We start from the raw sequence: 114,968 nt of genomic DNA, 5'->3' as shown, positions 1-114,968 counted from the left end.
GAGGACAAGAAGAAAAAACCCACGGCAGCCCAGCAAAACACCCGCAGCCTCCACACCGCTCCCTCCCCACCCTGGCAAGGGGGATTCGGGGCTGCTCGCCCCCTCCCTGGCCAAGCCCCTGGGCACGTGGTGGCTCTGGGGGTGCCCATCAAGGGATCCCCGCAGCCCCTCCGTGCCCCCCCCGAGCCACGCCATGCTCAGCACCTCGCTGGCGATCACAGCTCCATCCCCAGAGGAGCGCAATCCACCGTGGGAGCAGATCACGCCCCGCCGCGTCGGGACAAGGCGCTTTCCGAAGGACCGCTCCCGTCTCCCACCCTCTGCCCGGCAGATGAGGTGCGGGAGGGGGGCAGACCTGCAGAGACCCTCAAAGAGCTTCAGCCAAGCACAAAAACCCCCACAGAGGGGCTGGGGGCCAAACGGGCAGCCCGATGTACCCAGCCCTCGAAAACCCACCTCCTTCCCTTGCGAAAACGCGAGGTGGCAATCCCCGGGTGGGAATCGGCCTGCAGCTCGCACCGCTTCGAGCAGCAAAGCTGTACGGGGTGGGGGGTCTGCAGCCCCCCGCCTCGGTGAAGCACCCGCCGCCAGACCCCGCTTCAAACCCTCAGCCTGATCCTGCACCAGCCTTTGGGCTGTTTAATCCTCCCATGTCGGCTCTGCGCCAAGAGGGTCCCGTGGGGAGACCCCCGGCAGGACCCCCCCAGCGGGACGGGAAGCTCGGCCGGGGCGTGCGAATGCTCGGCCCCGGTTCCGGCGCCTGCCGGCAGCCCCTGCCAAAGCGGCTGAGCTGCTGCCAGATTTCGGTTGCGACGGGCCGAGGGGAGGCTGCGAGAACCTTTCTGCTCGACCGGTTTCGTGAACATCGGCGGGTGGGTGAAGGGAAGAGCCCCAGATCGCTGCGCGGAGGCTGCGGGTGAGGTCAGCTCCAGCATCGCCCCGCGGAGCACCCGTGGGTGCCTCCAGTGCCGAAGAGCAGCAGCAGAAGGTGCATCGCCCCGGAGAGAGGGACACCCAGCCCCGGGGACGCTGCCCAGGCCAGCGCACGTCCCCAGTCCCCGGAGCCGAGCTGGCGATGCAGGAGGCAGAGGATGCTCATGGCCAGTCCCAGGGGTGCTGGAAGGATGCTCGCAGCCCGCCCGGCTGCCCCGTCCTCACCATCCAGCTCTCCGCGGCTCCGGCGCCGGCATGCCCAGGCACGAGCTGCAGGCAGCAGCTCCCCTCCGCCGCAGAGCAGCAGCCAGACGCTGGCATACAGTAAATAGGAGAAACTTTTATTTTGTTACAAAAGTAAAAGGCATAAATAGAGGGTGAATCCTACCGGGCTGGGGACAGGCCTGGCTGCACAGCTCCCAGCCCGGCCGCCGGCGGGGGAGGACCCGGTGCTGGGTGCCGGAGCACCCAACCTGCACCGCAGCCTCCAGCAACGCCGGCTGCAGCCGCAGCCGGTCAAGATGCTGCGGGGCTTGAACCCCTTCCCCTATAAGTAGAGCCACGCTAAGGTGAAACAGGGGAGGGGGAGCTGGCTGGGGGGGTTTCCAAGGGTAAACTCTGACCACGCACTAACTCCTGTCCGCAGAGGAGTCCTCCGGCACACGGCTCGGAGAGGGGCTGGTGGGGCCGTCGTGTGATGCCACCGGCGCGGCTGCGAACGCGCTGGCGCGAAGCCTGCTCGCTTGGAAACCCCGCTGGAACGCGAACCGCTCCCTGCCAGCACCGGCGGCAGCGGAGCCATCCGGGCTGGGGGTAAGGCTGGTGGGGACGGGGAGCCCGGGCTCGGCGGCAGGAGTCCATCCAGCGGCGGGAGGCAGCAGGGACTCCAGTTATTGCACTCGGCTGGGACGGCTGTATGGCTTGGAGATCGAACCCGCGGGCCGGCCGGCCTGGCTCCCGCGGGGGGATTGGAAAAGCTTTTCCCGGTCGCTTTCCCCCCTCTCTCTCGGGGCGGGAGGGAGGAAGGCGCAGGCGCCGTAGCCCTGGCGAGCGGAGGCACTCGTGGTGGTCATGGCTGTCGGCCCGGGCGCTGCCCGCGGGGTCTCGCCTCCCCGCAGGGCGATCGACGAGGGGCAGGGGGCTGCGGGCCACCAGGACTCTTCGTACCAGATCGACCCGGTGCGAGGGAGAGGAGAGGGGAGGAAGAGAAAGAGAGGGTTAGTGCCAGAAATAGGTGAGCGAGGAGCAGCGGGGAGCAGAGCGGAGAACCCAGACTGGGTGGCAGAAAGGGGGGGACCATTGGGGATGGAGGAGAGTGCTGGCAGCCTTCCTCCACGGCCGAGGCTCGAGCAGGCAGGAGCCTGTGGGGGCTGCAGGCAGGGAGAGGGCAGGGACGCACAGGAGGGAGAGGGGCCGCTCCGCAGCCCACAGCTGAAGCCGGGCTTCGTCGCAACACGCTTTGGAAGGAACTTACCGTGGTCACGGGCACGTCAGAGGAGGAACCTGGTGTTAGAGAGAGAAAAACAGGCAGAGCAGGAGGGAGGGGAGGGATTGCCCGAAATACAGAGCGGCTCAGAGCTGGGATTAGAAATCTGTTCCAGGCTCCCACTCCTCTGGGCCACAGCTCCCTCCAAACGCTAAATCCCTGCAGCAGCTGCAGGCTTCCTCCAAGCCCATCCCAGCAGCTCCGCCGAGCACGACTCACCACGGCGAGCCCTCCAGCAAGCCCCAGGCTCCACGCACCCTCAGCCACCCCGATGTCCAAGCACAACCACGCAAATCGGCCGGCTCCATCTCCCACCAAGCCCCAGCACCAAGCTGGGGGGAACCGTCCCTCTCTTCTCGCCAAGGCTGCGGGCAGCCCCTCTGCCACACAGCCCCGGGCTCGCCGCCCCTCGCGTCGCTGGGATGCTGGTGGGATGGACAGGGCACACGGATGCCTACACAAGACGAGGGCGATGGGCTCCATGGACAGAGCTGGTCATGCGGTGGAGATGAGATGGGTCGCTCGAGTGGGTGATGGGGAGAAGAAAGCGCTTTCTTACCAGCTAACCCTCAGAAAGCAGGGCTAATGTCCACAGAGGGGCAAATCCCGTCAGGCTGTGCAGGAAATGGCAAAGTCCTGGCAGGCATCCTCCTGGGGAAGACACCAGAGATTACGCGCTCAGCGTCTGCCGGTACGGCCGGAAGGAACTGGGATAGACTGGGGGACCACAGACCCTGGCACAGCCCCGGATCCAGCAAGGTGGGTGGGGAAAGGATGGCCAGGGGACTGGTGAGCGGCTGGGACCCTGCCCAGCCTGGAGACATGGGACAGAAAAAGCCCTTCGCTCCGGCACGGGTCAGGGCAGCAGCAGCTGGCGCTGAGCATCCCTCGTCGCCCAGTCCTGCAGGAGGCTGCGAGAGCTCCCAGGCGAGGCCTGGGCGCCATGAGGAGTCCAGCAGATGCTAAACACTGCGACACCTGCCCTCTTCTGGCTTAAAGGAACAAAGTAATCATCAAGCAATTAACTCTTTAAAAATATAATTTTATTATGTTGAGTAACAAAGGAAACCGGTTTCAACAAACCCAGGAAGGAGTCTGGCTCCTGGTGACACCCCCCGCTGCTCCTCGCTCCCCGGCACCAGACCCTCTCGGCACAGCTCGGCTCGCCCAGCCCCACGCCTGCCCCTGGACGGTCGCGACGCCTCGCTGGGGACATCGAGGGAAGGGCAGGGGGGACCTCTCGGACGCAGCACGGGGCCGAAGCGCCTGGCCGGTGAGCAGGCACGAAGCCGTGGCGACTGGCAGAGCTGCACCGGGCACCGAGGGCCATCTGCCAGGATCCGGTAGGAATTCAGCAGCCTCCGCTGCCGTGCTCCCACCTCGGCTCTTCGCGGAGGGGAGGGTACAGACGGTTGGCAGAGGGGAAGGCAGAGATGGGGGCCACAGCAAACAAGCACCGAGGTCTCCATGCAGCCGGCCAGAAACGCCAGGCCAGGGGAACCCGGTGCCTCTCGGCAGCTGCGTCGCTCGCAGCGTGCAAGGCACGACGCTGGTGAATTCGGTGGGGACAGGGCTGTCCGCCGTAACTGTGCTGCCTCTGCCCGAGGTTGAAATACGTGCGTCTGACCCACGGAAGCCTAACCGGGCAGCTTGACCCAGAACACTGCAAGGCTCTGCCCTGGTGCTAACACGCGCAACGCTACCTGCACCAACTATAAAACGTTCTACATTAAAAAAAAAAATAATCTACAAATTGTGCAAAAATATCCAGCAGCTTTTAGTAACACGATTCAAGTATTGCTAACAAGGTCTGTGACTCTCTGCGCGCACTCCAGTGTCGGCGACGCGGAGCTGGCTGCCCAGCCCGGCTCTCCCATGGCTCTGCAGGCACGGAGCGATGCTCGTGGATGCGCCCGGGCATCGCTCCCGCGGCGCTGGGGACAGCCCCGCTCTCGTCTGCTGGCCAGAAACCCCAACCACGAGCACAACGGGAGGTTAGCAGAGACCAGCACCCCCTCACTGCCTCCTCTGCGAAACTCCACCCGGGAAGGGTGCGGCCCTCCGGAATTCACGCACTTCTCTGCTGCCTTTTGGTCGCCTACAGACAGGACACAACCAGGCTTTCCTGCCAAGCTCGGGGTCCTGAATCTTCCAGCTGCAGCCTTGCCGACCAGCATCTCCCAACGAGAGCTGCAGAACGCTGCGTGATTTTCTCCCCTGGTAAAAGGAGGCTCATCCTAACCCGTGTCCTTGCTGCAAAACGTTGTCTTACCGACTGGCAGGGCCAAAACACAGAGTTCTTCAGCACCCCCTCGGTGCCCAGCCAGAAAATAGGACCAACAGCAGCTGGGACATCTAGCTAGCTTCCACGTCTGCTGGGAGCTGGAGTCCTCCCAGCTGCACAGCCCCAACTTACCAAGGGACAGCAGCTTCTGCAAAAGAAAAGCTGCTCCGGCAGCGGCTGAGGCAAGAACCCGGCCATTACGAGACAGAACGGCCCCTCCACGTCGGCACGGGGGAGCAGGAGGTGTTTGTGGAGGTAACAGGGATGCCAGGGACCGCACGCCTCCGCCAGCCCGGACGACGAGGCGCGACAGCCCGGCTGAGTGGGAACCGTTCGCCCGTCACCCCGGGCAGGGAACACGGCGATGCCCTGGCGCAGACGCCCCGAGCTCAGGGGTCTGGTGCCTTCCCAGACCTATTTGCTTCCCAGGTGCCGCAGGAGCTCCCTGCTTTCTGCAACGCGTCCGAGCTGAGGGTGTTGCATGCTTTTGGGCTCTGTCAGTCAAAAGTCCAGACAGGCCACATCACAGTGAAACAAACAAAAAATAATAAATAAATTTAAGAAAATAAAAAAAAAAGGCAACGTATGGCTCGACTGAGTCTCTGGCAGCTCTGCATCACAGGGCTGTCCCGCCTGAGGCCAGGGAGGTGGCAAGAGGGGACGGTACGGGCTGGAGCGAGGTGCAGGCGCTGGGCTACGTCACAGCTCTGCTAGGGAATGCCTCCTACCATGCTGGTGTCAGTTTTGGCTCCAAAGGAAGGGATTTCGCTCTTCGGACTGGATGGCGTCCCGACATCTGGCTGGATAAACCCTCTTCTGTCTATCAAACTGGAAAACAGAATGGGGAAGGGTGCGAGGGGAGAGGAGTTACGGAAACAAAGACTCCATGAAGACGGGAGCCGGTGAGCCGCAGCGAGGGCTGTCCCCGCGGGAGCCGCGAACCGAAGCACCGGCAGCAGCGCGCCGGAGAACGCGGCTTCCTGCCCATTAGACAGACCACAGAGTTATCACACAAGCCACCGCACAGCCCGTAGGCAGTTACAGCTTTGGGTCACCACAAACCCAAACGGGAACTGGCAAAAGGTCTTTACAACAGGAAAACAGCACGAATGAGGAGAGAACTGGAGTAAACCACTGTTCTCCCCACGAGCTCCCGGCAAACAGCTCGGCTCCCTGAATCTGCAGATTCACCATCGCCGAGTGGCAGCACCGGCATTTCGGCACCTCCGAACCCAACACAAAGCTTGGGGGTACCTCAGGGAGCAGGGCCAGACGTCAGCGCGAAACACGCCGACTCCGGCTGCGCAGCCTCAGACACCTTCCCCTGCCGCTGTGCTGCCCTGAGTCACCCCCTCCGAGATGCTCCAGACCAACCCACACCGCATCCAGACAGTAAACTGGTCTCCAGGATGCCCACGCGCCCTAGGACAGGCTGAGAGCTCCGAGCCGGCGTGCAGACCCTCAACGCCCGCAGCACCGCGCAAGGGGATGCCGGCCCGGCTCTGCCCACCCGCATCCTCCTGGGACGAAGCGGCGATGACCCTGCGCTGCGGGCACCCGCGCTCCAGGCCAGGGCTTCCTCGCGTCGGCTCTGGTCAACGCGCGGGCGAGGGCGGTCAGGATTTCAGGTCATCTACGTGTTGGTAAACCCCAGGGGCTCCGCACGGCCAGCGGATCCCGGCTGGCTGCTTGCCACGACGCTCGATCCTCAGAGCACAGGAGGAAAAACACGTGCCAAGAGGTACCGCCACTGCCGCTATTCCCCGTCTGCCGCCGAGGCCTTTGGCGTCGTTACTCTCCCCTTACCGAACCGCAGGACGCGTCGGATCTGCCAGCCCCACGAAACAGCTATGAGCGACCTGAACCCACCAAGCTCAAAGACAGGAGAAGCGACGGTCACGTCTCTTACACATCACTCCAGCTGCTCTCCGTGGAGACGGGGAAACCGCTTCCCTCTCATCGTGGGAGCAGACGTGTTTGTGCCGATGGCCCCACCCGAATCGCGACAAATCCGTCCTTTCCGAGGCCCCCCTCGCCAAGCGGGACGCGATTCCCAGCACCACGGAGGCGGAGGGCTCCTACCTGGGGTAGAAGGGCCCGCACAGCACCGCGCAGCAGTTGGTGAGGATGCTTTTATGGCTGTAGGGATTGGCAAACTCCGAGCCCCTCTTGCTTGACCAGGAGCCTTTGATCTGAAAGGGAAGGGACACACGCAGATGACGACAGGAAAGATGTGACAACAGCTCGTTACGGGATGACGGACTCGGCTCAAACCCTCGGTCAAGGCCCGTCTTAGGGCAAACGCCCTCCCTCTCTCCGCCTTGCAAGCGGGACAGCCGCAGGAGGGCAGCCGGAGGAGACAGCAAGACGCTGCTCTGCCTCGGCCGCGGTTCAGCCTTGCAGCCAGCAAGCTCCGAAGCCGTGCCCTCCCGTCACCGTCCTCAACGCCAGCCTCCTCCTCCTCCTCCCCTCGTTCTCTACCAGGCGGGAAGGTCCCGAGGGCAGGGCTCTGGCTCGTCCCTCCTGGGCTCCTCAGGCTGAACAAACAGCCAGGGGATTCCCAGGCCGTGCCGCAACAGGAGGCAACAACCTCATCTGTCCCCACCCTGAGCAGCTGCCCCTGGGACTCTGATTTCGAAACCCCGGTCACGCCAAGCGTAGGCACACGCGTGCTATACCTGGCCTCAGGCCCCTGGCTGCAGCGAACCATTTACCGTCACGTTTCCTCCCTTTTTGTTTTTAGTTCCTCTCCCTTTTTGTTTTTAGTTCCTCTCCCCAGTCGCAGCAGAAGGGCTGGTGGCAACGCGGGCGACGCAGCCAGCGAGGCAACGGGCCGCGCGCTTCGGACCCGGCGCTCGCCGGCAGCTTCACGCCCTTCTGCCAGCACCTCTGCCCATAACAGAAAAGCGGAGAGGGAAGGGGAAAAAGCAAAAAGAACAAAAGGGATGCAAACATGCCTCCTGCAGCGCTGGAAGCTTCCAGCAAGGATAACGGGTGCTGCTGGCCAGAAGGGTGAATTTGGATCCTTCCGAGGATCCGACGGATCCTGCTTTTCCGTACAATCTGCCCCGCTCCGGGGACTCATCTGGTGCCTGGAGTCTGCACGCACCCCCGAGGCAAACCTCACCAGGAGGTGTCTGCACCTCCTCGGCTCCTCAGACAGGAGGAACCGATAGAGACGCAGGGACTTGCCCAGGCTCTCGGAGGAAACCTGCGGTTACGCGGGATGCTGAATTAAGATCACCCGCGTCCCAGGGTAACAGCCGCATCAGTCTCTGGGGCCAGCCTTCCTTTTTCAATCTCAGAACTCCTAATTTTAAGCCCGGTCACGTACAGACTGGAACACACGCGCACACACGTGACCGTTCTGACGTCTCATCGCGCCAGCCCCGCAGCCTGATGGGGCCAAGCGACACGTGCTGCGCCGCTGCGTGCTGCTTTCCCCGCGCGCCGCTACCCCAAACCACGGCCTCCATGCCCCGGGCCGTTTGCTTTGCAGCGGATTGGCACCGAGGCAGGCGGCCAAGGCTCCCCTGGAAACCTCACCTCTGCTCCGGCCCTGCCGAAGGACAAGCGGCCGGGTACTTACGTCTTCGTTCGTTGTCAGGTTGGAGGCGACCAAGTAAGTGTGAAAACCTGAGAGGCCCAAAATGGACCAGACCGAGAAAAAACAAATCACCAGCTCCAGCACAGTGAAAAACAGAAGTCAAGGAAGTCTCAGGGAACAAAAACATCCTGCAAGGAGAGGCAGAGGGCTGTTTTGGGAGGTATCCACTGCGACGGCGCACACCGGGTCACGAAAACACCCCACCAGGCTTCCCGCTCCCCGCGCCATTCTGCAGCCATCCCCCAAGGCACTGCCTGTCCCAGCCGCTCCCCCTTCCACATAAACTTGCAGACTGGGACACCAGTTTGTCACCCACTCTCAGACCCTGCTAGCGAACTAAATCAGAAACTAAAGGTCTTCCCAATTTGGGGATACTATCAGTCTGCAGATGGAGCAGATGGAGCATCTCTGCTGCGAGGAGAGGCTGAGGGAGCTGGGCTTGTTCAGCCTGGAGAAGAGAAGGCTGAGAGGGGACCTTAGAAATGCCTCTGAATATCTGCAGGGTGGGGGTCAGGAGGATGGGGCCAGACTCTTTCCAGTGGTGCCCAGCGACAGTACAAGGGGCAATGGGCACAAACTGAAGCAGAGGAAGCTCCAGCTGAACCCAAGGAAGAACTTCTTCCCTCTGAGGGTGACGGAGCCCTGGCCCAGGCTGCCCAGGGAGGCTGTGGAGTCTCCTTCTCTGGAGATATTCCAGCCCCGCCTGGACACGGTGCTGTGCAGCCTGCTCTGGGTGACCCTGCTTGGGCAGGGGTTGGGCTGGGTGACCCACAGAGGGCCCTGCCAACCCCTGCCAGGCTGGGATTCTGTGATAAGGAGATGCCTGTCTGCCCCGACCAGGTAGCTAGGGGACTAAACTAAATTGTGGGAAGTACACGTGGGTGACCCTACAAAGAGCTCGTTGCACTTCTGTTACACGATGAGCATTGCTGCAGCAGCGCTCGACCATCTGAGCAGCCGATGGCACCAGAAGGATATCTCGCAGGCGTCGTTTTCAGAGTGGCGAGGAATCCGTCTCTCTGAGAGCCTGCAAAGCAAAAGGGGACAAGGATCGACGTCCACATCAGGCAGCCTCGCAGCCCCTGCCAACGCTTCGCTCCCGAGCACGCAGCCACCGCCCCGGGGCCCGTAGGGATCTGCCCTGCTGCCTGAGAAACACCTCCAGCCTGTAACTTTGCAGAAGCGTCAGCGCGCAGACGCGGCTCCAGGAGGTTCGGGGCTGACGGACAAGTCACCTTCGCCACCAGAGCAGACGCACCCCCCACCCGTTTGCTCTGGAGGGGATAACCCAGCCACCAGCTCTCAAGGTCTCTCTGCAGCGAGGCGCAGGGCGGATCTGTGGTGCCCTGCAGTCCGAGGGCCCGTTTATCCAGGCCAGCAGCGCTGAAAAGCCTGGTGTAAACCACCCAGCCCCTTCCCGCGCCCTGTCCAACAGGAGCAGCGACCCGGTGCTGCCCCAGGTCGCTTGCGGCCAGGAGCACGGCACACGTCGCCGCTCGTACGCGCGGTACTTACGCAGAGTGAGGTGGGTGACGACGCAAGCGAAGATGAAGGCTGTCAGGAAGGAGAGGGACAGGATGAAGGCATAGAAGTAGCGATAGTTGCGCTTCCCCACGCAGTTGCCCACCCAGGGGCAGTGGTGATCAAACCTCTCTGAAACAAAGGGACACAGTGAGGACTCCTGCCACCTCGCACCCCGGGACGGAGCGAACTGTGGGCTACAAATCGAGCTTCCACCCACCACCCCGAGACCGGAACCCCGCTGCAGCAGTCCGTTAGCAACAGGTTTCAACAGAGCGCTGCCGCCTGCTCACGTGCCCTTTTAATCATCAAAGGCCAAACCTTTCCTCTCGCCAAACCCTGCATGAACGCCAGCCCTGTGACCGGTAACGTCTACCATCACTAAAACTGAAAGAGAACAGGCAAAGAGCAGCAGTTTTTCCAGTACCCAGCAGCGCTGGCTGCTCCCTTTCTGCCTGTCAGCTCCCCCCGCCTTCTTCAGGGCAGCAAATAATTTCCAAAGTTATAAGGGTACGGCTCTGAAGCCACAGGGACTCCCTGGGAACCCAGGGCAGGCGCAGCCTATCTGGAAACACTCCCGACTGCCTTCTAATGAAAGGGCTGCGTTTCAGACTAACAGGACCATGGTAACTATCTCACAGGGGACACCAGCGCAGACAAAACCCACTGCACACAAAGCAGGCGCTTGCCCACTGCCCGGGACAGCTCCTCTCCAGACGCTGCCCCAGCCACGGCTGCTTTCCAACGAGCCACTCCAGCGTAGGGAGGAGCCATGGCCATCCCTGAACACAAAACTCCCAAACCTCTTCACCAGAGCCTCGGGGTCCTGTGACTGCTCCCGGCTTGGCCGCTCCTCGGGAAGACAGCGTAAGCGCAGCCTCCACATCCACACGCTGCATGACCAGGAGTGGCTGCGTGACGAGGAGACTCTCCGGGCACGTCCCTAAATCCCATGCCACCCTGCTGCCAGTTCAAGCTGCTCCAGTGCAGCCAGGCTGCGCTGGGAACCTCCCTGCCCACCCCCTGCAGCTGCCCCACACCTGCGTGGAGCCATCAGAGGCTTTTCTTCAGGTCTTTGTTCATTCCCTCCTGCCCCACCACGCTCTGAGGACAGGGGAGAGGACACACAAGAGCTCAGCCAGTATCTACGGTGCTGTCTCCACCAGCCCGGCGACAGCAAGGCCACAGACAAGGAGCCTGCAGCACACCCCGTGTTTGGTGGGGGCCTGAACCGCGTTTCATGGTACCGTCCTCCCAAAATCAGGAGAAGCAGCGACACGGAGCCCTGGACCTGCTGCCCCCTCACCCCGAGCCACTGCACTGGTGTTGCTTCCATTTTAAACGGGAAGAAGACGGACCAGGCAGTGTCTCGCTTTATAATCCTTCACAAGAAGCAAAAGCAATCTGTCCAGGACCAGAAAACACGCCCAACATGCAGACACAAAACAGACAGCAGCACCCTTCCACCTCCCGGGCTTACCGACACAGTTGTCGCAGACGCTGCAGTGCGAGGTGCGCGGAGGGCGGAACATCTTGCAGGTGTAGCAGTACTTGAGCTTCACCACGTACTTGTTTATGACCACTTCCATCGTACGGGCCGGCGGGCGGTAGGTGGAGGTACCCATGCTGTCTGCAAGGAGAAGGGGGGACAGTCAGGCTGGTGCAGGTGAAACCCAAGCCCCCACAGAATCACAGAATGTTTGGGGTCGGAAGGGCCCTCTGTGGGTCACCCAGCCCAACCCCCTGCCCAAGCAGGGTCACCCAGAGCAGGCTGCACAGCACCGCGGCCAGCCGGGGCTTGAATATCTCCAGAGAAGGAGACTCCACAGCCCCTCTGGGCAGCCTGGGCCAGGGCTCCGTCACCCTCAGAGGGAAGAAGTTCTTCCTTGGGTTCAGCTGGAGCTTCCTCTGCTTCACTTTGTGCCCGTTGCCCCTTGTCCTGTGGCTGGGCACTACTGGAAAGAGTCTGGCCCCGTCCTCCTGACCCCCACCCTGCAGATATTTGGAGGCATTTATTAGATCCCCTCGCAACTTTCTTGGCAAGGGACTGGCGCATGCTCTCCTGATTTTAAGCAAAAGCGAAGAGGCAGCTCAGCTGACAGGACTTGCTGCAGGGTGGGCAGCCAGGAACCCCAGTCAGCTCCTCGCGGCGTTATTTATGTCCTTTCCTCGTCTGCTCAATGGCAGTGCTGCTGGGATGCCAAGAGGAACTCATATCTGCCCAACAGTTTGAGAACATAAAGCCGTTTATAAATAGTGAGCATAAAAGCAGCGGCGTTAACGTGCCCAGTAACACCAACTCCTCCCTGCGTGTCCGACGGATGGCAACACGAGGAGGCAACGTAGTGTGTTAACGCCCGTGTGGTCCCTCCTCTGCTGTAAGCACCCAAGCTACAGAAACCAGGGCAGCCTCGGCAGAAGCATCTCCTGCCACCGCGGCACGCAGCGTGCCAACCCGCAGCCGGAGCCAGCGGCACCGCCGGGCTCGAGGGACTCGTTTCCATTGCAGCGGGGGAGGACAGCGAGCAGGTCTCAAGTGCCCCAGGCAGATTTCGTTGAAGTTTCATGTTTGTATTAGTAGCACGAGAGGATTCCTCCTCCTCAAGGTTGAAAATGAGGATTTTTCGGGACACCGCAAGTCACATCTGCGTGCGCTGGCACTTGGTTATTCACTGGGGACTGGCAGCTGGAGACCTTCTCTGCTCAGCAAAAGCGTGAGCTGGAAAACGACTGCAAGTTCGGGGGTTATTCCTGTAAGTCACTCTTGAAAGAGCACCTTTCCAGCTCCGAGGAAGACTCAGCAAATAGAGATGCAAGAGCCAGCACGTTAAGAGGATCAGAAGCGGATTAGGCTAACAGCAACAGCTGGCACATCAGGCGGCATCTGCAGCCGGGTTACTGCTTTGGGCGCTTATAAATAGAAACACGGATAACCACTCAGAGACGATTTCAAAACCATTTTTTTCCATCAGGTGTAGAATTGTTGCCTTGCAACTGTCTTTGGCGGGGCAGGTTTGAGTTGCCTTACACTAGCTTTGTTACAGCACTTGTTACTATGGGTCACACCAACAAGGCCCACAGATCCCGGACGCAGGCACCTTCTCAGGTAACACCAAACCAGCGTGACACAGCAGGTTTAGATGGGGACAAATATTAGCACACTGTTAGAAACCATTACAATAAAGAAAACCTTGCAGCACAGCAGGGTCAACGGCAAATCATGATCTAAGAAAGCACTCGTGGCCAAATTAATTATCCGACGTCCTCACCACCCGTATCTTGCAGCAGAACGTACGGGGTCAGGCTCCTCCGAGTCTGGACAACACGGATAGCGACTGACGCAGCGGCACGGAGCAGCACGGGCGCTCTGGCTCGCTCTTCCCTAACGGTATTCCTGTTCAGGCCACCAACGCCGTGAGCTCTGCAGGGCTGCTGCCCATGCAGGCGTCGGCCCGCGGGCAGGAGCAGGCACAGCCCAAACCCGGCTTTGCCTGGGAACGCGACGGGACTAAACAGCAAGGCAAACCACCTCTGCTTCTCCGCAGAGCCTCTCTCCGCAGCGCTGCCGTGCTCTAGAGGAGCTCGTTGTACCCCCCTTACCGGGACTCGTCAGACATCATCAAGCCTCACCATCAGCCTCCTCTCCGCCCTGGACTACCGGTAAGGAGTCGAGACCCAAGAAAGGGGACACAGAGATCAAACACAGCAGAGGGAACAGAAGTCTCACCGATGCGCTTCTCCAGGTCTGCGGCCTCACTCGGGGTGGCTCTGGGCAGGATACCGGGGTCTCTGAAGCTTGTCTGGAGCAGGCAGCTGATGACGAAGAAGAAGAGGATGGCCGCAATGACGGGGATGGCCAGGGTCAAGTGACGGGCAAGGAAGGGGCAGCTGTTAAAAGAAAAAATAAATTGCCTTGTTACCAACCATCACTAGGGAAGCGGCTCTCAGCTGCCACACGACACACGATGAATTATCGCGGTGCAGTGGGCTGAAGCGCTGCTGCTTTGTGGAGACCTCTGGAATGGCAAGAGCCAGCCCAGAAAACACCTCTTCACCCTTCTGACGTCCCAGAACTGCCTTTCAGAAACCAGTCAGCCGCCCCAAAACCTGGCCAGCTTCTACAACGGCAGCCTGGAGAACACGCGGAGAAACACCCCGAGCTGGGCAGGGATCAACCCCAGGGTGAACGCGATCCCGCTGGGCCCAACGGGTGAAGCCGAGAGGGAACTCGGCTCCGATTCAGCGCCGCTCTGCTGTCTCTGGATGACTCCTGTGCCCTTCGCGGCGTGCCAGACGCTTGGACGAGGACACCTTCCCGCGCTGACACCGCTGTGACGAGCCACCGGGCATCTCTGCGACGGCGCCCGCTCCTGCGCTTGCTGTGTCGCGGCCTGGGGCTGATTTATCACGGATGGGGACCAGTGTGATCGCGCTGCGCGTCAGGGCAGCTCCGTTACTCGCAGCAGGATGGGTGCAGATGGCCGAGGAACGCGGCTCTTGGCACGGCGCGGTGCCCGAGACCCCCCCTTGTCCCTCGCTGTGCAGAGGGATTTGCTATTCTGAGCACCGGTGAGCACCCGGCGCTGAGCCAGCCGCTCGAGCCCCGCCGCCTGCGGCAGCGCTCAGAGTCCCTAACGCTGCGAGGCGGTTTGAGAGGATTAAGCAACTTTTTGTTTCAACTCCCAAGCTCAGCTTTCCAGAACAAAGCAGCCACCAAGCGACAAAACCCCTTCAACCCAAGGCCAACGCTGCTGCCGAGCCCCTCGGCTGTCTCCCTGACGGAGGGGGTCTCCGAAACGAGCTTGCTACCAGCCCTTTCCAGGGGGAATCTCTGGAGCCCGCTTTCCTCCATCAGGCAACAAGAAATCAGATAAAAAACCATGAGCTGTAGACAGGAGCAAGACGTATTTGCTACGCATCTAGGAAACGGTCACCCACGCGACAAACGCTCACTGCTAAAATATCGACTGGGAAAGCCCCAGGGCACCTTCCCCAAGCAGGAGTGATGGGGCAGTGGGGAGGGGAGAGCAGATGTCCTCTGCTCGGCCCGGCACAAAGCGGGTAGCTACCGTGCCGGTGCTGCCCAGCGGCTTCAGACACAGCAGAGAAAGCTGTCGGAGAGGCGCAGACGACACCGAGAGATGAGTTTTCGCCTCGGGACGCTGCCGTCGCTGCCTCCCGCAGCCGCCTGCCCTGTTCAGCTCTGCTCCGAACCTCTAATCCCATCCAACACCTTCGTCTCCCCGCCTGCGGGCTTGGGCAGCTTTGCTCCGAGACTGGCAGCGATAACGCCGTCACCCGAAGGCAGGCGTGACCCCCCCCATCCCAGCTTCCAACAGCCACAGGAAAACCAAGCTGCAGTCCCTCCCGGGGCAGAAGTGCGGTGGCAGGACAGCAGAAGCCCTCGGAGGTGTCAACACCCGGCCGTGCTCCTGCCCCGGCTCCTCGGGGCGTATCGGGGGGCTCTCCCCTCCCTCGGGGTGCAGAAGCTTTCCCAAAGCCAAGGTGGACGGGGACAGACACGGGTCCCGCTTCCCCGGCCACGGCTGCACAATGGGGGGGACAGAGCTCCGGTGCAGACCCTCGAGGCGGGGGCCCGAAGGGTTTCACCGCTCCCCAAGTGCCTTTAACAGCATCGCTGCTCCGCGGCCTCGACGGACCCAGCCCACCGGGCTCGGGGGCTCCTGGGCGCAACCCCGGGCCAGTTCCCTCCTTGGCAGCGGGAGGGGAGGCTGCAGGGGGGTATTTAGAGACGGGGGGGGGGGTTCCTGGGAATGTGTTCAGCCCCCTCCCAGGGCCAGACTGGGCAAACAAGGTCCAGGGCTGCTCCCCCAGCCCCCCCCCATAAAGGGGAAGCCTGCAAAGCGGGGCTGGGGGCTGTGCAGCGGTGGGGGGGGGGGGGGGCAACGGGGAGAAGGACGGGATGTCGGGGCTCCCACGGGAGGGGAGAGATGCCCCCCAGCCCGCCTCCTCCCCCCCCCCCCCCCGAAGGGCACAAGCGAGATGCCAGCTCACCCACTGCCCCCCCCCCCCCCCCGAAAAGAGGAGGCTTAAAGGAGGGGGCCGAGAGCTGCTCGGAGACCGCGGGGGGGGGGGGGGGAGCGACGCGAGGGCCGGACCCACCCGGCTTCATCCCAGCAGGGGAGGGGGGGCCAGATCCTGGGGGGGGTTCCCCGGTCCCCAGGCCAGGGGGGCAGCAGGAAGGAGGGGGTGGGGTGTCGGGGCCCCCGGACTCACTCGAAGGCGAAGAACAGGCCGCTGGTGGCCAGGATGAGGCCGAGGGTGAGGGCGAAGACGCCGCCGTGCCGCGCCAGCATCAGCCGCCCGCCGCAGTAGAAGCGGTTGCGGCCGGGGAACACCTCCCACTTCCGCCGGGGCCTCCGGGCCGCACCGGAACGCTCGGGGCCGGGGGGGTGCGGAGGGGACGAGACGGCGGCCCCGGGTCCCGGCCCCGCTGCCCCGGGCGGGATCTGCCGGTACTCGCAGTCCTTCATGGCGCCGCAGCGCGCGCCCTGGCCCCGCCCCTCGCCCGCCAGCCGCCGAGGCCCCGCCCCCTGGGCGCCCTGTACCGCCCCCTCCCGGCCGCGCCGGGTCCCGCACCGCCTCGGCGTCGCGCCCTCTACCGGCCGCCGCCCCGCGGACCGGGAGACCGGGAGCCCCCCCCCCCATCCCCGGTGAAGCGGCCGCGTCCCGGGGCTGAACCACCCCCCCACACACACCCCCCAGCCCCCTCCGTGCCCCCCGCCCGCGCTGGAACCGGAGAGGATTCCCGCTGCGCCCAGGGCAGCTCCCGGAGGGCTCCCGAGGGATGAGATCCCGGCAGCCACGCAGCGCATCCCCGCCGCAAACGGGACCCGGGACGCGCTCCCCGAAACGGGCAGCCTGCGGGGACTCCGGCCGTCGGCGACAACGGCGGTCACGGGCACGCCGCCGCAGCATCACGGCGCGGAGAACCTGCCGGTCTCCGACAGGGCCGTGCGCGATGTCTCCGTACCTACGTAGTAACCGAGGAGTAACGCCTTTGTAAGGGGGGCAACCGCGGCATTACTGCGACATCAGGCTTCTTAGAAAAGGTCAATTCCAATTATTTAGAAGAAAATCGGTTCCAATCCCGACCAGTGCTCCCGCCCCGTGTCCCGGCCGTACCAGTCTGTGCCCTGGCCGTACCAGTCCGCGCCCGGGCTACGTCCACGGCAAGAAGTTGCAGTGCAGGACCAGCCCCAGGAGCCAGTAGGAGAGGAAGAACCCGAGGACGCAGCGGCTGAGCGGGGCCATCGCTCGGCGGCTCAGCAGCAGCCTCACGACGGGGTTTCCAGGAGTCCCCTTCCCATGGGAAGCGGGGGGTTTACAGAGAGGAGAATCCCCGGAGCGGGTCTGATCGTCGGTCCCTTCGCTCCGGAGCAGGGGTTCGTGTTCCTGAAGGAGGTGAGCGGAGAACCAGTACGGGACGGGAGAGGAGCAGCCAAGGAACCGGGTCAGCACCTGCGGGCGACAGGCAGAGCAAAAAACTCACGCAGTCGGCAGGGCTCCGGCAGCGAGCGGCGCGGCTCCCGAGGCACCATGGTGGCCACCGACCCGCCCCAGGACAGACCGCTGGCGACGGGGACCGAAACGCGGCCCCGACTCACGGCGCTCGGGTTTGTCACATCGAAATGAAACACGGCTCAGCTCACCCTGCTTTGTTTATCAAGGCATTCGTGTCGGCAGCCAAGCGGTCCCCAGGCTGGGGCAAGCACGGCACCTAACTGTCACCTCACTGTCACCTCACTGTCACCATCTCGCCGAGATCCTTGTCACCGTCCAGCTCGGGAGCCGGGCACGGGCAGCAGCTTCGGCAGAGATCGGAATCTCCCTCTTTAATTATTGCTTCACGGGAACCCCCAACCTTTTGGGACACGGCTAAAAGATCTCCACGCACTTTCTAGAGACTGGGGACACGCTCCGGACCCTTTCGCTGCCGTCTGTCGAGCTCAGCCCAACGTGAATCACAGAATCACAGGATGTCAGAAGCTGGCAGGGCCCTCTGTGGGTCACCCAGCCCAACCCCCTGCCCAAGCAGGGTCACCCAGAGCAGGCTGCACAGCACCGCGGCCAGGCGGGGCTGGAATATCTCCAGAGAAGGAGACTCCACAGCCCCTCTGGGCAGCCTGGGCCAGGGCTCCGTCACCCTCAGAGGGAAGAAGTTCTTCCTCGGGTTCAGCTGGAGCTTCCTCTGCTTCAGTTTGTGCCCGTTGCCCCTTGTCCTGTCGCTGGGCACCACTGGAAAGAGTCTGGCCCCGTCCTCCTGACACCCACCCTGCAGATATTTAGAGGCATTTCTAAGGTCCCCTCTCAGCCTTCTCTTCTCCAGGCTGAACAAGCCCAGCTCCCTCAGCCTCTCCTGGTAGGAGAGATGCTCCAGTCCCCTCCTCATCCTCGTAGGCCTCCGCTGGGCTCTCTCCAGTGAAAATGACCCCGGAGCTGGCAGCCGCCGAGCGGGGCTGGGCAAGCCCGGCCTTAGGCACAGGTAACGCCCCACCCGACACCAGCCGGGCCCCTCATCCCCTGTCCCGGTGCCCTCATCGCCCCACACACACGCGGCAAAGCTCTCTTCAGGAGCCCCCCCGCAGAGGAGAGGACCTGGCTTCGGAAACGCTCTGCGGGAGCGGCTCCAGCAGAGGAAAGGCAAAGCTTTTGGTCTGCATCACGCCGCGGCCGCGACGCCAGCCCGCATCCCCCTGCGGAACAGCTCCAGCGCGACGCCACGAGCGTCCTACCTGCACGTGCATGCAGCAGAATCCGAACACCAGCAGGGCCGTGGCGTGGACCACGTACACGAAGACAGCTGGGGAGCAAAATCCCGCTCTCGGTTTACCCTCCTCTTCGCTCCTTCTTCTCTCTAGACCCAGAGTCAGGCAGTGCCGGAGGTTTGCAGAGACATAGGTCCAGGCAGCCCACGAGCCCAGCAGCGTGATGGGCAAAGCAAGCAAGAAATTTGGTATCTGCCTGAGCTCAAAATACCTCAGAAAGCCCACATTCCAGTAAGCGTCCTGAATGTAGGAATAGACCACAGGGAAGCGCTGGGAGCACCACGGGGGTTTCACCCCGTCCGTGGCCGCCAGCCGATAGCCCTTGTCCAGAGCCAGCTGCCGCAGCGGTGCGGGAACAGCCGGCTCCCGGCCGGCGCCGGGACCGCAGAACCTCACGTAGGCGTAATACTGAAACAAAGCAAAAGGCAGAAAAATCCCGGCGCACATCAGAACGGCTGCAGATGCCAGGCTAAGGAGCTGCTTCCATAGCGGAGGGAGCTTCCTCACCGATCCCGGACCCACCTGGAGCCGGAGGGCAAAGCGTTTAGCGCCGGAGTAGAGACAGAAGCCAGCGTTAATAAGCCCGTTGGCACGCACCCCCGAAGCGAGGGAGAAGAGCAGCCCGCTGAGCCAGCTCTGCCCCTTCTCCAGGTGCCACATGGCACTGAAGGCCAGGCAGGCGAACATGCTCTCCGAGTAAGCGGCCACCATAAAGACGTTGGCAGGGCTGACCGCGAAGAGAAGGGCGGCCAGGAAAGCCCCCCTGCGACACCGCAGCACGACGCAGCCCAGCTCGTAGAGGGCAGCGGCTGCCAGGACGGAGAAGAGAGAATTCAGGAGCACGGCGGAGAGCAGGAGGCGGCTCCGCAAGAGCAGCAGGGGCTGCAAGGGCCGCAGGGCCCCCTCGGCCACGGCCCGCACGCTCAGGGGGTACAGCGGGAGGAAGGCGCAGTTGTGCTCGTAGAGGTAACCGCGCTCGGCGATGAAGAGGAAGTGCTCTGCGTCCCAGCGCGAGAGCCCTCCCAGCAGCCGCTCCAGCAGCTGGTCCCACGGGCCGGGCTCGGACAGGTGAGGGGGGGAGAAGGCGTCCGCGGCGTGATCCGGGATCAGGAGGTTGAACAGGGCCTGGAAAAAGAAGAGAGCGTTGAAGTCCAGCAGACGTCGTCTTGCGCGCTGCCGCAAGCGCCGAGCAGGACTCGGGGTTTCAAAGGGGACGAGAGGAGCGCAGCAGCCAGGCTGAGGGGCTTTGCAGCAAGGTCACCTCTGAGGCTGTGACAAGGGGCAAACACAAGCTTTTTCAACCGAACGAAGCACTGGAACGTTTCCAGCACGAATCCCCACGGGACTGGACGGGGAAAGCCGCTCAGCCCCATGCTCCGGCACATCTAACCGCACACGCCCGCTGCGGGGACCTCCGCAGCGCTGGGGAGCCTCCTGTCCTACTGAAATGGGCGTTACGGGCCCAGACGACGTGCAAAGGAGAGGAGACGGAACCAGAGAAAACAGATATTCCCCAGAGCAAAGTGACGCGGGAGCGAGCAGCCGATGGCCAGGCCCCCTCTCCAGCCTCCGGACCACCCCACCGCCTCCGCGGCGCAGCGTGCACGAAGGGGTTTGCTTCCCAGAGACCAGCAAGTGGAACGCACACGCCTCTGCCTCCAGGACCTTGCGGTGCTGACCACATTTTAAAAGGTGAGAGGAAAACCCAGAGAGAGCTCTTGAGAGAGGAAATACACAACTTCATGCATTGTAATGTAATTACGAATGAAAATATGTTTAAAAAAAAACACCAAACCCCAAAAACCTCTGGTGGTAAGTTGTGTGGCTTCACTACGCGTAGATTGGGATGAGTCCCTGCGACCAGCTCAGCGCTGGCAGAGGAAAGACAAGGCCACGCCGAACAAATTGGCACTAACCGACCTACAAAGCCGCCGTTTTACCACCAAGCCCACATCTGGTCTAACCAGGCCGCTGGCATTTGCACCACGGAGCTCTTCATCGCAGCTGACGGTTCCGCTCAGCCCTCCCCGGCGGTGACGGGGGCTGCCGCAATCTGCCAGCTGGCTGGCGGCCCGCTGCTGAAAAGCTGATTTTTTTTCCAGCTGATTTTGTTGCATGAAGCCCACGGCCACAGGCGGACTCCTCGCTGGCTGCCTCGGTGCGTACGGGTAGGGCGGAGCGAGCAACCCAGCTCAGAGCCGGCTGCTCTGGAAACGAAACCCGGGAGGAAGGCGCAGGAGGTTATTGCTCCTCTTCCACGGATAAACGGAGAGTTCAGCCTCTGCACCACCAAACAAGTGGCACAGAAAACACGGCAAGTTACAAGGAAATATATGTAATTCTACTTAACAGCAGCCCGCCTCCCTGGAGGCAGCTGGGCTGTTGGTTTGAGGCCCCATCTGCAGTACTGGGTCCAGTTCTGGGCTCCCCAGTTCAAGAAAGATGAGGAGCTACTGGAGAGAGTCCAGCGGAGGGCTACGAGGATAAGGAGGGGACGGGAGCATCTCTCCTACGAGGAGAGGCTGAGGGAGCTGGGCTTGTTCAGCCTGGAGAAGAGAAGGCTGCGAGGGGACCTTAGAAATGCCTCCAAATATCTGCAGGGTGGGGGTCAGGAGGACGGGGCCAGACTCTTTCCAGTGGTGCCCAGCGACAGGACAAGGGGCAACGGGCACAAACTGAAGCAGAGGAAGCTCCAGCTGAACCCGAGGAAGAACTTCTTCCCTCTGAGGGTGACGGAGCCCTGGCCCAGGCTGCCCAGAGGGGCTGTGGAGTCTCCTTCTCTGGAGATATTCCAGCCTCGCCTGGCCGCAGTGCTGTGCAGCCTGCTCTGGGTGACCCTGCTTGGGCAGGGGGCTGGGCTGGGTGACCCACAGAGGGCCCTGCCAACCCCGAACATTCTGTGATTCTGTTCTCCAAAGAGCAGATGATTTTCCAGCCAAGAGAACCAGCCAGCTCACGGTGCACACAGCAGCACCAAGGAGGGAAGCCCCGGAGCAGCAACCAGCGGCTGCCGCAGCGCCTCTGGCTCGGGACCGGGAGACTTGCCTGCAGCAGAAGCGTCAGGGCTCTGCAGCGCACTGCAAACCACACGACCTCTCGGAGGTGGGGGTCTGGCCTGCCCCACGGCTCCATTCTGAGCTCCAGAGTTGCCTCAGCAGGTCACTGGTGCCAGGGGAAGTCTCCGTCCGGTTTTGGAAACCTGAATTGATAAACAGAGAGGACAGACACAGAAAGGTATTGCTGGCTTCAGCCACGTTTGTAAACGATGCACCTTCATTCACTGTCAGGGACTTCAGAGGGCTGCAAATTTCTACGAGCAAGAAAGTCACTTTAGAAAGAGATCGTGGATCTGGGAGATGACGCAGAAAGCCTCTTTGATATTGTTCCTATTAAAAAAAATTTCCCCAAGTTCATAACCTTGGCCAGGATGCAGAGGAAGAGAGGTTACAACACGCACTCGCAGCCCGTTTCTGCCGGGCTGGTGTAAGCTCCCGCAGCAGACCGGCGCGTCGGCCTCCTCGGCAGAAACCCAGCGGCTCAGGCCAGGACTCCGCCAAGCACCTCCACACGCACTCAAGTTCCAATGTGCTGAATAGGATTTAAACCTTTTTTTTTTAATAGAGGCAGAATTAAAATGTGGGCTCTGAGTGTAGCACCGGTGTCAGCAGTTTGCTGACCTGGCTCGCAGTCGGCCGGGCCCGCTCTCTCCCGCGCTGCCTTGACCCCTGGGAAGCCGAGAACGGCTTTATTCAAGGCGGTCTCCACGGCAGTGACCCCCCGAGCTCCATGAGCAAGGCCCGGATGCCCCTTGGACACGCAGGCTTCCCCGCAGCCCTTCTGTCAGTCAGAGGTGAGACCCTCGCCCTGCTGCCCCCTCACCACCTGCAATTTCCTGGCGTTTTGGCGGGGGTCCTGGTCTCCGGAGGGAGGGAATCTCCTGCCGAGCAAACCACGGGTGCCGAGGCGGCTCTTGCCCACCTCTTCTCTGCAAACCTCACCTGCAAGACTTAAATCGCTCCGTGGAGTCCCACTGCCTTCTTTCCACAGGATCCCAGCATGGCCAGGGTTGGAAGGGACCTTTGTGGGTCACCCAGCCCAACCCCCTGCCCAAGCAGGGTCACCCACAGCAGGCCGCACAGCACCGCGTCCAGGCAGGGCTGGAATATCTCCAGAGAAGGAGACTCCACAGCCCCTCTGGGCAGCCTGGGCCAGGGCTCCGTCACCCTCAGAGGGAAGAAGTTCTTCCTCGGGTTCAGCTGGAGCTTCCTCTGCTTCAGTTTGTGCCCATTGCCCCTTGTCCTGTTGCTGGGCACCACTGGAAAGAGTCTGGCCCCGTCCTCCTGACCCCCACCCTGCAGATATTTAGAGGCATTTCTAAGGTCCCCTCTCAGCCTCCTCTTCTCCAGGCTGAACAAGCCCAGCTCCCTCAGCCTCTCCTCGAAGGAGAGATGCTCCAGTCCCCTCGTCATTGTGGGACCAGCTATGAAAACTGCTGGCCCAGTGCCACGGAAGGCCGGCAGTATCTGTTCTGCAGCTTTTTAAGATAAAGCCTTTCTTCCGTCGGTTCCCCAGCCACCAACTGCTCTTCAGCCGGAGCAGCAGAAGAGCTGCAGCTCTCGCCAGCTTCCCGTGACACCACATCCTGCGCTGGTCCCCACCTGCCATCCTCCTCACCCAGCGCTCCACAACACCCAAAGATCCCCAAAGCGACCTGAAAACACGCTGAGGTTTTCCAATTAAATCCTATCAAAGCACAGTGGCACAAACCATCTCGGCGCTTTAAATATTATTTTAAAAAACAGAGAAAAAGCCTCGCGTGACCGTGCCAAGCAGGCTCCAAGCAAACGGCTCGAGAAAGCCGCTCGCGAAGCAGCTCGCCCCGTAACGGAAAGCTGCAGCCCGCGGCCGCCGCTCCGGCAGCGAACGTGGCGATCCCGGGACGCGCTGTGCGGAGGAGCACCCGCGCGGGCGGGGAGAGGGCGGGCAAAGCGGGTTCAAAATATTTCAGTAGAAGAAGATGTAAAATTGTCATTAAAGATGGCTTTCTCCGTATCTTTAACCCAACCAAAAGCGGGTTAAAAATGTTTCAGTAGGAAAAGATGGAAAATCGCCATTAAAGATGTCCTTCTCAGCGTTTCTTACCCACCCAAAAGCAGGTTCAAGATATTTCAGTAGAAGAAGATGTAAAATTGTAATTAAAAATGGCTTTCTCGATGTTTTTAACCCAACCAAAAGCAGATTAAAAATATTGCTGTAGGAAAAAATGAAAAATCACCATTAAAGATGAATTTCTCGATATTTTTAACCCACCCAAAGGCAGGCTGGAAACGTTTCGGTGAAGGACATAAAGCCGTAGCCACAGGCCTCGCTCTCCCCGCGCTCCAGCCTCCCTTCGCTCTCAGGCGCCAGCCCCGCGCCGCCGGAAATCGCCCTGGAACGGGACGCGAAGGCGAATTCAGCGGGCGCCGGGCAGGTGGAAGCGGGAAGGGGCGAGGCCTGCGAGACGCAGCGGGGACCCGCCGCCAGGCCCCGGGCTCCCACCGGGACCCCCCTCCGCCCCCCGCAGGGCCAAGCCCCGGGCCGGGCCCCGCACTCGAGAGCCGGGAGGACCAGGCCAAAGCCCGAGCCGGCCCCGCGATCGCGGCGCGGTGGGACCCCCGGCCCCCGGTCCCTTCGGGGCTGCGCGGGAGGGGGCTGGGGGAGGGGTCTCAGAGGGGGCGGGGCCTGCGCGGAGGGGGAGCCCCGCCCCTTCCCCACCTGAGCGCGCAGCGCGCTGCTCCCGCGCCGGCTCCATCCCGCCGTCACCGCCCCCCCTCCCCGCCTCCGCTTCCGGCCGCGCCTCTTCCGGGGCTGCGCGCGCCGCGTCACGTGGCGGCCGGGCGGAGGGAGGGGAAGGGGGAGCGGCGCCATCATTGTTGAGGGCGGGCGGAGCGCACGGCCTCGGCCCCGGGCCCTGTCCCCAGGCCCTGTCCCCGGGCCCCTGCCCCGAGGAGCGGAACGGGCGGCCGTGCGTGGGGCAGCTCGCTCCGGAGAGGCCGCAGGGCAGCCCCCGGGCCTGTCGTGTGGGCAGGGAGCAGCGCCCGGTGCCCCGTCTCCCGCCGCCATTGCCCCGCGTCCACTGCAGCCACGGCCCCCGGTGAGGCACCGGGCGGGTCCGGCCGCAGCAGGGCCCGGCCCTGGAGGGGGCATTGCCAGTGACCCGGAACCGACCTCAGACGAGGCAGCCAGGGCCCGGCTTGGGTCTCTTGCCAAAGCCCATTAAGCCCCATGATGTAACAGCCTGGCAATAAGTGCGTGTTATTATATTAATTACTTACTATTATGAGAGGCTGGGCAGGTTTCCCTCGCTCTCGTCCATGTCACGACGGCAGCACCAGGCTTTGCTTTCACCCCAACCAGGCTCGTGGCGAGTTTCGCCACGTGGCAAAGGCCGCGGGGCCCGGCCTGGCCCAGAGCAGCCAGTCCTTGGGCTGGAAAGCGACAGGGCAGGGTCAGCGGCCCGACCGTGCCGACTGCGGGACCAGGGGAGAAATCATCGATGCCAGTGGAGTCTTTGAGGAGACTCCCAAGGGCTGCAATCAGGGCTCTGGCTTGGGAAGGCTTCACATTTCTCCCTCGCTGGTAAAAACGGGAAATGGCGGAGCAGCCGGGGGCAGAGAGAGGCGTTGGGAGGAAAACGCCTGTGGAAATGGAAAGCTCTGGGTACAAACCAGGTCGGAGCACCAAGGGTTTGCATTCCGGGCAGCCAAGTCGGGTTTGAGATCCGTGTGGCTCTCTGACCAGTCCCTCACTACAAACTGCCAGCGCTGCTTGTTCTCATTTTACTAACTTCTCATCTATGCCATTATAACCGTTTTAGAGGTGCAAGAGGTACACGCGTCTGCGTGCACGCAGGCGCTGGGGAGCAGAATTACTCCCCTCGGATCACGTGGCTGTACAAACACTGGTAAAATGGGTAGCTGCTACCACTTGTGACAATTCTCTCCCTCCCAAATGTAGCATTCACTTATGATTAAATTCGCGATAACATGAATCCAGAAGCTGTACTAAACCTGCTTGCATTACCTTCTTCAACCTTGCTGCCGAGGTCCTTTCTGTTAAAAAAAGTAAGTTTTTTACATTCATTTAATCAGCCTAAACAAAGCTCCTGGAACACAGATCTAAATTCTCAGAGAAGTCGGTTTTAAATCAACACCACTGTCACAGAATGGCAGAGTCCAGCAGAGTTCTTATCTCACCACTTGGTTTCCACTCAGTATTTTCAAAAGCCGAGGGAGCCCAGCACCAGTCCTGCCTCCCGAGAACTCCCTTGGAAGGACTCTCCCTTTGCCAAGCCAAGAGCTCCCGCAATTCCTGCTGATCCACCGACTTTTCAGAAGAGAGTCGGTTTGGTTCTGGCACAATTACTCCCAGCACTCTGAAGTTTAGGGAAGACAGCCAAGGGAGGGCTCTGGGAACCGAGAGCTTCCTACGAGAGGACCAGGGGGCTAAAACAAGGTGATTTCTTCAACAAAAATTACGCTGGCCTCTCAAAAAGCTTCTCCTTTAACTAGCTCTTTTGCTTAAATGAGCTCAGTGCAGTTCCAGCTAGCTGGCTTCTACTCTCCTTTGAGGATAAAGCTTCAGGCTACATTAAATGGCCGTTTAACTAACCTGTGAAAATGCGCAATTTTCATACGAAGAGCCTGAACTCTGGCCGCTTGCTGAAGGGCAGCAGAGCTCTGTCCGCTGGAAAGCCCCGTCCTCCGAAGGAAGTCAGACTCCGCACTACAGTTCCAAGAAAATGTGAAAAATGTGAGGGGAATGAAAATTTTCCATTTTACAGAGCTGACAAGGAACTGCCTCCCTGCCGAGCCTTTTTCACTCTCTGAACTATGCGTCTCTGCCATAGCTTCACCTCACGCTGCAAACCCACTCCTACCCGCGCCTAAGCAGCACCAAGCCCAAACTCCATCGCTGGAACAAGCCTGATAGAGAACGCAAAGCCACAGCAGACGGCACCGGGGTCTCCGGAGCACGACGGGACTCTGCCAAGCCCTGCGGTAACGCATGGGGCCTCCGAGGTCTCTGCGCCACATGGGCAGGAGCAGCCACCTACAGCATCACTTCGACAGGACCTGACAGCACCAAAGTCACCTCCCTATTCTGCTAACAAAAAAAACCCTTACAAACATCTTACCAAGATTTAATGTACATTTATTCTTAACACGTGGAACATATAGTATAAAGATTTCATACTGAATAAATGATATTCATTAAGCCAAAAAAGGAAAAAAGGGAGGAATTTACATCAAGTTTTTAGCTACATCGTCTGAAATACAAATATGCAGAATTCATCACTGAAAAATCTCAATTGTGTTTCTTCATCAGGAACTTCAACTGAACCTAGAACTTTTTCACACCTCGATTAGAAAGAAAACAAAAACAGGAAAAATAAACTATAAGTTGATTGGCTGCTGAGACAGCAATGACTTTATACACAGAGACCTGTACAGCATCCTCCAGGGAGGGATGTCTGGCAAGAGATTAAATAATTGTGTCTCGCTTTTGCAGGTCATCAACTCGTTAACTCGTCATACTATAAAGGGGCAGGGAGAGGGGGACAAAACTGCAAGGAATCTTAGGGTATGTGCAATGTACAACGTCATATATATATACACACGTGGCAGCGTTCAGGCTGCAGCTAAAGGTTAAAACCAGTTCTAAGAGGTGATCTCAGGGTTATTCATACAATCAAGGAGGAAGAGAGAAAGAGGTCAGGGTGTTGTAGGTTCACACATGATACTTTGGGGGAAAAGCCTTTTTTTTTTTTCTCCTCAACATTAACTAAAAACATTTTTAAAAACTACAGCTTGCTGCTGATCCAGCGCCTTTTTTTCTTTTTCCTTTTCCATGTGAGACATTATTACAGTATGTTTACAGTTTCAGGTGTACAGTACATGAAGTCCTACACGCTACTGCACAGGCCTCCCTTGGACAAGGTCTGTTCACAACTGGTAACTTCTTGGTTCCTGCAAGATTGTGAATGTACAACGATAAACCACACAGAGTTCAGCAGTCACTTTTGTCCTTCAGAGTTTACCATTAAAAACAGTTATGAAAGTGGTGCCTGTCAATGTGATAACACGGCAAGTCGTTTCCCCAAACTCACTGTAAACGACAGTAACTTTGGTTAAAATAAAAAAAAAAGTCTTCTACGTAGACAGAACTTTGTCTCCTTTAATAAGGGATTCAGGACAAATCGGAAGGGGCAGGGGAGGGGGAGAGGGAACGGGGGTATCTTTCCCCGAGGGAGAAGCAGGACAGCGCAGGGCAGACAGTGGATTCTGAGGTGGTTTTGCATAAATAAAGGGCAACAGTCAGTTTCTAAGTTCTCCACTCACGCACACGCACACAGGGTCTCGGATCCCACAGCTGTCATGACTGGCCAATTAAAAACAGTACATCACAAATAACTTGTGAAACCAAAGAGTTCATCAAAGGCGACACGGAGATGTCCAACAGCCGCGACTCGTATAACGTGAACTCCGAGTGGTTCTCGTCCACCTTGGCCAGGGCGAGCAGCGCCCGAGCAGCTCGGCGCATCATGTCCACGCTCGTCGACTCAAAGGGCGGGTTCTGCATGTGCATCAAGCCGGCCTGGCTCTGCTGGAACTGCGTGGCGGCCAGGCTGTCCTCCAAGAAGCCCAGCAAGTTGCCAATGCTGCCCTTCTGCACAGCAATCGCTCTTGCTGCCAGGCTGTCGCCCTGTGCCAAGTTGGCCAGTAGTACCACGGCCATCTCTCGACACACCGGGTTCTTTCTGTCACTGAGGAACCGCACCATGGTGCTGTACAGCTTCTCCAAGCGACTGAAGGGGGGAGTTGCGAGGATCAAATCCACGTTGTTGTCCTGGATGCTGAGTTTGCTAAGTGTTTCCAAAACCAGTCTCTGAGGGGAGAGGACCGCGTTGGGTCCCAGTGTTGGAAAGGGATCCTGGGCCTCTGCTGACGGACATACCGCCCAGTGGAGGAGTCCATCCAGGATAGGCAAACAGATGCTTTCCGGGTAAGGGGAGAGGTCAAGCTGTCCAGAAATGTTGGCCAACGTGACCAGTGTATTTTCACGCAGCATCTCCAAGCAGTCCCACCACCACTCCACCTTGTTGCAGCTCACCCCTTGGTCCTGCTCCTCCTCCTTCTCGTAGGTCAGGGGTGCCTGTTTGCGCTCTGGATGCTTGTGGTGTAAGAGAATCAGTTTCCCTAGAATCAGCAGCAGCCCGGGATGTTTCGACATTTCAAAGTCATTGCCCGGCACAAACGATAAACTCCTGATGATGTTCGAGACGCAGATGCAGCGCTTGGCCAGAGAGTCCTGCCAGTCTAGGAGGGTGCAGAGGGGCGTCTCGTCTTTACTGTGGGGTTCGTCCTCCAGAATTTTTATATTTCTGTGGCTCTGAGCTGGGCTGATGCCAAAGGGAAACTTGCTGCTTTCCTTCGCTGTTTCCAAAGCTTTGACCTCTTCCTCCTCCCCTGCCAAGGAGCCCGGACGTGCCGAAAGCATGTCGTCCATGGTGGCAGTTATCCTCTTCTCCGAGGAGCTGTCGGATGGAGGAGTCTCTCCTTCCCTCGTGCTCAGATTGCTCTCAGCTGCTGAACGTTTCCTCGAGACAGAGTTGCAGGAAGCTCGTTTATGAGTCAAGGGTAGCTCCGTCTTGCTCTCAAAGTGGGTCTGGATGTGCTCGGTGGTATCACCGCCGCCAATCCGCCAGTGCAGCAGCCCGCTTTCGAACTCCTGCACTCGCCCCAACTTGTCTGAATAATCTACCACAAACGGGTCATTTTTCTGCACGATCTTGACGGGAAGCTTGTCGAATTTACTAACCAGTTTTTCCTCGCTGCTCTCCAGAGGTGCTTTGTCCTTGCTCGAAAACGCAGCCTCCTCCTCTTCCTCATCCTCTTCTTCCTCCTCACAGTTCAGGCTCCGTGGTTCATCCTCCTCCTCCCCTTCTTCATGAGAGGAAGCTGACGATTTGCAGAACCTTTCGGGGTCTAATAGTGTTCTTTGCCCTGGGTCTCCCACCTCGTATTCCTTCAGGATTCCAAAGATCTCGATCAGGCAGCGCCGGAAATACTCTACCAAGAGTTCCAGCAAGCCTGGCAGCTACAAGGGTGGAGAAAAACAGGAGGGGAAGGAAGGAAGGGAACAGAGATCAGAAAACAACTTCGGCTAACACGAGCAACTGGGAAAGCAGGGCATAAAGGGCTCAGAATTTAAGCAGTGCTGTTAATTAATGGGTTCTCTTCACACTGGCAATGAACTGTTTGCTAAAGAGAGCTTTTCATCCTCTGAGAAAAGGAACAAAGGCCAAACCAGATACTGAGTGTCAGTAGGCAGGCCGTGCCCCCTCCACACACACATCCCCGTGCAAACACACCCCTGCTCTTGGCTGCATCTGGTGAATACACAGGGAGGCGAAGGGCAGTGCTAAGCACAACAGCCTTTACAGCGCTGCCCGGCAGTTGGCACAACAGCCACAGAGGCACGTGGCAACCACTCGAGACAGGCTGGCCCTTGGACTGGCATCGCAGCCTCGCTGCGCGTTGTCCCAGGGCAAAGACAGAGCCAGAGATGAACAAACGCCATCAACACCCGAAAACACAAGCAGCCTCCAGCCTTTTACAGCACTCACTGTGAAGACCATTATGGCCTCCCCACCGTTACTCACTTCTGCTACAGAAGCAACACATCTCACCAGAGAGGAGAAAACGCACACCTGCACACCAACAAGCACAAATCCCACAGGCCAGTGAGTAACCAGCGCACAGCTACCCAGACCCTGTGCTCTCTTCAGACCTGGCGTGCTCCGCCGGCACACAGACGGCTGGGAGTCCAGCCCTACAAGGGCAAGGGCTGCTTGTTGCTACCTCGCTGACAGAAAACCCTGCAAAATTAGCACTTCAAAGACCTGCATCAGAGAGCACCTGCACCCACCTGGCTGAGGTTGAAGGTCATTATGCTGTTGTCATCATAGAGCAGGATGTTTATGGTATCTAAGGCCCACGTACTTTCAGCTAGCAGCCCAGACTTCAGAGACATCATCACTCTCCAGGCTTCAGGAGTTCCTGTAACATAAACACATGATACTTCCAGCTCCCGGAGTTTAAGAACAAAAAAAAGATGACACTTGATACTGCTTTTTGGACCCATGAAGAGCAGAGCCTGTTTAAGATGATGCACAGACCATGTGTACCAGCAATCTCTCTACAGTCCAAATGATGCCTGAAAACACAACTAACCTGCAAAAAATACCATTCTTTCAAAGCCAACAGAGCCCTTCCACTCGGCAGTACTGTACCAAAGGGTAACAGCAGGACCCATCCCCTCAACAGGCACAAGGAGAAAAGCAGGAGTTTCCTCTTACCAATATCTTTTGCTGTCAGCCGTCTCCTCTGCTTCAACACAGGTTGCGTAGCTTCTACTGATCCCGGAGGGAAGGTGATGTCTCGTCGGATCATGGGAGGCTGTACAGCTGCTGGTGTTATATGCGAGGCAGGGACTGGCGGTCCTGCCTTCTGCATTTTCATCCCCGAGTGCAGGAATGGAGATTTACTAGGAGAAGTGCGATTCTCCAGAGGTCTGGGCAGAGGTGCTGGGTTGGATACCTGAGGAATGTGATTCTGCATGCTAGGGGGGGTCTGGTAGTTAGACTGGGGGGGCCTAGTCATTGGGGGCACGGGGGCAGAGGGACCATAAGGAGGCTGCCGGTTCCCGTGGGAAGGCCATGGTCCCTCATGGTTGACCCTCTGGTCTGAATGCAGAATTTCATCTGTTCGAGTCACTCCGTGATAAGCAGGCCCTTGGGGCGCAGAGCCAGTGCTCTGCCGATTCGGATAGCTGTACCCTATTTCGTTGCGCCCTTGCCACATGGCGCCTTGCTGCGGGCCCTCTGGAGCGGACTGGATGGGACCACCCATCATCTGAGGAGGCATGTTCTGCTGAGCATTGGAGCCTGGGGGAGCCGAGACCCTGTCTCTGCCAAATTGGAATGGGAACTGGTTCTGTGGCCCTCCGGCAGATCGGCGGTCAGCAGCAGGGTATGTACTCCCATACTGGTTATACAGGTCCTGCTGTGGAGACGGCTGCGCAGTTTGCTGCTGGCTCGGTTGCTGGGTCTGTGCTGGAGGCAGCTGCTGCTGCGTCTGCCCCTGCCCGGCGCTGTACGGAACGCTGTACATCTCCCCTTCGTGTCGCTTAGCAGGCGGGCCGTAGCTGCCGTCCATCGGCCGCTTGTAATTCTACAGGGAAAATAAAGACATCGACAACATGAGATTATCTACTTGGAAACCAGCAACCAAAACCTCAGGGGGCAGAGCGACTCAGAGCCAGAGGATATGCCCCACAGCGTGGCCTGTAAGAGGGCAAGACTTGTCTCGTTGTTAGCCATCTCCAGCATGAAGCTGGATCGGTCTTTCAGTTCCACAAGCCAAGACCAATTCCTTGCGGCTGGCTGGGCAGTTTCCTTGTGGATTCTACAGGGATGCCTTGGGGGCAGAAGTCTGCCCACAGAAAGGAGTTTCCTGTAGAAAAGGCTCAGCTCTACTACACATTCACCACAAACCAAACTGTGCACCGGTACTTGTTTCCTTTCACATCCAGGTATTCTATCAGACCTTATTTCTCTTGTATTTCCAAGAAAACAGAGGTTTCTGCTGAAGCATTAAACAAGATGCATTAAGAACTGTCGTACTTCCTGTGTCTTCCTTTCCTGTAGATTTCGAAACACGTCACTGAAAGGAGCAAGAACTATTCTTCCTCCTACTTCTTTTAAGTGCAAATGGAGAAAACAGTCAACTGCCAAGACAAAATTAAAATCCAAAATCTCTCTTGCCTCCAAGGGTCTACGCTCTAGCTGCTGTACAGTCTACTCAGGAAGCTCCACGGTCACGACTGGCTTCAGATGGAGCTCTAGGGCTTCAAAGATGACAAGGACCAGAGTAACTCAAACTCTTGGCTCAGAGCCCCATGGCTCTGGTTGCAGAGCCAAACTGCAGAGCAGTTGGAATTATTCTTAGCACAGCTCAGCGAGTGCCCCCTCTATATTCTCCTAAACCAGAGGACTCAAAACGATCAGGAAAACATCACGGGTCTTGGCACTGATACACAGAGCAAGTCGTATATAAGGATTATGGAAAGAGACGTATGTTCATTCAAACTCTGTCCTGAAACAAACCTGATGTTATTGAGAACAACGAGTAGGAGACGGTGGGGCAGTGGAGGAGCAGAGGCAGCGGTGAAGCCTTTGTCTTCAGGCTCAGTAAGGCAAAGCTAAAAAAAAGCCCTGGGTGTGCAGCATGGTCCCTCTGAAACAGCTCCCCACAACAGTCAAGGGCTTACTCCAGACAAACTCACCTGATCACTTGGACCAAACAGAAACATGATGGCATTCAGAGAGGGGCAGAGAAGCCCAATAAAGCTTCCTGATCTCCTGCTGCCTGGCCAGAGCACACACTTCTGCAAACTACACAACCTCCATTCTCAGAACATTGTTTTGCTAACACAACACTGGAAACGCTAATGGAAACTTCTTTAAACTATTTGGAAACTAGAGAAAACAAAGCCTCCTGTATAAGGTACTTAATGCTACACATTCATACAGCAAACTCACAGTCCAAAGAGTTTTTATCCTCCCCTTTTAACAATTTTCACAGATAAAGCTCTTCCGTTTCTCAGTCAAACAAATCAGAAACTTTCCGATAGTTTACCTGCTGTTGCTGCTGATACATGGTAGTTTGCTGGCTAGGGAAGGGGCTGCCCGAGGATGTGCCTTGAGTGGAGAACTGATTGCCATAGGAATCATGTCTGGAGAAGAAACAGATGCATTACTTGTCTGATCAGACGCACGCTTCGCTTTCACAGTCTCAGAGCGCTCTAACTGGGAAGAGCTGTTTGTGGCAACACCGTGCACAGACCTTTGCTGCGGCTGCTGCTGCTGCGGGTAGCGGCTGGGAGAGTACATCCCCGAGTCCGGGGTGGAAGGCATGATGTTTGGCTGCGGAGTTCCGGTTGCTAAGTTGCCCTCGGGTCCCATGCCGGGCTCCGTCCTGCATGCAAGAAACACAAAACCCCCACACATGCACTTAAATTCACACTTGCTCCTTAAATGCAAAAGGATGATCGGAAAAGTCACAACAGCGAAGAGAAAGTAATCATTTCACATGAGTCAAGGGAATCAGGATCTCGCCAGGCTCAAGCACCCACCTCACTCTGTCGTAAGGACCTCCGTAGGGATAGTGTTGCCGCTGTCCCATGGCCATGTTACCCATCCCTGGACCCGCAGCACGATTGTAAGGGTCACCCATACCACTGTTGGGGCCCTGCCCTGAGGACATGAAGGGATCGCTTCCTGGAGCTGAAATATCAAAAGACGCACCAATAAACACGTCTACCTCTGCATTAGAAAGATACATCCCATCTTCTGGGGAAGACAGGCAAGCAGAAGGTCTCCTACTGCACATTCTGGCGTACAGCCAGATACAGGGACTAGCATTCAAGGAGAAAAGGGAAAGGAGCACACAAGGACTTCCTCACCTTTCCTCATACTGCTGTAAGGATCTTTATTTGGCTCATAAGACATGCGACCCATCATGTCAGAGGTATTCATGCTGGGCTGGTACCCTGGATTTGGAGTCATGGAGTTCCGCTTCTGGAACGTAGGATCACTACCATCTGCAAAGGCATCCTGAAGGCCCACCGAGTTACTCCTGATTAAAAAAAACACCAAACCGCAAACATGGGATTACAGAGGTCCACGATGCTCCTCAGGATATTTTTCCCCGTATTTTCCCTCTCAGGTGTTGCTATCCCCTAGAAGGACCACAGCCAAACTCCTCCAACTGAGGCATCAAGAACTGCCCTTCTACAATACTGTCCTCAACCTCAATCCCAAATGCAATGATTATTCACACACAGAGGCAGAGACGACAATGTTGCTGTGAGCCATTACCACAGGAGCAGAGCCATGGAGCCCCATCAAAACAGGTACTCGAGTCTCGAGCCACCCACAGTAACAACCCAGAAGGGATCTCGCACTCATAGCTTGCGCCCAGCATAGTGGAAGAAGGTGCAATGGTTTCGTACCTGATGCCTGGCAAAGGGGGCATCTGACTGTGTGGCGTAGACGCTGGAGTTGGTGGCTTCAGGTCTCCTCCTTCTGCCATGGAGCTGCTGGTGGACTGAGGCGTCTGAGGACCCTGCATTGAGCCTGAACCCGCTGCAAGAACAGAAATGTGGCGTGAGCAGCTTCGCATCCTACACATGCAACCCAGAACCTCCCAGAACATCAGCCTTAAGAACAGAGAGCAAATCGTCCTTCAAAAGGGAGACAGATGAAACATGTCCACAAAAGTACAAAGAGCTCAACAGTGCAAGGACATCCCGGGCCAGCCTTCCCAGAAGAACCACATACAGTAATGTAAAGCTGAGAGGACACGTTCGTTTTCTTCATGCCTTCTTTCTTCACCACATTCCCTTTCACACACCGCGCCACCACTGTGGCACTGTGTCGTGCTGCCCAGGCTATGTAGCTTCAGAGGCTGCTGCTCTACAGTGCACCATGCAGCACGGAATACGGTGCTTCTTGCCAAGTGACAGTCACCAACCCATCACCTTCACATCTTCTTTCTACCCAGAAAGAAGGTGGGTTTGAGCGCTCTCCTGGAAGTCTCACAATCTTTCTAGTGATGGAAACTCCAAGACGCCAGCTGAAGTCATCAAGTAACTCTGAACAAGGCTCCTCTGTCTGCTCTGCCCTTCGAGAGGGGTTAATTCATTCATGCAGGCTAATTCAAGCACCACTCCCAAGGATTCCTGGAACAGGGAATGCTGGAGATGCAGGATCTTCCACTGAAGAACAAAACCTGTCCAGCAAGTTCCCTGGCTCTGTACAGGTTGCTTTATGCTACAGTAAGCTTTCACCAAAATCCCAGGCCATCGTGTGTAATCCAGCTGTGCCACAAGCTCTCCTCTGCCCCTGCATCGCTGTGACAGTGTCAGCTCTCAGGTTCATATGTTCCTCGCAGCTGGCAAGAGCTGAACTCTTAATTAATGTTTCCATTAGTTACCATCCCCAGCACCCGATATCCCTCAGCTTCAGCCCTGCTGGTTGATGAGTCATTTCAGCTATTCATTAAAATCCTCTGAGGTCATGTCCAGGGCATGTTTGTTTACACCCCACCTTCCTGGCACCCTGTCCTCTTCTCCGCGACTCCCTCCCAGCCCAGGGAGGTCTCGGGAGGAGGAAGGGCAGAGGCAAGCTCAGCGGGGAGTTTCATTCATGGGCCCTCCCCGCCATTCTCCTTCCCTCGTCAGCAGCGTTCAGCTCCACTCACTTCCCCCAGGAATTCGCCGCTTGTCTGGGTTTGTAATGCTGGCATCGGCAGGAAGAGGCCTCGAGACATTCCCCGCGTCGCTGCCATTTGGTGTTTGTCCCCACCCCCCGCCGTCCCTCCCACTCACAAATTTACACACAGTTGGAGCGGGGCCAGTTCCATGCTCTGGGAATTAAAACCCAACGGCAGAGTGACTATGCCTCCCCAGGGACACGCGGCACTTTGCGAGCAGGAACCCAAGACGGTTTGCAGGAAACCTGCGCTGAGTGCCCGCGAGGCAGCACCCGGCCCACTCCGGCCACAGCCTTTCTGTAAACACTTTTGGTTTTTGAGGGTTATGAATGCACACTGCAAGGAAAACAGCTCCGGCACCAAGAGCTCTACCTTGATGACTGTCCTGCAAGGCCTTTAGATGCTCTGCAGCCCCAAAGAGTGGTTAATGGAGAACTGCGCAGTGCGATCCTCACCATTCACAGTTACGCAGAAATTCGTTTGACAGAACAGGCTGAAATGAAGTGTAAGCCAAGGCCGAGAGGTTACGCAGTCTGCAAGGAGAGCAAAGCACGTGTGTCTGTGTGGGATGACAGAGCCCTTCGTCCAAACAACGGCACTTCAAAATGCCCCACTGTTGTGGCTTTCAAAGGGGGAAGTTATTCCCCAGTAAGGGTGACTGGTTGGAGACAGGCCTCTGTGTGTGTGCGAGTCTGGAGGACGCTGCTTCAGCGGGGCCTCACCAAGCCCCTGAACAGTAGTGGGGACTCTGCTCCTCCGAAGGCTCCTAAGTCTGGAGCTGGGGTTGAGAGAGCAATTTGTGGTGTGTCCTACACCCTCAGTGCCTGCCGATCCAGGGGAGCCGGTGAGAGGAAGAAAAGGAAAGTGAAAGAGGAGCACAAACATTGCGTGATACGGCTTAAAGGATCAGAGCAACCAACCATGTTGCAGTGCTGCCTCGGCATATTCCTAGTTGCAGGAGTCTGGAGTAAGACAAGCGGAGAGAACAGTTTAAATGGGAAATACAGCACAGTCCTCTCGGAGCACGAATCAAACCTGTGGACGAAGTCAACAGAGCTGCACAAATGGGCAGCGTTTGGGACAGCAGCCCTGCAAACTCCTGCTGCTGATGTGCCAAAGGACAAGATCCTCGTACCACAGCCCAGAAGGCAGACTCACGACCTTCACGTACCACCAGATTCGCTAAAACAAAATAAAAATGGAGGCACCATCTAGTCCATCTGACAGGCACCTCGTGTTACAAGAAGTTTTAAGTGGCTTCCCAAAAGGCTCAGCCCTCTCCAAATAAACTCCAAACGCTCTTAACACCGTTGTTCCACTGCCTAGTACCTCAGCGGGGCAAGAAAGAGGTTTTGGAAAGAAAGCGGGGATGGATTTGTGGTCTAGTTTAAGCAGAATTCAGACACCACTTTAGATGCAAGTTTAGTCTACTGACTCAAAAGTTACTTTATCTTGCAGAATACACCAAGGCTGAAGCTATGCTGGGACAGGTTTCCTGACGAGTGAAAAGACATGATTTAGTTCTTTAAAAAATAACACTCTGTAACTGAGAGGACAGATAAAGGCAGCTGCCAACAGAATATTCGGACAAGCACACTGTCGATCAAGGGCTTAGCAGGGCTGAAACACAACTGCAGCACAATCAAAAAAGGGTTCATTCATTATTCCAATCCTCAGGAGCTAGACAAAGATGATGCCAGGTTTCAGAACCAACAAGGCATTTTTTGCAAAATTACAGGAAGTTCAAAGCAGACAAAATTTTTATTTCACCTACGTGAACAGGCTCCTGACCAGAAAAAGCATCTGAAGGTTTTACTTCTAAGACAAACTGGAAAACTGAAGCTTAAAGGGTTGGCAACTTCAGCAGCAACTCAAGCAATGCAAATGAGACAGAAACGATCAGACTTCCCGAAGACTAAAGAGTACAGCATGCACTGCTAGCCTGGATGTTTCCCCCCCCCAAACTGGACACTTGCTCAAAATATTCTGAAACTGGTGCATCCCATCAAATTTGAAACAACAGTGCAAGTTCATTTTAAAGGGCTTGAATGCCAGAGCATCCACTCTGTAATAGGCTTATGAAGCTCTCTGGGCACGAAGCCTCAAAGTCCTCACTGTCTTCAGCAGAAAGAATTCACGAGGAAGACGAGTGCACACACACGTCAAGCATTTACTCCCAGAAGGTAGCACTTGCATAGGCAAAACAAGCACAACTTTTCCAGCAAGTTCCCAAAGCTAAGCAGTAACACCAAGGGCTGCTGTTCGAATACGCAGAGATCACCTTGTCGGGATAACTCCACACTTCTCTCTCCACCCGATTCTCACAAGACAGTGACGTGCTGATAAGCACAGAGGTGCGTGCATATAGGTATGTATATATTTTTATGTTTTCATTTTTCTTAAACGTAGTACAGAGGTGGGACACAGAAAAACTGAACTGTCCCAAAAGGCCTGACGACTTCTCAGTATCACTCACTCCCACGTTACAACAGTACTTAATCTACACAACCAGAGAACATCTAATTAGAAACAGACATGAGGGCATCGTGAAGTTTGGAATCGGTCTGGCCCACAGCACGTGGAGTCAGGTGTACAGTGCCAGAGATCCTCTGGTTCAAACGTTCATTGCACGCCTTAAACTCACCCGGAGATGGAGGCTGTATCTTCGTCTGAGACTTCTTTGAGTCGGCAGCTGCAAAGATATCTGGAGGGGGGTCTTCACCTCGCTCAATCTTGCACTCGAAGGCGTAGAGACACTGGATGTACTGCTTCTTCAAAGAACTAGCTGCGCTGCTGGACGTGCCCACATTGAGATTCGTCGCTAATTCGCGCCACTTCTTGTTTTTGTTGACCTGCACAACAGACAAGAGGCTCTAAACTCAAAATCCCAGCTACTTGTCCTCCAGCAAATTTTCTGGGGAGCAATCAACATCTCCCAGTTAAAATAAGGCTGCAATAAGGGCTCGGCACAACAGATACAGTTGTGTTCAAAAGCCAAAACTAGTATACTCTCTTCCTCATCTACAGAAAACTTCTCCAACAGGGACAGACTGCAAATCAAATTAGCCATGATGTCAGTTGACAGCCAGATGCTAACACAGTGTCATCCACCTTTGCAGTGGACAAAGCAGGGAAGAAAAGCACTTGAACTGAATCTCACCACAGACTGTTCTCAACCAGGCAACTGCAGAGCAGACATTTGGCTCGTTTAAAGGATGCTGGGTTTTATACGTGTTATTACAGAAAATAGAAAGGAAAGAAACACAGCTGAATGGGAAGTCATGGCTTACATCTAGCTACAAGTCTAACTCTGAAATGTGTTGCCTATTGGCATGTGACTGCCAGACAGTGGGCAGCCCTGAGTACAAACACCCAGTCGCCACGCTGGCTGCTGGACACTCACCTGAGTCAATCCTCCAATCTCCTTCACTGAGATGTAGAGCCGGTAAAGGTCCAAGGGTTTCCTGCCTACTGCTGGGAGGTTTGTCATGCCCATGGCCTTCTCTTCAGTGAAGGCCAGGTAACGATCTACCCAGATCTTCCTCTCAGGCTCACCACCCAGCTCATAAAGTTTGGTGATCTTCTCATTGGTTGTAGTAGAGGAACTGGACTTCTAGGAGAAGGAAACAGATATCAGGACTGAGCAGTGCAAAATCAGCTAGCTCACATCCGAGATGCTTGCAAAAAAGCAGTCAGGTAAGAGTTCAAAGTTCTGCTGTGATACTGAAAACAGCTTTATATTAGACCTACACTTGTCTCAGATCAACATCAGGCAAGCATTATTCGACAAAGATATCAAAAAACCAACCACTACTCAGGGAATTCACAGAATGTATATTTTTAAAAAGTGAAAGGTTTCATGAACGCTACAGAAACCAAACAAACCTCAACAAGACCTTGCAGAGAACCATCTCTTTGAGACATCCTTTGTGGGCTCCTTTGCTAAACACACAAGAAAACATCTAATTCAACTGCAAATGAGACTCCCCATGGCTACTGCACTCTGCCAGGGTGAATACTGCCTTCTGGTTAGTCTGTTCTTTTACTCAAGTGGTAGATGCCAGGTTAAACTGACACTAAACACTGCAAAGGAATTAAAATAAACACGCCTCAAAGAAAAATAAAGATTAGAGGCACCTGTTTGACGAATGTGTGCGAGAGATCCCCCCAAAGACTATCTCCCCTTGCCTATTTGCTGACAGAAGTGCAGAAATCTTCTGCTACCCAGATACGACGTAAGCACCCACACTGGTTTGCTGTCGCTGGCGTATCAGGATCCAGGAAGACTGATACGGTAAGGTATCACAGGAATTCTGAATACAAGTTTACAGTTATGGAGTATCACACACTAGTTCCTACGCATCTGATTCTCTGAACTGCCTGAGTGTCTATTTAGAGGCAAAACCTGTGGTCCTGCATCCTGCTTTGCTTCCCTCAAGTCTTCCAATGTAGTGCATGAGCATGTTACTTGGTCTTCCACCACCTGGACCACTTACACTCAGAGAAAAGGCAGAAACGGTTCGGGCACACCAAATGCTTACTTAGAAATGAACTTCCAAAGTGGAAGTGAACTTCAAATCTGATGTTGTTCGAGATGAACCCCTACACCCAAGACGGAGTGAACTCACTAGCACGAGATAATCCTTGAACAACGCAGACCAGGAGGACACAACAGCCCTTATTTGTAGCTTCTGGCAGCTCCGAGCCTACGAGCATTCAAGTTCTTGTTTGTCGTAAAGGCAAATACCAGCACACATGAGCAGAAGTGATAGATCTTCTGAATCTTGCAGACTGCTAGTGGTACAGGTATCAAACTTGCAGAGCATTTATTTTCCCCTCAAGTATCACAAGAGGAGACTACGGGCTCAGAAACTGCTTTTTTGGTGGTTCTTTTGAAACGGGTAGCAGTAATGCAAAGAAAAACATTCCCTGAAGAACTTGTTTGCCTCCCTCTTCTGGCTTTAATACAGGATTAGTAAGAGGTTTGTTTGTGAAACAACCGTAACACTTTAGTGTACCACCTCCCAGCTGAGAGGTGATAACTGACTAGCTCCAAGCCTACACCAGAAACAAACTCAGGTTTGTTACACTTTTGGCAGTTTCAATGTGGCAGCTGATAACTCCTAATACTAAATTGTTTTGCAAGTGAAACTGAACACTCCCAGAGGACTGGGAAATGCTCCCCTTCATTTCAGAACAGTCTATGAATCCCAGAAGTAGAACCCTCAATTTTTGGGATTTTCCTGATGAATCCTGAAGAACCTCTTGGAACCACTGGCACAGTTGAAGCACAGCCAGGGCTGGACCCATCAAGTGTAACTCACGTCGAATCTACTTACACTGAGCACTGCAACTACAGGGTCTCTACCTTTACACTCTGACTCAAGCAACAGTCTAATTAGCTATTCATAGGATGTGGGGACTCCGATAAAGCTGACCCAAAAGGTGCATCTGTTCAAGTACCTTCTCCTCAGTTAATAAAGGCAAGACCAGGCCACAGCTGAAAAGGGAACACCTAAATAAGGTGTGCCAGGCATCTGTTAGAAATTCTAGACAGAGGCTTGAACTCGTGAGTCATAAACAGGGGAGAACACGTGAATTCTGACAGAAAAGTCCCTTTGCTGGCCTTAGTGAGGGCTAGCGGGGCTCTGTAGGGGATGGCAGAGCTCAGGCTTCTCAAGAATACTGTTATTAACATGTGTGGGTATTTAGTGGTTTATTGCAAATATAGCCAGAACCTACTCTAACACACACACACGTTTCAAGACACTTCTTTCTTTAATTACGCCCCAAAACATAACACCTCCCAAAAGAGGATATCCCACTCACTCGCCACGCTCGAGTTCGAACCACGGTCGCAAGCAGCAGTCAGATCATATACTGTAAGGGCAACCACGCTAATGAGAAGTCTGTCCAGAGCAAGAAGGACAAATCAAATTAGGTTCCTCTCAGGAACCGCACCCACTACTAGACATACGCACGGTTCAATCCAAGTTAACATGCAATGGTTTTATTTCCCTAGACACCGCAGAGGATGGGAGTCATTACGAACAAAAACCAAAACATTTTACCTTTGACTTGGATTCTGCTTTTGGCGTCCCATCTGCCTTATTGTTCATTTTAGTTGCAGGTGTTAATTTGACATCCCCAAGACCCATCATTTCGGGGCTTGCGGCCATCCCTAGGAAGTTAAAAGAATCTTTAACACCGATTTTCAACCCAATACGATGGAATCAATGAAACACCCAACAGTCAGCACTGGCTTACCTGCAGAGTTGTTAGCCATATTCCCACCCATCGGATAGGGCGGGCCCTGGGGGTTTATCATGCCAGCCATACTGTTAATTCCCTGTCCGTAAGGAGGTGCAGTGCCCATCATTCCCCCTTGATTCATGTTGGGATAACCAGGAGGCCTAGAGGAGGCAAGGAAGAAACAGGTGCTTACTCCAAACACTAAGCACTGAGATCTTGTCTTTGAAGGAAGCAGGTTCGCTAAAAGAAGCCTTCTACAAAGGAAAGGGAGAAGCGACTTTCTCCAGCTCACTTTTCCAGCAAAAGACCAAACATCAGGTCCTCTTTTAAAGCTTAGCTGCCCTAGAGTTTAAGTCTCATTCTCAAAAGCAAAGGGGATGCAAACCATTTTGAAAGAGGGACTTCAGTTCTGAACCTTTTCACCCTTAATCTTGTTCTCCTACATCCCCCAACTGAACTGCCTTTCAGTTGGTCAGCTGCCTCTATGCAGAAGAGCAGATCCGCACATACCGCAGCCCTGGGCATTTAAGTGAGAATATATTATTTGTATAGATGAACAGTGTAGTCCTCCAGCCACATCTAATGATTTATATTTCTTTCCTTCTTGTTACCCATACAAGCTGCGTTATTTTACATGTATCTGAAAACCCCAGACACAACTGTCGCTCAAACTGGTTACTCAAAGGGACAGACTTTGATGCCTTTATTGGCGTTTGGGAGCTTGACCTTGGCCGTCACAGGTAACATCAGACAGCAGATTGCAGAAGCAGCCCTTAAGTCAGGATAAAGAGCACAATGCCCAGTCAGACAACAAATGTATCTAACAGCTTTACTGGGGGAACCCAGTTTATAAGCAACTTCACGGCTCTCACGGTATTCTGACAGGCCACATACACCTCCTCTAAAATGTGCAGTAAAAAAATAAAAACACCACCCAAAAAACCCAACAAAAGCCACAGAAAATAGCTGCAAAGTTCAGTGTCGAATTCCAGCTCCCTTTCCCACAGCTACTCATCAGGGCCCTAAAAGGAAGAAGTTCATTACACTGGACAAGTAATGCCTCGGTTCAGACAAATGCAGCTGGATGGCTGTCTGCTAGATTTATGGGCTTTACCACACACGCAGCGTCTTTTAAGTCACTCACGTAACAAAGACAACCAGAAAGTGGGAACAACCAAAGGGATCTCAGAATTAAATAGATTTCAACCTATGAATATTAAAAATTCCCTAAGTATATCTTTAATAATGTATTCCAACACAGCGCTTGCCCAAGTTTTATGCTCTTCCTTTTTTAACACTTACAATTGATAAAAAGGTCTCCAAGAAGGGCAAACCTTCAAGGAAACATATGTCCAGTATTACGCCAAATTTGGACGATTCCATCCACAGCTTTGAAACCTAGATCCCACACAGGGACTTTCAGAGAGACCAGGGAAACCCCATTCCTCACCTGGTCTGGATGGAGTTGGCAGCAGCGTGCATGGCGGCGGCAGCCACCTCTTGTGCTTTGCGGTTCATGCCGCCTGGGGGGGGGCACATCCCCGTCCCCACCTGAGGTGGCATATTGGCCATGTTGGGTCCATACGGTCTGTTCCCCATGGCTGCATGGCTCATCCTCCCCGGAGGAAGGCCGCTGTACGGTGGCACACCGGTCTGCCCGTGCATCTGGCTCCCTGCTCCCATGGGGTTCATGGTTCCTCCCATGCCTGGACTGGGGTAGTTGGCATTGGACATCGCATTGTAGTTTGGCTGCCTGGGATAACCTCCTAAGGAGATAAAAAGAGGGGAAGACAACCTCATTCAACCAGTTAGTTTATGAATCACCATAAAAATCTTCTATCAGCAAATATTTAAAGATCACTAACAGAGATGAGGGGGAGTGTTAACACCTCAACAAAAAGTCAAAGTACTTGGATATAAGCCACATAAAATGTGTTTTGACATAGCCAAGTAACAACATCGATTCAAAAGCTGCCTGAAACTCTCCCAAACCTCAGCTGAGCAGAGTGAGCTAAATGGTCTGGGACAGGACGTAAAAAGTTCAACTTAACCCTTTCCAAAACATACAACACTCAACGGTCTTCCTGTGCACAGACAGCTAGCCCTTCCCCTCTGTTACACTGGATACATGACCTACATCTTTTCACAAAGGAGGAAGGACCCTGCATTTAGAAGTGCAATTGGCCCTGAAAGCAACGTATTTCATCGATCGCAACACAAACAAAGTACAGTTCCTTCCAGCTCATCCGGAGCATACTGTTTTGTATTGCCCACACATTAAGAGGGGACAAATAAAAACAGTTTATGAAAGATGTTACAACAGAGAGAGGTCTTTTGTATTTGCAGAGCTCAGGTCCCACCTCGAGGCGCTGACTGTGCCTTACCTTGAGGTCCATACTGCCCGCCCTGGGGTCCGTAGCTTCCCATGGAGTTCTGCTGGTATGGCCCCATTCCAGCGTGCATCTGTCCTCCAGAGGACTGACGGGGAGATAAGGCTGAGCCAGGCTGGGGTGAGCTGTACTGGGGCATCTGAGGATTCCTCTGCATGTAACCTGGTCACCCGGTGAGTGGAGCAGACAATTATTAGCGCTGAGTATCCAGAGGTGCCACTGGACACACATGTGCAACCCCCGGGGCCCACTAACAAAATCATTTCAGCAACAGCCTAGACAGGTTTTACAGTGGTTGCCATTAAGGAGCCAGTGTTATCTGCCAAGGTAACAGATCCAATTTGCTGTTTTAACCAGAAAAAAAACCCCTTGGTGTCACAGGGGCAGACAGCACAACTCTGCAAATCCCAGGAGCTGCTTTTTGTTGTTGTTGGTTTTTGTTTTCTCAGGGTGACAACTATATACCTTCAGCCATGAGAGACGAATTTTACATGCATTTTCCCCCACACTAACCTTACTCTCTTAGGGGAGAAAAGGCACACAATATTGTTGCGAGCACCCCTCCTTTTGGAAGCTTAAGGTCATGGACCTTGGACAAACAACATTCACAGAAAAGTGAGTCAACACCTTACACGCCAAACTGCTAGCTTGGCTGGAACACTAAGAGGCCAAACAACCACCAACAGTTCAATTTACTGCAAGGTGCCTAAACACTTGCAGCTTATAAATCTAGGGTAGCTCTTAAATGTTATCTCACCATAGAATCCGTGTCATCAGGCCAGGTAATTTTTAGTTACAGATCTAAATTTACAATTAAATCTTTTATCTCGCGTCACACACCTCGATCTTGCGCTATGCTTGACTGGTTCATGGAAGGATGCATGATACTGTCCGACTGGCCACTGGGCGGTCGGGGTGGCATCTGATTGCCTACACCGCAAAGAGGAGAGTGGTTAATCACAAAAATTGCACGCCACAAAGCCCAGGATGAAAAACCATTAAATACCAGAACTACAAACAAACTCAGAGGAAGGGTATGCTCGCCACAGTGAAGGAAAACAACAGCAAGATCAGTCACATTAACCCAGCAAAATGACACTGCTGGTTTACCAGCCATCCCACCCATCTCACTGCATCCTTTAAAAGTTAGGCATTTTAAAGCAAACGAATGAGACCACAGGACCTCAGTAACCACACAGTACTGACACTGGCCAACTCCTTCCCAGTGGCCATTTCAATACACTCTCCAGCTGCATGAGGCAGCCTCACCAAATGACCAATACGTGCCGAGTAGCGTTACCTGGTACTGCAGCAGGTGAAAGCGGACCAGAGCGGGACTGAGCAACACTAGCTGGAGATCCAACTGGGGATGGGGAGGGTCCTCTGATGCCTGGCAGGTGAGGAGAGGTATGTGGAGAGAAAGGAGACTGAGCTGGGTTACTCTGCTCTCCTTGACTGCTGGAAATCCCTGATGTGCTTACTCCAGGACTCAGGGCTCCTTCTGTACCCATGGGCAGATCATCTATTGAACCAGACAGGTCCTGCAATACACAGAGAAACAGATCAGGCAAAAAATAAGATGACACAGGACTGTTCTCCCACATACCACTAAGAAAGAGTGCCTTTACTCCCTCAGGCATACTACAAATAGGTATCAATGAACTCAGTTCATGTTATTGTCAGTAACAAAGGCTGCTGCAGACTGAGGTAACTGCCAAACGTGTCTTATCCTGCTGCCTGTCTCTGAACCCAAGAGTTTCCTAGCTGGTTTGCTGAGTGCCTGCTGATGGTCCAAACAACTCGCCAATTCTCCTACTTGCTTCTAATAATTCAGTTTAGAGGTGAGAAATTAAAGAATGTATCAACAATACATGTAAAACTCCAAACAGAGGAGACAGTCCATGTGATCATGGCTTGCAAGAGAAACGTGGCTCAGCTTCTGAAAGACAGAAAACTCCTGCCTCACCATAATTAATTCATAAACCTCATATGAGCTGGGAAACTACTCACTTGAGATGGATAAAAACAAACCAAACAGAGATTTAAAAGAAAACCATAAAATACTCTTCAGGGTTTCCACTTCCTTTTCTTCAAAGATAGCAAAAATTAGCAGTTACAGTATCAACCTGTAAAGTTCAGCTTCTCTTGAAGGCAAGGCTAGAAAATACCCTTCCTACTGCACCTATCCACCCTGAAGAAGTAAAGCACGAAAAGTCTAAGAAAGTTGAAACCTCCAATTGCCACAGTAGCAACTGCAAAGCGACAGCACCAAAAATCAGCTGGCAAGTCCAAAAAATAGGGATTCTTCCAAGCAGATGATGCACAGATCCAACACGCACAATTGTACTAGCTGTTCGATCATGAGGTGCGTCAGCTTTCAGGCTTGGCCTGGAGTAAATGAGTAAGTAACCGTCCAAGACAGAGTAAGTGGCAGTGCATTTGAACAGCAAGCTGGGAAGTTATAACTATTCCAGTGACTAGACGGGATCTCTGCCAGAGATTCGAAGAATCCCAGCAGGTGAAGAAGTGGCAGATCAAAGCTTACCAGGACCTCCCCTGGCCTTCCTAAGTCTTTTGGAGCAATCAACCCTGGATCAGAAGTGTTCCGGACTGAGCCCCGAAGGCATTTCAGACCGACTCTCTGCACAGAATTCAGCTGACCAGCATGAACAGAGCCAACCTCATTTAAAACACCATGCAGAAAGGCCGAGCCAATCAATAAAGAACTCAGACACCCTGCTCTCATTTACACTGACTGGATGATGCCCTGTTTAGCAGCAGTTCGGATAAGATTTTCCCTCCACACTGCACAGAGCTGGGACCTCAGACGCAGATACTGCAAACTTAACAGCCTTCAGAAGCAAGCAAGAGCCCTATCACTCAGTAGCACCTGTCTGCCAGGTGATGTGTGAAACGGCTCTGACAGCACGTCCCCATCATCTAAGCTGGAGAACAGTGCATCACCACATCCTAGGAAGTGGAAAACGGGAGTCACAAAGAATGAAAAACGACCCAGGCGATATCCAACCACCTCATCACACTTGTCGGATAGACAGTGACATTCAGAAGGACAAAGGGGAGAGCTGGGCATCAGCTGCACCACACTCCGTTGTCTGCTGCAGCAGGCCAATCTTGACTATTTGAACAGTGGAACTGGATCAAAATGCTTCTAACAAATGCTGGCTAATACTACACTTGAGCTGAAAACGCCAGTCACTTGGTGGGATGACTTAGTGCATAGCATGTCCTTCCCCCCCTTCCATTACTGCTTCTGTTTCAGAGATCACTTCCTGCACAACAGTCTCAGAGGCACATTTGCTTACTGCTGCAGTATTATCTTCCTGAGAAATAATAAAAAAGCTTTGTTTTGCTTCAATGAAAGCTAAAAAACTGCAGAAAAAAGCCTAAAAACAGTGTCTTCAGAGCTCTTGCAATTTTCACTACCTTCCCACTGTAACATCAAAAGCACTGCTCCTTTCTGCAGCTACTTGGTTTTTTCCCCTGGACAACTCTGACAAACCCCACATTCCTACTGTGGAAACCATCCGAAGTGGAAGTAAAGAGACATTATTTCCAACATTTTGCATTAAATAGCATCAACCAACACAAACAATCAACAGCAAAACACTCCTCTCCCTGAGACTCACTGCATCTAACTTCAGCTACCAGTATAGGATACATGTCTAGATTCCTAAGTCAATGAAGGGATCGGAATGCAAGAAGCCAATTCAGTCCAACCTAAAATTGGATGCAAATATTGGTATTTCCCTTAAATACATTAAGGTACTTTTAGTCTGAATCACCAGATGCTTCCAAACATTGTTTTCATCATCACTGAAATGAAGTTGGAGGCACAAACCCTTTGCAGCTTTGAAATCCCCACCCCCATGAGCTTATGTGGGTACGGCATTTCAGAGCAGTTGAGCCTTCAGACCAGAGGGGCAGAGCCTATAGCTACTTAAATTAAAGGGTTTGGGGCTCAAAGTAAAAAACATATTATAAATGTACACCGGAGACAAAACACTGGCATGAAAGGACAGGTACAGAGCAAGTGTGCAAGGTGAAATGCGAAAGTCTCCTTCTGGTATCGGGAGTACAAGTGACACGCTTCTCCAGGAGGCAAGAGAGAAGCTTTGCCTCCAGGATCTGAGGAGGTCACTGTCTGCTACACGGTGCGAGCAACACTCGTACGTGAACTGGGCAGACTAAGAGGATATGACTTGGTAATGCCAGGCACGAAAATATCTGCAAGACATAAAACGAAGCAATGTTAAAAACTGTTTGAAAATTAACTCCCAAGCAACTAGATAACAATCTCTAAAGCTGATGTCTTTGACCTTGCCTATGCATCAAAGCTTAACCTAAGTACTGCAAGTCATTTAAAAACATTCAGTTTTAATTAAGCAGGTTAATGCAGGGTTGCTTTAGACATGCGAGCGAGGGCCCCTCTGCATTGCTAGCATACCATCACGGACCTCACATCTAGGAAAAGCAGGCCTTCTAGCTATAAGGCTGTGGATCAGACTCCCAGATCATCAGTTTAAAGAAGTTAAAAGTGAATTACATGTCGACCTTTCTTGGATGTCAGAACACAAATTGAAATAGAACCGTAAAAATCAAGTAACTCAAAGTGACTTTCACCTCTAAAGATCTGTAAGTTTTATGAATTTCAACAATAAAGTAATCTCCCAGCAAAGAAATGCTCTGCCAGCACAGCAGCATCTTCTGAGTGTGTTATTCAGCAGGACGAAGTTTCTCTGAAGTGCAGCTCCTTGCAAGGGGAAGGAGAGAAACAGGGACTGGAACGCCCAGGTGCAAGCAGCTAATCAGTAAGGAGCTTTTTCCACCTATCAAGTTATTTTCTCAGGATGCCAACCATCAAGGCAGAGAGTGTTGGTTTGGGTTTTTTTTTTTAACTAACCCTACAGGACACTCTCCAGCTCTGATACCACATTTACTCAAGTGCACCACAAACTAGGGGAAAAGGAAATTTCTCCATCTCTCTACAGATCATTTTAAGGACAGCCATAGCAGAGAAGCCTTTAAAAAAAGAAAAACTCATTGAAATAAAGGAGACCTGCTGCCGTCAGCGGGTTCTGGATCAAGCCCAAGAGGAGAGGGCCAGGAAGGTTTTCTTTGCCTCCCGCCGAGCATCAGGAGGAGCCCTGGAAAGCCACAGCAGCACCAGGAGAAGGGCTCTCCCCTGCCCTCCTCCCGCGAGCGCAGCCAATCGAGCCGAGACAGGAGGTGAGGCTCGACAGCAGTAACTCTGCCAACTTGAAGGATACGTCAGGGTCTGGAGAATTTCCTCACGTGTTTCCAATGTGGTTTTTATGCATTTTATTGCTCATCTGCCATGCAGATCAAAAACGCTGGAGGGATTCCAACTATTTCACACAGAATCTCACACTCCAGGCTGGCTGCAGCCCCAAAGCCTGAGCTTCTTCACTTGAAATACTGCCCAGTGTTATTTTGGGATGTGACCTGATAGCGGAAGCCCACAGGGACCCTGAAACGATAACTGTTCCAGCTGCGATTGGTTGCCCAGCCCTCGCCGATGCCAGCATGGGTTTGTCAGTGCTGCTGACAAACAAGGACTCAGCAGCTAACACCTTCTTTTCACACCACAACAAAACCATGCCTGAAATCTCACAATCTGGTACCCAAAGGAGGGGGCAGGGGAGTTCATCTATCTCAGGGAAAGGGTTGCAAGTCCTGGCATGATCAACACAAGGGAGCCGGTTAGTTTATGCTGGAAACAGCAAGGCTTCTTTTATGTGAAAAGAAGAACCACCATTTCGCTATCTGATACAAGCTCATTTGTTAAACAAACACAAAGATGAAACAACAAGAAATACTGAACATCAAGGTAACAAAACCCCGGAGGGGAAGAGATTCAAGGCTCCGCTCCGGCCCACCCCACTGATCTGGAAGAGCAGGAAGGCTGACCAGCAAGCAAATTGATCTTCTCGCTGGGGACTGCAGCCTTCCTCTGCTGCTCCCCTGCCCATCCCCAACCTAAGTGCACATGAAAAGTGTGGGGGAAGAGGGAAGGAGCGCAGTCAGACTGTAATGATTGTAGGCACTATCAGATCACTAGCTAGCACTCAAGGAAATTATGATCTGGAGATGAGCATGTGGTGGAGCTTATAAATTCTGTAAGGCCAGTTGTTTCCATAAAGATGCTCGCAAGCAAGACCAGAGAACAATGGCTAAATTTATTCCCCTTTCTGCAAGGGAAAAAGCCTCTTCACTGCTTCTGACTAATTGAAATACCTACTTTCTACTACAATTCCATTTTCTCTGCAGTTTCTTTTCCACTCATTCAAGAACTATCGACACTTAAAAGTCACAAGCTTGTCCTTTCCTTCCCCTTTATTTCCACACCCAAAATACCTCAGTCCTCTCTATCACAAAAATTACACAGCTGACTGGCAAGCTGGGATCTCCCCGCTATTTCAGGGAAACGGATAGGGTCGTTCCTCCTTCTACGGTACAGACAACTGTACCTTGCATCTTCTCCTTCGCAAAGCATTCCATCTCGTAACTCAGAGCGGCCTGGAGACCTCACCGTGCTCCATTTACACCAGACGTACAGATGTACACCACATCCAGGAAAACACCTTGCAAAGCTGACGTGAGGTTCCCACAGATATGTCAGAAGGGTCTGGAGAGGGCTCTGCAGCCTGCCACCGCCTTCCTACTTACTGCACGCCTCTTCCAGATTGCTTCCCCAGCAGAAACCAGAAGCTGGAGCTGGGGAACACAAGTTAAGCTACAGTAGAAATCCAGTTGATGTTTTTCATCTAGGGGAGTTATAATGTACTGTTCTTTCTTGCTGGTAAATCAAAGAGTCAGAATCGAGTTTTTCAGTCTCTGAGCTGGTCCAGCCTACTGGAGGCACACTGGAAATGGTCCATGCTCCTGCAAGGCTTGCACCAGCTCAGTTTCCCCTGCCATGCTTTAATATCCTGACAAAACCATCAGCACATACCACCACAAACACAAACCCCACCAAGCACTGGCTCTTGGCATTTGTTCGGCAGCTGCAGGCTCGCTGAACACCCTGGGCAGGAAGGTAAAGTCCTGCCATTACCATGAGAAGAGGGTGAATTGTTCCAAAGCAGATTTCCAAGTTCTGTCCTATGCCAAAAACACACAAATTCCCCCAGGGAAGACCAGTGTTCACCTCACTCTACCCTTCTACCATCGGTTACTGAGCAGAAGGTAACGAGTCCCATCTTTACAGCACCAAAAGCACCTTCTAGATGATCAGCATTCTTGGTGCGTGTGCGGGCCGGGCAAGAGACAAAGGGGAGGAGGAGGAAGGATGTGTGCAGGATGTTTCTCCAATAAAACCTCTCACCACATCTACAGCATTTCTGGAACTTAAAGTGAAGTGAAAAATCCTGTTAACACTCTGTTCTCATGTGCTTTGTACCCTGTCATACTTTGGGAGGAGTGCGACAGAAAACAAAAATACGTATTTTTAAGCTGCCAGCTTACCTGTTATTGATTTTGTATTCATACATGTGTGGGAAGCATGTTCATCCACATTCCCAAGCTACTCAAGATGACTAAAGACTAACCAAACATAACCAAAGCCCAGCAACACAAGCTGGTGTCCCCTTCACATACAGCTTTCCTCCACCGCCACATAGCTCTTACCTCTTACTCTCCGAGGCACTGAGAAGTTTTCTTTCAGTTTAACAGCAAAAGATGACTTTCTACTGGCATAAGAAACAGGGAATGCCCAAGATGAAGAGCACTGTCACACTAGCACGAGCTGCACAGTATAATTCTGTGCTTTATGACAATTTCTTAAATTCATGGCCTTGCTTCTTACACTCCCCTTCAAAATGGGACAAGATCGGCAATCAGAAGGAATTAAGCGGTTTAATTCTGCAGTGAAATCACTGGGTTTGGCCCCTCAGATATGCCCCTGGAAGCTCAACCTCTGATCTGAGCAAGGACCACATGTGAGCAACTACAAACTAGACAGTTCTCAGGTCCTGCAGCAAGCTTTTTGGAGAAAAACCCAAGATCCTGCTTACAAAACTAAGCATGCATAAAAACATTCAGGTCCTATCATGTGCCACTTACTCATCCAAGCAGTCCTTAGGTAAAGAAAGTGAGTGCTAAGACATTTACTACTTCAAGGGAAAAAACACCTGCCCACTAAAACAAATATCAGGATGGTAAGACTACCAAGGCTTCAGGCTCTGCTAGATGGAGTCCATATTCCCTTCCCTTACCAGGAGTTTAAGCTCTTCTCAGGCATCAGCACTGACAATTACAAACCTAAGATGGGGACTAGAACATGCAAGAGAGATTTGTGCAGTTTCCTTGCTCAAAAAAGAAGCTGCAAAGCTCCTTCTTCCAGGCTGGCTTTAGATGAACTGGCAGAAGCTGCCGGCTCTAGCTGCACTGCAGGAAAAAGAGCATTTGCAAAGGAGGCTGTCAGGAGGAGGGGCTCAGTGTCACACCAGAAATTTTACTCCGATTGCAAAAATAAGCTGCTGTAAATCCACCTCAGTAAATCTAGGTGAGTCTGGTTGTTTGGCAGAAAGCAGGTACAAAATAAAAAGGGAGGACGATAGAAGGAAGTGCTGCTGGCTTTACTACATTCCTGCAACGGGAGACCTTGCAAAACAGCCAGTGCTGCTACCGCAGCAGCCATTGATTTTTCAGAGGTCGATACTCCACTCCCACAGACCTACTCGGCAGGAGCTTTAATCACATCTACTGCTCCTACCCTGTGCCACCCCTCCTTCTCTCCCCCCTCCAAATAAAATTAAAAAAAAAAAAGGGGGGGAGGCGGGGAGGGGAACCTTTCCTCCCCTTCCGCACACTGAGCAGACAAATTTCACATTCTCGGTCTTTGGAGAGGAGAGATTCAGAAGCTGTAGCTGCAGCACAAAGTACGAAGGAGTAACATGATTCATCCACAGAACAAGATGTCGCTGAAGGGAAAACCCACCGCGCGGAAGGCCAGCATCCCCACTCCGGGAGCGCTGGGTGCGGAGCTCTTCCGCAGGACCCCGGGAAATAGAGCAGCAGAACTCCCCCAAAGAGTTCCCACTTAACCCTCTGAAAGCTGCCCAGCTTCTATAAAGTACTCCCAGGTTTGTCTAAACATCGATACCACATGAAGTATGCAAAGCAGCAGCGGCAAATGAAGTTTTGCTTGACAGGGGAGTGTCACTGTAGCTAGCAGAAGCCGGCCCGGCCATCCAGCAGCAGCGATGCCACACGAAAGGGCGAAACCTCCTGCTTCAACACCAACACCAACCCTAGGGCAAGTCGCAGGAAAGCAGCATGGACGACCCCAGGCACAATGAGCAGCAGCATCTGAGGATGCTCTCAGCAACACTGATTTTTTTTGGGGTGTTGGGGATGCCGGGGAGCAGACCTACAAGTTGATCCCTCCCACTCGGAAAGGCCGGGCTGACACCAGGCCTTGGGCAGGGAAGTGCAAGCGAGAAACCAGTCCGAGTCTCAGCTGACAGACCACAACCCATTCATTTAAAGAGCTTTTGTTTCTCTTCCAGGGGTTTTTCAGTATTCTGCTTCAGTCTGAAGACAAACCCCAGATCACACAAAACGCTCAATCACGTAAAAGGCAGGAAGCGACCCCTCTTCTTGCCAGCCGTAAGGATATTCCAATTCCCCACCAGTGCATCTTCTGGAAGGCGCTTTCCAGTCTCCGATGCGTTCAATTTAGACATTAGCATTTAGTCATCTCAGCATGTGATCATGCCACCATGCCAACCACACGAGTTAGGGTGGGCAAAGAAACGCAGCAAAGGCAGGAGTCCGAGATAATTTAAAAATTCAAAGGCCCCTGTTCAGGCCAATACTTTGGATTTCAAGACAACTCAGCTTTGGTACTGTTAACAGCCTCTTTGAGACAATTAAGAGTGACAGAATCAATTTTGAAAAAGCAGGAAGGAAGGAAGATTTTAGGAGAGAACGAGATTTCTAAGGGAGCAGGTATTTGCAAGCCGGATGAATCTGGCAGTCCTCTTGCTGGAAAAAGCTGCTGAAGAGACAGCCGGAAGCTGGCAGCTCCGTCCTGAAGTCCATCGTACCTGTGGGGAGGCAGCGACGGAGCGACACGAGGGGCTACGGCTGAGCCCCCGACACTGCCAGCTGGGGCGTCGCTGGAGAAACCACTTCCAGCCAAGAACCTGCCTGCAATACCGCACCCAGGTACCGCTGATCTCAGCGGGACAGAGAAACTGAAGACACATTTGGAAAGAATCGAGGAAATTCTCCTCTCGCCCTGGCTCAGAGCTGCGAGCGTGCACGGGAAGAGGTAACATAACCATGGAAACCTGGCCCAGGCCAGACGCTGACGTACGCCCGGTGCTACCCTCGGGGTCAGGGTGCCAGAACAGTCAATTCCTAGAGATGTCGCTTCTTGTCATTTCAGGAAATTCAGCTTTTTATTTTTTTTTTTTTTAATAAAGATTTCTATTTTCCTGGGTAAGACCCGATTCAAAATTATAATAAAAACCAATTACACAACTCCTCCTCCAATTACCAGGGCTTGTTTGAAATCGCAGCACGAACCTTGTACCCACCAAGCTGCAGGCACGAGCCCATCCGAGCAGCGCGGCCGCTGCAGGGAGGGAGCGGAGCAGACCGAGCCTTGGGCCCCCGCCATGCCCCACACTTGAGCGCCATGTGGAAACAGTTTCCTCCACGGCCTTTATGATCGTGCACAGCTCCGAGACAAGTCAATCCAACATGTCAAAAAGCCACTAACAGGAAAATGACTCCTGTAAACCGAAAGCTCAGGTGTGGCAGCATTTGAGACGCATGCAGTGCTGTCAGCTGAAGTTAAACACTTTCAATTACCCCAGCAGTTGCCCCACACAGCAGACGAAGGTCACCCCAACGTGGCCTCCCCCCTCCTTGCGCGGTGTGGGACCTCCAGCAGGGTTAAGTTTTGATGGAAAGAGAAGAGGATGAGGCTGGTATGTGCGACATCAGCCTGACAAGAGGCTTCCGCGCATTTTAAAGGGTCTCCAATGACACCAAGTCAGCAGCAAAAGGGAAGTGAAAAGCCGATTTCCCTGCCCTACAACAACGAGCTTCTCGAAAGCGCTTTTAAAAGCGAAGGGTCACCTCGCGAGGCGTGCGCTTCAGCAGCTACGGCGCAAGGAGCAGCTCTGTGTTTTCAAGCTGCGGCAGCACAGGGGATGCGTGAGAGAGAGCACAGACTATTGTTCGGGATCCAAGACCAGAACTGGTCATCCTACAGCAATTTCCTGATTAAACACTGACCCGCCTAGTCACTGCGGCCGGGCCCCAAAGAGCAAGAGCCCGTGGTTCTCCCCAGCGAGCTGCCAGCCGTCCCTGCTGCCCACCTCCACGGGGAGATCGCCGTCTCCTCTTTCAGTCGGGTCCGTAATCGAAATCGCTCCTAAGAAGGCGAAAGGCTGGGGGTTAGGGGAATCTGTGCGAGGCGTGCAGGCAGGAAGCAGAGCCGAGCCGCTCGCGACCAGAATAGAAACAGGAAACGAGCCCGGCATCGAGCATAGCGCAGTCCGCTGCCAGCGCAGGCTCCGGCGAAGCGGCATCACCGGCTCCGCACGGCATCGTCGCCAAAGGGATGCTCATTGGCGGTGAAGGCGGAGAGCTCCACGCAGCCCGGAGTGGGCCCGGGCGATGCAGCGCCGGGCAGCGGGTTTCCTCCCAAGCACCAGGTCGCATGAGCTCAGCTCTAACGTGGAGGAAGGGGTGGGAGGAGAGCAAATTGCCACATGGACAAACAGCTGAGCAACCCTGAGAGGCAGGCCACAAGCATGAAACACGCCACTGGAGCAGCTGGCAGATTAGGGTAGCTTTGTGAGTGGCACTCCACGCTCTCTGCTATTAGCAAAATTTAAAAAAAAATAAAAAAAAAATAAATAAAAAAAAACCGCACAGCCTTCTCAAGAAGCCACACAGAAATGACAGCCACAATCACACACCGAGAAAAGGTCAGGGAGAGGAGCCTTGGTCAGGAAAAAAAAACATTTTCAACTCCTTGTATGGCCGTAACTTGGGATAGAAACCTTCGTATCAGCATAAACTGGAATGCACCAATCTCTCCGATACCAGCGTTTCAGGCATTGCGCTGCTCGGGGCAAGCCTCCGGGTGCTGGCGTGTTTATCTGCATATCCGCTGCGATGCCCGGGCACCACAGCATGCAACCAGCCTGCTTTGAAATGCACACATCACTAATCCCTCTCTTAAGGCAAGCAATAAGACAAGCTCAAAAGGCCAAATACAAACCAAACAGAAGCAGGAAGTCCCATATGGAAAAAGAAAAAAAAAGAGAAAAAAAAAAAAAAGAGCTTGACAAGACCAGTAGATTCAACTATAAAAGGTTCTTTGACCCTCCCCCCCAAGAAAATCGTCAAAATGATTAATTTTAATCTCAAAGAATTTTGAAGAAAACGTTCATTTCCTGGGCTGCACCGCCCTCCCCATCCACGGCAGCTCCGAGACAGTTTTTGCTGCATCTCAGCCTGTTGCAGTGATTATTTCCAGGTCAGGGGACGCAGCTGACAGAGCTCAACTTTATTCCACTTGAAGCACCTACAGTGTACAAGCTGAAACGACCGCTTCGTAAGAATGGAAAATCCACACGGTGCTTCTGTGACAACCTCCATTGTCCAAATTCAGAAACTATTTGACTTAAGAAAGGAAGAGGTAACCAAACAAAAAGATACCCCCAATTGCTGGCGATATTCACAGATGGGTTCCTTCTGCACAAGCCACAACTCTGCAGCCTCATTCCTCTCCCCTGCCTACAAAACCTAACTTTGCAAAATCCATAACTGCAAAGACCCAAGACCAGAATGCACGTTCAAAAGTTAAATGTGGATCAGGAATTTGGTTTCAGCTGGTAACATTCCATTCTGCCAGTTCTGCCATTGACAAGACCCTTTCCAGACCTGAAGTCAGAGACGAACCGAAGTGAAACACAGCTAAACAAGCGAAACAGTTTTCCAATAGCGCAAAATACTGGGATTAAAGCAATTCCCACTCCACATCCAGATGAAAATAAGTTGCCCGAAACAGGGATGGGGTTTCTCCCTCAGGCTACACAGTACACTGACCAAAACAAACTAAGGACATTCTGGGGTGGGAATTCTGAAACTTCAGTACAAGCTGCCCCAGTTTGCTTCATTACGTATTCACTGCAACAAAAACTCAAACGCAACCTTACTATTTCAGGACCTCCAAAATCTTGCCAGAATCCGTTCTCCTGGTTCGGCCAGAAGTCCCACCCCACTCAGGACCTTTCCAATCAAAGCACTGCTGAAAACAACACCTCGCACAAAAGTTCCGGTTTCCACAGGTAGGAAAGCTCCACTGAAGAAATCCAAGAAGGCCCAGTGAAAACTAAATAAAAGCCAGTATATACTGGTTTCAAATCAGTTTTGCTTTATAAAAGGATTCTGGGGTCAGTCTGGAAGTCCTACCACCACCGATACCAACTTCTGTGGTTGGGAAGGTGTAAACAGCTTGCTGTGGCAACCACTGTCTCAATGCTCTGCTTCTCATCCATCTCAAAGACATCAGGATCTTGCACTCGATTCCTTCAAGGCAGCCCACAAGACAGAGACCAGGGCAAGGTATCGATCTGTTGCGCGTCCCATAATGAGATACAAAATTCCTCCCAACAAACGTGAAACTCCAGAGAAGTCTGCAGCAGAACTGATCTGCAATCCAAACCCAAATGGATGTTCTAGCACCCTATTTGCTTCCCCTACACTTGCTACCAGCACCTTCCACATCTAAGCAGAGGGTAATTAATAGCTGGCAATATTTGACTCCTAGAGACTCAGAATCCAAGACTCAAAAGATAAAGACACCAAATAAACTGGATACAACTTGCCAGGAAGAATTCTTTGCTAAGGAGAAGAGACTAGGGGATCTCCTGGGAGAAACAGATTCATACTCAGGATTGCTCTTTGTCTATCACACCCAGACACAGAAGACTTCACTGTACTTCTCCCGTACACAACAGCAATCTAAGTTTAGTTTAGCTGCAATCCTGACAGAGCCTCCCTAGGGAAGCAGCAAATTCTTCAGAGAAATTCTTCACCTAGCCTGCTACAGGAACAGACTACCAGCCAGGACACTCGCATGGATGCATCACTCTAAAAGGCATCAGTGAGTTCAAATTAGCATCAGGATTCTCCCCGAAAATACACCAAGTATAATCTTCAGAAAGGGAACAACAAACCAGGAAATGCGCAAGCTAGAACAGCCCATAACACAAGCAGAAATGGAAGACCAGACATTTTGCTACTTACAGACGAGCAGACAAAGCATTAGAGAAATCACTAATTTGACTCTTCTGCTGTTAACAGTCTGAATACGGGAACATCGTCAGGAAAAAGTTTAGTTAGTGACACAAAAATCAGTATCAGGAAGGCATCCCGAAGACTCCCACCCAGCACGACCAACGCGACACTTCTCAGGCAGATCCTAACAAAGCCAGCAAGAGCTCAGAGGGGCTGACCAACTTGACAGTGCCACCGTCTAGCAGATCACCACTCCCCGGATCAGCCGAAGAAGTATTCCCCCCTTTATTGTTTAGAACTCCAACAGTAACGCTGATGTACAATATTACTGTGTAAAGGCCAAAGACTTGTAGAGGCACTGGGTGCGTAAATGTAACATTTCGTAAGAACCTAAAAAGCAGCAACCTCGTTCTCCTGCCGGAGTTGATCCATGTTTAACTGAAGATGATGCATGGCACGATGTGCCCCCACGCCAGGGCACCCAGTGAGCTATTCCGCAGCACCCACTGAGGCTTGGAAAAGGGCTCAGAACTCCACAAAAAATTAGCAGCCCACAAACTAACCATGCTTCTGTAAGTCATATATAATGGCAAAACAGGGATCCAGGAATCCTCCAGAGCAGGATAAAACCTTCTAAAACAGACAGACTGAGCAATATGAGGGAGATAAAAAAGAAATGGATAGCACCCTTCCACGTAGCTCTCTTGTTTCTAAGGTTCCCCGGCCAAACTCTGTGCAAGAGATTGACCACTGAAACGAAGAGTTGCCTTCCACATACCTCAGAGATCCTCCCTTTAAACCATTCCACAGCATCCCTGTCTGATGCGTTTCTCAATTTACAGACAAGGCTGCTGGTCTTGTCCTACAAGATCCTAACATGAAGACAAGGAATTATGAAACATGCAGAAGAATAAGGGTGAGTTTCTGCAGGGGCTCTCCTCTTCTTAATTTTTGCCTACCAAGGACGAGAAGGTCAAAAAATACACTGGGGTTGGGTAGGCTGAAGACTGCTTGATTTTTTAAATGAAAATTATTTGGTGATAAAGTCAGCAAAGTAAGGTGACTATAAAGTCCGTTTGAAACAGAAGCGAGCTTTACAGCTAGCCAATTCTAAAAGCTGGGCCCATTTTCTGCACCTTGGATTTCTCTTCAGCGAACTTCTGAAGTACCTGATCAGAAACTGGCAGATGTTTAAAACTTTTAAACTGGATCAAATTCCCTCGTTTCTAGGTGCCTTCACTCTTCCAGCAGAGATGGATATCTTTTCTTAAACTGCTTGAGAAAAGGGAAAACTTGAAAGGGGCCAAATACATTTAACCACAAGGTAGAAAACAAACACCCACTTGGTGCCGAGCAGGAGCCACTTTGGCTAAGCAGAGCGGCTAATTCCTATAATCTGAGTCAGAGGGCGCTGATTGGTAGGATTCATGAAGGCTCTATCAACAATGCTACTAAACAGGACTTCCCACCGTTCGGAGCTAGGGCAATTTCTTCAATTACTTCAGTGGCTTCACTTTTCCTACATTCTCCGCCAGAAGATGGGTCACATGGAAGGACTTGTGGAGAGGCAGAGTGGAAAGAAACATGCTATTTAAAAGGATTTTTCCCCAGGCCTCAGAACAAATTAAATCTTTGTAATCAGGGTCCAAAAGGAGGGGAGGAAAAAAAAGGGAAAAGAAAGAAAAAAGAAACAACCCACAACTACTCTCATTAGGTGGTCAGAACTAGAATCACTTTGTATTTTGGGTGACAATTTGTACCCACAATCCAAAGGAATTATTTCAAGGGGCTCACAACAAAGCCGTTCTCATTGCTGAGAGCAAAAATAACTTTGCTATATACACAGCTCACTCTCCTCTGACCAATCCAACTGCAGCTTAGAAAACGGACTTAGCCAGTGGCTAAATTAAAAAATAAAAGCTCACTCACTTCCTACTGGTTACAATGGAAGTAACCAGCACCATCAGAACTCAGCAGCTCAAAACTTTTCCTCCAGGTCAGAGGCACAGACCAACTTGTGCAAACCAATCTAAACTTTTAACCCTTCTCCATTTTCTGGATGAAGTTTTAACCCAGAGTTAAACTATTCTGGCCCAAAAACTGCTGGAATTCTAGGCATTAATCTCATACCCAACTGTTCACTGTACATACAGCAAGCAGATTTAGAATGCAAAAGAAAACATAATTCTCCATCTGTCAAGGAAGGAGGTATCTGTGACTTATCTTCCTCACTCCAGGTACTAATAAACTTGTCTTTTTCACCAACTGTTCAGTCAGATTGGACCAAAGAAGCTTAAATCAGCAATATAAGGATCCAATGACACAGAAAGGGAACTGCGCTGCCTGTCTGCTAACCACCAGTGCACCAGTGGGCTGAAGGAACCAGAAAATACAATAAAAATGAGGCACCTTCCCCTGAAGGTCAGGGTCTACTCTAACAGCAGTCAGGTTACTTCAGACACTGCAAACAGAAAGCTCAGAAAAGAGTCTTTTAGCTAGAACTCGCAGACCAGAGTATTTAGGGTTAAACTTTACTCTCAAATCCATTACTTTTGTAAATTACATTTAATCTCCAGTGGGAAGCCAGAAGCTAATGACTTAGTAAAAAGCACAGGCAGCCTCCATCATTCCCATTTCCATGTGGAATACTACCAGTGCTAATTTATCCTGCTGTGCTTCTGATTGCTCTCGCCCCATTCACTTCTAGATCAGCTCACCACTCACCGGCAGGCTAGAAGGTCTGGACTGAAGATTCAAGTTCATATCTTCTTGCCCTTTACTGGAAGCCATTGAGGGAGCAGATGATGCCTGGGACCCAAATGAGTCTTGAGATAACTCCTGAAACATCAAGAAACACCAAAAAAACCACAAATGGGAATAAAATAAAGGCTCTGCTGGAATCACTCTGGTATATTCTCACATTGTGGAAGAATTATGTACCCTCGGTGGCATTTGCCCAAAACAGGACGTAAGACAGCTAAGAGCTCAAGCCAGCACGCCTACAGCTCCGCAGCAGGACGCACACTGCCGGACTGCTACAGAGAGTGTTGCGAGTAGAAGTCTAAAACATGACAAAACAGTAATTCTCCAGCTTTCCCTTATTACAGACCCTGAAGAGCAGAGACTGTCCTGGGAGACTGCCCACTTAGCTTCTTGATCTTCTAACACATTACAATAGCACTAAGTACTTCATCACACAAACATCGCATGTCAATTTAAATCTTCAGCTTTTCAGAAGCTACCTTTGATGCACTGCAATGTTTGCTGAAAGGTCCCAGCTAGCTTTTCACACAACTATTACAATATTATTAAGCCTTGCTGAAAATAAATACAATTTATTACCAAAAACCAATTGCTCTATGATTTTATCTTCAATTCCATGCACTTGCCGCTTTATTTCTCCCCCCTAAAGGCAAGTTGTACATTTAAGAGCAAACTCTTCCATCATCACCTATGTGTCACACTGCAAACTGTGTTCTGCTATTGTGCTAAACCAAGTAGCTCTAGAGACCACCTGGCAAACTTCCGCAGACCACAGCGTGAAAACCATTCCCTTACAAAACCCTTTAGACTGCTACTGCCAATCAGCAGCATTTACTCGACACTAGTCTTCAAAACTGCAGTATCAGCGCAGCTTAGGCTGTTACCATCATAACACCTCGGCCAGACATACAGATCTAGACACAACGGAGAAGGCAGCACATCTAGTACCGTGATCATTCCGGTCAGCTCGCTGACGCGTACTTCAACCGACTTTAATGCACAAAGAAAAGGATTTGCACAAGTTTCTTTAAAAAAATAAACTTACTGAAGGAAACAACGCAGGAGACAGCCTACCTGAGGAGGGGGGAAGCGTTGCTGGGAGTAGGCAGACTGCTGCTGCTGTGGCTGTGACTGAGGGTATGAAGATGACTGCTGAGAAAGAGCCGAGGAAGCTGTCTGCTGAGTTTGTTGCTGCTGCTGGTAGGGCGACTGTGACTGCTGCTGTGAGTAGGGAGGCTGACTCTGTTGATGTTGCTGGGCTGTGGATTGCTGTTGAGGATATGGAGTTGGGGACTGCTGATGTGGCGGCTGGGACTGCTGCTGAGAATACGCAGGCTGCGATGTCTGAAGTTGTGGAGGTTGAGACTGAGGCTGCTGCTGCTGCTGATAAGAAGGCTGAGAGTGAGGGGTCTGGGATGGAGGCTGCTGAGAATACGGAGGCTGCTGCTGCTGGGGATGAGGGCTTTGCTGGTTGTAATACGGAGTCTGGCTTTGCTGCCCATATGCACTGGGGCCCTGCTGTCCATAAGGAGGAATCTACAGAAGAAGAGGGTACAGTTACACCAGTTACGAGGGTATTTTACATACACACACACACAAAGTAATGTTACGCTCAGGAAGAAAAAAAATTCAAATCTGAGCAGAGCAGTTAACTGGGCAGGTACCGGAAACACCAATACCTATATAAGCAAACCTCCCAGAAAACACCAAAAGTCACTTGTATATGTCGTCTGTCTTGGCAGTAACAAAATTTTAATAGGCATCATAAAAAAGATTTTAGGGATCCCTATCCTAACCACCCTTCAATGACAGTAAGAGCAAAAGGAAAGACTGCTTGCTTAAAAAAAAAAAAAGGCAGCCTTCTGAATCCTGCAAACAGTCCAGCAGGAGCCACTCGGATCACGTAGCAAGCCAAAACTGACCTGAAGTCATTTCTTCTGTAAAGAACAGCTGTGTCTTTAACAGAATACAGTGGAAAGACTATCTTAGACCCCCTCACCACTTTTTTTCCCTTGCTAGATTCACTGCTCAGCCACTGCTTCTCTTGGAAGCAACAATTCTGTAAGTCCTCGTACATCAGTCACACCTGGATCCAAGTGTGGTGCAACACGAAGCCGAAAGAAATGCCATTTCACCCAAGCAACTGACTCCAACCCATTCTGAGGTGGTCCCTTCAGAAGACACAGTACTTTGTTGCTCTTCTGCCTGTCCCTGCTACAAACAGAGGCTACAGAAGCTTGGGTGCTCTACCTGCTGTGCATATGAGATGCTGCCCATTGTACTTTGCGTCCTGCTTTGCATTCCCATGGGATATCTCTGAGGAGTTTGTGGCCCATACGGCTGTCCTGGATAGCCATGTCCTTGCTGTGGCCCCGCTTGAGGTCCCTGTTGTTGTGTGTATGGGTTGTTTCCTCCATACGGCTGAGGCCTCATCTTCCCCATCTGATCCATTGGGCTTGCAGGCTGCAAAGCAAGTTGTGGCACATGATGTACAACCAGCTACATACAGGAATCATTCACAGCTTCCCAAAAAACCCAGAAGAAAACTTCAACAGGTTGGCGCAGAGAAGCAGAAGCTCGTCTGTCTCTTCTCAGGTGCTAAACCCCACAGTTACACTCTGAATTACAGCAGGATTCCTGCTGCCCTTTCAAACCTAGAGACGGTTCACAAAGAACAAACCCAATGAGAAGAAGTCATTTTATGCTGACATATCTCCCGTGGCCGGAAGACAGGAAAGAAAGGGGAAAGATCATTAAGAAAGATGAATTATTACTGTTAAGTGGCTTTTCCCCATAGTAGGCAGTAGTTTAATATCTGGATATTCCACAACAAGGTAAATTCACGCCTAAAATTTAAATATTCACAAGAAACACTGCTTCTTTCACACATAACAAGGTCTCCCAAAACACTACACGCTGTTCATTTACACTTACGCATCTCATTTAATCCATATTGATGTAGTAATACTGGGCAGTGCTACTGACATTCACAGCGTTCAAGACTGCAGCTCCATTTTTGCCTTTTTTTTTTTTTTTAACATGTGCTTTGTGTCTGCTGCCTTTTATAGAATAAAGGTTTCTAGATCGAGTTTCTTTGGATGCGTGAAAAAAAGTCATCCTTGAAAGTCCAGTCCCCGAGTTTTAGAGCAGACATGATGAGTGAATAAATGCAACTTGCCTAGGACTTCCTGATCTGTACTATCCCCGCCTGGAGCCAAGACATAAGAACAGTCAATCAAATTTCCTGAAAATGCTATAAACCTCAAAACACAGTCTTTCTACGCAGGCACTACTATTCCCACACTAAAGGAAGCGTTGCCATCAGTCTGTTTTGGCGTAGTGACCTCTAAATGAATCCCAGGCGCAGTCTTTAACCTCCATCCCCAGGACTGAATAAGAACTGTTCACTGATCTCCTGATGACCTAACTAATACCAATTAGATGTTTTCCACCAGATCACCATGACAATGGGCTCTCTATTACACCATTCCTTCCTGCAACTAGCCCTAGGGTGGTATTTGTACAGATCCACCCTCTCTTGCTGAGATCAGGTGCTTGAGGAGTGGCACTACAGGTCTGCACAAGCAAATCTCGCGCAAAGCCAGCTCCTGCTGGAAACCCGAAAGAATCCCAGAGACCAGAACAGTATTTCAGTTATGTTTGCAGAATCCACCTTCCTAGGGGGGAAAAAAAAAAGTTCGTGCAGTATGCTACACTTCAGAAAATCCTACCCCAGCAGCCAGCACAGCTTGAAGTCCCAACACACAGACCCTGAAAACATTTGTTTGACCAGCTGTCTGCTACGGCTCGCCTGCCAGGCAAGGCACACAGCACCGAGCCCACGCCAAACCCAGGGAAGCAGGGGCACGACGGGGAGTTAATGGTTCTCTTGTGGGGCAACAGGAGCTGGGCCACGGAGGGAATTTAACGGAGGTGGCACGAAAAGCACCCCGTTTTTGGTAAGGGGGGGTACCCACTCAGCTGCAGTCAGGCTCACTTAGACTAATTTGCACCAACATGGCACAAATCAACTAAAAACCAGGCCCAAGTCCCTTCCTCCACTCCAGTTCAGGCCCTGACACCCCTGCAAATAGAGCGGTCGCCATCCTACAGAAGCCGTTCACAAACGACCACGCTCATGGCACCAATGTGACTATCTGTCGAGGCCGACTTTAGATGCCCTGCCACGCTCCGTTGTGCTGGATGCTTCCATTTCCCTCCACACCGATACTAGAACAGTTCTGAAAAAGTTACATGTTTTACGTTCAAGTTATCACAGATGCTACCGCTGAGGAGTAACACGGGCAGAGGCTGCAGGACCTCAAGGGAGGAAGCCTGGAGAAGCCCGAGATCCCCCCCGGTCCCGAATGGCCATACCCCACACACCACGCCATGAACCCACACGGGGTTTTGTACCATGCTCTGAAGAGGAGTTTCCACTTAGGGAATCAGGGAAAAAAAATGATGTCTCTGATGGCTGTAGCCTGAATCCTCAGAGCTTGGTAACGTTTTATGGGCACAAACTGAAGCAGAGGAAGCTCCAGCTGAACCCGAGGAAGAACTTCTTCCCTCTGAGGGTGACAGAGCCCTGGCCCAGGCTGCCCAGAGGAGCTGTGGAGTCTCCTTCTCTGGAGATATTCAAGCCCTGCCTGGACGCGGTGCTGTGCAGCCTGCTCTGGGTGACCCTGCTTGGGCAGGGGGTTGGGCTGGGTGACGCACAGAGGGCCCTGCCAACCCCTGCCATGCTGTGATTCTGTGACTTAGTGGTGTCCCTGCTCGCTGCAGGGGGGTTGGACTAGATGACCTCTAGAGGCCCCTTCCGACCCAAAACTTTCTATGACTCTATGACTTGCCTGCCGAATGGCAGTGCCCATGCAGAGCTGTCATACACCCTAACGATGTAAATTGTGTTTACATCTTTCAAGCAATTGTCCCTAACGCTTCCCTGAGTCTTCCCTTCTGGGTATCACCTTAAATTACTGACATCCTCTCCCTCCCCACATTATCTTCTTTGGTATGTAAAAACGGTGCCACCAGCAGCGCTTCCCAGCCCCTGGCTTCACCAAGCCAAACCGCTCACCACCCCCCAACACACGCTTCCTTTCTTCTACCTGACCAAGTGCAACTTTGAGGTTACTGACTAAACGTTTCAGCATCTTTTCCGTTTGTTACTTGTTTCCTCCCAACTGTTACCTCACCTTTGCAGCCCGCTAGCCAGGGCACCTTCTCAAAAATACACCCATGCTCGGGGACTTCTTAATTTGATTAAAAAAAAAATAAAAATGCACACACCACATGCTGCCTCCTCTGCACAGATTTTCTTGTCTGTGGTCACCCACAAAGCTAATCATATCTCAGGAAGGATAGAAACAAGGTGAAGATCCACTTTTCCATGACTCTACAGGAAGCATGACGACTGTTCAAAAACTTCAAGAAACATTTGGAACTGTCTGTGCAGTCACAAAAAAAAAAGAGAGACAGAGAGAAGAAAAAACCCAAAACACAAAACCCAAACATATTTCCAGGATGTGACCAAGTCGTCACCTTTATTGCTCAGCGTAGGAGTACACGACGCGCTTCCAAACTGCGCTGCTTTGAACTGCCACTCTTCCACAAGGCCCTAGCGCACAGAGGGTGCTAAAAACAAACATGAAGAGCATCGCTCCAAATTACAGCCTTATAGATAAAATTCTATAAACAGAAGAAATGTAAATGCCAATTAATCTCTAATGAAGGAACTATTTCACACACATGCTCCTGACTCGTTGCAAGCCACCAGGCTAATTCGTGCTCCCTGGGGCTGCCGTGTGCATCTCAAACGCCGCAACGCGTTTCTTCCTTCAAAATCTCCCACGAAAGACACACATCTCTCTCGCTGACAGGGCTTTAACTGCTCTCGTCTTCGCAGCGTTGCTCTGGCTTAAAGAGCCTACCACCACGAAGCCTACTTGAATCTGCTCTCTCAGTCCTTTTAGGTAATTTAACTACACTTGCCTCAAGAAAAGAACAGTCAAAGTCGAAACGCAGGGAAGTGTGGATCGATCCTAGAGCTCACGCGAAGACTTTGGGGGGAGCGGAGGTGCCGCACAGCTCCTTCGTACACCCATGTTACACGAGATGGGGAAGCCAAGAGGAAGCGACGCCTGTTCGCTCGCAAGAACGCTGCAGGATAAATAAGGAAATACCAAACCCCGACTGCTAAAGGCTGGAGATTCTTCTCTGGACTGATACATGGGAAATCCTTTCAATAGGAAACCGCAGGAGTAGATTACTGTGATTACACTTCAAAAGCAAAGGCCCTGCCACAGGGAGACATAATTGAGAGAAAGTGTTGCTCCTTGATCACTGAAGTCCAGACCCCCTGCTTACACCTCCTTGCATTCATAGGAATTGCTTCTATTCTCCCTCCGATCTCGGTATCTCTGCTGTTTTGTAACACTGCTAAGTACCAAAACTTGGCAAAACACAGTCCTGCCACCAGACGAACTTTTAAAAGCAAAGTTATTTGGTACGGTGTGTTACGAAAGCAACCGTAAGCCGGTGCTCCAGAGAAGCTGCTGAGCTTTCGAGAAAATTTAAGATATTTCTAGGCTAAGAGCTTGTAACAGCAAGCCCAAAGCGAGCTTAAATTGCTGAGGTCAAAAGCTCTCCAAATCAGCACGTGTAATGTAAAGGACGTCAGACCCCTAAAATGAAACGGCACCGTAACGAACAGCTACTCTTCAAAAACAACGCTGGTGTTTTCAAAAAAAAAAATAGGAAAAAAAAAAATAAAGCAGCTTCTAAGCAGACGAGAGGATTCCACAAACAATTCTTTTCAGATTTTGTCCGGCAGAAGGGAAATTTGGCCCCTCCAAAGAACAGTTTGGTTAAATTGGAGGGGACTTGCTTAACGGTCCCAGCAGGAAAACGAGTAAAGGGAAGAGGCAAATCCCACTTCGGAAGCAAGAGCCAAACCCTCCGCAGCTGTATAGAAAAATGTAACTCTGACTCTCCCCGATTACCTTATTGCATATTTGTATTTTATTACGCCAGAGAAAGGAAGGGAAGGAGAGTCATTTACTGAACTCTCCAGTTTCAAATCAGCATCATTCAATTCTTGGCAGACGTGGGTATTGGCCACAACTGGTTTCCTCAGCTGCCCCCAAAAAAACAGAAAGGCCAAAAAAATAATAAGAAAGCCCAGAGCTCTCACCTTGGATTTGAAATCTTTTCCTGACCAGATTTGTTGTCCATTTTTTGTGATAAAAAATAATAAAAAGCATTCCTGGCTGTTTAACCGAGAGAAGCCCTAATTGATTCCCACAGTAATTAACCTGCATTTTACCTCGGAGAGTGGTAGTTAAGGAAGTCGGCACTGCTATTTATAACTCATCTCAAATTGAGGGCAGACTGCCTAAAATCTAACACATCCCAGCTGTACTCCTGTTTGAACTGGGGCCAAGGGAATTTTTTAAAGCAATCTTGGCACTGAATGAATGACACCAACAGTACGAGCGCGCGTGTGGTTGTGTTGTGGTGACGTAGCGGTGGAGGTGGAAGGGGAAGGGGGGGCGGCACGCCGTAATCCCTCTCCCAGGCCCGCTCGCCGCGCACAGGCTTGGCCGCGGCCGGTGCAACGCGCCGGAGCCGCCCACCGAGAACCAAACACAGGAAACGTCTTTTCCTGTGGAACGCCTTGAAGTGAGAAGCACATGGCTAATCTGCATAAAAGCAAAGCCACACCGCTCCTGCCAGGAAGGTTAGTGCTCGTAATCTCTGGCCATGGAGCTGGCTGCCTGCGAGGACTTGGATCCGCGCCTGATAACCCAGAAAGAGCCGAGAACAGATGGGCAAGGACCCCGGCAGCAACAGCACCGCGCACGTGACTCGCCACATGGCCCCGCGAGCACAAACTATTGTTTGGCTGCCGAGCGCCGGTACAAAGACAAACCCGACGGGGCCCTGCGAATTCGGCGAGCGGCGGCAGCTGCTGCCCTACCATCGCCAGGCTGGCCGGAGGTCGGGGACCACCAAACCGCCCCCAGCCTGGAAGCCACCGAGCCGAGAAGATGCTGACCAGTGCCGATGCTGGTTAACACCATCCCGCAGGCTCAGGGAACCAACTGCTCACCTCCCCGAGGCTGAATCCGGGTGGGATCTTACTGAAGAAACTAGGTCTTGGTACAAGAGCATGCTCTTTCCTCATGTCTCCAACCCCGCGGTACCCAAAGGCAAGGGCAAGCAGTCTCTGCAGCCAGTGAAGTTACAGATTGCCACATTGGCTATAAAAATTGTATTGGTGACGGACAATGCTGGGAAAGGGGAGTCATTTTCCCTAAGAATCAGTCAGCTGGGAACACGCTCATGTTGGATTTAATAGTTCAAACCAGGCAAGAGAATAAAACCAGCCATGCTCCCCCAACCTTCCCGCACCATTTCTATCAAAATCAACAAGCTGCATGAAGCAGAAAATCAACAGCAGCAGCAGCAGCTTAACAGGCTGGCAACACCTACAGTGGCTCCTGAAAACAACCTGGGTTCAGAATCAACAGCTTCCCTACCCGCCTCCCAGTGCCTTCCACCCTCCCAGTGCCTTCCACCCGCTGAGAAACGCCAACCATGCCACGGCAGGCAGGGGAACCTCCACATGAGAGTCACGGTAAGTGGAGAATCAGTCCAGAAAAATATTTTGTCCTGATTGCAAGGCTGCCAAGAGGCTTTATCAACTGAGCATTAATGTTTAAAAAAAGCAACGCTACTCAAAGAGTAGCGGCTGCACTGACCTTTGCCATTTCTACCACGTTCCGCATCCGTTGGAGCTAACAAGAGCTCGGGCTGCCAGGAGGCACCAAGGCTGGGTCAGGTCTTGGAGGTCCCAACATCCACCACCATTAACACGCCGCACCCACGCTGCCTCCAGGGATGAGGGATTTGACCTCCCCCCTCTCAGCCCTCCCCTAGACTAAATCCCTGCCATATTTATAAGTTCAAAGAGCACTACCAGAGTTGTGCTGCCTGCAGCATCCAGGCACCAGGGCCTTGGTCAAGGCAACCCCAACTTTCCGTGTACTCACCACTGTTATGAGGGTGTGATCGTTGCTGCATGTACGGCGCAGGTACTGGGCTACAAACATGACACACACAAGAGGGATTGCCCCAAGCTGGCACGAAGACTCACAGACCCACCAAAACCAGCCAGGCCGTGATAGTTCGCACCAACCGAGAGACTGACGCAAGCAGAGAGCTACTGCCTTGCGACGTCATCCAAACATGGCAACGCCGTGATGTCACTGCGGAATCGGAACTACCAGGACGGAATAGAACACCCAGCAGGCAACACAAGGTGCTTCAGCAAACCCTCCCTTCAGCCAGTCACTCTCACGCCTCATGTTTGCACTTCAGACACTCTCATGCCTGTCCATATCTCCTAAAACTCCACGCACAAGCAACTCCAATTCCTCCGAAACCAGTCGAGAGAGTTCAAGCTGAGGAACGAGCACAAACTAACAACCGTCCTCATTCGCGAGCAAACACGGTTCATCCTCCAGTGGGGAACGCTTTCATCTGATCTATTTAAGGTGCAACTGGCTGTGCTAAGGTCGATATTCCAGCCCGAACTCGCTACCTTTTATAGCCTTCTGAAGGGCCAGTGCACGGGGTCATACTCCAGTGCCTCTCCTCCGATGGTGGTCTGCTTTTAAAGAGAGATGGAAGAGGATGAGGAGAAATTAAAGTTAAGATAAAAAGAAAAGTCCTCCTGTGGTAGATGAAGATACCCCCAATAGACAAAGCACTCAGAAAACCCCGCAGTAAACACTATGCTGATGTGTATCCAGCATCTCATCAGGACAGTTCCAATGACAGGCGTGTCTTACCGAGAACGTCATCACAGAAATGTGCACTTCCTTTTTTTCTTCTGCCCTCCCTTTTTTAAACTTGAGAAATCCGCCAGCTTCCTGCAGCCCCTCAGCATCAGCAGGCCAACACGCCAAGCCTGCGCCGGCACTGCTCGGCACCCGTCGGTCACTTTCCCTGCCCCTCCAGGCAGTACCCACCACCCTGGGGAACAAGCACGGCAGGAATGACGCAGGCTGGGTTGCTCTGCCTCGCATCCATAAGCCTGGGGTACCAAAACTTGACTTTTGGAACACCGTACAGGGTTTCGGGGTTACAAACACTCACCCTTTGGAAACTTGCAGGACAAATCTATTTTTATGTAAGCTATGGGAAAAATAAAACTCCCCCTCTCACCCCCACAAATCCCAGAATCTAACTCAGATTTGAACACATAACCGAGAGCTGGTGTATCATTACAATTTCATTATCAATGGCCAATACAGATTAAATTATTGGTTTCCAAAGTGTTAAACTAACTGACCTCTGCTCAATAGTTTCAGTTCTGCAACCAGAGGGAGCCTGGATTTTCTTCCGACTTTTTCCAGTAGGTCAGAGTTTGACCAAAGACACTTTCTATTCCTCTAATCTTCTCCTAACACACAGACCTCAGAATAAGCTAATGATACCGATGCTACACACAAAAGGAAAACAGGATGTTTTCTAAATACTTCACTTGCTTTTAACAATTTGGAGCCCCTGTAAACTTAAAATCAGTCCTGTTAAATGTTGCTCCTTTCCTTGATCATACACTTATTACACCAGTTCCTTTGGGGAACTTTTCTGTAAATCCAGGATACTAAATTTTACCAGTGGAAAAAAGATGAGTAAGTTTCCTCCAAGCAGCTATACTGTGAACTGTATCTCCCTGGCTAAACACAATTCAGTAATTACCCTATTAACATTTCTCAGCAAGAGGCCAGTCCACACATCTCAGAGGACTTTCGTAAGCACCACTCTTGCTAATACTCTTCAAATTGATTAAAACTGACCAGAGTTTTGCTTACAGGATGTATCATTGCGGAACATTTTATCGCTGAAAGTAGTCGATCAGAAGAAGGTGATCTGGCGTGGAAGTAAAATGAGAGCCCCACCTCTAAGCCTCACTGGAAATAACTTGGCAGGAGTAGGGCGTTCGTGCCCAAGCACAAGCAGGGTTCTAGGACTTTTCTCCTTTTTTAAAAGCTGGAGGGCAGGAAGGTGCCAAGCCTGCCTGTGTTTTAAACAATGTGCATTTGGCGATCTCATCTTTCCTTCCCAGCCTGACTTTAAGCGCTCCTTAACAAATTCCACAAATCCAGCTTATCGAGGCTCTGGGTTTCAGTTCCTTTCTTCAGTCAGTTGTTCTCTCTGACACATGGTCACACCGTATTATTTAGGTGTCTCTCAGGACCCTCAATACAGTATTTCAACCACTATCATATCTACAGATGACACACAACTGGTTTTCTGCAATCTTCAGCATCTACTCACAGGCAGATGCATGCTCACATTAGCAGGACATTTTTCTGGACTTGTGAAAAGTATAAAAGCACCTGAAGTAAGATTTACACTGTAAACTCTGAGGTGGACTGACCTGGGAGAAGGGAAACTCTGCTTTGCTTTTGTGCACAGTTAGCACTAGGCCAAACCTCGCCCGCAGCCGGGCTCATGCAGCACCCTTGTCCTCCGGAGATGCACAAGCAAGGTGACAGCAGGTTCCTTGGGGACACCTCTCATGCCTGCGGGCTTGGTGCGCATCCTTGTGCAAAGAGCACAAGCGATCCCCTACCCCCTGAAAACTGGGCAACACCAGAGGGTTCATCTCTCTCTCCCTCCACCTCCCTTTAGCCAGCACAACACCAATGATGTGACCGAACATCCACGATCTTTCAAAACAGCATAGCCTGACACCTTTGCAGGGGCTCTGAAAGGCAGCGAAGAGAACAGCCCAGGCCCTTCACAACACACGTTGTCCCTGTCTGACAGCCCAGCCCAGACTGGGTGACTTGGCTGGGCAGTCGGTTCCTCCTTTATCAAACAGACACTGATGTGGAAGCAGCAGCTCACAACTACTTACGTGGTTCTTTTAACATGGCAGGAAGATTCTGACAAACGCTATTTACCGAATTAAACACAGTCACAATTAACAAGGGATTATGATTCTTTTGCAATAGCTGGAGACTAGTGAAATTTTCAGATGTCACAGGCAGTCCAAGTCAGATTACAGTTTACTATTCAAGATGGGCAGTGGGATCTCTCACATCTCCAAGAATTTCAACTTAAAGACAAAAATATAACTTCCTTCTATCCAATTAGACAACTAGCCGTCCCTTCACTTTCAGACTTCATCTCACTTTAGAAGCACACTCTTCAACCCACTCGCCCCAAGATTTCCAAAGTGCCACTGTTGACTCCTCCCAAAATCCAAGCAACACCAAGATGTAAAGAAAACTGCATCTCAGCTCCACAGGAGACGATCCCGAGGAACATGTGACAGTTGTAATGAGGTGGCGTTCCTTTTAAGATGGAGAGAAACTTCCTTCCTGAATATTAAACCAGGCTTTAAGTTTAGCCAACCTCCTACGTCTGCTCTAATGAACTGGAGGCAAGTCAACAAAAAGACAGTTAAGTGTCTCATTACCACATTTTCGTTCCAGGCTTACTTACACACTAGAAGGAGCAAGCAAGCTCATGTTGTACCACAGAAATGGGCCCGGGCCAAGAGCAAGCCATAAAAAAAAGCAAGAGGAGGAAGGGCTAGGATGGAAGAGCAAAATTATACAAAGCGTCACCACTGCTAAAGTGATCCAGTTCTGATCAGCCAGAGAGCAGCTGCTCCAGATCGCTAGCGAGATACAAAATATTTGCACTGAGCACCACTGAAAACCTGAAAGGGCTCCAGTAGCCCTGTAAATACATTCAGACCACTGCAACCTGTGGCAAACTCCAGTCACCCAGCTAAGTCTCCGTACCCCGTTTCCCTTAAAACAAGCCACGCTGATCTCGCAGACAGATGTCTTTCGCTGCTGAACACGGTGGATGTTTTCCAAAACCTTAGGCCTGAAAGCAGACCCAATGCAAGAGGCTCACTAGAGTTCACCTTCCAGAACAAAGTTAGTTTTACCAATTCGCTAAAAGCCCTTCCTGCACAGAAGTCCGACGGGTCCTGGTACACGCTCCAGAGTTGATAAGGCACCTCCAGCAGAGTCTCCTAGCTTTCTAAAAACAACTTCTTGCTAGCTCTTCATCCGTAAAATGCAGCATTGCAGGTTTCCACCCACTTGTGTCTGTCTGAAAGCTCAATCTGTATTTGAATATCTCATCACTTTGCAAATTTGTCTTACTTTACACCCGAATAAATGGTGGCTGAACAGACTCAGCTGGACAGACAAATTCCCATGACCTCCTACCGCTCCAGGCTGGTAAGGGGACACCCGAGAGCCTTCTCCAGATCCAGCCAGGACTCTGAAACACCACAGGTCTCCACAGCCCTAACTCTCCTGCCACAACACAGCGCTAAGATGGAGGAGGACACAGCCACGCTCGCCGTAACAGAGAGGTACAGCTGTCGGACGCTACCTCCGCTCAGTATGCAGAGCTCCATCTTGTCCAGAGCAGCTGCCAGCTTTAATAAGAGCTGCATGTCAGGGCCTGTAGTTTCTACAAGCCATGTTTCAGAATTACACAGGCTCTCCCTCGCTTCCACAGAATACCTGACTTTATTTAAAAGCGTGGATAATGCAACATAAAGGAAGATCAAAATACGCCAAGAAATCCGAGTTGCGGAAGGAATCTGTGGAAGAGACAGGCAATCTCAGTTTTGGTCAGCACAAAACTCCAAGCTCCATCACCCTCGCCTCCCAGACCCTGCGTTCGCACTCCCAGTTCAGCGGTGGACATCACCTCCGCTCTGCAATGGGGCAGTGCGGATCCTCGGGCTGTAACCGCCCACAAGCACGCCCTTCTCCCAGCCAGGAGCGCGCCCGTAGTGATCTGCCCATTACTTCAAGAGTTATCTCAGACATGCCTCAGCTACAGAGTTGCAGCTGACGCTCACAGCACATTCTGTATGGCACTGGGGTCAGTCCTCATGTCACCTCAGCACACCTCAACCCCCGTCCACCTCTCCCGACCCCACCGCAGTGTATTATAGGAGGGATCCAACACGATACAAGGTAACAAAGCTTTGTTTTGCTAATAGGAAGAAGAGAAGCTCTTTCCCTTCTCATTACAGCAGCTGACAAATTCAGATGCTATTTTTGTGGATTTTATTGAGCCTCCTCTTATTTTAGCCTTAAAATTCAGCCTTCAAGATTCCTCTTCAGTTCCATGAAACCAAAAATATTTAGAATTGCAGTAATGACAAGTTACCATCTGCATTCACCAAGGATGCACCCGGCAACTCTATAGCAAGCAACAACCAGTCTCCAGTATTTATACCCAAATGATCTATTTGAATCCAGAAAGCAGAGCTGCTGTCATACCTGCATTGGTAAGAGAGGAGGAGGTTGGGGGAGATGAAAAGACTACGTAGGCAAGAAACTCGGAGCTGCAGCCAAGCCAGCTCCCAGCCAGCAGTGAAGACACACTACTAGAGCCTTCATTAAGCCAGCGCTGTCATGATTCAGGTTCGTTACACTTGGCAAGCTCAACACGAATCCTAGCCCCACAGTGACACAAGGTCATTGTTATTTAAAAATAATCATAATTTTAAAAGAATGCCCGCCAGCCCTTGGTTATAGCGATTTTTGAGGCCTGGGTCCACCGCTCCAAGCTCGCTTCTGTCCTTGGGTTTTTATTTCATCTATGTCCAGAAAAATGAGGCTTTCTTTTAAAGCAAAATGAACAACGTGGGGAGTTGCTTAGCAAGTTGCAAGGAGTGTGCACTGGCAGCTGGTGAGAAGATACAAAAAATTCACAACTGTGCCAATGCCATGGGGGGAGGAGGAACAGCCAACGCTGCAAAGTCTTCACTGGTTTCAGGAACAGGTATAACAAGAAACTGTAAGACAACTCATATGAGCAAAGGAAGATGAGACATGACTGTGCCTTGACAGCAGTGACAACTCTGAACAGTTTATTGCCATTTACAGAGCGATCAGATTTAAAGCTAACCTTAAAGCATGTTCACCATTCAGTACAAGTATCACTGTTGCCTTGACACAGTGCACTTTCAACACACTCTGCATTCGTCATTAAAGCCACTAAATCTACACTCTGAAGCTCAGCAGCAAATTATACCACGATCTCCTGATACAATACGCCTAATGAGTTATTCACCTGAGCGTGCAGATTTAGCACCTTGCTCCTGAGAAGGAGAAGGGAGGCAAGGGTTAAGGGCCAAAACACGGCTGAAAGCCGAGGAACACTCCATCGCTGGAACACTCAATTGCTCTGGGATATTTCACAGAACACTAATCACTTCATCTGATTTTAATTCCTGACACCAAATCCGCATACAGCTTTTCAAAGGAAATCTTGTCCTAGATTGCAAGGTAATCAATCATAATTAATGTGGAAACAAGCTTTTGCAACGCCATCATGCCTTGTGAACCGAACAGGAAGGCCAGAGAAGGCGCTTTAGAAATATCTGTAAAGTACAGGCAGGGTAGGGTAATTTGGGATAGGTCTGTCGGTCTCTTCTGCACATCCAAGAGGAGATGGTAGATAGCCAGGCATTTCACTTCTCCTCCAGGCACGAGCTGAACCAGAGTGCTTTTTATGCCATTTCTACTAAGTACCCTCACCCAGGATCAGCACACCCATCACCTGACTGCCCCTTCCCCACTAACGCGCCCTATTCCAGGGAGCCACGTTCTGCCCGCAGGCAGCTGGAAACAACATTTCCAGCAAGATCCTTTTTCATGGAACCAAGGAAAACTCTTCCAGGTGTAACCCCATGTCCAGAAAGTACGATGCAGTAGTTACAGCATGAACCTTCATTTTGAGAGAGATGGCTTTGAGCACCTACTCTGAAGATCTCCCATGCACCCAGCTGCAGGGTGCAGAGGGAAGGAAAGGCTTCCGAGACGCGGAGAACTGCTCGTACTAGCCTCGCTGGTATATCATGACAAACTGAAAGACTAGGAGATACTTTGATACTTCAATGCCTCCTATCACAGTACTGTCCAATTATCCACACACAACTCAAAAACAATAAAAGTTCAAGTAAGTTCCAGGCAGCAGCTGCCCTGAATCCTTTCCAGGGGATCCGAACCACTGCAAGCACCACAAGGCCCCCACCCAACAGTAAGCAAATGAGTTGGGTTTGTTTTTTTTAACTAAAGAATAACCCCTCCGCCCACGCAGCTACCCCAGCCCAAAGGGCAGCACTCCAGCCCTCCTCAGACAACCGACACAGCACGTGCAGCCACAGCACAACAAAAAGGCAGTTTCTGGGAACACATGATCACGCTCAGTAAACTGGCCTTGAATGGGAAGCCTTTTCCTTGATTAGCAATGCCAGCTCCAAAGTCAGATACACTTCATTTAAAGAAAAAAAAATCAAAAAATCAAATTTTAACTAATTCCAGCACTCCCACCATTTCAATGTATCTGCACAGAGGTAAGAACTTTTCTTCAAATCATTTCGCAAGGAGTACGTCTGAGGGAAGACCACCTCTAGTCCGGCACTGGTTTAATTATTTACATACAGTTAATGAATACCAGATTCTCCTCCTAAACTTGTACAGGGTGCATAGTCCTACAGTCATTTGGACTTTAAATCCATCACCAGACTGTTATGAAGTACGAAACTCCAGACAAGCCTACAGGAAGGATCCCGTACAGAGAAGTACGGAGCGAGCCCGGTCAGCTCCGGGACGCTGGAAAAAGTTCAGGTGGCAAAGCAGGGCAGTCCGATCCCTCCAGCGCAATCCTCAGCGAGCACAGTCATCTGGAAGTAAACGGAGACATTTTGCAATATAACTAACGAGTTTATCTCAAGGATATAGGGAACAGGCAGAAAGCCACACATTGAAAAGCAGGATACCATACACTTTTGCCTCTGTTCTCCACACCTAGAGAGACCAGGACAACAGATACTCAATTAAGATAATTGAGTTGGAGTATTTTTCCTAGCGTCCAACGCCAAGGGTAGCAAAGCTCTGAAACAGACTGAGGCAGCTCCATCGCATCCGTCGCTGTCTGCCCTGTTCCCAGGTATAGCTGATCCTGCCCCGAAGCAGGACAGCAGGCTGGATGACCTTTCGAATTCAGATCCAGACCTCTGTTCAACAAGAAAAACACAGCCTCCTACAAAGACAATGCAGGCAATGAACCAACAGCAAGACTTTTGTACTGACTACACTGCACCTTCTCCTTGTGAAAAAGATCAAATTTAGTGCCACAAACCCAAAACAGAATCATCATTTTCAGAGCAGGTACCCTCCCCTCTTCTGCACCTCGTGCTTCTCAGACCGTATTCACACTGCTGAAACGGCCGCTCTCAGCACAGCATTAAGAAAGCACAGACCCGCTGCCGACAGCTGGAGCTGGCCATGCTGCACACCGGGCTGAGCACACCCCACCTCGCAGCCCCGGCCGGGGCAGAGCAGTGTCCCGCCACGGCGCCCGGAGGTGCAGCTGCCACCGCGGCTGTGGCCTGAGCGCGGGTTTCAGAACAATCCCGTTCGGTTATTCACAGGCAGGGTGCCAGAACGGTGCTGACATCAGAAGGGAAATGGTAATTTTTAGGGTTTATCTTAGTCAAACCTGAATGAAATTTCACAAGTGAGTGGAGGGGGGGAAAGTACTTAACCCAGTTATTCTCCCCAGAGGGAAATTCCAGAGTCCTCCGAACTTCAAGAATTTCTCTTTGAGAAGAGTCGCAGACTCTCTCAGGATGGAAAGCCACGGCTACCTCAGGCCACGGTCTGACAGCAGTGACCACCGACACGCTCTCTCCTCCCAACCACATCCAGGACATCACCGTCACATCCCACCAACCACGTAAAAGTGTTCTTCGGTCCCCTCTGGATCACTGCACAGCCAAACGCACCCACAAAACACAGGGCAAGCCCACAGCAGGAGCGAGCAGCGGGGTCTGCTCCACGCAGAGGGGATACTGGTCACGTCAGGGTCCCCCACAGCTTCTCCAAAAACTACTCCCCAAGTCTAACTTGCAGCTTCTTGGGACAGTCTGGGCATAATATTAAGGGAGAGGAGAAGTTACTCAAGTCGAAGAAAAGGGGCAAAAAAAAAGAAAACAAAAAGTTAGTAGCAATTGAATTTGTCCTTGAAAGAGTTTCAATTACTATTGCTAACTTAAGGAAATAATGACATGCTGGTTATCGCATGAAATGCCAATAACTGTAACAGAGCAGTAGCTTTTTCAGTTATTTACACAAACTGATTTTTCACGGGAATTTCACAGGAATTAACACACACACACTCTCCATCTTCACCCTCTCACCCTCCCATGAAGAAATTTCATTCTGTGAACACTTGTGGTAAAGAATCGATCTGCTTCTTTATTTGCTCCTACCTACTTATGCCCCTTTTTCTCCCCCCAAAATAAAAACGAACATGATTAGAAATTAGATTCTAGCTACAGTTATCATTTTACTCTGAATACACAAAGCAAAAAAATTATTTGCTGAGAAATTCTGAAGTAGCTTTTATTAAGTTTGTCTATCATTACGTAGCATCCTTTACATTGCACTACAGAAAGCTCATGCCTATGTTGTGTAAATACTTACTGAGCTGTCACTTAAACTCAGAAATAACCCAGAAAGAACACGGTGGCAAACCTGGAAACGCTCTTCTCGATGTAGTCCAAAAACTTCAGAAATGCTCAACTTGCACGACCGAGCTGCTGAGCTATAACACTGGGAGTGCAGGTGCACAGAAGAGTAAGAAATGGGAACCCCTCCCTCATCCATATGTTAATACCTATTATCATCTGATTAAGACACTACAGGAACTGGTAAAATGTGTTCATGAGCTCAGTCCTGAGAGAAGCAGCTCCTCCTGTTCCAGCCCTGCTTCTTTCGTTCTACGAGCTTCTGAGGGCAGGCTTGGGTGCTGCTGCTTTAAGCGCAGAACTCCATTAAAAGGGTCTTAACAAGCTATTCGGCTAAAATCATACACTGGGGAGGAAAGACGGTCTCACCCTTCCAGCACAGGATGAGACTCAGCAGACCTATATTCCACTCTCCGCCCTGTCCCAGCCCTAATGCCTCACCTTGGCGCGTTCCCACATCAGCATCTCGGCTGCTTCCGCTGAGAAACAGTCACTGTAAAAACTTAAGACCTTGTGTTCCTCCTCTATGTACCAGGGTGAAACAACAGACTGCCTGAAACCTCGCTTCTACAGAATTTCAGCCTTAGGAATGATAAGCATACGCTCAATAGAGCAGAGATGACATTAAGTTAATGACTGAAATTTTACTGGAATTGATTTATAAATACAGCTCGGTCTTCGAGCCCATAGAAAGTACACCACGGTCTCTCTTTTGGCAACCCGCTTCTCTGCTTTTCCAGCCTCTCCAATGAAAAACAAAACGGCATCAACTCCTCTCGTGTCATCCAGGAACAGGCAGACTGCGGGACCCAGACGGAATGCGCCTCAGCTTTGGTCCAGCGTGCCAAAGAAAACTGCTTTTTTCCTCCAGTCCCACCTGTCATTCACTTCTAGCTGGAGATTTATGGCTCTGGCTAACAGACGTATAGTTTTACCGCTGCACATGCATAACCTCCAGATAAACTAAAGGCTGAACTTCTCGAAATCAGCACATGATAGAAAAACTTTCGCAGGATTCCTCCTCAAAAACTTTTTTTCCTAGGAAAAGCTTCCTTCGTTTTTTCCACCAAGACAAAAGGGGAGGTATTATTCTGCATCCCTGATGATGGTTTGAAGACCCCTCCACAAGAAAAAGCAAGTAGCCCTAACAGCAATGCTCAATACTGACAAGCTTATCTTTTTCATTTCCCGCCCCCCGCCCCGCAATTACGCCTGCCCGCATTCCGTTTCTGCTCCGCTACTGCTGCTACTTGAGAGTTTCAAACATTCTTGGCAGGAACCGGGCAATGGCATGCTGATGAGCTTTTCCCCAGAGCAATCCATCACACAGGAGTTGCAATTCAAAAAAGAAATCAAACTGACTAGACAAAGAATTTCAAATACACAGAGTAAAAACTGGAAAGGGCATCTTTCTCCTCTAATATTTTAATTACAGAGATCATAGATTCAGATTCATAGGGTAAAAACTGGATTTCCAAGTTGGTGGTGTTCCTTTGAAAAGAGCAGGAAGAAAAATGGTGGAAAAGTCGCGTATGAGGTAGCAGACAAACCGAACAGCTGCACTCTTTAGCCTAATTTTAGACATCAGTTTCTCTCTAAGGAAAGCTGCCGGGTTTTTTAAATACGGTCTTCATGTAAGAGCCTTAGCAGGGTCCCATGCAATACTCCTGACTAGCGTTCTCCAGTGAAACCACAGCAGAAACACAAAGTGTTATAAAGATACCATGCTTACGAGCACACGAAGACACGGGTACGTAACAGAACATCTGATCCTCGCGCTTCCCCCAACCCCAGTTTCTAGTAGTGTTTAAGAACAGGGAAGAAGTTCTACCTGTTTGTCGAGCAGTCGCTTTGGGAAACTGAAGCTGTAGCAGGTAAAAGGAATTAACTGCATGGACAGTTCTAGGAAACAAGTAAGTATTTCTAGCCACAAAAAGAAAAAAAAAAGTGAAAGGCCTGAAAGTCAAACAGACTACCTTCCAGAAATCACACTTCTGTCTCACAACCAACAACCTGACTACAAGAGACACCGTGTGTAGACACCCTCCCCTAGCCCAGGTAATAAATAAGGATTGCCAGAGCATTGGATTTGTACTCAGTAAAAGACAGGGAGGCAAGCCTCGCTAGCCTCATTTCACTGAGGAAAAAAAATACGACAGGGCAATCGTGTGGTTTGCCCCAGGTTTCCCAGTAAACTGGTGGTGGTGAGGGCAGGAAAAATCTGCTCCAGCTGAGAGTCAGAACTGAGGTTTACTGTCCTGTATCCTAACTTACACATACCCTGCCTGGAAGCACTGGCCACCTCCCCACCAAGCATCAGGAAGACGGTATTTCAGAAAACAAGGGATTTTAAGAGAAACAGGCAACTCCTAGTTTACTTCAGACTATTTGAAAAGGTGAGCCAGCAAAACCTTCAGTGTCCACACCAGAATTAATCAGATCTTAGCAATAAAAACTAAACCAGCACAATTTTCCTACTTTTTCTAAAGCAGAGAAGGCCTAAAACCACTCATTCGGAGAGGAACTCTAGCCCAGAAAAAGAAGTACCAACCACTCTCCCTTTTGCGGGAAAGCTCTAGTGCGTACCGCCCCTCGCGAGCAGCTCCCGGGCTGCTATCATTACAATGCTAAGCAAGGAAAAACCCGGCGACACAAGCCAACAGCAGCCAGGTCTCAATTTCCGATTCCAAGATATCACAGCTCATTGGCAGCACAGAGCCATTTGTTGCCAATTTAGTTTAAAAAACATATTTTCAACAACATTTTTCATGCCTCACTTGCTACTAAAGTTGCGAACAAAGTCAACAAAAAATAGCTGCTTATGGCAACAGGCCCAAACGCATTTTTTTGTTAACATATGCTTTTTTAAACTGCCTTCACATAACGGAGCCCTGGGGATGTCAGTGCACCTATGGGGAGGTTATCCAACACGTCAATGATTAATGCGATCCAAAGACATCTCCCGTTACAGGAGACGTCGCTGGCTGTAGCACAGGCGCGTACCTCGAGAAATGCCCAGCTACTAAAGGGAGAGGGAAGCCTTTTCTCTCCAGCAGTTTCCCTTCAGTCCCACGACACTGGGAAAGCCAGCGTTATTATTAAGAACGGCTACATGTTCCGAGGCAAAGGGGGGTGGAAACAAATACATGAAAGAGATGGAAAAATTGAAAACTAAGATCCCTGGCCTGGTTTCTTACAAGTCATTCCCACAGAAAAACCACAGATTTCTCATCCCACACACTGTAAAAGAGCCATTCTGATCTCTTGATCCTACTCCGCATTTCCCAGCTATAAAGGTCATCAGAAAAAAAAAATTTTAAAATGCAAAGTTCTCTATCGCAGTCCCGACAAACGCAGAGCACGGCAGAGGCTCCCACTCTGCACCGTGTCCCTGTGAGCGGCCAGCGAGCAGAGGTGCCCGTGAGGGCGATGGACAGGAGCCCACCTCTGCGCAAGCGACTACGCTCTCGTTTTATTACAGGAAATATTCCACCAAAACAACTTTCACACCAGAAATCACTTTGCCTTTCTTGATGAGCAACGTGACGAAACTATGGCATCATTCATAAATCCTAAGAAGGGCTGAGAATTGAAGGCACTTCTCTTTCTGCATCATCCTGGTTCCTGTCCCCAAGACCTCAGGTTCACTATCCCAAGGATTCCCGAGCGGAGGAACCCCACGGTCTTCCCACATCATCTTCTCCAAGCCTCCACCAAGAGATGTTTCTAGTGTTTGGTCAGATGAATCACATTCTCCTCTCGCTCTCCCAGAGCTTCTCAGAAGTTAGGTGGTAAGTACCCACTCTGCTCACCACTGCACAAGACAAAGAAAAGACACAAGGCTTTCAGTTCTCCCAACCCAGGGATTTTAACAGAATACAGAGCGAAAGGAGGCTGCCGTTTCGGACTGGAGTATTGTTATTAATCAACCATCTATTGTGGGCAGCGCAGATGACACGTGGAAGCTTTTTTCATCACGCTAGATGAGTCCGTTCTTTTCTCTTTCCAGCAGGTTAAAAAAAAGGAATTGTCAGTTTGAGTTCAATAATCCTTGGCACAAAAAGGATTTGGGGGGGGTGGTGGTTTGGTTTTCGGGATGGGGGGGTTGTTGGTTTACTTTTTATATACACTATTTGTACTAATTGAAGTTCAACTAATTCTCAGAACAACTATTTATTAATAATCCCAGTTGATGAGACTAGTTACTCTGATATTATTAATACACTATATATCAGCAGCTCATGGAATCAAGTTAAATTCATTTTCCAAGACAAAATAAGCTTATTTTACAAATTCCTATCAGAATATTGACAGAAGTATACTTTCATAAGACGTGCTGTAGTAAAATACCTGCTTGGAAAGTTCAATCTGACACCATATTTTCGCACACATTTTATCTAAATTGAAATTTTTCAGGATACAAAAAGCACCCTCAAGTAAACACCCTCGCATCACGACATTTTTCCGAACGTATTGCAAGTACACACGAACATACGCCTGCAGAGCTGAAATCTTCACGGATAATAATCAAATACTCGCTACCGGTTACCGCTGGCCAGTTTGATGGCCACAGCAGAGATAAGATCCACTCTCTCAGAGAGCGTTATTTCAATCTGACAGAAAAGACAATTAAGTAATTCAAGACGCTGAAGGAGACATCGCCTTTGGTAATCAAGGAACAAAAATTAAGCAGTTTTCAGATCGACACCAGAGAAGTACTGAGCAAGAAGGGAAGCTCTGGAGGCTGCATGTCACACTACGCAGCATCAAATGTCTCTGACCCGCGGCCTGAAGTTAGAGCAAAGTACACGGCATGAAAAGGGAATTCTGTCAGTCCCGCATGAGGCCACGACAGGCCTTGGAGATGCGCGTCTGAACACAAAAAGCAACCTGGTTTTACCCAAGGTTTCCAAATATTAGACACCAGCACCTCTTTTCCCTGTATCTAAAATGTCTGATGTATACGCTCTACAGTTTTCCCCTCTGCATCCGTATTTCCAGCAAACAGGTAATTCTACATATAAAACAACAAATTTAATTCTCGGGCTCATTCTTCCTATTTGCACTCCTCTGGAAAGCAAAGAGCTGTGACACTGTTGAGCCTGACCACGAGCAGCATCTGCACGTCTGTAAGATGTCCCCTCACCCACGGGGGAAGGAGAACAGCAGTGCTTACTCAAAGTCAGTCAAAATGCACCCTAAGACACAGCTAGAGGCTCAGGCCTGTCCCGTACTGAAGCTCTTTTGAACGTAAATTGGTAATTCACCATTTTCGGTGCTTTGGCCACAAGTTTGGGTTCGATTGTTTTGTTGTTTGGGGTTTTTTTCCTTCTTAAGGCTGTAACGGACCCCAGAACCCCCCACATTCTCCATCTAATAAAGAATCCAAACAGCCCCCGTTTTGAAAAGGGCCAAAATTAGCCAGGAACAAACGCATCCTCACATCCATCAAAGAAATCATTTGTACCAAAGGGAAAGTCACATAACCAAAACAAACAGCAAGCCCATTGTGCGGAGCAGCCCCGCCACTGTTGCGACAAGGCGGACTCTATGCCAGGCCGCATAAAACCTCACAAGTAAAATAAACCCAAGGTACAAACAAACTGCCATCGCCTCCTCTTTTGTTTCAGGCGCGACGCGGCCAGGGCCGGCCGGGGCTGGGGTCCCGCCACCCAACCGCCTCAAGGTCACGGCCGGTTCCGGCGAGGCGGGGGGCCGAGGCGGCGAGCGGAGCGGCGGCGGGTCCGGGGGCTGGCAGAAAAGCCGAGTGTAAAAGTTTATGAGCTCATCAGGATTGTTGTACCATTACATCAGAGGCAATTATAAATGGCCAAGAGCAGGAGATGGGGAGCCAATCAGATCACAGATAGGATGTCAACCTAAGACCAACTGTCTCCTGGCTTTGACAGAAGGATTTTACCTCCATAATTCAAATCCCAAACCAAAGCGATCTGCACTCGCTGCTCCCATCGCCCAGCTGGTTCGCCAGCGCTCCCGCCCGCAGGCCCCGGCCGCCGGCCCGCCGGGGAAGATGGCCCCGACCGGCCAGGCCGAACTCGCCGCTCCCTGCCGAGGGGTGCGGGACACCCCCCCCCCCCCCTCCCCGCATTCCCCTCGGGGCCGGGTGGGAGCGGGGCGGGAGCGGGGCGGATAGCGACGGCGCTGCCGGGACCACGCGCTGCCCCGGGCGCGCCCGCCCGCAGCCCCCCGGCCCCCCGCGCCCGGCCCCGCCGGCCCCTCGCCGCCCTCGGCCAGGGACGGGCCGGTCCGCTGCCCCGCCGGAGCCCCCGGAGCGGGCCGGGAGCGCGGGGAGGACGGCGAGGGGCCGGCCGGGAGCCTCGCACAAAGGCTTGGGGAGGGAGGAAGGGAAGGCGGCGAGGCAGCCATTTTAGAGCAAGCGAGCAGGCACAGACAATGGCAGCTCCCCGGCAGCGCCGGCCCGGCGGGGGGAACCCGCGGGAGAGGGGCCGGCACCCCCACCCCCACCCCCCAACCCCCCCCACACCCGGGCCCCCCATCCCCCGCCGCCCCCGGCCCGGTCCCATGTCCCGTCCCGTCCCCCCCCCCCCCTCCACGCGGCCCCGCCGTTACCTGCTGGCTCCTGCCGAGGGTCTGTCCACCGCCGCCGCTGCTCCCGGGGCTCATGGGCGCGTGGTGGCTCCTCGGCGGGGCCCCGCCGGCCGCCGCGGCCCAGCCCTGGCTGTTGCCCCCGCCGTACTGCGAGACCATCTCCGCTGCGGCCGGGCCCTTGGCGGCGGCTCCCCCGTCCTGCGGCCCGCCGCTATAGTCGGCCCCGGGGTAGCCCTGGTAGCCGCGGGCGGAGCTGGGGGAGGTGAGGAGCTGGTTGAGGGTGGGGGTGGCGGTGGGCTGCGGGGTGGCGCCCCCTCCTCCTGCGCCGCCGGCGGCCGAGGGCCCCATGACCCCGAAGCGCTGCTGCTGGAAGGCGGCGGCGGCGGGGGACTTGGCGCCGGCGGCCGCGGGAGCGGAGCTCTGCGCGCTGCCCCGGGGGGAGCTCAGGGCGTAGGCCTGGGGAGGAGGCGGGTAGGAACCGGCGCTGCGCGCGGCCCCGGCCGCGTAGTAGGAGTTGTACTGGTGGTTGGGGAAGCCGTGCTCGGCTCCGCCGTGCGAGTTCTGGGGAGGGGGCGGCCCCGCGGGGGCTCCCGCCGGCCCCGGGTAGGACTGCTCCAGGCCCCCGCTCTGCAGCGCTGCCATGCCAGGGCTTTGTTGTCCGCCATGTTGGTGGAAGGCAGCGGCGGCGGCGGCCGCAGCGGCGGCGGCGGCAGCAGCCTGGGCGCCCCGGCCGTAGGGCTGCCCGAAGCCGTAGGCCGGCGGGGGCAAGGCGGCCGGGTGGGAAGGGGGAGGCTGCTGCGGCGGCGGCGGCTGCTGCTGCTGCGGCGCCCCCACCCCGTCGCTGCTGCCGCCGCCACCGGGCGGCTCCGGGACGGTATTGTTCAGGGTGGCGGCGGCAGCGGCGGGCCTGGGGCCCGGGTTCCCGTTCGAGCTCTTCAGGTCGGACTCGGCCCCTGCGCCCCCTCCGTTGCTCTCGGCCCCGTCCTGCAGCTCCTTCCCCGCGGGGCCCTCGCTCTCCGCCTGCTTCTCGCCGCCGCGCTCCGCCGCCGCCTCACCCCCCGCCTCCTCCGGGGGACAATCCCGCTGCTGCGCCTCCGCTTTCTTCAGCTCGGATGGAGCCGGGGCGCCCAGGCTGCTGGCGGCGGCGGGGGCGACCTGAGCAGCCATGATCCCCCCCCCCTCCCCACCCCAGCCGCCCCCCCCCCCCCCCCGGACCGGTCCCCCCCGAGCTGCTCCCTGCCTGGCCGGCCGGCGTGAGGCCTCGCTGCTCTGCTGCTCCCCGCTCAGGCGGCGGCGGGCTCTTCAGGGCAGCGGGGGCTCATTCCCCCCCGGCCTGGTTGGCGAGGCGGGGAGGGCTCCGCTGGGCTGGGCTTCCCGGGGCCTGGCCCCGCTGTACCTCCTCGGTTGCAGCCGGCGGAGAAAGGGGAGGAGGAGGGAGTGGGGGGGAAGGAGGAGGAGGGGGGGGGGGGGGGGGGGACCCGGGACGGGGCTCCCGGTGCGGGAGAGGCGGGAGGGAGGGAGGGGGGACACGGCGGGCGGGCGGGCGCCGTCCCCCGGAGCCGGGCCGGGCTGGGCGAGCCGCGCGGCAGCTCCCGACTCTGCTCCGCCGAGCGGGGCTCACTCCGACACGAGGCTCAGCACTGCCATTTTACCCAGCGCCGCGGCCGCCTGCCAAACCCGGAGCGGAGCCGTGCGCGGCCCGGACGGGAGCCTCCCCCCCCCTTCACAAAGGAGGAGCGGGCCGGCCCCGGCCTCTGGCGGCTCGGCGCGGCGGAGGCTGCCGCACGCAAAACCCGCGGCGGATCCGCGGAGCCGAGCCCCGGCGCCGGGCCCGGGGGGCAGCGGGCCGGGACCGGGAGCCCGAGGGACCGGCGGCGGCGGAGCGGGCGGCCTTGGCTTACCTTGTCCGGGGCGCTTGGGCGGGTGGCGAGGCGACAGCCTGCAGCGGGAGTCCTGCGGGAGAGCGGCGGCCGGTTCTGGGGCTTCAGCGGGGGAGACGGTTAACGAAGCGCCTCTTCTTTGTCCCTAGAAATTCCATTTAGAATTAGCCCGTTCGAACTCTTAGCGGTTGTCATTTCCTCTCCGCTGGCCGCGTCCCTCTGGAGAAGGCATTGGCGGCGCGCCAGAGCTATAGCTGCGCCCACGGACGTCCAAGGCAGCCCGGTTGCCGCTCCGGCCGAAGCCAAGGGCGGTGGGCGCGGAACCAGGAGCTCCCTCGGGGCGGCTGGATGGGGAGAACCCAAACCACCCCGACGTGTCTAGACACAACACGTTGAGCAACGGGACGGGATGCTCTGGCAATCGCAAAGGGCGACGCGGTGCTGAAGCTCCCTGGCTGTCAAGAGGTGAACCAAGAACTGGGCCGTGCTCTTCTGCAACCGCTTCAGAGCCGGGTTCCCACCTCCTCCATCCCCACAGTCATTCCCAGAGCAGGTGGCGGGAGGAGGGAAACGCACCTGGAACTCCAGCCCGGATGGGGCCTGTCCTACGCCAGCAGGTTCTGTAGCTGCGTGTTTAACTTCAAACGGTACGGGTCTGCAGGAGAGCATGGAAGATACAAAAAGACGAGTTATTTGGATTATGAAAACCAAACTCTCGGAAATTAGGACAGTAAAAATGGCGGTTTTGGTGCGGTTTAGATTTGGGGCCCATGGACCGAATCTGGGCAGGTGTCTTCTCCGGAATACAGAAGTAGTTGGAAAAGTGAAGTTTAAGTAAATACAATTTCAAGGAGAGAGAAAACATCAGAAAAAAATGGGCGGAGAGTCAAAAGACACTTCCGAGGTCTGAGGCTGCCATTTTAGAACATCGCCTCAAAACAAACCAGGGCAGAAGTCGCCCCGATTACCAGCTGCACAGTGAAAGAAGCACCAGGCTCGGCCTGAGTCTCACAACCAGCAGAAACCCCATTTTAACAACCCTGACGACAGTGGGGAAACTGGAGTCCAGAGCAAGAGGCAAGGCAACGCGTAGCAGGACTGAATCACTGCCAGCGCTGTGTGCCTGTGATGGATGAACTGAAGATTTCGGTGTCTACTGCTGTCAACTCAACCCTCACACTCATTATAAAACTTATAATATAAAATATCATCTAGAATGCAGGTGGTGGAACAAAGTGGTTTATTCCAAAGCTGGGAAGTGGGAGGGGAGGCGGGACAGGGCAATAAATAGCAAAATTTAAAATGTATTCTAGAGCAATAAACTGCCCTGCAGGCTCCCGAACAAAGACAGCTTTGCCATTTTACTGTCTTTACAGTCGGCTGTGCAACGCAGAGCAGATTCCACCTCAGCAAACTGGTCAGTCGGTCTTTCTCCACAGCTGTAAATAAACTACTAGAAACAAAAGGGTGATAAATGATTATAAATATATATATACACACACCATAAAATGGTAATAAATCAGTATTGTGATAGTACTCAAGGACTTCATGAAGGTTGGAGCCCCGGTACGGTGCTAGAATCTCACACAGGAGGCTCTGTGGCTTTACCGAGATCTGTGTGGGCCACAGAGGAGCAAAATACTCTTCTTCAGAAGAGTCTGGAAACTGTGGAACATGCTAGAACAAAAAGTTGATCTACGTGCTCTCTTCAGAGGAGCCTCTGTTGTTTGATCAAACCCTGGGTTCTAGAAAGACAAAGCAGCAGAGGGAAAAACTCCTTCAACACGTCAGGCCAGACTCTCCCAGGTGAGGCCCAGTGGCTTTATCAATATCTTTGGTGGGCTATAGTGCACCACAGCACCAAAATACTCTTCTTCAGATGTTTCATTTACACTAAACTTAAAAAAAACCCCACAAAACTGAAAAGAATTCTGCCATTTAATCCCAAACCTGCCTTGAGCAGCCATCTCCCCAACTCCAAAGCTACAGCCTACTTCAGCAAGCAAAGCCCCGCCATCTAACCGAGCACCACCAAAAGTTTAACGACTACAGTTCAGGAGCTGAAGTTGCAGCTCAGGTGCATCCAGATGAGGACTCCATGCTCGCAACCTCTCCACGTGTGTCAGTCTTTTGGAATCTTCTTCAAAGAGCCCTATGGCAGACTACGAAACCTGGTGTTGACTGTAATGTGAAAAGCAGACTGGATTCCCCAGCCGCCCACACAATAAGGAGACACTCACTTTACCAAATGTTTGTGAAAGCTGAAGCAGATTTTGGAATACGCCTCATCAATGAGGGCCTGGCACTTTACTAAATACTAAGGGAACCGATGAAATTCCAGCTATGGGGTTTGGGAAGCAGATGACAGTACAGTTCTTAACAACATTTCCACCTAATAGCTGAATATCCTCCCGCCAGTCACGTCACGCCGTGCTGTAACTACCATCTTTGCAGCTCCACAGAACTGGACGAGACTTTTCATTGCAACGCATCAACACTCTTTTCTCAGCCGGAGCGATCCCTGCCGAGCGGCACGCAGCCGTCCGCTCTCCCCCATCTCCCTAAGTGCTGAGCACGCTTTCCTCCGCGACAGGCTCAGCCCCTGGCTGCTCAGATAGGCTGGGGAGCCAGCTCGGTGCGCTCACATGGGCCCCGCAGGCCACCAGCGCCGGGCTGGCTCCTCCTGAGTGCAAGTCTCCTTCATGAAGGTGGCCATGCCATTTAACCCAACACTAGGGCAGTTTAGGAAACCTGGTCTAGATTAGAGCACTAGAAACAGGAGTAGTGTCTCCCCCCGCCCCGAAAAAAAAAAAAAAAGGTTCTGCCAACTGTGTGATGGCAAATATGGACTGAATCGTTGACATGGAAACCGGACTAAAGTCAGCCGCGCTCCCTCACGCTCGCGCACACACAAGTTATCATTATCCCCAGCCTTTCAAATTGCCACAAACGCGGACTGGATTATTGCTTCGGGAATTGGGTAGAGTTTCTGCAATAAAGTATTTAACCAGCACAACTAAGCGAGAGCGAAACGAGCTGAGAAGCGATTAATGTAGTTGGGTGAAGAAGGATGCTCTTCCATTTTACCGAACGGCACAGTATGCTGAGATATGCAGACTGGACCCGAGAACAAGAGACCCATCTATTATAATTCATGGAGCACGCTGCAAAATACGGAATGGAGTAAGGAAAGGTTATCTACTGTACCTCAGCTTATCTGAGAGGAGTTTTGCTAAAGAAAATTACATTTCCTGTAAATATGTTTCTGTTTGCCCAGCCCATTCCTTCCACTATTTTAGCTGCTGTCATATCTAGGTTACGCGCTCTCATTGCAGCTTCACAACCACCAAGATTAATATTATTTGAATTTTTTGTTTGCTGCGAGGGGCTCATGTGCTGGGCATTGTGCGAGACAATGCTTATTAACAAAAAAAAAAAGTCACGATCTTGTAGAATCTGGCTTTCCGGCACGGACACAATGGCCCAGGGCAGGCAGCGAGAGCCGGACTTTCAGCAGAAGGGAACTCCGCCAGTTCGCCCAGCGCAGCAGCACAGCTCAAAGGCAGGGGTGGCTCTGACATGGGAGTCCCCTGCTTCCCACCCAGCGAGCACCAAGGGTCACCCGGGGCAGGGGCCGAGCCCCCCCCAGCCCCCGGCTGCGAACACTTGACGGGGAGCTGCAAAACTTTGGCTGCGTGTTGAGGGAGGAAAGGGCCCGGCCCGGGGAAGGGGGGGGGAAGGCAGGATTTCAGCAGCCCTCGCCAGGAGGAGCGAAAGGCGAAGCGGACTTTACGGAGGGGAAGGGCCGCGGCCGTGCAGCCCCCCCCTCCCCCCCCCGTGGTGTAAGTGGGCGAGGAGCGGGGTCTGGGGGCACTTGCGCGGGGATTCGGGGTTGGTCGAGGAGAGCGGCTCTCCCCCCGTCAACAAGGCCGGAGCTGGAATTTAGTAATTGTAGAGAAAGCTGACGGATGGTGGGAAAGGGGGCAGCTCGGGGAGGAAAACAGGAGTAAAGTGCGTGGAAAGAGCACACACCACGTTTATTTGACACAGCGCCGGGCTCCACGGCCGCCTCGGCCACCAGCTCTGCTGCTCAGCGCGGGGAGGAGGAAGAGTAAATCTACTTAAAAAAAAAAAAAAAAAAAAAAAGCGAAAAACAAAAATCAACCAAAACGCGGAGCGGAGCTGCTAAAAAATCCCCTGCACTGGATCAGGAGCCAGCCGTCTGATTTCCCACCGAATCCCACCCGATTTGGGACCTGTCGGGGGGCCGCGCTCCACTGCAAACCCCACTCGCAAGAGTTAATGAGAAAAAAAAAAAAAAGGGCTTTTAAAGCTGCGAAAAGACCTCAACTCCGGGCCTGGATTTTCCCACTGAAGCAAAACTATTCTGCTCGGAGCACTCGGGAGCCGGCGGTGCCGGGGGGGGGGGGGGGAAGGCTGCCGGCCCCGGCGAGCTGCCCCGCCCCCCCCCCGCTGCTCTTTTCAGCGGAGTGTCGAAAAACACCCCTCAAACACCGACTCCCGTGCAATTCTGCCATCCGAAAGTGTATTTTTAGCAAAGTTTGAGTTCAGGAGTCACGAGTGGGGCGGGGGGGGAGCTGCGGGAGAGGCAGGAGCCGAGCAGGGAGGTTTTTTCCCCCTTCGCAGAGCTCTCGCCCTGCCATTTTACCCAGGCAGAGCAGAGCAGAGCAGAGCAGAGCAGGCAGCACAGCCACCGCCAGCGCTTGCGAGGAAGTTTCTCACGGCAACTGCGGGCTGGATCGGGAACGGAGCCTTTTGTTCCCGGCAAGTTCAGCAGGGGAGAGAGAGTTGGAGTCTGCCGAAGAGAAGAGAAACCAGCGGAGAAATAAAATGGAGGGAAGTAGGAAGAGAGGGGAGAGAGATCGCGCCGAGCTGAGATTAACAGCAAAAGCAGCGAGCTCGGGCGTTCTCCGCAACGCAGGGTTCATTTAGAAAGTCGGTGCGGTGGCCTGGGGCAGAAACCCCTCGCTCGGTGCGCGGGGATGAGCGGGAGACCCAAGGACAAGCGCTGCTGGGCAGGAAGTGGAATTTTCCGAGAGGTTCACATCCTTTGCTGCTCGTTTTGCCAAGATTTTATCTGCTTGCTCGATGAAGGGTGCCTCCTAGAGACGGCGGGGAAAAGGCCTGAAAGCTGAGGCATGCTCTAGGCCTGTTTAAACTAAATAATTACGGGTAGGGGACACCTTCCCTTAGAAATTACGGCGCGGTCTGAAGACCCGATGCAACTTGGGGTGCTCCCCTCCCTCCCCTCCGATTCCCTTTCTCCCAAGTAAGCATCTAAATGCTGTGCATTATGACCATAAGCTCTGAAGGGGGTGAAAACAACTTTAAAAAAGCCCCTTCCCCTTAGATTTAATGCTTATGCACACATCCAATATATTCTATATTCACATAAACAACCGGGTTTCTCTCCCGGTACACGCTGCTGATTCTTCACACCAAAACCACACATGCTCTTCGCATGTCTGCAGACTCCAAATGCTCCAAACTTGTCTGAATTAACCCTCAAATCGCTGACAAACATCAATCACTACGCAGCTGCCCACAAAAGGTGGAGCAGGACTTTAATCCCCTCATTATTCGTATGCTTTGGGGTGGATTCAAAAAGCCAGAGCCTGCCGGTGATGGGAGTGAGCTTTTCGCACAAATTTGGGTTTTAGTGAAAATACCGCTTCATTAAAACTGTCCCTCGCCCACTGCGCTCCCAGCAGAGGCTGGAGCCAAGCGCCTTGGCCCTGCGGAAGGCAGCGGGCAGCGTGGCTGTGACCAACTCAGCGAGACACCACGTGTGAAATCCGCGTTCGCGATGTAAACCTGCCTTTCCACTCGGGCCGTGGGCGACTGAGAGCCTTAGGGGGGGAAAAAAATTAATTTGAAAAAAAAAAAAAGCCCTTTCTGAGCTGCTCAGAAGCGACCTCTGCGGCTGCCCGGGAAGTGAAGCTCAGCGGCCCTGAGCTGGGAGCGCAGCGCAGATGCGGCTCCGGGGTCGGGAAAATCAAACAGCAAAATAAAATAAAAGGAAAGGGTTTTGGGGGGGGGGCACCCAGCAGCGAAGCGCAGTTGGCAGCAGAGCGCTACTCCACGCTGCCTGACGGGCAGTCCCACCCCGGCTCGGCACCGGGTTTCACGGGCGCCCGGTGCCCACCCCGCCGAGCTCTGAAAATACCGGGCAGCGGTGGGGGCTGCGCCGGGGCTGGAGCCCCCCGGGGGCGGGGGGAGCCCGGGCCGCCGCGATCGCATCTTCCCGGTTCGCTTCTGGAGTATTTCATAAAACTGCCCCTGCCGTCGGGGGCCTCTGCAAGGCCTGTAAAAGTTACGTAGCGCAACGGGGTACGGCATCGCGCAGGAGCGTCAGTTTGTCACGGTTTTTTATGGTGGCATTAACTTTTACATATTTGTGAGTAATTAACTGTTAAAAGCAGATTTAAAGACAACCCCCCTTCTCCTTTCTCTCCTTTTCTAAGATGGTGCAAACCCGGTCTACCTCTGACACTGGCCAGGCCAGAGGTGAGGTGGAACGCACATGCACCGCGGTTTGTCCATGCACGCAGGAAAATAAAACCTACATCTTCATGAGCACGGCCATTAAAATATATATTATCTCGCTATGGTTATTTTCGGTTGTTCTCCCCCTCACCCCCAACTTTGTTTCACTAAAGCAGTGAAACACACACAGAAACCTTGCCTGCAGTGGATGCTTTTTTTTTTTTAACCGGAGCCCAGATGCTGGTCAGGATTAAGGTTACACCAAACACATTCTACATTGCCATTTTCCAAACAGAATGAAGCAGATGGAAAAGATGGAAGAGGATACGGCGGGAACGGAGCAGCACTGAAAACTGCAAGCCCTGCACTGACGCTGGACAGGAGCGAGCGCGGGTGCCGGCAGAGACAGAAAGAAACCAGGCCTATCGACCCTGCGTACCGCGTTCCTCACATTTAAAATAAGTACTTATAATTAATCAGCTGTCAGCATTTGTGCTTTAAACCTCATATTTAAAATGGGAAAAGAAAATTCAGCTGCAACGGCTCAGTGTAGTCTCCTTCGGGCTCAGTCCTAGAAGATGCAAAAGCCACTGGCCTCAAGCCATCAGAGTACTTAAGTAGATGCGTAATTTTAAATATCAGCTGTCCCGGTGAATTTAAGCATATACTCCCTTAAAGTTAACCATGTACTCAGCACTTTGCAGGATCCGCCCATAATACTCATACCAGCTCCCAGCTCAAGAAAATGAGTATCTGTACCTCTGAGAAAACAAAGAAAATCTTCTTTTGAAAAGGGCCAAAGATTTTTTTTGATTTATAAAAGACACCAGTCCACCAGTACCGGAAAGTCAGACCACACCACAATAAAATCTCCAGCGCAAGTTAGCTGAATCTATGCTTGTTGGTCAAATACCACCATTTGGTAAATTCATTCTAGTATTTTATGAGAAATTCTACAATAGTTAATTCAGCATTGTTACTCAATCATATGATGGGCTTTGAAAATCCCTCGCAAAACTTGATTTTAAGAGATTTTGTTGTTATTATATAGGCACGCACACACAGTACAGAGAAAGAACACACAAACTATTAAATATTCATGCTATGGGGAGAACACTTAGTAACATCCCTTCATTTCAGATGTACAAAGGCAGGCACAAATAACTGATAGAAAACTTAATACAAGAATTGCAATATTCCAGATAAACAAGGTGTTGACCAGCTTTGAAATATTTGATCGTGAAACGGCCAGACAGAAATTCTACTTATCTACCTTTCAACAGCCATCCATAAATGTGTATTTCAAAATCTTAATTCTGTAATCTAACCCACATGGGGAGCTTTAGGAGTTTACACGCGCACAGAATTCTGTGTGCAGGGATGCGACTGATTTTCTGCTCTTAAGGCCCCCATCCTGTAATCTTGCTCAAATGTACGTGGCCTAAAAGTCAGATTCCCAGCTTCACAAGTGTGTGCCTCGGTGAAATTTACTTGCATTAGAAACAAAAACTGAAGCACATTCAGACCAGCTTCACTGGAACTTTTGGAATTCAGTACTGGAACTGTGAAACAAGGTAATTTTTATCTAGCAGTTACCTCTGACTTCAAAGAGGCCCACAATCAAACCTCAGCAATATTACTTCTTTATAAAGGCTGATATTATCACATGCACTTTCAGTAAAACAAAGGCATGGGTCAGAACTGTTCACTTCCTCTGTAAAACAGAATCCTGAGCTCCAGACATACTGAAGAAACATAAAGACATAATTTTCAAACATTTATAAAAATACTGAGTATACCTGGAAAAAAACCCCTAAACCAACAACAAACTCCCAAACATTTAATGGTCGTTGCTTACATTCCTATCTTTATAACAAATACCAGAGTGAAACGTGCTCAGGAGGATTCATATTCATTACATGTATTGGTAAGGAGTGTGCCCAGGTACATTATGAAACAAAGTATTTAAAAGTATTACTTTTTTCCTACCTTCAGGAAACACAGTTAATGACCTAGGTTTTCCAGTGGCATGGGTTCACCTAGCCACCAATAGCACTGCAGTCTTCCCCACGTAATCCTGACCCTCCGGGTTTACTACCTTCCTATTGTTTTACTTATTTTGTCTATTCTTAGACTGTATTTTCTTAAGGATTACCTTATACATATGTGTAAAGCAGCCGGCACACTTTCCTTTCTGTTTAAACACAGGAATGACAGCAGTAAATAATGCTGAAGCAGCAAGAGGAACATAACTTCTGGATGCCAGTGAACAGTGTTGCCAAGGGCTGTAATGATCCCCTGGTAGTTATCAACAGTTACACAGGATAATGGAGTCCTGGATTCAGGTATCATTAGTTAAGATCTTAAGATATAACTTTTTTTTTTTCAAAGGACTTTGCAATACTTCAAAATTCATTACTTTTTCCTATATCAATAGCCACAACATAGCATCTTTCTTTAAAAATACAACACTCCCTCAAAACCTACCAACAAACAATAACCAAACAAAATATAAAGCACTACAGTTGAGTTGTGATGCAAATGGGTGATATTTTTCCTACCACCTCTAGGGGTACAGAAATAACATAGTCATCCTACTATGAGGAGAAAGAAAAAAAAATCAAGCCAAAGACTTGGAAAGTAATGTCCAGAGAACTAGAGACCAATTAGCCTGACCTCAATGAGACGTAAAACTTAAGATATTTTTCCCCTGGAGGGGGAAAAGATGTGGAGGAAAATAAACAGATAAAATGCAACATAGGTTTAACAAAGGCAACCATGCCAGACAAATCTGATGTCTGTCTTTGATAAGAAAGCAGATTTTTCTTGGTAAAGGAAAACACTGTTGATCTCACCCACCTAAAATTCAGTAAAGCATTTGATCTGGTGCCACATGTGAAAATACCAGTTAAACTAGAAAATATAAAGGTTTGTACAAGAAAAGTTTTGCGGGTAAAAAAATGTCTAAAAAAGCCCATGCTGAATTGTGTTGAAATGGGAGCTTTTGGGCTAGAGAGGGAGTGCTTTAAAAGCTCCTCCAGCATTAGTCTCAGAACTGGTGCTATTTATTGCTTTCAAGTTACACTAGCACACAGAATTGGAAGAAGAGTGTTAATATAGCTAGTTATTGACAAAATTGAAAAGCACGAGTACAGAAGACTGGAATATCCTGAATGAAGAACCAGACGAGGTTCTGGAACAGCACAGGAATCCCAAGAAATGGACTGGTGGAATGCACTAATAAGATTAATGCCAAGCACAAGGCTGTTCTCACAGGGACTAACAGCAAAAATTCTTGTAAACTGGGAATTCATCACAGTTAACAGAGAAGGATGAAGATGCAGAAGCATTACTTAGGCACAGAAATGACTAAACATCACAAAAATGAAGAAGCTAAACGTGATCTAAAGACCAGGTAAGGCACATCCAGATGTTAGTGCAATGGCTCTCTTGCAGAATTTTGGGTACAGTTTCTGTTCAAGAACGATACGTGAAAACTGGAATACTTGGAGAAAAGGCTTTCCATGATGGTTACAAGAGCAAAGAATCTATCATGAGAAAAGACTAAAGTTTTATTTCAGCTAACTCCAACAAAAGAAAGGCTGAGATAGGATAGGGCTAGTTTGCATACATAGATTATGGCTTGAACACAGGTATTTAAACTGAAGGGTTATGTTGCCACCAAATAAATATAAAGGCCCGAGTTAATTTAGGATGAAAATTAGAATAGGATGTCTTCTTATTAGAAAAATCACATTTCATAAAATCCTTCTAGTGTGGCTACCAGACTCAAAGGGACTAACTCTCTTTATGCTGGAGCTTGATGTCCTTATGGACAACATGAGATATGGTTGCCTGCAAAAGCCTGGCACAAGGCAGCCGACGGAGGCTCCTCAAGCCAAACAGAGGGGAGAACCAACACCAGCAGCCCCATTTGAAAGCTCACCTGCAACCTGGTGGATGATTAAGAAGATCATTACCATTAGTTTACTGGGGCGAGTTGGAAATCTGTTTATCGTCACCGTGGAACATACAGACACAGTGGAGAACTTTGACAGCTTTGCCATGAATTTCCCTGCTTTACATCAGTGAAATGAGAGGAAAATCTCTTTGCGATATCGTGAAGATACATTTATAGTGGTTAAAAAGTATTCAGGTACTATAGTGAAAAGCATCACAAAAATCCACTATCATTAGTAATTCTGTATTTACTATAGCACTTGAATTATATGCAATAAATATGTAAGCAAACATCAAATAACAAGGATAAATGGAAAATCTGAAAAAAGCATTCATTGAATGAGACAGGGTTTGAGAAGGCAGGTTATATGATTTGATTTAAAATTAGAGACTGCATCACAGTGCGAGGAACTGGATTAAGATGGGCAAAAGTGGAAGAAATGTACACAGGAAAACTGAACACGCTGCTCCATTCCCTGTTAAATTCATCCGGGTCACAAGAGCGTAAAGAAGCACGAAATACTGAGAGTGAATAATATGCAGGCTGACCCGGCCCTGGAGTACGCACAAGCTCAGCAAATTCTCTGTGTCAGACAGTGCCTGGAGAACCAAGCAGCGATCCTTGCTGTAGTCAAGGCTACACACACACTGTCACCTCAGCAGTGCGACAGTCCTCTAGTTCTGCAGAGAACTGTTGAAAGAACAAGCTTTTCTAAAGGTAAAGCTTTGCAAAGTGCCAGAGTGCTGCACCTCCCCAGGAGACGGTAAAAGGCTCACATCGCGTTTCTAGTTTTTGCTAACAGTTCTTTGTTTCCGTCATAAATAACATCACCAGGACTATGTATCAACTATTTCCTTGCATCTAAGGTCTCCTCATCTCTCCAGACAAAACGTACCTGCTTTAGCAATACTTTTCTTTAGCAAACAAACTAGGGCTGCCCTTTTTGAGATCTTCTGTTCTTAACTGTTTGACCACTGGAGATGTTTTTCATGATTTCAAGCACGCTGTGCTCCACGCTGTCAAAGGCTCCTTTCCTTGTATCTGCCACCTCTACATCTTTCTATAAACAATAATAGGCAGGGGCATGGAGGCAAAAAGCATCTTCAGTTTGGGAGGTTCTGACCAGAAAGCTGCACGACAGATGAAGAGGACACCTCACATCCATAAATCGTATCTTCATGTCATCAGCATCATGGACAAAATCAGAATCCCATAACTTGTCTGTTGTTGTTTTCTTCTTTCTTCAGATGCCTTTTGGATTTGACTTTGGTTCATCTCAACTCTAGCAACTACGTCTATTACTTTTTAAGAGACATTAACAAATTACTCTGCTTGTCTTCTTAATAGCAAGAGAGTAACAAAGTTTAACAAGAAAATGATAACCTAAGACCCATGTACTATAACTGCGTTCTTTCCCATTTGCAGGCAAACATTCCCATTCCAGTTCACATTAGAACTTTCATGAAATGAACACTTTCTGAGTAATAAGATGACAAAATGTATGATGATTTCCATCCAGTATTGAAAACCAACGTTATCTCACAATTCCTCTTCCATTTGCAGGCTGACTCACTCAGAGTTCACAAGAACAGTGCATTTGGAAAGCCTCCTCAGGATCTTTTTCAGGCATGGCATTTTGAGCAGAGTTTTTTTGTTGCCGAGGATCAAGACATGAGCATTCACAAGGCGGGGAGTAACTGGTTGGGCAGCAGGAATGCACTGAAGAAGCCAGTGGTTATAATGGATCACAAACTGAATTTGAGTCAATGCAATAAAGATAATACATCACAGAAATATTTAATAAGGCTGCTTTACATAGGACGCCCATGACAATCATCTTGCTCAACCGTGTTGGTGATATCTCAGCTGGAATATTGTATCCATTTTCAGGTACCACATAAAACATAAAGCCAGCTATAAACCAACTGGAATGAGAACAAAGAGAGCAACGAGAATTCTGGGAGGCTGAGGAAATCTAACCCCCAAGAACAAACTGAAATACTGGATTTGCTTAATCAAAAAAAAAAAAAAAAAAAAGAAAAGAAAAGAAAAAGGAGAGAGCTCACAAGAGAATTGAGAGAGGACAAAATATCAATAGTCCATTTTGTTACAGTAAAGGTCAGCAATCAAATGTTCGTGTCCACTGAAAGCAGAACAGGTAACAGACTCAATTCACAGTAAGATTTGGTAGAGTAACAAAAGTGACGTTTAAACAATGAAAACACCAGTATGGGAAGTTGTAGAATGCCCTGCATGTCAGATTTTTTTAAGGACAGGATACACAAACATCTGTATGGGACACACATAAGCATCTCTCTTTTGTCTCTGAGTTGGGATGGGACCTGGGACCTCCTGATGTCTCTGTGACAGCTGTATTTATTATTGTAGCAAACACAGGAAGAAAAGTACTGGTGAGAAAAGAATATTTTAATTAGAAAAGTGGTCTTTTAGATGAAGAACACACCATTCTGGGCCACTGCCTCAGGCTGCCATTTTGGTAAGTTACTTGGAGGACTTTCTTGCAACTTCCAGCTCCAGAAGACATGCGGGTGCGCATGAAGTGGATCACTTATGCAAATATATATCCACTCTGAGTTTAAAATTTCCAAGGCATTTCAGACCAAATGCTTGTTTTATTAATTTTATTTTGCTAAGTCAGACTACTTTGATACACTTTTGTTGAAGGTCTTCACGGAGCTACACCTCAGCTCACAGTAGCATGACATCACCTACAGTAATTGCTAATAACGTCAAACGCTGTTTCTTTGATTAATTTCTCCATTACCTCCTGTTCCTAACTGCAGTGCAGTTTTTCCTTACAAAATGGCTGATTTGCAGAGGCTTTTTTGCTGGACATCCATAACATTTAAAGTGTCTTTCCATTCCTTGCTTCTACCCATCTTTCAGTATCTTTCCTGCCCTTACAGAACTTGTACAGATCAGGGCAAGCTCAAGTTTCTAACTAGTATGTTCTGAAGAAGTTTCATAACACTATTCTACATTCATTCTACATCCATTCAATGGTAAATCACTTACATTGATGAGCAAGGCCGTGTATAACCATTAAGAAGTTGTTCTGTGTTTTCATAAATTCCTTCTCCGGGCCCAACAGACCATATTTACTCCCTGAACGCCCATAACCCTTCTTTGATTCACAGACTGTACCTGGGAAAAGCTCTCAGTAATTTCTTATGCATTGCCAAGCTTTATGACACAAAAGATCAGCACCTTCTCCAGATATATACATTAAAAAAAAGAAAAAAAAAATCCCATGACCATATCCCTGACACAAAACTGGCTAGCTTTCAGTTGGAAGTGATCAGAAACAATGCTCTTCCAGAGCCAGCAGTGGGCTTCCGCATGTTAAGGAAAGTCTCTGTTTTGTATTCTGCCTCTGCTGCTGAGATCTGCGCAGGTTTCTAGGAATGCAATTTTGTCATCTTGATGTTTGGCTGCTGCTCCTGGCCATACCAGTTCTGCACCAGTACCCTGTGCTATCAGTCACTGCTAGCTGACCACACGCAGAAAGAGTACACCATTGAGTAAACTGCTCCAGATAAAACCTGTACAGAAGTAGCAGGTTGATCACACCTTACTGTTTATCTTTGTGCATTTCTTCTGTTATCAAAGTAGGAAAAGCTCTATGAAGCCACAGAACTAAGACCTTCCATCTGTGCAACCTCACAGGAATATGCATTGTAATGGATTTACCAGGCTCTTCTCCATGCAACCTTGCAGCATTTGGAAAAAGAAGTTGCATAGGCAAAAATCAACGGATGTCAAGAGAAAAGGAATAGCAATTTGTCAGGCTGACCCTCAGAATTCCCAAATTCCTGAGAATTCCCTGTCAGCACACTGTGAAAAAGCCCCTTACAGCTGAGTAGCAGAACACCACTCCATGGGATAGAATATTCTGAGATGTAAATTAATACAAGAAAGGACCGTGCACCCGATTAACAGTGAAAACACCTTAAATCAGCATAACAAAGTGGGGTGAGTGTACTTGTGCTCAATATAGTTAAATAGCTGTAATTAGATCAAACAGACTAGATTGATGCAGCATCTCTTTGTAGACATGGCCTCAGAAGGTAGGTCAGGAGCTAAGTTCAGTAAAACAGTTTTAGCACTGCAGCTTTTATCTAACGAGGCACAGCCACACACTCACTCAAAAGTAAACGCTACTTAGAAGAATTGCTGAATTCCAAAGAAAAAGAGTTTGTAGAGAAGAATACATTCTTCAATAATTATCTTTACTTTTGTCACTAACAAAACTCTTCTGGTTGATTTCATCATACACCTTTTGGATAAACAATGTACAAAATTTTGGTTACAAATTCATTTGCGTCAAGGCATTTGAAGGTCTTTATTGAGTTGTTCCCTCATCAGCTGTCTACACAGAAATGTGAATTCTAATTTGCTTTGTTCTTTCAGAACCTTTTAATTAAATTTTAAGAAAATATTGTAGAACAATGTTGCATGAAACATGGTTACTAAGTTTCAGAGATGAGCAAAACATAAGGCGGCAGATGGTATGAAGAGGATATATGTGAAGAAATGTAAATAGTAGGGAACCTCACAAAATCAAAAATGTAAGGCAGAACTGAAAGCGCGTGCAAGACCCCTGGGAGAGCAGAGGAGATGAAGCAACAACTGAGCTGAAAGACATCAGACTTTCCTTACTCAGAAACGACAAAACACCAACAGGAAGCTCTAATCTAGTAGAAGGAACGACCCATCGTAGCCAGGGGAGTGGAGATTGCTGGGAATGGTCCTGAAAGTAAATATGGAAGGTGTGGGGGAAACAAGGACAGAGTTTGCAGGTGCCAGCAAATATATTCATCAAACACTCTTTGAATCAAAAAGAATCCCCTCAACTCCCAACTATTTCAGAACTGTAATCAATAAGTAATGAATACATTATAAAAGAGCTAATAGTAGAAAATAACCTTGTATTGAATAATGACAAGATGAATTGTTTAAATTAGGCAAAACACCAAACAAAGAGCAGCCTGGTAACTAATCAGAAGAGTTCCAACCATCAGAAACAGACACAGCATTACTATGCGGTTAGGAAGAAAGGCAGCCTGTGCATCAGCATCATTTGGTACGGAACCTGCACTCCAAGTTATAGGAATTATTGTGGCTGCAGATTTCTGTCCGGTAGTCCCGTCTTGTATGATATAGCCTGATAAATTAGTGAGTGGATTATGACATATCTGCATATTATAGCAGAGTCTGGGTGAAGACCAAGAACATCTTTCTAATATTTTGCTTAAAAAGTTATCAATAACAGAACAACGCTGTTAAATGAAAGCCACCAAATACTACTTTGATGTACACTTAAGGGTGAAGGGAGGCACGCTTGAGAAATGAGGCTTAGTTGATGACTGCAATTCAGCTGAAGGAATAGTTGGAAAACAGTAACTGGTCTAAACATTTATATTTCAAATAGTTAGAAATTAGAAAAAAAAAGCAGTTGCTTTCTCTTTTCCTGCAGGATTTCTTCCAGCCAGTGACAGGCCTGTGAAATACATCACTAATTTATGAAAGTTGTTAGACTTAATCTCAATGAATATTCCACCAAATATGGGAGGCAGGGGGAGGAAGAAACTCGTGACCTGGTGTCACAAAAGCACCTAGCACCGCATCCAGAAGCTGAGAGCATTTTCTTTCCTTGTTTGTACCAAAACTATTGCCATCTTAAAGATGTCTTTACATGCCTCCAACAGAAAAGCCAGAAATTGCAATGAGATGAGAGGGATGCCGAAATATAGACAGGCAAGGCTGCAGAGTTTGGTCGACAAGCCTCAGGAACTGCAAAGAAGAATGGCTGGGCCACAGATTCTCTTAGCATGTTTGGCTACTAATCACCAAAGGTTAAACTCAGTTAACAAAACCTGGGAAGCTGAAGAGCTGCCGATTTCTGCAGGGGCCCTTCCATGCAGCTGCAGAGAATACCCCATCAGTGTCAGGAAGTAACATACCTTGTTCTGTGAACTGAGAGAGCGCACTGAGAAGACACCTCACTGCCCAACAACCTGTCTGCAGCGAGTGAAAAATACCATTGCATTCTGAGCATCAGAAATAGCGCAACAGAGAGAAAATGGCAGCACTGTATGCAAACAACAGCATCAGAGAAGCATGGGACAACTATCTAAATACACTGCGTGACTGCTGAGCCTGTTGAAGTCACCCTCGTGGTGCTCCCTCCATCACGAAGATGCATCTGGTGACAGGTGGCTCTCTCTGTTTGTCTCACGCCAGGCACATTTCCATAGCAGAACACCACAAAGTTCATTGAGTCTAAATCACAACCACTCTCATTTTGTATCTTCTTCTGCCCCAAGTTCAATTTGTCTGGGTGATTTATGAGGTGAACTCTGGCTGTGCAAAGCTTCTCTCTTTCTGAATGGAGGAACAATTCAGATAAGAAACAAATCTCTTCTGAGTTAATAGAGGAAACTGGACTTAACGGAATTTACTAAGATATTTATTATACATCTAGGCCAGATGAAGCTTAGCATATTTAATACACGTAAACCTGCAGATAGCTGCTAGGAAGAGCAGAAAACAATCAAAACAGATTCAGAAGTTTCTTAATAATTTAAATTACGCCACTAAAGTAACAGAAAAACAAGAGTTGCCGGCAACTGCAACAGATATCTATCAATTCCAGCTTGCTGCTTATAGCAACACACACAAATAGAAAAGCAGTTGGCTCTATGTCCCCTTAGATACCCTCAGGCTGAGGGACTGCTAAATTGTAATCAACGTGAATGCAGAACCCCCAACAGGCACTGCATTACTTTTGTGGCTGTTGATTTCATAAATTGTCTTCAGGTTCATTGTCATGAAAGACATCGTATGTAATTTCAGAAAAAAGATGCCTGCAACTTACAGGCCTGGTCCCGTGAAAAACATGTTCTTTGATGACTCAGCAGTTCATAGGGGATCATCAGCGCTTTGTAAATGGGAGCCCAATGCTGAGAGATAATTTGCAAGAAATAAATCTCTATGGTGTAACTTCAACTTATCAGTTCAGAAGAGACCATCCGCAGAATTCTTAATATGCGTCGAAATCACAGAACTAAAAAATTTAAGCATAAAAACGATTATCAAGTCATCCAAGTCCATTTACAATTATTGATGGTAAATCCATCTACTCCAGATGGGAAGAGGTCACTCTCTTCTTTTTCCAGGGCAATTCTATGAATAATTTGAGTGATTAAAGCTCAATGCAGGTGTGAAAATGAAAAAGACCACGAAAGCACAGGAGGAAAGAAATGACCCTCCCATGAAGATACTTGGCTTCCATTCTGGAATCAAAAAAGGCACCCTCCATTCCCCCAAGTCCACACAGCCACAAAATACAGATGAGTTTGTACATTTCTTCCAAAAGAGTTGTCACTTTTAAAGGCACATTGAAATCTTACTTTTACTTTTTAGGTCTTCCTTCTTCCATCAGAGATGACCTAAATTTTGAGCTGAAGCATTCACAGGATTCTTGCTTGGAATATAAAACAACAGCAAAAACATCAGTCTGCAAAAGAGGCAAAATAATAGGAGGGAAAATTACAGTGAAGACCTCCCTGAATAACAGGAGGTCACAAACACTGCAGACATAGATGCTGAAGCAGTACTATCTGGAGACAGTGGACACAAAGTGATTGCATTTACAGAAGCCTAGCAGAGGACAGGTGGGCAGGATGTGAATCTAAGCAAACGGCCACAGTTCTGGGAATACCCAACAGTTCTCAAGACTTCCCCTCGCTGGATTCTTTGTGCAAAAAATGTCACAAGCACCAAAATCCAAGAGTCTCCTCTTCCAAAAAAATAAAACTGGAAAGCTTACTAGGAAAAGTATTCAAATGGAATTAAGCAGCAACAGAAAGGGGCAGAGGCTATATTCTATATGCTAAAGAGAAAAATGTATGGCAAACACATACATGACCAGGTAATCCGTAGTATAGAGTACTGAACATTCATGCAGCTCATTATTAAAAAAAAAAAAGTGCTTGCAGATACATTTATTTTGTTTTATCATCTTAAATAGCCAACATAAACTAAGATTATAATCTATGCCTTTTAAAAAGTCCATTCAGCAGATGTTCATAAACAGACTTGAGCCAAATTTCAGTTCCCGAAAAGGACAGTCAGCCAAAGAACTTTTACAAATGGATGATAAAGTCCCACTTTTTCACTTGTAATGATTGCTTTTCTGAGACACCAAATCCTCTCTTAGCCTCATTACAAGTTCCCACCAGCATCAAACACTATTTTTTCATTTCCATTTCCTATAGTATTGTTTTCCAAAAATGGCTCTGACGTTCCCAGCACAAGACAACTCTCCGTCACTCCTTTTTTATGTCATCTCCTCAATACGGTATGAAGCGATTATCTCAGTGACAAGGCTCTGTTCTTTTAAAAAGATAAAAAAAAATCCAACTGGTACTAATAAATACTTACTTAATGTAAGGAAAAAGGAATTCAACAATTAAGTATGAAAATTAGAGGAAGAAAAAGGTGTTTGGAAAGGCAAAGCTATGAGAAGTTCAGTCCTTCTTACGAGAATGACTGCTCAATAGCTCCTTTTGGGACACAGTGAGATGACTTCTTTAGAAGCATGGTCTGGAAATACCCCCAAATCACAGAAAATATTAGTCACTTGAGGATTTAAGATGCAATACAAAATAAAGAAATATCAGGGCACATAATGAAAATGGTGGAATGAAAACAGTGTTACACTTACTTGTCAGTGTTAAAAGGGGAAGGGGGGGCTGAAATGAAAGGTTTTATTTTTACTTAATTACTCTCAGTGTTCACTAGGGACACATTCCAAAGTGTATTTTGTATTTGGACATAAATGCAAGCGGGATTCTGCCTTAATCTTATTCCTTATGACAATACATTTCTTAAATTAGAAGTCCCACAACTAGGATGCTGACCCCATCGCTAACGTTCCTCCAGCACCTGAGAGTCTCTTATGTGTTATCAATCTATTAATCCGGGAAGCAGTTAGCATAGGAAAAAAAACCAAAGAGACAGTTTAAAATAAAAAAAAAAAAAATCCAGAATATAATACTTTGTAGGCTTGTATGCAACATCTTTCATCCAGTGATTTCAACGTACTTTGTAATAGTCTAAAAAAAAAATAAATAAATCCCACCCAACTTCAAGGTATTTTGAAAATGATAATACATTCATTGAGTGAGCATCCACCTGTGATGCAATTACAAGAGTCTCCTACTGCAGCATTTCACACATATTCAATTCACCTTCTGGTTACAGCTTACAAGTTTGTGGTATGTAGAAGGAACAGCAGAGCTGGTTAAAGATTTTCTCTTGCTTCACATACTCTGCAAGCTTCTCATTAACTCATACATGACTTTAATCAGCGCTGAAGCACACGCTTCTTTCAGCATGCATCAGGACTGCTCTGGAAAAACACCCTCACTCAATAAAATATCATAGCCATGAATTAGTAGAGAAAAAGGCAACCTTTTTCTGAAGTGACTGCTGATTTTCATATATAAATGGTTAAACCGACTACCACTGATCCAGAACAGCTAATAAAATAGAACTTTAAGAACAAAAATGGAGCACTTCAAGAGATTATTATGAAGAGCTGCATTCAAGATGATAGAAGACAAAACCTTAAAGCACAGATGCTTCTAAAACAAGAGCTCACACGTTTTAAAAAGCACACTACCAACCCCTTATAACGAATAAGCAAAACGAGGGGAATCAGGGTTTGGTTTTTTTTCCTCTCGCAGGGCTGCGGAGCTCAGAGGAAAGGGGGCATTCAGCCGACGTGCTAGCAGAGCCAGCTGCACGCTTTGCACTTAGGCAGAGCTGTGGAGCCGGTATTGGTCGGTGGTGGTGGGGGAGAAAACAGAGTAAGCCTGAGAAAAACCCATCAGAGCTCCTGTCCTCCCCTTTCAGCGTTAATGGGAGGGATACAAGTCTATGGGAGCTGCAGTGGGGGATGGGGCTGGCAGAGGGGGTGGGGAGAAGCAGAGCAAGGCCTTACAATCATCAGCAGCTCTTGTTCTCCTCTCCTTTCAGCCTTAGCAGGAGGATGTGAAGCTCATGTAGCTGGGAACGGGATGGGGGAAGCCGAGCAGGATCATAGTTTAGCTTTTGTCCTCTCTCCACAGGGTTAATAGGAGGACACGAAGGCTGTGTGACTGGGATAGGGGGAGGGGATGGGGGGGCAAGGCCTTCGAGCAGAGTTTCTCGCCCTGCTCTCCCCGCAGGGTTAACGGGAGGATGTGAAGCTCTGTCTGGGGGCAGCTCTAGGATTCGTGGGGGACCTGTGCGAAGTCAAACGTTTTAAGGGGGGGGAAAGTGGGGCAAACTTCCCTAAACGTGGCGGTGCCTTTCGGCGACTGGGAGCCTCTGCTTACCCAAAAAAATGAGCCAAGAAGTTGCCCGTGGGGTGACCGTGGGTGGGGCGAGCCCGGCTCCTTATCTGCGGGGCGCAGGAAGAGCGGCCCCCCCCGCCCCTCACCCCCCCGGCCGATGGCGAGGGCCCAGGTGCGCGGCCAGAAACGCGGGCCCTCACGAAGCGGGTGGAAACCCGAACACGGGGGGCGAGGGGCAGCCCCAGGGCCCGCCTGGAAACCCCCGAGGGCGCTCACCTTGCCAAGGAGGACACCGCGTCGTGGGGAGGCGGGAGACTGAGGCACGACCCCCCCCCCCCCCGACTCTCGCCCTAAAACCACGGGGAAAGTTTCCCCGAACTTCGCCGCTCGCCCCGGCGAGGGGAGCCGTGAGGCGGAGGGCTGCCAGTCGCCTCCCCCTCCCCACGCCGGAGCGGCCTCGGTTCCCGGCTCCGCGCCGCGTTTTCCCGCTCACCCCCCCCCCTCCCTCACGCAGAGCTCCCCGCACCTCCTCACTCCTCCGCGCCTCCGAATCCCTCCGCTGGAGCCGGCGCTTGGTTTTTTTCACCTCCCCTCCCCCCCCATCGCTTCCTCCTGACTTATCCCCGCCGAGCCCGCGGGGTGAGGGTGGGGGGACACGAACACTTCCCCTCCCCGTTTCTGTAACGGTGTCCCGCTACCGGAGAGCGCGGCGGAGCTTTTTTGCCGGTTGAGAGAGGAGAGGCTGTTGGGACTACTTGGCGCTCCTGCCACGGACTCGGCGGAAGGAGCTCGCTGTGCGAGAGGCTGAGCGGTGCTGCGGCTCTTCTCAGCGCTTCCTGGAAACTCCCGCTTAGGAAGGGGGGGGGGGGAGGAGGCGGGAGAGAAAGAGTCCCAGGCCGGGAGCGGGGGGGGGGGGGCACGGTGCAGCCCCCTCCCCGCCGCAGCAGCCCAGAGAGCCCGCGATCCTCTCCCCTCACCCGCGCAGACGGAGCGCGGAGAAGTGAGGGGTGAACTCCCCCGTAACCGCCGTGCGGGCGGGGGACCGGGCACCCCTTCTCCCCTCCTCAGCACCCCCCCGAGCGGGGTGGGGAGCGGGAGGACGCGGCGAGGTGGCCGGGGGACGACGAGCCCTTCACCCCGACCTTGGCGAGGGGAGCAGCCCGGTGCCCTCCCCAAGTATCCCCTTGCCCCCCCCCCCCCCCCGTGTTTCCGTGGGCCGGGAGGGAGCGCGGCGGAGGGCCCGCGGGGGAGGGGGGAGGCCGGGTTTGTACATGGAAACGCTGGTACATGAGCGTTTAGCACAATCGCGCTGGAAAGCTCCAACTGCAAAGGGCTGAGAACAAAAAAAAAAAAAAAAAAAAAAAGAAAAAAAAAGTGAAAAGCCTCCCTTTGCTGCCCTCTGCCTGCCGCGGCGCTGGGCCCGGCCCCGCTGCCCTCCCTGCGGCCCGACCCCCCCCAGCCCCCGGCCCCAGGCAGCGGGAGGGGAGCTCGCCTGGCCTGTTCTGGGTGAAGAAACTGAGGAAATGGGGCCGGCTCTGGCCCCTCTGTCTCTTTTCTTGCGTTGTCCTGTTCCCTGGGGGTGGGTGCGTTCCTCGTCCCCTCGCTCCCAAACACCAGGCCCTCTCAGGGGGCGAAAGCTGTTCCCATTAGACTCAGCTAAAGGATATCTGCAAGTTGAGAGGGCTTTTGGGTCTACGCTTTAGTACTTGCATTATTTAATGGGATGAGTAAGAATTCATAGAGTGTGCAAACCACAAAAAAAAAAAAGTGGAAAAAACAGGAGGGGAAAGCAAGTCTGCTGATAAATGCCCCTAATACCCAGCCAAAGACGCACAGCATCAGTAAATACCGTATGGTTCGTTAGATACGGGCTTTAGTGATTCTAACAGTTACAAGCCTCGCTTCCTCTGCCTTGTTGCCTCTTACAAGCTCATCTCTCCAGCTCTGCCAGTTCCTGGAGCCCACCACCCTTTAAACATGGAGCTGTTGATCCTCTCTGGTGTTGCAACGCAACTCTTTGACACCCCCCCCCCCCCCCCCTTTCTCCACTGAATCCATGACTTTCGGCGATGCTGGGACTACTCTGGAAAAGCAGGCAACATGTAATGAAATTAAGTGGAAAGATCCATTATGGCAAATAGGGACCCGTAAATCCTGTTAGCAACCAAGCATTTCCATAGAAATTTCCTGACTCTAGATACCCGGCACCTTTCATACGCTTCCATTTCCTTAACGCCGTTCCTAAATCTCTACGTGGCTTCATTTACAACTCTAAAATCCAGCTGTAAATTGAGGGTGAAGGTTGTCCTCGACCTCCCAATCTCGTCGAAGTTGCTGTCTCATTCATCGGTTTTAGCTCTAAATTATGTAGTTCAGAGTATGCTGGAAAGAGCAGCCTCCAGCTCTTGAGCACAAAGAAACATCTATCATCAGCTTTACGTTCCTCCAGCACCGGTCAATTAAAGATGATCCGTGCTCTGTTTTAGTTCTCAGCTCACTTTTAGTATCTTTTAGTTAGTTGCTCTCTTTGTTGCACCTTTGTTATTTTGGTCTTTGTACTCCAATCTTTACAGAATGTCTTGTAAATATATGTATTTATTCTGTCAGTCTTGCGCTGATTCCCTTCTACCATCAAACTATTAAACCACAAAAGCTCGCTGATTACTCATCAGAAGATCTGCGAATTTACACACAGACAGCTTTCTTTGGAGCAACTCAGCAAATTAAGAACAACTCCTTCAAAAAACTTTGGCTGAGAATCGATTGTTTCTAGATCCTTTTTTTTTTTCCTCAATAAAAAAGCAGGTTCTGGGGAAAGCTAATAAGCAGCCGCTATTGAAAAGCCGATAGCGCACCACATTCTGATGCTAGTTGTTTTGGAGTAATTGCAATCTTGTGTTTAGATTGCAGGAGATAGGAAAATGTCACTTTGTCTACATGTCCCATAAGAATAAATCATCCTGGATACTTCAAGGGGATAAAGTGTCTACCAACAAAGAGCTGATTCAATAGTCGGGACTGAAAAGCTTCACGTTGCCTGGTAGATAGTTTAAATTATCATGGGAGGATTATCAAAAGCCTTAAAAAAACCTCCAACACATTAAAACAAAGAACTCAAATTCTTCTCATCCAACTGCAGGAAATTCAAGCGTTGGAGAGGAAAAAAAACAAACCTCACCGCTCCCTGATTTCGTGAACTCTTAATTGAGGAAAAGTGGTTTATTCCTAAATGTCCTTTTAGTGTGCTCTAGTCTGAGCAAGTTATTGTCTGTCCTCTTGTTTTTATGGCACCCACTCCAGTGTTGGCCACTTTAATATTAACCACTCGACCGTTTGCAGTGATCCCGAGAGCCGTGTGAGCGATAACATGCCTCCCGCGCCCGCAGCCCCACACAGGGCTCCTCAGCACAGCTGCCCGAGAGGTAAGGATACACCTTGGCAAGTCTCAGGTTCTGCGATTAAGTATAAACCAATTATTCTGGCTGAATTTTGTGCAGTTAATGACGTTAATTGCCAGGCTGGCAGACAATTTAGAATTTGAAACCATTTCATAACTGATACATGAAGATTTTGCAGTTGGAAGTGATTTAACAGGATCGCTGATAACACATCCAATACAAATCCCTCTCCTGCTGTTCCATTGCTTCCCCAGCACCAGGCAGAAGGGCAGTCCTGCTTGGTTAGGGGGAAAAAAAGATAATCTGGTTGAGAACTGTGCTTTATTTTAAATAATTACCAGGTCCGCTGTAGTATTTACACCTGTATTTTTAATGTTCCAGCTGACAACAGTTTTTATTTTTAAAGTTACTCAAGTGAGAAGAGATCGCTCTGAATCCGGACTAGCAGCATGTAGTAAAAAAGGTGTTAGTTTTATATAGCTGCTGCTCTAGCGCTAAGCGCATATTAAACAGGGAAAGCTGTGGTTATCAGACCGGAGTACTTGATACTCGGTACTCCCACATGGTACGTCTGAAGTGATATTACTGAAATATACTGCACGAGACGGCACTCTCCATCTTTCAAGCCTCCTGCTAGGCTACCAGCGGAGGCTGAGGGAAGTTTACAAGAGCTTCCCAAATGGGAAAGGGAAAAAAAAAAAAATCAGTTAAATGATGTATTTGTGAATCAGCAGCTGAAGAAACATTGTTGTGTGAAGGGAATCCCACTGTTAATGAAAGAAATGTTTCCTTGCCTGCATGCTTAAGTGAAAGCCCGTGCAACACTGCGGTCCAGTCACAGCTGCTAAACCGTGCCAACCCACACCATTTCCGTGCTCCAAGCGCAGGCAGCAGAAACGCGGGCGAGCAGAGAGAGGAGGCATCGCTGGCTCAAACGAGGGTGCCTGTGTTTGCCTCCCCACCCTCCCACCAGAGACTACGCAGCAGGTCACAGGAACTATAGCCACAGGGACGAAGGGAGGTGGAGATTACCGAGGCAAAGCAAACACGTTAGAGAAGTCAGACAAGTACTTTTGGAGGAGGAGATTTCAAGCACACTTTTCAACCCGTCGCATGACCTGTTTGGGATCTGGCAAGGCTGTGTGAGTCCTGAGGCCAGCCTTGTAAAACGCAGGTAGAAGGTACAGGTGTCTCCTTTCTGTGGCTGCTGAAGAGACGCAGCGAGAAGGTAGCATGAGACAGAGCAAAAATTGCCAAGACAGCATGCTCATTTTTCAGAAAACACCCGTTAGTGGAGTTGTTTTCTTTGCTCACATTTGACAAATCAGTTCAAGCCCACACAGACCCTGCAGGACATATTACACTCCAGTATCTAGCCTCTCCTGTTTCCCAAACAGCTCTGTCACGCTACTAGTGATCGTCTGGCGAAGGCACCTCATTGCAAGTTGCAGTCCCTCAAGTCAAAATAATTTGAAATATTTATACCCTTTTTGTAACGAATGGAAGATGCCCTTATGTATAAGCTGAAGACACACTAAACATCACCAGAAGCCGCAAAACTTGTTTTACATTTTCTGATGATGTCAAGCTGCCCTCTTACAAATCTTTTTTGCTGTTCTTCTGGACTAAACAGATTTAGAATGATATTTCAAAGACCACTGATCATACCACTCGGTAGCTGGAAAGAGAAAGAAGCTGTGGATGGAGTTAAGAAGAGAAATAAAAGCAGTCTGTGCCCCAAACCCAAAATTTTCACGACTTACGTGGGTTGGGGGTGTGAACTAGATGCAGAGAGATACAGGGATGTTACACTGCAATCCTCAAACTTGAATTCTTGCACCTTCAAGGCTGTATCTGATTATGCATTTCTATATTTTCTGTGTATGTAATAATCTAGCACAGTACGTGCGGGTTATGGAGTAAGCCCAGCTGGGCGCGGAGCGCTGGGAAGGGGAGAAGAGGCCCGCACGT

The 114,968-nt window shown here is 51.1% G+C and overlaps 3 protein-coding genes across 14 annotated transcripts; all 3 read right to left on the bottom strand.

Annotated features, from left to right (window-relative positions):
- Positions 1-1,304: 1,304 nt before the first annotated feature.
- ZDHHC18 (zDHHC palmitoyltransferase 18) lies at positions 1,305-16,340 on the bottom strand. Of its 5 annotated transcripts, XR_012765752.1 has the most exons (11): positions 16,069-16,340; positions 13,559-13,719; positions 11,312-11,461; positions 9,826-9,963; positions 9,289-9,337; positions 8,293-8,395; positions 6,786-6,895; positions 5,432-5,531; positions 2,979-3,070; positions 2,408-2,436; positions 1,305-2,092 (listed from the first exon to the last, which is right to left on the bottom strand). XR_012765752.1 is itself a non-coding variant. In XM_075438224.1 (9 exons), exons 1-9 carry the CDS (start codon positions 16,323-16,325, stop codon positions 3,029-3,031), a joined length of 1,110 nt encoding a protein of 369 aa, XP_075294339.1. In that variant the 5' UTR covers positions 16,326-16,340; the 3' UTR covers positions 2,104-3,028. The 5 variants fall into 5 exon arrangements, 2 of the variants coding, with proteins under 2 accessions (XP_075294339.1, XP_075294340.1); XR_012765754.1 differs by lacking the exon at positions 2,408-2,436; XR_012765753.1 differs by lacking the exon at positions 1,305-2,092 and having other exon boundaries at positions 2,104-2,873.
- A 559-nt stretch (positions 16,341-16,899) lies between these two features.
- Positions 16,900-24,452, bottom strand: PIGV (phosphatidylinositol glycan anchor biosynthesis class V). 8 transcript variants are annotated; one of them, XM_075438217.1, is made up of 5 exons: positions 24,378-24,452; positions 23,931-24,051; positions 21,666-21,819; positions 18,588-19,745; positions 17,221-18,127 (listed from the first exon to the last, which is right to left on the bottom strand). In XM_075438217.1, the coding sequence occupies exons 3-5, from the start codon at positions 21,750-21,752 to the stop codon at positions 17,825-17,827; spliced, it is 1,548 nt and encodes a 515-aa protein (XP_075294332.1). In that variant the 5' UTR covers positions 21,753-21,819; positions 23,931-24,051; positions 24,378-24,452; the 3' UTR covers positions 17,221-17,824. The 8 variants fall into 8 exon arrangements, 7 of the variants coding, with proteins under 7 accessions (XP_075294334.1, XP_075294338.1, XP_075294332.1 ...); XM_075438222.1 differs by lacking the exon at positions 23,931-24,051 and having other exon boundaries at positions 18,588-19,028; positions 19,143-19,745; positions 24,378-24,447; XR_012765751.1 differs by lacking the exon at positions 23,931-24,051 and having other exon boundaries at positions 17,230-17,313; positions 17,505-18,127; positions 24,378-24,447.
- A 2,343-nt stretch (positions 24,453-26,795) lies between these two features.
- Positions 26,796-88,054, bottom strand: ARID1A (AT-rich interaction domain 1A). The gene is made up of 20 exons (XM_075437772.1): positions 86,909-88,054; positions 63,967-64,179; positions 62,791-63,252; positions 61,678-61,791; positions 45,944-46,184; positions 45,484-45,573; positions 44,638-44,805; positions 43,704-44,019; positions 42,269-42,414; positions 42,073-42,182; positions 39,405-39,614; positions 38,646-38,853; positions 34,740-34,872; positions 34,191-34,363; positions 33,861-34,011; positions 33,572-33,703; positions 33,365-33,461; positions 31,024-31,897; positions 30,594-30,724; positions 26,796-29,762 (listed from the first exon to the last, which is right to left on the bottom strand). The coding sequence occupies exons 1-20, from the start codon at positions 88,052-88,054 to the stop codon at positions 28,038-28,040; spliced, it is 6,840 nt and encodes a 2,279-aa protein (XP_075293887.1). The 3' UTR covers positions 26,796-28,037.
- Positions 88,055-114,968: the final 26,914 nt, after the last annotated feature.

The sequence above is a fragment of the Opisthocomus hoazin genome, chromosome 17 (assembly GCF_030867145.1).
Source record: "Opisthocomus hoazin isolate bOpiHoa1 chromosome 17, bOpiHoa1.hap1, whole genome shotgun sequence".
Lineage (NCBI taxonomy): Eukaryota > Metazoa > Chordata > Aves > Opisthocomiformes > Opisthocomidae > Opisthocomus > Opisthocomus hoazin.
Note: the sequence above shows the minus strand (reverse complement) of the source record. Positions and strands in the feature narration are given on the sequence as shown.

Excerpts from the sequence above, each read along its gene's own strand:
- ZDHHC18 (XM_075438224.1), bottom strand. The coding sequence starts at position 16,325 with ATGAAGGACTGCGAGTACCGGCAGATCCCGCCCGGGGCAGCGGGGCCG. Across the intron at positions 9,964-11,311 it reads CGTCTGCGACAACTGTGTCG|AGAGGTTTGATCACCACTGC; the intron begins GTAAGCCCGGGA and ends CCTTTGTTTCAG. Across the intron at positions 6,896-8,292 it reads ACCTGACAACGAACGAAGAC|ATCAAAGGCTCCTGGTCAAG; the intron begins GTAAGTACCCGG and ends CTTCCCTTTCAG.
- PIGV (XM_075438217.1), bottom strand. The coding sequence starts at position 21,752 with ATGGAGCCGTGGGGCAGGCCAGACCCCCACCTCCGAGAGGTCGTGTGG. Across the intron at positions 19,746-21,665 it reads CCCTGACGCTTCTGCTGCAG|GCCCTGTTCAACCTCCTGAT; the intron begins GCAAGTCTCCCG and ends TTCTTTTTCCAG. Across the intron at positions 18,128-18,587 it reads TCTGCTGCATGCACGTGCAG|GGTGGGTGTCAGGAGGACGG; the intron begins GTAGGACGCTCG and ends AAATATCTGCAG.
- ARID1A (XM_075437772.1), bottom strand. The coding sequence starts at position 88,054 with ATGGCTGCTCAGGTCGCCCCCGCCGCCGCCAGCAGCCTGGGCGCCCCG. Across the intron at positions 44,806-45,483 it reads AAGCATAGCGCAAGATCGAG|GTTACATGCAGAGGAATCCT; the intron begins GTGTGTGACGCG and ends CCGGGTGACCAG. Across the intron at positions 34,873-38,645 it reads GATACAGCCTCCATCTCCGG|CGGGTTCAGGCTCAATGCAG; the intron begins GTGAGTTTAAGG and ends CTGTTCTTGCAG.